Below are 116,240 nucleotides of genomic sequence, written 5' to 3'. Positions count from 1 at the left end.
AGCATGACTCCAGGGAGTCTTGCTCACCTTGGGGTCTCCGTGCCTAGTTACCCCCAAGAGGCCAGGGCCACACCTTGGATGACCCGCACACGCATGTGCACACATGTTCACACCAGCCCTCCCTCCCAGCCTCACATGCAAGCACAGCCCCTAGGCTGGTACAAATCACCTTTATTCACAATCACAGCGACCCGAGTTCACAATGGAGCAGCAGCTACCCCGGCACTAACAACGGATGAGGTCTCCCCAGTTTCCAGCACAGTGGCCCCTGTGGGGTCACTTCTGGCCCCAGCCCACTCCCAGAGGGGATCCGCCAAGGTCAGTGGCTGCACGGTGACTTCCCCAAGGACCCTGCAAGGCCTGCACAGGTCTATCCTGGGATTGTGTCTCGGAGCCCCCACCACACCACCTCTCTGCAGCACCCCACCCCAAAGAAGCCCAAGAGACAACGGCCATCTCACAGAGGGAAGTGTGGTTCAGAGGGCCACCACGCTGCCAGGGCCACATACCTGGTCAGCAGCCAGGACAAGAGCCCCACGCCCTGCTGTCAAGGGAGGGCCACCTCTGCCGGTACAGAGAAGCTGTGGGGTGGCGGGGGCTGGGAAGCCAGAGGAGCCTTCGTCAAGACTGCTGGCCAACAGGCAGGGCTGAGATGGCTAACCTAAGAGCGGGTCAGGGCGCTCCTGCTGCAGAGCCCAGGCCCTGCCTTCTCCTTCCAGGGAAGAGCTCCTCCCAAGAGCAGGCTCCTGCCCTCCGTGACAGAGTCCCCTGGCCCTTGCTGCCCCACCCCTGCTGGTGTCCTTATGGCGGGGGCCCCAGGGCCACCAATGCACCTGAGCCGGTCGCTCTTGCCAGGAAGCCCACTTTGTGGCTCTGGGTGGTCCTCCAGCACTGCTCTATGGAGGAGCAGTTGGCTTCCTGTCAAATGGATACGATCTGCCAGGAGGCCTCCCAATTTGGCCTCTTCTGATAGCATTCAAATTCAGGGCTAGGACTGGCCCCGAGCTTTGTAGCTGGGGGATGGCGGAGATCTCGAATGATGGCTGTTCCTAAGCACCCACACACAGGGCTGCATTTCCAGGGGCCAGGGGATGCGAACTCACCCACAAAGAAAACTCACAAACCAAATAAATAAATAAATAAAAATAAAGGAAAAGGGCTAGTCAAAGTCCAGGGAGCCCCTCCCCTGCCTTGGCCCCTCCCAGGCACGGGGCTGACACTGAGCACGAGCCTGGCAGGGCAGCACTGAGATGTGGAAGCAGGCCCAAAGGAGTCACTGCAGACTTGTCCTGAGACCTTCACAGCCCAGAACAAAGGGCAGCCTGGCCACGGCACCCGGTGAGGGGGGCAGAAGAGCTGTGGCCAGGAAGCGGCCTTCCCCACCTCAGCAGGGCAGGGGGCCAGGGCCCAGGACTTGCAGCCCTCTGCAGCCTGTCCCTCCACCCACCCCGGGCTGGGGAAGCAAGAAATGGCACGGAGGCTGCAGCTGCCCAGGGCGAGAGGCCATCAGCCTCCTGATCCCCAGCTGCCAGCCCGGTGGCAGGGGAGGGGAAAGAGGAGGTGGGCACAGGCTGGAGTGAGGCGCAACCCAGGCTTGCACTGCTCAAGGGCAGCTGGCTGAGGCGGCAAAGGAAGCGCAAATCCTGCCCCTACTCCACAGGCGAAGCCACGGGCCGGGCTTGGCAGCGTCTGCCCACGGGAAAAGGTGTACATTTCCTAAGTCTTACCAAGATACCACATGGGCTACAGGGACCTCCCAGAAACCTACCCCAGATGGGGAAGGATTAGTATTGGCGGAGGCCCCGATTCAGCCCCTCAGCATGTAGGGCAGAGCTGGGCCCAGAGAAGGGAAAGACAAGGAGCATGGCCTCCCATCCCTCCTCTGCCCCACTGCCTGCCTCAGAGCCCCTCTCTGCTCAGACCTTCAAGGGCCATGGCATCCTGTGTTTAATGAGCTGGAGAAAGAGTTTCCAAAGTGAGGACAAGAAGGGGCCCACTGGCTGGCCCTGGGCCGAAGCCAGGCTGGAGTCACAGGGCGGGCGTGCAGGGTGGGGCGCCGCTGCGGGCTAGGAGCTGCGGTAGGTCTTGATGATGTCCTTGATGGGTCGGCGGCAAATGGGGCAGCAGGCGTGCAGGGCCTTCTTGAGACGCAGGCCGCAGGCGTAGCAGAGGCACATGTGACCACACGTGTAGATGACCGTGTCCACCGCGTGCTCGTAGCAAATGGTGCACTCATCGCTCCACTGGCCCGGGCCCGGGGTCACTGGCGACTCAGGCAGGCTCACTGGTGAGTTGGGGGCTGTCCCTGGTGGCAAGGGGACACCAGTCAGTGAGGGACATGGCTCAGCCCAGGCTTATGGGAAGAGGGCCCACGTATGGAGCTCTGCCCGTTAACCCCAACAACTCAGCTTCTGGTGCAAGGGAGGAGAATGAGCTTGTGGCCCACTCAGCCCAGGCCAGGGCCAGGGCTGCCATTAGGCAGAGGGGAAGGAAAGAGGAAGAAGGATGGAGAAGGGACCTCTGCAGCCACCCTTTGGTGTTCCCTGTGTGCTGGGAAAAAAAATAAGAGGTCCTCTGGGAACAGCTGCCCAGCTAGGGGACATGAGGGGCACACCCCAGAAGTCACCACCCAACAGGGGTTCACTGGGTCTGGATCCTCTTCAGTTCAGCCCTGACAGACCGCACCCCCGCTGCAGCGGGAGCCTGGGGGTAGCAGTCAAACTTGTGGCTGGGGGGCCACGGGACTTACCGCCAGCAGAGCTACCCAGAGGTCCTGAGCTGCAGGTGCTGAGCAGGGGGTCGGAGAGACGGCTGCCCAGGGCGCTGGGTGAGGTTGGCGTGGAGGCGGGGGAGCAAGGGAGCGATGGGGTGCCCCGCTCGGTCAGGATGGTGGAGCCTGTGGCAGGGGAAGGAAGGAGGGAGGGCCACCCTCAGCACAAGCCTAATGGGAGAAAGCTGGGGTCCTTGTCCCCACAGTGAGCACCCAAGCCTGACCACAGCATGGCCATGGGGCTCAGGGTAGGATTCACAGGGCGTGGCGCCCAGCCCGGGCTGTCCTCAACTACAGAGTGGAAGGTGGCCTCTGTCACTCTCTGGCCTCACCAGCAAGTCTCCAAACCAGCTCTGCCTGGAATCCCATCTCTCCCCCTTCCCCAGGCATCTTCATCTGCAGGGTTTCCAGCTAGAGGATGAAGTCACCACCTCCTTGCCCTGCACCTTTGCCCAGAAATCCAGCTGTTTCTCCAGCTGAACAACCAACTTTACAAGAATAGAACCCCCTCACCACCTGTGGCTCTCCCTAGACACAACCAGAATGCTCCTCCGCACAGGAGCGGGTGCCCAAGGAGATCTTTTCATTTAATAGTGTTATTACTCCTAAGCATACTTTATTAATATTTTTAAAGTCAATCATCATCTCCTTTCAAAAATGCATTTCTCCTATTTACCTTCCTTGCCTGATTGCACTGACTGGCATGTTCACATCAATGTCTTTAAGGAAGGCCGCTTTACGTTCCTGTCTTTAGTGATATTCCTAACATTCCACCAGTAAGTATAAAATTGACTGTGGGTTTGGTGAGGCCTATGCGTGAAGGAAAACCGTTGTTGGTGTTCTTAGGCCTTCCGCAAAGCTTCCTTCTGTAAGGTCAACAGTGATCTTTCATACACAGCCACTGGTTTGGTTTCCTTTCAGGCAGGCAGGACCCCCACTCATAAGTCTGCTGGTTGAGACACCCACTTCAAGCAGCTGAGGAGCATTCCATTCTCCGATGCTGGATTCTGGATGGCTACTCTCCCGAATCCACCTTGGTCCACTTACACTGGGACAGAAAAGTCCTCATTTTTTAAAAATTCCTCTCTGCTCCAGTCTCATAAACCTCTTTGAGTGACACAAGGCTTACTGGAAAGCTACTTACCTATTATTAGATGATGCTGACGCAAGAGAGTACCTCTCCCTTATGTAATTTCCTTTCTCTGAGAAGCAGCATCTCCCAGTGAGTGTAGCCAAGTATCTTTTACCTCAGCTTGAGGCTTTGTTTGTTTATTTGGTTTTTGTTTTGTTTTTGCTTCCTACCCAGTTTTTTTTTTATTCCATCCTGAATCCTCACTCTAGTTGACCTGATTTTTCATTCTTTCCTGATTAATGTCCCTCCAGTTTTAATTCCTTTAGTGCCCCAGCCTCATTTCTCTTTGTTTATTTTTCACTCCATCTTCACTTGGCCTCTTTCTGGAGTCCTAAGTTCCTATCGATTTTATCTGATTTCAATCACCAATTGCATTACACACAAAAACACACAGCTAATTACATCACCTCTATACAGAATGCCAATCTCAAAGTCTCACATGGTTACATACATCAGCCCATCTATCAAGCCTGCTATGTGCTTCAAAGCCCAGGGGTCTCCTTGCTTTAAAAAAAAAAACACCAAGGCTGGGGGGGGGGTGTAGTTTGTCTAGCATCTGACCCTGAGCTCCATCCTCAGCACTGAAAAACAAAAAACTGTCCAGAACCTGTCGAAGGCCGGGTGTGGTGGCGCACGCTTGTAATCCCCCGTGCTTGGGAGGCAGAGACAGGAGGATCGCGCAGGTTCAAAGCCAGCTGCGCGTGCTGGCTTAGGAGACCCTGCTTCCAAATAAAAATGTAAAAATAGGTCTGGGAGTGTAGCCTGGAGGTAGAAGGGCTTCCAGGAACCCCAGTACCACCAAAAAACAAAACAAAACACAAACAAAAAAAACCCAGAACCTGTCCAAGATCTACTGGAGGTGTGATACAGGAATCTGTACCTCACTAAGTTCTCCAGGTGAGGGTAATGAAATCAGCCCAGTATCATAAAGCTGACATTCTCTCTGGGGTAAGAGGTCTCAGAAAATGCTTCATGGGGGGGGGGGTTGATCACTTTGAGAAAACTACACCATAAATATCATCAGTCTTAAAGACCGACACTGCAGTTGTACATGGTGGCACACAACTGTAATGCCAATATTTAGGAGGCTGAGAAAGGGCTGCAGGTTCGCAGCCAGCCTCAGCAGTGTAGCAAGGCCCTCAGCAAGTTCATGAGATTCTGTTTCAAAAAAAAAAAAAAAAAAAAAAAAACAGGGCTAGGGGTGTAACTCAGAGGTAGAATGGCCCTGGGTTCGCACATCAATACCAAAAACAAAAAAGAAAAATTCACACTGCTTATGAGAGGCCCCGAGGTGGTCTGCAATCATCATCCCACTTCCCTTTTTAATTCAATGCCTTTCAAACTTAGTTAGCCACAGCCTCCGTTTTCAAAGGATACGTATTAACATCTCATAGAACCACCTGAGAAACGTGGCCTACAGAAGTCCACCTCCCCTGGCCCATTTAAACTGCGTCCTCCCACCCCACCCTTAGAAAAGACAGACGGAGAACTCTGCAACCCTATTTCCCCCAGGGCACCTGCTGGGGTAGTCCCTAACCCCTCCACCCAGACACCTGACCACCCGCACCCAACCTCCTGAGGGCCAGGGGAAAGGTGGGGACAGGGAACCCGCGCCTCCAGAAGGTCACTGCTGCTGGAAGCACTTTCCCCATATTCAAGCGACCCCCCCCCCCATGTTTGCGTGTCTGGGCGGGGTGCGGCGGGTTCTGGGGGTCGAATCATCCGCGCTCCCTCGACTCGTTTCTCGGCCGGGCGGGATGAGGCCACCCGGGCCTCACCTTGCCTGGGCCGGTACTCACCGAGGATGCGGACCTGCGTGATGGCGCCGTGCAGGCCGAACAGCATCCAGAGCGGCTGCGACGCGTCCACGCACAGCTGCATGCCGGCCGGCGCGCCGTTGTGGCTGAGGTGCAGCTCGCCGTCGGCGTTGACCACCAGGCCCAGGATGTCGCCGCTGTGCAGGGGCCCGGGCACGCGGCACACGGCCCAGAACTCCTTGCGGTCCACCAGCGCCTCGGGGCTGAAGGGCAGGTCGGCCGGCCGCAGCGAGCCGGGGTCGCACGTGGTGACGCCGAAGGAGAGCGCGCCGGGCCGCGCGCCCCCGGAGCGCGTGACCTTGACGAAGATGGTCTCGGCCACGCGCACGGGCCTGCTGGTGAAGACGAGCGCGCGCTCGTCGCGCCCGTGCTCCAGGCGCGCCACCGTCTGCTCGTCCAGGACGCGCACGTGCGCGCCCGCGCGCAGCGCGTGGAAGCGCAGGTCGCCGTCCAGCTGCGCCGGCAGCGCGCGGCTGTGCTGCGAGTTGAGCGAGTTCTGCGGGATCGGGCAGCCGGCCGCGGGCGCGCCCTCGTCGCCGTCGGCGCCCGGCACGTTGAGGTCGCACAGGCTCACCGACAGGCGCGCGTCGTCGGGCTCGCGCCGCAGCGAGGGCCGCCGCAGCGCCGTGAAGGAGCGCGGCCGCAGGCAGTCGGGCAGCACCAGCTCGCTGTCTGCGGCGGGGGAGAGACAGGCCAGCGTCAGGGGTGCCCCGCGCGCCCGCGACCCTGGCGAGGGCTTCCGGGCACGGGAAATGAATGCCTGCCACCTAGATTAGCGGGCCAGGCCAGGGCGCAGCGTCGCCCAGGAATCTGTTTAACCAGAGATGGAGGCCGGAGGAGAGACCCTCGTTGTTCCTGCACGCTTAAAGGCTGACTGCTGCTTTCTTTGCAGTCTGTGTTTCCTTCTTATTGCCTGCCGTAAGCATGTAGGACCTACGTTTTGTTTTTTGGGTTTTTTTTTTTTCCTTGTGGTGCTGGGGGGTGGAACCCAGAAGCTCTGGGCTATACTCCTAGACCTATTTTCTATTTTATTTAGAAACAGGGTCTCACTAAGTTGCTGAGAGCCTCACTAGTTGAGGCTGACTTCGAACCTGTGCGATCCTCCTGTCTCAGCCTCCCAAGTACTGGGATTTCAAGCGGGCGCCACCACACCCGGCGGACCTATGTATTTTAAAAGTCCTTTTGCAAAACGTTAACCCCAGGGACCTCCCTTCTTTATCTAACCACCTGGAACAGCTGTACAGCACTTAGCAAAACACTAAATATTTGCCCAATCGAACACACCGATGACATCCTAACACCCCTCCCCAGATTCTTCTCTGCGGGAATTGTCTAACCCTAACACTTAGCCTTTGAGGTTATCATTGTCACACAAGGATGCTGAGGCTGGGAGAAGTTAGGGCCATTCAGCCAAGAGGTCCTCTGGAGAGTGATTTAACTGAAAGCTAAACCTTTTCACTTTCTTCAGACAATACCAACTTGTAGAAAACACAATTCAGCAAAAAGAAAAAAATAACCACCTGCTAGCTGTACCACCCAGAGAAAAACACTTTTAATATTTGGATTATGACTTTTCAGCCTTTAAATTTTTTTGGTTACCTTTTTAATGCAAAAATTGAGGCATGCTATATAAACACCAGTTTTCTAAACTTTTGTGGATAATAAATTACTTTGAAATGTAGTAATGACTTTCACCTATCACCCAAGAAAAATACACATTCTCACTAAATTCTGTGGATAACTTCAGGGCCTCCATGACCTTCATTAAGCATAGGTAAGAATTCTGGGTTAAGAACCTTGTATAGATCTCCTTTTTCACAACTGTTTTTTTTTTTCTTTTGCCTACTATGTTCTGAGTATCTCCTCTCCATGCCTATAGTTGATCCCAACACCACATTCTTTAATGGTTGTGTTATGTCCTACTTTATGGAGTCCTTCAACTTAAAAGTGGTCCCCACATTTCATCCCTAAAGCAACCCGCAAAGGTGGTTCTGTTCTCCAGATGACGCTGCACCAGGAGATGTGTGTGTGACGGCCACCAGGTGATAGACCCAACACGAAAGCAAGTTCTGCCCAACTCCTGCCCAATGCTACACTCTTCAGTCCCAGACCCTCCTTGGTTGAACCCCTTCTGTGGAGTCAGTGTCCCCACATTTGGCTGGCACCCCTGGAAGCTGCACCACAGACTAATGCCTTCCCAGAAACCTTCTCGCTGAACTTCTCTGTGCTTTGCCAGGAATTGGGTGCAGATGGCTCTTGCGCTCCAATTTGTCAGCAGAGCTTGGGGAACTGGGCTGAGAGGGAAGCACAGACCGGAATGCAGAATGCAGAGGTGTCGCCAAAGCCTCCCTGCTTTTTACCTCCCACCTCCCTGCTCCTTCCAGGAACTGTGTGGTCCAGCCCTGCAGAGACCTCCTGGGGCCTGGCTGGTTGGGGTTTCCCAGCATCATGCTGGTGAGGAGGAGGGAGCCAACTGGAAAACACGATTATTCCAGGGAATTGACTCTGTGACAGCCATGGTGCAGAGACTGGGGGCACAGCAGAGGCCAGGCGGGCCGTGCAGGAGGGGAGGTGCAGGAGAGACAGCCATGGTGCAGAGGCTGGGGGCACAGCAGAGGCCAGGAGGGCCATGCAGGAGGGGAGGTACAGGAGAGACAGCCATGGTGCAGAGGCTGGGGGCACAGCAGAGGCCAGGCGGGCCGTGCAGGAGGGGAGGTGCAGGAGACAGTAGGGAGTTGAGAGGGCCTGGGCTGGCCCTGGGAAACAGTCCCTGCTCCTCGCCCGCCAGGGATGGCCCTTGGGGACTCCAGAGGGCTAGAGAAGACAGAGAGGGGAGCAGCAGGGAGGAGAGGATGGAGCAAGGCTGTCACACGGCCTGCCCCAGCCCCTCAGGCATGACTGGAGCTGGGCGGCCATGGTGTGGCTTCCAGTGGCAACAGACTAATTTAAGGACCTTGACTCCAAGGGCTTCAGTCAACAAGGAGGGCCTTGTTTACTGAATGGGGCTGAGTGTGAGTTGTTCTGGTGTCTCTGCACCCCCAGGAGGCCTCTTAGCACTTGGATATGCCTAGTAGCAGGTGTTTGCTAATGCCCAGGCAGCCTGCTCCACTGTTGAGCTCACCAGTCCACTGCCTCATACTGCAGACACCCCTCCTAAGTATGTCTGCCCTACCTTCCACGTCTCAGACAAGGAACAGACTCAGTACTCCAGATGTGCCCTGGCTAGTGCAGGGCAGTGTGCCCATCAATTCCAGTGATGTATATATCACATTTCTAATAATGCAACCTAAGAATACTTCGGGGTGTTTTTGTTTTGTTTTGTTTACAGCACAGGGGATGAAACCCAGGGGCATTCTACCTCTGAGCTACACCCCCCGCCCAGCATTATTTTTTATATTTTATTTTGAAACCGGGTCTCACTGAGTTGCAAAGGACCTCACTAAGTCGCTGAGGCTGTCTGCGAACCGCGGTCCTCTGGTCTCAGCCTCCCAAATGCTGGGATTACAAGCATGCACCACCACGCCCGGCTAAGATACTTTGGGGTTATTTTAGTAACCAAAATCCATATACTGGCAGGCAGGATAAGAGCACAGTGCAATGAATTTGAAGTCATCAGCCTGGGTTCAAATCCTGACTCTGCCATTTTCTAATATGGCCTGGGACAAGTAGGTTAACCTTGTGGGACCTCTCTTCTTCAGAGATCTGCAACTATCTGTGTGTGTGTGTGTGTGTGTGTGTGTGTGTGTGTGTGTGTTACTAGGGATGGAACCCAAGGGCATTCTACGTCTAAGCTACACCCCTAACCCTCTTTTTATTCTTTATTTTTAAACAAGGTCTCACTAAGTTGCAGAGGGCCCAAGTAGCTGAAGCTCTCCTTGAACCATGATCCTGTCTCAGCCTCCCAAATGTTGGGATTACAAGTGTGCCCATCACACCCAGCCGTGCAACTATTGATTTATATAAGATCTGTATTTTCATCCTCCCCTTACAAGGGATGCTGTAACGATGAAATGGAATAAGGTTTACTGGGCACCTAGTAGAACACCTGGCACATAAGAATCATTAGGTTAATATGAGGCAGATTGTTTATGTGCCATATGGCTCAGTAGAAAAGTTCACGGGCTCCAGAATGTTCCAGACCTGGATTGAAATGCTAAGTCTAGAACTGGGTTGGGAGCTGAGGTCCAAGAGCTTCTGGGAAATAGCTAAACACAGCATGAACCCCTAGCCCAGCCCAAATGTGTCCTCTCCCCTTGCCCCTCCACCTCTTGGGCCAGGAGCAGCTGCAGGCGGCCAGAAAACTCCAAAATAACCGTCCCATCAGTGAGCCCAGCTGTGCAAGACCCCAAAATAGATGAAACTGGAGATGGAGGAGCGCGCTCCAAAAAGGGGACAGCAAAGGCTCCAGCTGAGTGGGCCAACGCCAAGACAGGCCTCGGAGAATGCCTTGGGACCAGCCCCAGCCCAAGACTGCGCCCTGGGGGGACAGCCGGGGAAACCAGGTGGGCAACCTGGAGCCAGGAGCAATAGGGTGGCCCCACATTTGTATCAACGTTACATAATTGATGCAGGGGGGCACAGCTGCCCACTTGGGAGGTGTTTGTGATGGGGCAGGGCGATACAAGGCTGTGGGAGGAGCTTCCCCCTGGCTCTGCCACAAGTGCCCTTTCAGAAAGTCACTGTCTGCCTTCAACTCCTAAGCCTGTCCTGGAACCTAGAGAAAGCTCTCAGGTACTGTGGCCAGCATGGTAGCAGCCACGTCCTGCAAGGGCAGGGAGGCCAGGCCAGGCGCTTCTTCCCCTCACTTGCTGTCCGACTGCGTGCCCTGCCCTGGACAGGGGAGATGAGAGAAGGGGAAGCCAGGACCTGAGCCCTAGAGCCAACAGCCAGTGGAGGGTCAAAGCGTAGCAGCATGGAGATAGTGAATGCAATTTAGTTACAAGAGTCTTAGGGGCTTGGATTAGACAGGATCTTTGAGGAGCTGAGGAATTCGGGGATCCGTGTATCCCTGCCAAGTTCTCAGAACTCAGAACGTCCCGACAACAGGAAGCTCACCCCTGTCAAAGCTACCTGTCCCCCATCTCTGAATAGTTATGGCTGTTAGAAAGACTCTCCTTGAGCTGGGCATGGGGCCGCATACTTGTAATCCCGGCATTCGGGAGGCTGAGACGGGAAGGACCGTGGTTTGCAGGACAGCCTCAGCTACTACTTAGGCCCTTTGCAACTCAGTGAGACCCTGTTTCAAAATAAAGACTAAAAAATAAGGCTGGGGGTGTCACGCGGAGGTAGAATGCCCCTGGGTTCCATCCCCAATACTGCAAAAAAAAAAAAAAAAAAGACTCTCCTTGTATGAATGCAAGTATCCTACACCACTCTTTGAGCCCCCCCCCCAAATCTTCTCTTCCTTGAGATAAATTCCTTTAGAATACAGATTTCCTACTGAGAGAACGAGGCCCTAGTGTCCTGTTTAAGAGTGGGTCAAGGAAAGGGCCTTGAAGTAAACAGGACAGGGAGAGGGTTTGAAATGATGAAAGTGAGACGTGGGAACCTGTTGGCAAATGCCAGAGAATAACCAGAGAGCGGCCCTGCGAGGAGGGCCCGGGCCACTCTCTCCCAGAGGGCCACCTGCCCGTCGCGCAGGACCACGTGCAGAACCACCGCAGGGCCTTGGCACTGGCGCAGGGGGCCTCTTTGAAGCCATCAGCCCAGAGTCTTGTTTGTTTAGATTCTCACATCCGGAGCACTGGATAATCTTTAACCAGGGGTCAGCCTGCAGCCGCCCGGCCGCCTGGCGGGTATCTGCCAGCCCCTGTTTGGAAGGCGCTGCCAGGCCATTTACTGTCTCCATAAACATCCTCCTGCCGGTCTGCATCTGGCACAGGCAGGGGAAGGAGTCAGGAGGGCGGGTGTGCAGCTTGGACGAACCCCTCTCGGCAGCGCCCGCCGGGAGACCCATAGTCGCCTCCACCCTCTCCCTTTAAAGTCAACCACGAGAACGCTAGGAGAAACAAACATGTGTTCTGAGGCACGGGCAGGGAAAGAGTGTTCCAGAATCATTCACAGTCACGGTCGCTTACTTAGGCTCAGAATTCTCAAGCCAGAGGATCCACAGATTCCCAGGATCATGTGGTCTTTTTGACCAATGGAACCTGGAGCGCTGGGTGAAGCCTGGGAGGCAGGCGCAGGGCCCTCGGTCTCCCCGCCCCTGCATTTCTCAGCTACCTCAGGGACATCTCTGTGGAACCCCAGTGTTCCAAGAAAACCAGCTGGAGGACCATAGATAGTGTTAAAAAAGAAAAAAAAAAACAGTTTAGATTGTATGATTTTCCTTCTGGTTGGAGGACTGGCTTGAGGTTTGTCTCCTTTTGCTGGTGGGAGTGCAGGGGTGGTTAAATGGGCATCTCTTTCTAACCTAAAGACAAGAGCGCTTCCCACTTTGTGAACAGGTCTACTCTTCTGCACGCCTCCCAGACATCCGTGAGATAAGTGCGCATGCAGGACCATGCCCAGATAATCCCGAGAGGGGAGACTGGTCATGTCAAGCCTCAGTTCTCCCTCTCTCTTGATTCTGAAGGGGGCTTTGTTCCCAGAACCGCCACGCCCAGCACGCCCAGCCCCTCCCCCTACACACTTGCCCTGCCCGGAGTCCCCAGGTCTCTCCAAGGTCCCCATAATGACCTCTTGGGCCAAGGAGATACTGGGTGGAAACAAGACATTGCCAGTACTGTAAGTGCGGAACAGGGCCACCAAGGCTGAGGTCACAAGCGGTTCCAGCCTGCGTGTTCATCAGGAGGACAACCCTGTGCCAGGAATGACAGTGCCGGATGGAACCATGGGGAGCCTTCGGGGAACACAGGACCTTCCTCGTCACTCAGCCGGGTGTCCTGGGGCCCCACTGCCCCTCCTCCTTGTACCAGCGCAGCTAGGGCCCTGGTGGTCGATTTATACCCAACGTGTGTGGCCCACCCTTCCTGCCTCAAGTCCTCATACACCCTGTTCTGGAAGACACAGGAGGCCACAGCCGCCCCATCCAGACTTAACAGGGGGTGCAGACAGACCCACACGGGAAAGCAATGCAGCCCGGACCCTTGGGTTCAGATTCTAGCTCCAGAGCTGGTAATCCCTTGGAAGACTAAGAAGGATCACAAGTTCAAGACCAGTCTCAGCAACTTACCAAGACTCTCCACACCTTAGCAAGACCCTGTTTTCAAATAAAATATAAAAATTAAGCCAGGCGTGCTTGTACACAACTATAATTCTGGTATTTGTGAGGCTGAGACAGGAGGATTGCAGGTTCACGGCCAGCCTCAGCCACATAGCGACTTTCTCAGTAACTTAGACCCTGTTTCAAAATTTAAAAAATAAAATAGGGCTGGGGGTATAGGTCAGAGGTAGAATGCCCCGGGTTCAACCCCTGGTACTACCAAAAAATAAAAAGTAAAAAAAATATATATCCAGGCCGGGCATGGTGGCACACACTTGTAATCCCCGCGCTTGGGAGGCAGAGACAGGAGGATCGCGCAGTTTTGAAGCCAGCTATGCTGGCTTAGGAGACCCTGTTTCCAAAAATAAAATAGGTCTGGGAGTGTAGCCCGGAGACAGACGGGCTTCCAGGAACCCCAGTACCACCAAAAAAAAAAAAAAAAAAAAAAAAAAAAAAAATTCCAGGTGTGGTGGTATACTCTTGTAATCCCAGTACTCAGGAGGCTGAGACAGGAGGATCGCAGATCCTTGGCCAGCCTCAGCTACTTAGTGAGGCCCTACGCAACTTAGTGGAACCCTATTTAAAAATAAAGAATGAAGAATGGGGCTGCAGGTATAGCTCAGAGGAATAATGCCCCTGGGCTCAATCCTCAGTTCTGCAAACAAAATTTTAATTAAAAAATAATAAAATCAGTCTAGGGGAATAGCTCAGAAGTAGAATGCCCCCGGATTCCATTCTCAGCACCAAACACAATAATAATAATCAAAAAGAGAAAATTCTAGCTCTGCCAACTACCAGCTGTGTGGTCCTGGGCAAGTTATCAGACCTCCTTGTCTGCAAAATGTGTACAATAATAACCTTATCTACAAAAAGGACATATGCCGTCTTCTTAAGAGCTGGACAAGACACGATGCAAAACTGCGTGGACCACTTCGGCCTCCACATCAGTAGGACGCGGGCGGCCAGGAGGACGTGGCCCTCTCTCCTGCAGGGGGGTAGGGAAGGCTTGCTGGTGTCGGGAAAGAGCGTATATGGCCTTGATAAGACTGGTGGAGTTCCTTGAAGAGTCCCTAAAGCAAAAGGAATAGCAAGGTTTTTTGTTTTTGTTTTAACAATGTTGGAGATGGAATCCAGGACTCATACATGGTAGGTTCTGAGCTATACTTCCAGCCCTATTTATTTTATTTTGAGACAGAGTATTTGCTAAGTTGCCCAGATTGGCCTCGAACTGGCCTTCCTCCTGCATCAGCCTCCCGAAAAGCTGGCACTACAGGCACACACCACCAAACCCGGCAAGATTTCTTTTCTTCTCCTATTTATTTATTTATTTATTTATTTATTTATTCTGGATGGAACCCAGGGGCATTCTACCTCCAAACAACAGCCCAGCCCTTTTTTTTTTTTAATTCTTTATTTTGAAACAGGGTCTCACTGAGTTGCAAAGGGCCTCACTAAGTAGCTAAGGCTGTCATTGAACCACAATCTTCCGGTCTCAGCCTCCCAAATGCTGGGATTACAAGCGTGGGCCACCAAGCCTGGCTTTCTTTTCCTTTTTAAAGGAAAAGAATGGGAAACTATCAGTGAAGAAGAAATCATGATAAGCATCAACTGTCTCCCGGTCCCGAAGGGCTGGGCTCTTTAAACTAATATTTGCTTCTTGGCCCCTGGCAGCCACGGCTGAGGGTAAATATTGGCTTAGCCTGGGAAACGGAAGCCCCAGATGGCAGTGTGGTCTTCAGCTGGGAATCGCTTGCTCTCAGGGCCACCAAGCTGAGGCACACCCAGGGCCTTATCTCAAGGTGGGGTGGGGCGGGGTGGGGCAGGGCTCTGGTTTCGGGGCAGCAAGGCTGGCCAGCCACTGCTACCTTGAGAACAGCACAACAGCAGCCTGGCCCTTGGACAGCCCTGAGGAAGGCTCCATGCATCAGCCTCCTAGTGGGTGGGTACAAGTCTCTGGCAGGAGTTGGGGATAAAGCATAAAGTCAGAGCCCTAGGGAGCCCCTACCTAAGGCCCTCCCCAGCTCAGACACCACCATATGGATGCATCAACAGGTTTCCTACCACAACCTAATGACCAGATCAGCGTGGGAGACCTGAATCCCAGATCGGGCCTGGCTTCTGACCAGCAGGGAGGATTGGGGCACGCTCCTCCCCAAATGTAGGCCTAAACTCCTCTATGGTTAACCCCAGTTCTCACCTCTCCACCCCCAGTCCTGGGGATTGAACTCAGGAGCATTCTGAGCTGCACCTCCAAATGGGGTCTCACTAAGTTGTTGAGGGCCCGGCTAGGCTGCTGAGGCTGGCTTCAAAGCTGCCGTCCTCCTGCCTCAGCCTCCCGAGTACTGCTATTAACAGGCATGCACCACCACGCCGGTGACCACAGTTCCTCTTACCGAACAACTTGAGGCACAGAGGCTGTGGGAACTTTTTCACGACCTGCTCCCTGGGACACCGACACACACCCACATCTGTGCACACTCTGCTACACAAAGTACCTTTCTACTCCACCCTCCCCTGGGAGATCCGCGCTGCTGACTCCCCCTCCCACCTCTGCTCCCAGGCGCACCTGCTGCCTGGCCCTCGCCAGTCCTCCCCAAGCAAGGCATCCTCCTCTCCCTTGGGTTCCTGACAGCTGAGCCTCTGCATTCTGCTCTTCAGGCCACGCTTCTGAGCAGAACTGGGCCTAGGCCACCTCCCGGCACCTGCACGTTGTGTCCCCAGCGTAGAAGCGCTTTGAGGAGGGGGCTGGCTTTTCAATTCCTGCCCCCCCAAGGGCATGGCTGTAGTGGGCACCAGGGATGCTCAAGGTGCCCTGTGAGTGGAGTCGGGACTCAGCAGCCTTTTGCCTGGACCACGGCTGCGCTTCCTGAGTTAACATTTCTAAGGGGAGCAAGGAGACTTTGAGAGACTGGGATAGGAGTTTATCTGTCCTAGTATTAATCACCTCATAAAACTTGTGTTTACTTAGTTGCTGGCGGGTCCTTCTTCCTGGAGGTAGGAAGCTGTTATTGTTGGAGATACCAGCCCGGGCTTGGGCCAGGGAGGCTGGAGGGGTGACCTGCTGAGCTCTAGATGGGGAGGAGGTGGGGAAGGCCTTGGGCTGGCCATGCCTCGGCACGGGTGTGGGCCTGGGCTGCACTCAGAGCAGGGAGAGCCAGACACCAGCTCCTGTCCACCTCCACTCTGTCGGGGACACCGCCTGTCCGTCTGCGGCCTGACCGTGCACACTGGCTACTGTGCACCCTTCATGCCAAGAACCCCGGGATGTCTCCGGTCTGAGAACACAACTCGGACCAAGGGAAGTGTGGAGGGCTTTGGCTCCAGACAGAGGCAAGAGGGGACGGGGGCAGGGCTGGCAGGCATCCAAAGCTCAGACCCTGACTGGGAGATAATCACTCCAGGAAAGAATGGCCCACCCTCAAAGCCACCAAAACAGAGACGGTTGCTGGGAAGAGAGGTGAAGAACAGCAAGAGCCCAAGGGATCAGGGTTAAGGGGGAGATGAGAGAGGGGGAGGCCCTGAAAGATACAGATGTAGTAACATGGCAGCCAGCGAGGTGGGGAGGGAGAGAGAAGGAAGGAAATGGACCTGGGGTCTGTACAGAGAGTAGGAGTATGGAAGGAAAGAAGAGGACCAGCGGCCGGTCACCTCGGAAGGGCTCTCAGGTGGATCTCAATTTCCCTCTCTCCCTACCCCTCCCCTCCTCCCTCCTCTCTCTCTCTCTCTACACACACACACACACACACACACACACACACACACACACACATCAATTTAGGAGGAACAAAATGAAGAGATATTTTAATCTGCTAATTGAATTTAGGGGCCATAATCAGCCTTTGAAAATGCCAGGGATTATGGTGATTTATGGCTGGGACGGGCCTCAGCTGGGCCTCAGCCTTATCGGGTGTGCAGAGGAGCCTGCCAGGAGGTCCAAAGGCAACTGGCATACCCCGAGCAGACCCATTTATAGTCAAAGAGGGGACGGGGCTGGGCCAGGTCAGGACTGCGGCCCCAGGGCAGGCCCTGCGGATTATTTCCCAGGGCCCTTTGGCCCCTAAGGGTCAGAGGTCCCATGTTGCCTGGCAGTTCCCCTTGGCTGCCACCTGTTCAGTGCCTCCTGGACTGTGCAGGTCCAGTTTGAGCCTCCTCTTCCCAGAAGCCTTCCTGGACTCCACCCTCCCTCCTGCACTCAGCCTCCTCTGCCTCCTGTTCTGTGGAACCTGCTGGAGGAAAATGGAGAGGGCCTTGCCTCTGTCATCCGAACACCCTGTTCCAGTCCCAGCTCGGCCATGTCCCTACATGGGCAAGCCCGGCCTTCCATGAGCCTCAGTTTTCTCCCTGCCAAATGGGGATAAAAAAAAACACTCCCTGCAGGCCTGCTGCTGAGAGGTTAAGTGAGCTAACCGGACAGAAAGCGTCGGCAGATGGAAGGGATCCTATGACCACAGCATTGAGCAATTACCACCCTCCTTGATTATGCCCTGATCGCAGCCAGCATCTGTCTCCTTGACGGCCCGGCCAGGCGGCCTTGGGTAGGGTTGCTCTTTTCCTGAGCCTGTGAGTCCTCTTCCTCCTGGCCCTCCAGCCTGCCAGTCCCCTTCCGACCCTGCAGTCATCACTCAGCCCCATCTGCAGGCCAAGCGCAAGGTCCGTCTGGAGGGGGCCAGCTGGGTAAGACTCAGGTGTCTCCCTCAAACCTCTCTGTCCTGGGGAGCGAGACACGTGCATGGACCACGGTCAGCAGAGGCCTTGGAGCTTTGAGAAGCACAGGCAAGGGGGGGGGCGCAGGATGGGAAAGATCCTTCCACCCCCAGGGAAGACTTCAGGGAGGAGGCAGCTTTTGAGTTGGGCCCTCAAGCCAGAGTGGGGACTGTGGAAAGGGCGTCCTTTGCTTAGCAAAAAGCAAGGGTGTTAGCCGGGCGTGGTGGCGCACACTTGTAATTCTAGCATTTGGGAGGCTGAAGGCGGTTCGAGGACAGCCTCAGCTACTTAGTGAGGCCCTCTGCAACTTAGTAAGACCCCATTTCAAAATAAAGACTAAAAAATAGAGCTGGGGGTGTAGCTTGGAGGTAGAATGCCCCTGGGTTCCATCTCCAGTAACGCAAAAAGAAAGGAAGGAAGGAAGGAAGGCAGGCAGGCAGGCAAGGGCGTGGCCACCACGTCTACACCCACCTACCTACTCCCAAGACCTTCTCAAGAGCAGAGACATTCTCTGTCTTCCAGCATGCAACAGAGCCCTGGGCTAAGTTAAGTCACCATATCCACAAGCATCTCATAGATGAGAGGACAGAGGCTCAGAGAGGAGTGGCCAGGCTGGAGCTCAGACTCAAGCTTGGGGACCTACTGCCTTGACGTGTGTGGCCCCGAGGAACCAGGGCAGCGGGAAGGTGCTCTCAAACCCTGTGTTAAGGGCTGGCTCCCCTGCCCCCAGCATGGTGAGCATGACTGACGGCCACTGACCTCCCCAGGCGCCAGCTCTTCCCCAAGGGCAGTTATTACCCGTTGTGCGGACGAGGAAACAGTTGCACACCTACTACGGGATGCGACCAGGATCCAACCTGGGCCTGTCAGTCTCTGGGGGTCAGGCACATGACCCCACCCTCCTGCCTCTGGCAGGCAGAGGTCTGACCGTGGGAGCGGCCAGCTTGGGCGGCTTTCCTCATCTGCTGACACCTGGAGCGGCCCGCTGCAGGCTTTCAACATGTCAGCGTGAATGCAGAGACACTTTTATTGACTTGGAAGACAGAAAGTTCCTAAACTGTTAGTTAATAAAAACAGCCTTCTGATGTTCCGGACTCAACAAACAGAAGGGCGTCTGGCCCCTACTCATGCCTTTGTTTTTACTTTCACTGTTTTTTTCTCAGTGTTTGAAAAGTTGCACTGTTTCTACTCTTCAAAGTCAGAAAGGATATACAGGAGCCACGTGTGGTGGCACACGCCTGCAATCCTAGTACTTGGGAGACTGAGACAAGGGGATCACAGGTTCAAGACCAGTCTCAGCTATTTAGTGAGGCCCTTTACAACTTAGTGAGACCCAGTTTGAAAATTAAAAATAAAATAAAATAAGGCTGGAGGTGGAGATCAGAGGTACAAAGCTACTGGGTTCAATTCCCAGAGCCACAAAGAAAAAGAAGGATTAAAAGGGTTGTTTTTTTTTTAACCACCCTCATAGCATTTAAACTATAAGGAGAAGGGGTAAGGATGGGAGATAGAAGGGACATTGGCTGAGCACACATTTGGTACCCAGGACAGTCCTGGATACTACACACAGCCTCTTTAACTTACTCTTCCCACCAACCCACTTTACAGATGAGGAAGCTGAGGCTCGGGCAGGCTCTGCCTGGAGACAAAGCCCATCTGCCAACAGACTCCTCTGAACCCACAATCTACATTCACACAGTTAAGTGCGTGTGCTCAAGCTCCAAGTCAGGAACTGGGCTGAGGTTCCACCTCAACCTCCAACTCTCTCTGTGGCCCCAGGAAGTCTACGATTCTCTGAAGTACCTCCCGGCCCTGGCAGGTGTGCCATCCAGAAGCACTTACCTTAGCATTCCAGGCACCTTCCGGTGCTCCTCCTCCCAGCCCCCAGATGCCTGCCCTCCCCTGCAGGACTCTTAGGCTCTCTAGTGCCCTCTATACACGCCCTCATCTCTTTTACTCGACATCCCAGCCACAAGCACGGCTGGAGTGGGGTGGGGCTGGAGCTGAGCCTCCTGGGAGGATACAGGCCCAGGGCTAAGAGCTCCCTTTGGAGCTAAGGAGGCTCTAAGGGCTGGCTCCACCACGTCTGGCCTCAAGACTCGACCTCCCTGAGCCTCAGGCAAGAATGAAGTGCCCAGGACCTTATAAGCACCACCATGGTGTGTGTTTGTTATGGTACTAGGGATGGAACCCAGGAGCCTTCTACCTCTGAGCTATACCCCCAGCCCAATTTTATTTTTTATTTGGAAACAGGGCCTCACTAAGTTGTGGAGGGCCTCACTAAGTTACCAAGGCTGGCTCTGAACCTGTTATCCTCCTGTCTCAGCTTCCCAAGTACTGAGATTACAAGTGTGTGCCACCACACCTGACTTAAACTATGGTTACTTTAACATTTATTAATCCTGGGGGCCAGCGGCCTAGGGGCTCCAGAGAGCAGGAATCTCACTGGGGCTCCATGTGCTGAAGCTGTGCTCATGAGGAAGGGAGCTCTGTGCAGTTTCCACAAAGGCCCCCAGAACTGCCCTGAGCCCCTTAGCTATGGGGCTGCTACCGTTGGGCAGGGAGGCCCAATTTACACCCGATGGGCTTAAACAGCATCAGACCCAGCACCTGGAGACTGAGGTGTGCCCTGCTCCTAAGGGGCCCAGCAGGGGCGCTCACTCACCCAACAGCTGGACGCCCCTCGTGAGGCCATAGACATCCACCAGGGCCCAGAGCGGATCAGCCGTGCGGACACCATTGAAGAAGAGCATGGCAGCCGAGTCGTTGATGCGGTAGAAGACGCGGCCCTTCTTGTCCACCCAGAAGGCAATGATGTTGCCCTCGTTGGCAAACTCCTCGGGCAGCGCCTTGGCCCAGAAGCCGCTCTGGGACACCAGGTCGGGGCAGGCGTACTTGGGCAGCGAGTCCGGGTGGATGCGGGATGGGTCCTTGCTTGTGAAGCCCAGCCTCAGGGCCCCACTCCAGCAGCACTGCTTCTTGGTGATCTGGTGACAGGGGTGGCCTCAGCCAGCCATCCCCCTTGGCCTAGGTGACCCAGGGGAAGGGAGGGCGCCCTTCTCTGCAGACCACCCTCAGCTAAGCCCCCAGGGGTATCCTAAGGCCAGCTCACCCACCACGCAGCTCCGTTCCCTCCCGGGGGAGCCTCATCCCAGGATGGGAGAGCCCATGGTTCCCCAGCCACTCCAGCTGTTACTTCTTTGTCCCACGGGGAGGCCAGGAAAGAAGCGAGGGATGGGGAGGGCAGTGGTGGGAAGGGGCGCGAGGGGCAGGTGCTCACGGCCGTGGGAAGGCCAGGGGCCTGGGGGGATCTGGGGCCCACCTTTAGCCTGACTTGCTCGTAGATGAGCACCGGGCGGTTGCTGAAGGTGATGGCGTTGCAGAAGCTGGCCTGCCTCTTGACGGCCTTGTGGCTGAGGTCCATGAGGATCTGGGAGCCCTTGGTGTGTGGGTGGAAGAGCAGCGGTGTGGCCGGGAGCCCGCCACCCGGCAGCACTGGCGGGCAGTGCTTCTGCTTGTGGTGGCATCGATGAGAGGTGACGGGGAAGGGGCCTCCGATGGAGTCTGCAAAGACACAGGCACAGCGTCAAGACAACCTGACGGGTCCAAGAGAAGGGCTGGGGGCTCAGGCATAAGCAGACATCACCGCTGCCCAGCATGTCCACCACGGCCGCCTTCTACCATGGTCACCTCCTGCTGCCGTCCACTGCGGTCTCCCGTGCCATAATCTTTTATTTGTTAACCATCGCCACCATCTACCCTCTCCTCCTTCTCACTCCTATCTGCCACCTCCCTGCTCTGCCTTCCCATCCACCACGCAGTGAGTCACCGCCTACTGCTGCGGCATACCACCGTCTCCATCACCGCCACTGCCTCTTATCATCCACCTCACTCAACAATTACCCGCCCCGTGGCCACTGAACAGCAAGCTCTGTCCTGGGTGCTGGAGCCTAAACATGAAACATACGCGGATCCTGTCCCCCTGATCAGGAAGGGAGACGGATGTGGACAGAAGTTATCATTCAAAATGGCGGACAGCGATCCGCACCCCAGGGACCAGCAGGAAGGTCACTGCTCAGGAAGGCCTCTAGAGGGGGAGGCTGAGGTAGTGCTGGAGCTGGACCATGGTGGGGGATACCGCAGACCAGAAGTGGGTCTGTGGCATCAACCCCAACGCCGTGCCCATCACACCCCTCCCTCCGAGCCAGGCCACCCCGCCTTCCCTGCTTCAACCCGCCTATGCCGGCCACACTCTGGGCACCAGCCAGGAGGCTTGGTGTTTCCCCCCGCAGACTGCGCTACCAAAATGAGATCGTCTGGGGCAGGGCGTGGCTGAGAGACACTTTACAAACACTGGGGCAGGGAGCAGGAAGGGCACAGGACTAGGGGCAGGTGGCTGGCACCTGCCGCTCACTGGCTTGTGACTGCTGGAAAGACACTTCGCCCTCTCCCTCTGGCTCCCAGTCAACACCAGCAGCTGGGCAGCATTCCTACCTGGGCTGGGGCTGGGGCCTCGGGAACCAGAGCCTATTCTGTCGGCTCGAGGAAAGATCCATGAAGGATGGGAAGAAGGGTGTGGAGGAGGAGAGTCTCAAAATGCAACAGGGGCCTTCTGGGACGTTTCAAATGTTAGTTTCTCTGAGATGGGAATGTAATAACGCAGAGAGCCTCTAGGTCTGGTCCATGGCAGGTCTACCCAGACCCCTGCACACCTAACGGTGGTGGAGTGGGGGTGATGGCCAGGAGGGAGGGGAAGAGAAAGAGGAACCCGGAAGCCAGCAAGGTGGGGCCTCCGTCCGGGCTGCTGGCTTTGTTTTGCATCACTTTGAATCTCTTTGCATTTTTTTTTTTTTTTTTTTTTTGGTGGTACTGGGGTTCCTGGAAGCCCTTCTACCTCCGGGCTACACTCCCAAGACCTATTTTATATTTTTGAAACAGGGTCTCTTACGCCAGCGCGGCTGGCTTCGAACCTGCGCGATCCTCCTGTCTCCGCCTCCCAAGCGCGGGGATTACAAGCGTGCGCCACCACGCCCGGCTCTCTTTGCATTTTTGCTTCTCCCTCCTCTGAAGACTCCAGATCCCAGCCTCTACAGCTGAAGCCCTGCGCACAGCCCAGGGGCCTGTCGGGAGCAGGTCTCTGCATGGCAAGCAGGGGCAGGTGGCCCTAGGAAGGCCTGCCTTGCTCTCTCCAGGGCAACAAGACATTCTGGACCTGCTCAGTGGCATAGGGCTTTGAAGGCCATCAGGCCATCGGGCTCAGAGGAGCCCCCGCCAGTCTGAGGAGGCTTCCTGGAAGAAGCTGAGTAGCCTCTGGGAAGGGGAGAGCAGGAGAGGTCATTTCACAAAGGGACAAGTGGGGTGAAGGGCGGAGCGGCACTGGCTATAGGCGCCCTGCCTAGAAAAGGTGCCCACTGGATGGACCTCAGACACAGCTTGACTCTTAGTTAAAAAAACCACCTGCTGGCGAAAGAAACTTTTGCATTGTTTAGAGGTGTGTCTATACTTAGAAATGAATGTAAAAAATACCCGCTGTGTGAGTGGATAAGGACTTGTGGAGCGTCTACACAATAGAATAGCGCTCCTCTGTACAAAGAGATGGACACTGGTATGAATGGCAACACGGGAAAATCTCAAAACAATCACGCTGCATGAGCCAGACTTAAAAACAGAGCACTCAGCGGGGCGCGGTGGCACGCGACCGTAATCCCAGTGCTTGGAAGTTGAGACAGGAGGATCACAGGTTCGAGGACTGCCTTAGCAAGTAGTAAGACTCATCAACCTGGCATGACCTGTTTCAAAATAAAAATAAAATAGGGCAGGAGTATAGTTTGGAGGTAGAATGCCCCTGGGCCCAATCCCAATACAAACAAACAAGTAAACAAACAAACAAGCAAATAGGGCTGGGGGTGTAGCTTAGAGGTAGACTGCCCCGGTTCAGTCTCTAGTAACACACACACACACACACACACACACACACACACCCCACATGATCTACGCAGCTACTGCAGGACCTCTGTTCCCTTCAGAGCCCTTCCTTTTCCTCTATCCTGTCCCATTTTTATCCAATGCCAGGAAGTGCAAACCAAGCTAGAGTGATCAAAAGCAGATATGTGGATGCTGGGCAGGGAGAGGAGAGGGGATTGCGAAGGCGCAGAAGGCAGCAGTGGAGTGATGTGTGCTTTACTCTGATTGTGGTGACGACTATGGGAGTGTACTTAGTTTAAAACTCGTCACACACATCATACACTTTAAACACGTGTAGATTAGTGGATGACAGCTATACTTCAATAAGGAAGTTTTAAAAACCACTGAAGCTGGGCACAGTGGCACATGCCTATAATCCCAGTACTTAGGAGGCTGAGACAGGAGGATCATTAAGTTTGAGGCCAGCCTCAGCAACTTAGTGAGAACCCGTTTCAAAATAATAATAAAAATAAATAAATCCAAGCACAGAGATGCACAACTTAGGAGGCTGAGACAGGAGGTTCACAGGTTTGAGGCCAGGCAGAGCAACTTAGCAAGACCCTGCTTCAAAATAAAAAATAAAAAGGGCTGGGAATGTAGCTCAGAGGTAGAATGCTCCTGCTCCTGGTTTTAATACCCAGTACCAACACACACACACACACACACTACTCACTGAGTCCAGCTGCTGACTAGAATCTCTCCTTTGGGGTTCCTCTCCCCAGACTCCACCTAGAGCTACAGGCCAACTGCAGAATCTCAGCTTCCTTCAACACATTTCCTCTCCTCCCACCCGTCCCTGTGGGGGTCCTGGGGTCCCGGGTAAAAGTCCAGAAAACACTGGCTCTGTGCAAATATGGTGGGACCAGACGCCAGGGACCAGAAGGGCATTCCGCAGGGCTTCCCTTCCGTAGGGAGGACCCAGGCTACAGATCCCTGCCGGCCCAGGCTTGGGAGGGTGCAGAGTGGGGAGGACCACACGGGGCCCACGCCCCGGCCAACAGCAGAACAGACAGAGGAGGCGGGCGTGAGGCGCCCTGGTCCTGGGGACACAACGCGCACCCAGACACGTGGCCTCCGAAAGGCCACTCCAGCACACAAGGCACACGCGTGCCTGTGAGAAGATAGACACAGGTGGGAGGGCCCATCCCCTACCCCTGAGGCCAGGAACCCCCCTTTACATAGGCACTGGGCATGTATGCACGTGGCCACGTACACATGAACTGTACAAAATTACAAACATAAAACATATGCCCATCACATGGGCCATGCATGTCTAAGATGAATGGCAGCTATTCGTCAAGTGCTTACATGTGCCAAGCTCTGAACTGGGAGTTTTACATACATACATACATACATACATACATACATATGTACTAGTTTCTATCCTTACAGTAAAATGGGAAGGGGAACTGTCAACCCATTTTACTGGTGACCAATCTGAGCCCTAGACAGGTAAAGTGACTTGCCCAAGGTCACACAAAAGGTAAGAAATAGATCTGGAAGCCAAACAAAGCAATCTGACCCCAGGACCACGCCACTAGCTAGTAAGCATTAATAGCCAGGAAATCACAGATACAGTTTTTAAATGCACATTAAAATATAGTCATAACTAGCAGGGCACAGTGAAGTATGCCTACAATCCCAGCGACTCTGGAGGCTGAGGTATGAGGATGGCAGGTTAGAGGCTAGCCTAAGCATCACTGCAAGACCCTATTTCAAAATAAAAAATAAAAAGGAATCTGAATGTGGTGCTGCGACACCTGTAACTCAGTACTTGAGAGGCTGAGACAGGAGGGTCGCAGGTTCGGAGACAGCCTCACCAACTCAGCGAGGCCCTCAGCAACTTAGTGAGACCCTGTTTCAAAATAAAAATTAGGGCTTGGGGTGTAGCTCAGGAGGAGAGCACCCCTGGGTTCAATCCCCAGTACCACACACATACACACACGCACACACACACACACACACACACACACACACACACAAACACATAAATAAATAAATAAATAAATAAATAAATAAATAAATAAATAAATAAACAACTCAGAGGTAGAGCACTCCTGGGCTCAATCCCCAGTACCACACATACAAAATAAAATTAAAATAAAAAGGTAGCTCAGAGGTAGAGCATCCCTGGGTTCAATCCCCAGTATTAAAAAAAAAAAAAGTCAGCTGGGCGTGGTAGCGCACGCTTGTAATCCCAGCATGTGGGAGTCTGAGACAGGAGGATCGTGGTTCGAGGTCAGCCTCAGCTACTTAGTGAGGTCCTTTGCAACTCAGTGAGACCCTGTTTCAAAGTAAAGAATAAAAAATAGGGCTGAGGGTGTAGCTCGAAGATAAAATGCCCCTGGGTTCCATCCCCAGTACCGAAAAAAAAGAAAAAAAGTCATAATTTGTAAAATATGAAAAAGTTCGTCCATGTACCACCTGAAATCATGCCATGGAGCACGCGGGGGGATACATGGCATTCTCTTACACTGCTTTCATGACACACATGTATGTGTCACCAAAAAGAGAAATGCCAGCAGTGCATTACACCTGTAATCCCAGTACTTGGGAGGCTGAGACAAGAGGATTGCAAGTTTGAGGCCAGCCTCAGCAACTCAGCCCTAGTACCACCTCAAAAAAACAAAAACAAAAAAAAAAAAAAAAAAACAGAGAAAGCCATGCTGCTGGCCCTCAGGCGCTGCTGGTGGACCCAGCCAGGGCAGCCGAGGTGGAAAGCAGATAGGCTCAGGACGCCCAACACCTCCCCTGCAGCAAAGTACTCACACTTCTGGGCACGTTCCCAAGAGAAATGAAAACGCGTCCACACAGTGACCCGTACGCAACGTATAGCAGCTTTATTCACAACCACCCCAGCCTGGAAACCGCTCAACTATCCTTCAGCTGGTGAACGGACGGATGAAATGTGGTCCACACCACAGCTACTGCCCCGTATGGAAAACGGATACGACCACGGGAACACGCGGTGCCGGTGCGCCCCCGAGCCGGCTCAGCGAGAGGAGCCAGGCCCCCAAGGCCCCGGCGTGTGTGGCCCGCATGGCGGCGGGCCAGGGCCACACTGGAGCAGAGAGACCGGGGTGCCAGGACTCGGGGGGTCTGAGCACATGGGCGCGGAGCACTTTTTCTCGGTGACGGAAGTGTCGTCTAGCTTGATTATGGTAACGGTTATACAACTCACACATGTGTCCAAAAAAGATACACCTCCAGAGGATGAATTGTCCTGGGGGTGCTGACCCCAGCACAGCGCTGGCACCGAGGGTCCAGAGAGGGCGGCCGGGCCAGGGCTCCTTCCCTACACCACCCGACAGGCTTCCTCCCAGAGCCTGACGCTTTGACATGACCCCCGAAGGTGTCCGTTCTGCGGATGAGTTATGATGCAGACTGGTTGAGTAACGTGCTTGAGGTCACACAGCAACCATGTGGTAGAACTGGGGCTTAAACCCTGGCCTTGCAATGTCATGTCCAGGGTCCTTTACTCTGTTCAGCACCTAATACCAGAGCTCATTTCCCCGGCAGTCCAAGAGTAGTGCAAAGGAGAGGGGACAGGCCGCTTGGGAGAGATGCCTGTCACCAGGTTGGGGGAGCCTTTTTCCCAGCAAAGGGCCTCAAGATGGTGGTATATGGGCTGCACAACTGTTCCCCCAGAGGCCAAGGGTCCAGGGTAGAGCCCCAGCGCAGTCCACTGGGGTCCCCTCAGGCCAGGCTGCAGCTGACACAATGGAAACTCACCCCCTGAGCCCCAGCCCCTCAGGCATTTATGAACTGCCAGACACGGGCCTGGCCAGCCCTGGGGTGACCCTCAGCCGGCTCCAGATCACATTCCTGCCCCTGGCGGGTCCCAGGGAAGAAGCCAGCACACACACACACACACACACACACACACACACACACTCACACACCCTCCAGAGTGACCTCCCCACAGCCCAGAACCACCGCAGAGCCCAAGCAGGCGGAGCCCAGCTGCCAAGAAGACAGGCAGAGGCTGCAGGCCCACTAGAGCAGCCGCCCTGCACTGACCACAGCGCCCAGCCCCTGCCAGCCCGTGGGCACTGCCTTCACCTGTCCCCAAGCAACCATGACACAGGTCCTCGGAAGCAAAGTAGCATGCCCAGGTCACCCGGCCAGAGCGGGCAGCCCAAGCCCACACCCCCGCCCGGCTGCCCATCCCCAGCTGGGAGCCTCGTTCTCCTCTGTAAAATGGACTCACAGCTGACCTCCTGCAAGGGATTCCTGTGACGAGTGAATGAGATGTTGTATGTAAAAGCCAGGAATCGCTTGCTGTTGCCGTTATGATTATTACTGCAAGTTGCATCCCCGGTGCTCTCCCACCTACAGGTCTACTCAAACCATCCTGCCCCACCCAGCTCTGCAAGTCCACCCATCTGCTGAGCCCAGGTGAGTCCCTGGGCTCCTGCGATGGCCAGGGTGAACTTGTGGCCAGAATCCCAGTGCAGGCCTCATCGTTTCCATTTCCTGGAAAGGAGGCTTGTCTTATTTTCTGGATAGTGAGGTACGGCAAACAGCATGAGCACTGGCATTAGAAGGCCCTGGGTTTAAATCCTGACCAGGCCATAGACTTGCTGTGTGACTCTATAGGGTGGCTCACGCTTGTAATCCCAGCATTTGGGAGGCTGAGACAGGAGAATTGTGGTTCGCGGACAGCCTCAGCTACTTAGTGAGGCCTCTGCAACTCAGTGAGACCCTGTTTCAAAATGAAGAATAAGCCGGGCATGGTGGCGCACGCTTGTAATCCCCGCGCTTGGGAGGCTGAGACAGGAGGATCGCACAGGTTCGAAGCCAGCCTCAGCTACTGAGTGAGGCTCTCAGCAACTTAGTGAGACCCTGTTTCCAAATAAAATATAAAATAGGTCTGGGAGTATAGCCCGGAGGTAGAAAGCCCTGGGTTCCACCTCCAGTACCACACACACACACACACACACACACACACACACACAAAGCTTTAGACAAGTTGCTTCACCTCTCTGGATCTTGAGTTCTTTTGCTATAAAACAAAACAAGGCTCCTCATAGCCTCCCTACCCATCTTTCCAGGTTACTGAGGAGACTCAATAAGTTCAAGGATTCAAAAGGATTCTGCAAATCTTAACATCTGGCATTAACATAAGGTCTTTTTTTTTTTTAAATAAAAGCAAGAGCCACCATAGGAGAAGTGATCAGCCACTGCAGCCCAGTGGGAGGCTAGATAGCTCCATTTTGCTTTGTTCCAGACACCTTAATCTCAGGTTGCTGAAAGGTCCTGAGATTAAATGAACATAATTATATGCATTAATCGAATACGGCCCCCTCTAGGGGAGAGAACACAGGTAAATCACTTGTAGAGTGGGGAGCCTTGACTAGCAGGAGGGCAGGTGGGGAAGAAACTTGCTGATATCAATGATTGTGAGCTTCCCTTGACCTTGACCCCTGACCTCCAGACATGGCCCTAGCCCGTTTCTCTGCTGAACCCTTCCTTCCCCTTCCCATCATCCACCCGCCTTTCTCTCGCTCATCCTGGTGACCTTGATTCCTTCTGGAAGTCTCTCTGACCCCCAGGTGAGGTTAGGGGCCCCGCTATGGGCGTGTGGGGCCCTCTGGACCTTCATGCAGGGCATCCACCCCACGCAGCCCTTCTCACCCCGGATCCTCTACAGAATGAATCCCATATGCCCGGGTACTCTGTGCACACTGCATCCCCCGGCTCTCCTGTATCCAGAAGGTTCTGAGTATCTAAGGGTTAAGGGGGATTCTTTAGATACACAAGGCTTCCCAGCACCTTTGGCCATGGCAGGACCCCAGGACAACACTCCCTGGGTGTTTGTGTCCACCATTAGGTGCACACATCCTGCCATCCTCATAAGAAGGCCCTGCCTGCTCAAGAACCTTCAATAGCTCCCCACTTGCTGTCAGGAGAAAAGGAGAAAGGAAGGCCACGCAGGTTGGCTTTTTCTTGTACATCAGACACTGAACCGGACGCCCTTTGTATCCAACGCTTTGTACCCCCACCCCTCCCCCAGGCCCTGCAGGTGGGTGTTTGCAGGAACCATCCCAGCGTGGCTCCAGTGATGTCTGTCCACTTTCTGGCCTTCATGCCCTTGTCTAAGCCCTGGACCCAACACTTTACTTCTAGAGTAGAATATAGCTGAAGCAATGGCATGTCACTCCCAACCTGGGTTATAAAAGGCCTGGCTTCCATCTTGGTTACTCTTTCTAGTCTCTCTGGATTTGCTTCCTCTGGGGAGGCCAGCTGCCATGTCACAGAGAGCTCTGTGGAGGGGCCCATGTGGTTGCGGACAAGGAATGCCCATAACTGTGAGTAAGTGTGGAGGGGAGGCCCTCAGGCCTGCCTTCAGATGAGGCTGTGGCCCCAGCCAAAAGTAGACTACAGTCTCACAAGAACACCTAGAAACCAGGCTGAGACCCCTGGCTAAAGAAACTGTAAGAACCATTAAATATCTGTTGCTGTAAGTGGCTAAGTTTTGGGGTAATTTGTTATACAGCCATAGATAATCAATACAGTATTGACAGTCCCATTTCACAGATAAGGAAACACGGGCCCTGAGAACTAATAACTTGCTAAGTCTACAGCCAAACCACCCTGAACGCGCCCGATCTCGCCTGCTCTTGGGAGCTAAGCAGGATCTGGCCTGGTTAGTACTTGGGTGGGAGACTAACAAGCTCATAGCTGGGAAGTGATGGAGCTGAGCTCAGCACTGTGTAAACCCCTCAGGAGCCCAGCTAGCTGGCCAGCGTGCACGGCCCCTCAGGAGCCCAGCTAGCTGGCCAGCGTGCACGGCCCCTCAGGAGCCCAGCTAGCTGGCCAATGTGCACGGCCCCTCAGGAGCCCAGCTAGCTGGCCAGCGTGCACAGCTCCTCTCCCCTGTGTGTGCCCACGACCCCTCAGCCCTTGTATATGCTCCTTCACTGTTCATGGTCCAGTACAGGACATCGTGTTAGCACCCTATCATCTCCCCACAGCACCCGATGATGTGCACAGCAGGTTCCACGGCTGCCTGGAAGACTGAATGGGCCCAGGAGGACAAGGTGGGGGAAGAAAGCGGCCAGGGTGGACAGAATCACCACCCCACACCAAATGCATCTCCAAGCCAAGCCTCTCTCCCTTGCTCACTCTGACATCCCATCTCTGACATTCCCAGTAGCCAGATGTGCATGCAGCTGTGCCTCCCAGTATCCTCACTGCTGGGAGGGGAGCCAGTCCTCTCCCTCTGCTGTCCTACTTCAAGATTCTAGAAGGGATTCCAGAGAGTTCAGCTTCCTATCCCTGTCTCTGTCCTCGAAGTGTGTGCTCAAAGCCCCCAGGCCAGGGCTGAGACAACGAGAGAAGGCAGGCTCACATCAACCCCTGTACCACACACACCACCACCCCAAGTTCCCCTTGCATGAATCCACACCCACTTGTGCACACATGCATGCACACGCACAGATGCCACATATGCCTAATGAACACAAGCACCCAGGGAACGCTGTCCTGGGCCGAGGGTGCTGTGCAGCCAGGTGTGCGCACATGTGCACCTAAAGGAGCCCCCGGAAGCCCTCAGGAAAGCCTGCTATGTACTAGGTGTGCCCCTGCCAGGCCCCTCATTCCACGTGTTCCTTGTACAGCTCTGCCACAGACCGCACCCCCAGTGTAGGCAAGTGGACTGAGCCTCGGGCAGGCAGGCGAGGGCACTGAGCCACAGGCACACAGCCGGCAGAGGCAGAGCGGCACTCACCCCGCCTCCCTCCTATCCACACTTGCCTGGCCTCCTCGCCCAGCAGCCCAGCTCCGGCTAACCTCCCTGACACCCCCTTCAGCTCCAGTAAGGGCTGGTACCCCACATTCCTTCCTCCTCCTCACTGACCAAGCGCCTGCCTATGCCCACTGAGTGCAGGTGCTGGCTGAGCCTGCCGCCTGGCTCCCAGAACCCTCGGGCCCCAGGGAGGGGTGAGTGTGCGTGCCTGGGGGGCTTCAGGGTGCACCCAGAGCTGCCACAGGAGGCAGGCGGCTGTCCCCATGCTAATCTCAGGGCTCATCTGGCATGGGGTGCCTCCTCCCCTGCTGCTGAGGATTAAGGAACTCAAGAAGGAGAATGCGGAGCCAGCCACGGGACAAGGTCGGCAGCCACTTCCCTTTCCAGGCCACTGGATCATCCCCCTCTGTGAAGGGAGGGAGCGGGGTCAAGGCCTTAGGTCCCTGACACCCAGGCTCATGAGGTCCAGACACCAAGTGGGGGCGACATGTCTGCCTGAGCGTGCGCTGGGTGTCCCCACGTGTCAACCCCTTAGGAGCGGCCCTGGAGGGAGTTCAAAGGGAGATGAAGGAGGAAAGGAGGGAAAGGGAAAAGAAAAGAAGGAAAGGGAGGGAAAAGGAGGCCTTCAGAGTCACTGTGGTGTCCCCCTTGACTCCGCCCTGCCCCACCTGCCTGCCCTCAGGACTGGGCGCAGCTCTGGAAACCTGCCTGATAGAGAGCTGGGGCACGGAACTGAGACCATTTCCAAACGGAAATTAGCCTCTCCCATGGGTCCCCAGCCAGGCTGGTCCCAGAGGAGCCCGGCTCCTCACCACCAGCCTCACTGTGCATGCGGGCGTGCGCGCGCGCGCGCACACACACACACACACACACACACACACACGCTCACGCACACACACACAGGCATGTCACTGACGCAGAATATGCCACAAATGTGGCTGTTTACATGGGAACGCAGACCGGACACCACAGATCCCTTCAATACACAAATAGAGACGCACCACAGAGATACACAGAGAGACCCCAAACAGGTACACTCTCTGTGAACACCAGAAACAGAGACCCGAAACATGTCCCCATGCACAGGGCTAGATACCTCCCCACTGCGGAGTCCTGGCTCGGTCTCTGCCACCTTCCCCTCACTCACTGGAACCCAGCAATCCAAAATATTTGGGCTTGAAATGACCCCAAAGCCCAAGACCACAGTGAAGGTGTAACCAAGGGCCCCTTGAGTGTGACTTCAAGAGTCCTGGCAGGCCAAAAGCCCCAGGAAGGAGCCGACACCTCTCCTTCCACTGGCCCCAGCCCACTCCCCCAGGGAGAGGACAAGCAGAGCCCCTGGAGGCCAGCGTGCGTGTACAGGTGTGGGTTTATGGACGCAAAGGGACATGCAAGCTGGGGGCTGGTGGGCGCAGGTGCACCCTCTTCCCAGGCCCTCTATTAGTGTGGATGGCAGCTGGGCGGCGCCTAGGGCCAGCTGGGGTAGCCAGGCAAATGGGCATTTGATTAGCACTCACCAATGGCCACCCAAGCTCTCCTCCTGTCCCCAGGGAATTGGGACACATGGGAGGAAGGACAGTGACCCTGGGCTCAGAAGGCCTGTCCAAGCCCTCTGGGTTTTCCCCCAAGTTCAGTTCTTTGTTCAAATGGCCCATGCAATCTTTACATAACACTACAACCCTGGCAGACCCACTGACAGAGGGGGAAACTGAGGCTCAGGAAGGCCCTGCCCTTATCACAGAGCCATCCCTCTACTCCACAGCCTGCGCTCTGTGGCCCCAGGTTCCTCGTGGCAACGAGCGCCGAGCGGCTGGAGGACCACAGGCTGCGTCCTGGGCCTGCACTGAGGCCTCTCTGTCCTCCCAGGCCACGGGACGGCCCAAGTCCGACTCCAGTGGAAAATGTCAGTCGGCTCCAGACCCTCTGCCAACGGCGAGCCCCGAGAAGAGCCCCGCCCCGCAGATGGGCAGGCCAGGTCCAGGTCAGCCCCGTGGAGGCTCAGGCCAGCGCTCTGGCCTCCGGCACTGCCCCTGGCTGACTCCGGGTTAGGTGTCTTCCAGGGCCTTACATCTGTCACTCGGCCCTCCAGGCTCAGGACGAAATTAATTTCCTTTTAAGAGAGCCAATGATTCGCTTTCCCCGTGTCTTCCCTTGCCTTTTTCTTTATAAATTAGAAATTACTCTCCCGAAGTCCAGAGCCCGGAAGGGAGACGCCACCTGGTCACCAGTCCCCGCCATGGCTTCCACGGCTCCTGCCTCCACCCTTGTTCTGCCTGGGCCTCTCCTGGGTCCCTGGGTACCCAGTGGACTCAGCAGACAGAGGCTGCTCACCTCCTAATGCCCTGACTGCAGAGGAGGGCCGCAAGGTAGGGCAGCAGGGACACCCCAGCCCACCATGCCAAGGAGCCCCAGTTCCCAGGCCTGAGGAAGTCTTCCCTTTTCTGGGTCTGGTACCACATCGGCCATGTTGCTTCCAAGCCCACAGCTCCAGAGCCAGAGGGACGAGAGGACCGAGCTGAAGCGGGCAGGAGCTCAGCAAAGGGAGCCAGCCCGCCCTCCCTGCCCTCCTTCACCTCCTGCCTGCCCCTCTGCCTGAGAATGGAGGCGAACCCGAGGTCAGTTCATTGACCTCCCCTGCAGAACTCATGCATGGAGAACCCAGGCCAGGCACTGTGAGGAGTGTCACTAACACATGTGCACAGGTACACACCCGCAGACACCTCCAATACACACTCGTGGACACAGACACGCATACACATTCGTGCACACACACATGTGCCGAACCATCTCTCCCCAGCCGGTTCCACCATGGAACACAGTGCCACCTCCATGGCTCACATCCCGAGGCCCACAGAGTCCCCCAGCTATCTAACTGTGGTTTGCCTCAGTCCCGGGAGAGGCAGGCAGGGACGCCCAGGACCTCACAGCCCACTTGGGGACTGCTTAGCACGCTGGTGAGAGGAAGGGAGCCTTTGGGGAGCCTGGCTCCTGACCTCGGCCTCCCCAGGCCTCCTTGCTTCCAGTGCCTACCACCCAAAGGCTCCCACACACAGCCCCGGAGCCCACCAAGGAGTGCGGAGGCAGGGGGATGCCCCAGCCTTCAGTCCCACCTCTTCAGTTCGCCCCAGGCTGAGGTGGGCGGGCCCCCTGGCACCAGCTGGGCCTTACCGTGGAGGGCGCTCCGGGTGATCTGTCCCCCCATCGCAGGCAGCGGGCAGCACGGCCACCTCCGTTTGGCCGGCTGGCCTCGTCACCAAGCCGGGCCAGGACGCCAGCTCCCCTCCTCCTCAACCCGGCCCTCCCCCACGGCGGGCCGGCATGGCAGGGCTGAGTGGCCCCTCCTGCGCCCCCACACGCACTCCCGCCCGCCCGCTGGCCGGCCACACACGCACGCACACCCCCTGGCCCTGCTCACAGCCGCCTCCCAGCTCCCACCCACTCGGAGCCTCCCCCACCTCCTGCGCTGGTACAGGCGATGGGATCTGTCATGTTTATTTACATAAGGAGGAGGAGACTGGAGGCTTCCTGAAATAGCCGAGCTCAGCTCAGAAAGCGCTGGAGATGCCCCAGCCCGAGCCTGTGCACACACACATACACCCCCCCACACACACACACCATCATCTTATGGATACGGCGGCACACACAGACCCCTCACCAATCCCCAGGCCTACAGCCATGCATCCTCCACGGGCCACCCTGCACTACTACAAGCAAAGGCAGGGCTGGGAGGGAGGGAGGGGAGGCGCAAGGAACAAGAAAGACACGGGTCCCTGCCTGCAAGGGGATCCATGGTCAAGCGAGGGAACTCACTAAGAGAGCTCTGCAAGACCCTTCCTGGCTCTGCTCCAGGTGTTAACTCCTGTCCTCAGACTACATGAGGTCAGCGCTCTGCTTTTATCAACAGGTCCCGTTAGAATTAGCATCTCAGAGGTGAGATCCGAGACCAAGAGAAGCTACCTACTTAGGAGGTGGCAGGGTGGGGACACAGACCTGGGTGGTCTGGCACCAGATTTCCACCCCCCCCACACACAAACCTGTCCCTTTAAACATGTCCACACAGCAGCCACACAGACCTGCCTGCACACCGACACATGGATGAGCACACACCCAGCCTCATAAGCACCTGCTGCATCCAGCACTACGCACAATTATCAACATCCTACCCACTAAGCACAAGCTCCGTGGCTGTACACACACCTTGCACACACTCTCCTACAGGCTCATCTGATTTCTGGAGACATCTTAAAGTACAGAACCTGACACCCCACACTTGGGGAAAGGGAGAAGGTGCAGGCGGGCCCTTCCAGCCCTGGGTAAGCACGTGGCCCAGATCTTTATCAAGAGATGGGCACCAGGCCTCCGGCGCTCACTACACATTAGCTGATTTTTATTCTGGGTGGTAGGAGCTGCTATTAACAGCCATTTTACAGAAAAGAAAGTGGGGGTTCTGAGAGGCTAGGGAACTTCCCAAGGCTCCCCATCAGGCCAGCACAGAGCCAGGACCCCAGCCCCAGTCTGGGGACAATCTCACTGTCCCTCCCAGGCTCTCCTCGGGGCAGGGGCCTCTCCCAGGACAGCGGGACAGCTCCCTCTTCTCAGGCCCTCGCCTAGCCCTTGGCCCCTCAGGGTCAGGGATCTGCTTCCCTGTGGAAGGATCTGGGTTCAACAACAGAAGGCTGGGGGCAGAGCCGAGGGGGAGGTGGGGTGGCCACCACATCGGGTGGCACCCACAGGCTGGGCACTGGGAGGCCCTGTGCTGGCCCTCTGCTCAGGACCCTGCTGCTGGGAGGGCCAGAGGAGGGGCAGAGGGCATGCGGAAGGACATCCGGGCTGCCGGGGGTCAGCAGCCAGAGGGCTGAGCAGGCTGGGAGGGAAGCCCATAGCCCTGCTGGCTGGTTCTCTTCCTAGCCAGAGGCGCGCAGGAGACTTCTCCCTGCCGCCCTCGATTCCCTGTGAGCAGCCCCCCTCCCACAGGCACACACTGGCTGGTGGCTGCGCCGTCACGCGTACATGCGTCAACACACTCCCTGGCACTTCCTGGGCGCGGCGGGGGAAGCTGAGGCAGTGTGACCAAGACGTGGTGACCCGGACCCTTTGTGTGGGACCCCAGCCACAGGAACAGCAGATGTGAGGCCTTGCCGTGGGCTCCGCACATTCCAGAAAGGTCACACATAGAAGCTCGTTCAACCCTCCCAACAACCCTAAGAGGTGGGGGTTTTGTTTTCTTTTCTGGGGTGATGAGGGATCAAACCCGGGGGCATTTTATCTCTGAGCTACATACCCAGCACTTATTTTTTTTATTTTTTATTTTTTATTTTTATTTTTTGGTGGTACTGGGGGTGGAACCCAGGGGCTTTCTACCTCCAGGCTATACTCCCAGACCCATTTTATATTTTATTTGGAAACAAGTCTCACTAAGTTGCTGAGAGCCTCACTAAGTAGATGAGGCTGGCTTTGAACCTGCGCGATCCTCCCGTCTCAGCCTCCCGAGCGCGGGGATGACAAGCGTGCGCCGCCACGCCCGGCTCACTTATTTTATTTTATTTTTTTCATTTGGAAACATGGCCTCACTAAGTTGCTGAGGGCCTTGCTCAGTGGCTGAGGCTGGCCTCGAACCTGGGATCTTCCTGTCTCAGACTCCCAAGTACCGGGATTACAGGCCAGGCATGCACCAACACGCCCCGCAGGTGGGCAAACCTTACGCCCATTTCACAGATGAGGAAACTGTGGCAAAGCAAAGCCTCTGTGGAGGCAGGGTCCCCGCCCATCCTACCTGCCACCTGATTCTCCTGGCTAAGCCTGTGCCCACCAAGGGCTCCCTCCCTCTCACCTTGGCTCTTGTCCTATCCCACTTGGAGTGCGCCCTTCCCAGCCACCCAGCACCAGGAATCCCTCTTCTAGGAAGAGTCCGGTTCTTGAAGCTGTCTCCCCTCTGAGCCCCTGAGCTATGCCCCCTCTTACCCTGTGCCACACAGAGACAGCCATGGCCTCACCGGAGCCCTGTGTGCTTGTCTCAGCTTCTCTGGTGTCTCTCAACAACTTAATTCAACCTGGCCCGTATTTATTAAGCACCTGGCTGTGTACTGGGGGTGCAATGGTGACCCACAATAGGCAGATCCTGGCACTCACGGGCTTACGGTCCAGAGGAAAGCAGGCATTTATCAAGTAGTCTCAGTAAGGAACATATAATCACAATCTTAGAAAAGTGTTCTGAAACAAAGCAGCAAGGTTCTGGAGGGCTCCAGACAGGTTTTCCTGAAAAGCAGTGGTGAAGGTCAGATCTTTGAGCCAATGTCTGTGTCTGTGTGTTATGGAGGTAACCTGTGCAAAGGCCCTGGGGCTAGAGGGAGCCCAGCACATACGAAAGGCAAGGATGTATGTCGGCAGGAGCAGCCTGGGGAGATCTGCTGTTGCAAAACCCAAATGGGCTAGGGATACACCAGGAGGGCCTTGGGGAGCAGGGTAAAGAATCTGGCCTTTTCCCCTAAGAGAAAGGGGAACCCCTGACAGATTTCAGTGGGGAGGAAACAAAACCAGTCTTGCATTTCAGAAAGGTCACCCTGCCCTCTGTGGGCACGTGTGGAGGAGGCAAGAGGCACGGGGCGGAAAGCAGAGGCCTCCAGCAGGGCGGCCTGCGCTTTGCCTTCCCTCGCTCCCCAGCGCTGTGCCACAGAGCAGCCCTCAGAGCAGCTCAAGAGTGGAACTAAAGTCGTGCTTTTCTCCAGAACAGGACTGTGGGGAAGTAACTGAGGAGCAGCCAGCAGGGATGGGTCGGCGGGGGCTCGGGGGGCTGGAGGCCCTCGTGGGCAGAGGCCCTCACTCTACGACCTGAGCAGGAACGCAACAGAGAACCTGGGGCAGCCCAGGCCCCCCGCGCACAGGGTGAAGGGGTTTTCCAGCCGACTTGCCTGGGTCCCGTCTCCCACAATCTGCCGCCCTGTTTTTAGCAGGAAGCGGCAGCATCCTGTGGTTGCAGCCTTCCCCCCTAGCCCTGCCCCGGGGCAGTGTCCTGGGCCTCTGCGGGCACCCAGGAGAAGCTGGGCCAGGCGGGGTGAAAGCCCTTCTCTAGGTTACTCACTGGGACATCACATAAGGTTTCATTTGGCCAAAGGAGTCTGTTACTAAAAAGGGAGAGAAAACCACGGGGCGGCATCATTCATTCACTCAGCAAGCGCTCCCAAGCACCAGTCGTGGGCCAGCTGGTGCGCCAGTCCTGGCACCACCCTTCAGGAGCCAATGGGCAGATGGCCCCGGAAACACGTGATTCATATCCCAGTGGGAGCTGTGCTCCACCAAGGAGTGCTGTTCTTTGGGCTCTGGCTGCATCAGCTCCGTGTTCCATTCTGCAGCCACACTTTGAGAAGATGACGGAAGGGGAATGGAGAGGCAACAGCAAATCCACAGAAGAGGCCATCAGTACAACCCTCGGTGGAGCACTCTGTGTGTGCCAGGCACGGGGCTCGGTATTTCGCGTATCTAATCTAGGCCAGTCCCACTACATCCCTTCGGGAGTTGTAATCACCCCCACTTTGCAGGCTGTATGAGGTTCAGAGAGGTTAGACTGAGTGGAAAATGAACTGGGGTTCAAATCTAAAATTTATGCTTTATCCAGAAAAGATCAAAGGTCCAGAGCTCCTCCTGCTTGGGGTAGAGAAGACAAGAAGACACTGGACCTTCCCAGAAGGAATCAGAGGGTTCTGTGTGGCAGCAGAGCCTGGCGGTTTTCCAATGCACAGGGTTGACATCCCCGGGATGGAGCCCAGGCAAGGGCAAAGGGGACAGGGCAGGCACAAGCGCAACTCCTCACCTGCTATGAGGTGGTCCAGACAAACACTGAGACCCCATGTTAGAGAAGCCAGACCATCCACGAGCTGGTGGGGACCTAATATCTCAAAGCCTGCAGGTGGGAAGCAGGGCTGGATATGCCCTGGGGGCTACCTGGTCTGACCTTCTCTACTGGGCTTCAGAAGGCCTTTCCAGAAGAGCTGCAGCTGCCCACTGGCCCCATCCAGGGAACCTAAGCCCCACTGGCTTTCTGAACCCAGGCAGCTCTCAAAACCCTCACTGCCAGAGCCGTCCCTCCTTTGCGTCTCCTGATGTCCTGACCCCTTTCTGCCAGATACTTCTTCCTCTTGGGCACCATCTTGGCTTCTGTGATGGGCTACCCAGCTCATTTCTTTCCTTCCCAAGTTTCTTTTCTTATCCAGGATCCCCAAAGCCCGGCACCCTCATCTCCAGCCTAAACCTGCCCTCTCAGAACTTCAAGTCAAAGACAGAGCCAGCAACTGCAACAAACAAACACGGAACAAATCCACTGGGCAACGGAAACCATCAGACTCACAGACTCTGAGATCTCTAAAAGGAAAGAGCCCTTGAGGAGCATGGGTTCAGGCAGGCATAGAAACCCTGCATTTTACAGATATAGCAAAGGAGGCCTCATAAACCAGACCTGCCCCAGGTTGCACAGAGAGCCAGGGAGAGGAGGGCTTGGACTCAGGGTGAATGTCTTCCGGTGCTCTGCTTAGCCTGACACGCAGGCCAGGGAGTTGGGAGGTATGGAAGAAAAAACAGCACAAGGGAGAGGTGACAGCTTCTCTTTCGTGAGGCAGGGGAGTGACTGGTGTCCAGAGAGGTCAGGGAGGGGAGGCGCCTGCGGGGAAGAGCTGGGAGGCAGCTCTTGGTTGCCATAGTCTTTTTCATCAAGAACGGGGATAATTGGATTGGGCTGATGAGTCACCTGGTATTTGAGGCCTAAGGCTGACCTGCCTGGAACATCCTGCCTATCCTGACCTATTAGTCTGGGGCCAGTACTGGGGAATGGAGAGCAGGGAGCCCCACCCCAAAGCCTCCTCCCTTGCTAGGACAAGAGTGCAGGCCACTGCATAGACTCTGAAAGAGAAAGTGATGGAGGCAAGGACAAAGACCCAGGGACAGAGCAGGAGCTGTGTGCTGCAGAGAAACCGGAGCCGGGAGCCCGAGGGCGTCCTCTGGGGCTGGGACAGGTGCCCCGGCAGTGACAGCTGCCAGCCGCCCACAATGACGGGAACACAACAGGTGCAGGCGCAGGGCAGAGACCGAAAAGGAATCTGAGAAACAACCTGGAGGTGGGTGCCCTCCTGGCTCCTCCCGGCCCCGGGCCCATTGCCAATCAGCCCTTTCTGGGACCCTCCAAGACTCACACACACCTGCTCACGCTCCCAAGTTCCAGGCCTCAGAGACACCCAAGCTAGCCCGGAAAAGACAGAGGGGTGGCCATCCATGCCAGGCAAAAAGGACCAAACAAGGAAGAAGCCAGGTTTCTATTCCCAGGACAGAGTGTGCCAGACAGCCCACACCCACAGAGCCCCCAGCAGAAAGCAAACATTTGCCTGTGATAAGATCTTTGGCACCAGCCAGGAAGGGTGGATGGATGTGCCCACCCCACCTGCATGGAGGCTGGAGCTCTGGCCTGGAGGTCAGACAGGCCGGCTCCACCACTGTGTCACAGGGCACAAGCCACTGGGCCTCTCTGGGCCTTGGCAATCTCTCCTCTAACGTGGACACAACATGGCCCAGGGGCTGCTGAGGACTGAATGACGACATCTGTAAGGCGCGCGGTGTGGCAACTGTCCGGAAAGCCAGAGGAGTCGGGAAGACAGGTGGAACCTGGAGGGTCCCTGCCCAGCCTCCAAGGGAAGTGCCGGGATGCAGCGTGTGATACTGGTACAGACTAAGAATACATGTCACTCCAGGCAGCAGAAACGGAGGACCCCATTAACAAGAACCGTCCCACCGTCGCCACTGTCCCTGAGTCCCACTCGCCCAGCCCCACGTGCCGCACCACGCTCCGTCCGGAGCCTCATGTGTGCCACGGTGTGCAAGCTGTGTGTGCAAACGCTGTGCCGGAGTGCGGGGCGATAGCGGGTTCTGCTAAGTCGGTAGATTAAGCGTCGTCCCTTGTCCCCTGGTTAGCGCTCTGTTTCTGATCACAGTGGAATGAATTTTCAACTTGAAGCTAGTCCTTGTCCCAGTCTCCATGATAAATTACCAGGCCCTGAGCGTATAAGATTGGCTTGCTGCGGTCTAACCTTGCTGGAGAAGGTGAGGAAGAGCAGACAGACATTTCTGGGGAGGAGACCCAGAGTGACGTGGGCGATAGGACATATGTGCTGCGACAAGGAGCCTCCCGCATCAGAGACGCGGAGACGCACTTGACTGATCCCTGGGGCCCGCTGGATTATGAGAAAAGCTGGCAGCACAGGAGGATAAAGCCCTCCTCCGCGGGAGAGAACCCCCCAGCCCCTGCCACCCACACACGCTCATGCGCACGCTGCAGCTCAGCAAGCCACCCGGCGCCCACGCTTTCTGGTGCCTGGCCTCCAGCCAGCTGAAGCCACCCCATGGCTGGGAGGCACCCCTGGGCCTCCTGCAGCCCACCCTCTTCCTGTGAGCAGTCTGTTCACAGTGGAGCCCAGGGGCTTCCTCGCCACTGAGGAGCTGCCTGAGCCCCGGACTCAGTCCCCGATGGACTCCCAATCTCACACCCACAGCCCTGCACACAGGGGGCCCTAGTCCCTAAAGACCTGGGCACCGTGGGCCTGTGGCTAGCTCAGTGCAAGTCACTCCTCCCTCTGGAGCTAAGGCTCTGGCAGAGCCCACCGAAGGCGACTGTCAGGACGGTGTCCTGCCCCAAGCACAACCTAAGAAGGGCAAATGCTCCCTGCAGCCACCTCCTGTTGCTGCCCCATCTCTCGGTGAGCACGCCATCCATCCCACCCTTCCCCATCCTTCCCCTCCTCTCAGGTAACACATCTCAGCTCTTCCCCCAAGATGCCACACCCTTTGGGAATACTTCCTCCCTCCCTCTCTTCTTTTTCTTCTTCTTCTTCTTCGTGTGTGTGTGTGTGTGTGTGTGTGTTAGGTACTAGAGACTGAACCCAGGGACATTCTACCTCCAAGTTATACATACCTTCGGCCCTATTTTTTAATTTTTATTTATTTATTTTTAGTTTTTGCAGTACTGGGGATGGAGCCCAGGGGCATTCTACCTCCAAGCTACACTCCCACCTCTATTCTTTATTCTTTATTTTTAAACAGGGTCTCACTAACTTGCAAAGGGCCTCACTAAGTAGCTGAGGCTGTCCTCGAACCGCGATCCTCCTGTCTCAGCCTCCCAAATACTGGGATTACAAGCATGCATGCCCAGCTCTTATTTTTTTTATTTTGAAACAGGACCTCAATAAGTTGCTGAGGGCCTCACTAAGTGGCCTCAAGCCTGCAATCCTCTTATTTCAGCCTCCCAAGTACTGGGATTTCAGGTGTGTGCCACTAGGCAAGGCTCCTCCCTCCAAGGCTCCTCCCTCCCTTCTTGCTTCCAGCTCTGAAACCCTGGCTCAGGCAAGGCAGCAGAGACCCCAGCACTGAGAGGATTCCTGGAGTTCCTGCAGCCAGGTGTGTCCTGGAACACTGAGGCTCCTCTGACCCTCCCTGGAAGGCAGCATCCCTAGACCCCACCACCCACCGCTGAGCTGAACGCTGAACGCAGAAAGCCTGGCACCTGGCTCCCTCCCAGCTTCTCCCAGATTAAAGCGGCAGGGGGAAGAAAGCCTCCAGCTCCTTTGCATAAACCATTTATAGCAGCGCATTCAAGCCCACGCCTTCCAAGCCCACTGCGACTGCCTGTGGCTTCCCAGTCTGTCCTTTCCCTTCTCTTTCGTATTTTGTTATAATGACAGGAAGCTGGGCTCAGGAGAAATCTCTACCCTGGCCGTGCCTGGCAGGGAAGGGGCTGCGTTTTCTCTCCACATTGAATGAGGGTGCTAAGCAGCCAGCCCTTGGGTGTCAGTGACCAACAGTGCCCGAAGCCCACCAGCATCCACAGGCTTGTTCAGTGCAGGAGGAAGCTACTGCCAGCCTCTGCTTCACAGAAGAGGAAACCGAGGCTCCTGTCCAAGCCACAAAGAACTAGTCAGCGAGACTGCTGGCCACGGCGGCTGACTCTCCAGCATCCATCCTGCTCCAAGACGACAGGCGCCCAGCGCTGGCTGCACAGTAGCATCACCTCAGTGGCCAGAAAACTACCGACGCCAACTAAAGCGGGTACTCACCGCGGGGCCCAGGCACGGGGCTTTTGATCTATGAGGTTTTGTTGTTGTTGTTTTTGCGGTACTGGGGATGGAACCCAGGGGCATCCAATCTCCAAGCCACATCCCCAGTCCTATTTTCTATTCTTTACTTTGAAACAAGGTCTCACTAAGTAGCTGAGGCTGGTGGTGAACCTGGGATCCCTCCAGTCTCGACCTCCCAAGAACTGGGATTACAAAATTGCATCCCCCAAGCTCTGGATTTTGTTTTTTTATAGTTGAGTTGGTACAATATAATTACACAGAGCAGTAAGATTCAGAATGATATACTAATCTATGCATATGTCGCTTGGCACCAGTGTTTCATTTATTTTTTTTTTTATTTTTTGCAGATCTGGGGATGGAACCCAGGAGCATTCTACCTCTGAGCTGCACCCTCAGCCCTATTTTTTATTCAATTTGAAACAGGGTCTCACTAAGTTGAGGAGGGCCTCACTAAATAGCTGAGGCTGCCCTCAAACCTGTGATCCTCCTGTCTCAGCCTCCCAAGTACTGGGATTCAAGCATGTGCCACCACGTCCGGCAGGCATGGGTGTTTTTAAAGCTTTCCAGGTGTTTCTCCTGTGCACAGTGCCGCCGTCCACAGGAACAGGCCAGCCACAATGTGCCAGCGAAGGCAGAGAACAGCAGTGAGGCCGGTTTCTGGGACCTCTCTACGGAAGGTGTCCTCACGTCTCAGAAAGAAGCACCAGACAAGTTATTCTTCCTTTGTTTCATTCATTCATTCATTCATTCATTCATTCATGTATTTTATGGCATTGGGGACTGGAATATAGGAGCAGTCTACCACTGAGCTACATCACCACCCAGGCTGGCCTTTATAATTTTTAAAATTTGAAACAAGGTCTCATTAAGTTTCTGGGGCTGGCCTCACGCCTGTGGTCCTACTGTCTCAGACTCCCAAGTACAGGGGTTACAGATGTATGCCATTACAGGCATGCGTATTCTTCTTCCTTTCGATGGTTTATGTCCGTCTGTGATTCCTGAACAGCCAAGGCCATGCCAAGGATGGCAGAGTAGAGAGGTGGAGAATTCCTCCTCTTAAAGCTCCGACTCACCAAACCCTGAAATCCACCTACTCCTGGACGTTCTTTTGTTTGTGGGAAAACAGGTCCTCACTGGTTAAACCAGGGCAGCATTGTCACCTGCAACAGATAGTCTAAGACAATAGCTGAGAATCCAAAATATATAAAAACACTTTCAAACTTCAAAACAAGAAAACAACCCAGTAGAAAAGAATGGGCAAAAACTGCCACAGACACTTCCCTGAAGCGGACAGATGAGGAGCAGAAAAGGCACATGCGGAAATGCCCAATACAATGAGTTACTCGGAAAATGCAGCCAGGCCTGGCGGTGCACGCCTGCAATCCCAGCACCTCAGAGGCTGAGGTAGGAGGATTGCGGGTTCGAGGACAGCCTCGGCAATGTAGTAAGACCCTCAGCAACTTAGCAAGACCCTGTTTCACAACAGAAAATAAAAAGGGCTAGGAATGAGCCTGGCATGGTGGCACGCACCTGTAATCCCAGTACTTGGGAAGCTAAGGTAGGAGGATCACCGTTTTGAGATCAGCCTCAGCAACTTAGGTTCTCAGCAATTTAGTGAGACCCTGTTTCAAAATAAAAAGTAAAACCGAGCTGAGGATGTAGCTCAGAGGTAGCCCCTAGTTCTATTCCCAGCACTACCCACACCAGTAGGGGAGGGGCTAGGAAGGTGGCTTAGAGGTAGGATGCCCCTGAGTTCAATCCCTATTATCACAAAAAATAAAATAAAATAAAAAGAAAGTTAAAACTATGATGAGCTATCACAACACACCTATATGGCCCAAATTATCGAGTGCTGGTGGGGCGTTGAGAAGTCAAACTCTTCATACGCTCACACACTACTGCCGAAAATAAGAAATGGTGCAACCACTTTGGAAAACATTTTGGCAGTTTATTTAAAAGTTAAACATGCACCTGTCAAATATGACCGAGCCATTCCATCTCTGGGTAATTCACCCAAGAGAAAAGGAAAAGCGTGACCTTACGCAGACCTGCGTCCCAAAGCTCCTTCAGGAACTTCGCTTGTCGTAGCCCCCAAAGGAAACAACCCAAATATCCATCCACAGTGAACAGACAGACACAGTGCGCTAAATCCGTACCTCAGGACGCCACGCAGCGGTGAAAAGCAATGGGCTGCTGGTGTGCACCGGCACCCCCGCGGTATGGGGGCGGCAGCCAGGGCTTCATGCGTGCTGGACTAACACCCTGCCACGAAGCTGCAGCCCCAGCCAGACCCCCAACAATCAGAATGAATCACAAAATAATTACACTGAGTGAGAGAAACCAGAGGGGGAAGGAGTATGTACTGTATGATATCATTTATACAGGACTCTAAACAATGCAAACACAACTGTAGTGACAGGAAGCAGAAAGCTGGTTATTTGAGCATGGGGGTGAGGAGGGGCAGCGAGAAGGAGTCGAGCATGGGACCGGGAGGGACAGGGAGGAGGAGTTGAGCATGGGGTGGAGAGGGGCAGGGAGGAGGAGAGCGCAGTCCCTAAAGGCACAGGGAAACTTCAGAGAGCGACAGAGATGTCCCCTAACTTGACAGAGCTGAAGACTTCCCAGGTGTACACACATGTCAGAACACAGCAAGCTGTGTGTTCAAACACAGTCTATATTGTAGGTGCCAGTTATCCTTTAATAAAGCTATTTAATAAAGAGTGTGAGTGTGAGAGGAGAGGGTAGGGAAAGAAATTGTTGTTTCTACAAAAATTAAATTGAGTCAGTTTCTCAAAAATTAAAAATAGAATTATCATATGATTCGACAATTCCACTTCTGAGTGCAAACCCAGGAGCTGAAAGCAGGAACTCAGATATGTGCGCACTCATGCTCATAGCAGAATTACTCATAAGAGCTGAAACACGGGGGCAATTCGCGCGTCCATTAGTGGATGAACGGGTGTATACACACACAAGAAAACAGCACTCAATCTTTTTCGAAGGAAGAGTGCTGAGCACGCCTGCAATCCCAGTACTTGACAGACTGAGACAGGAAGATCACAGGTTTGAGTGCAGCTTCAGCAAGTTAGCAAGGCCCTCCACACCCTAATGAGACCTTGCTTCAAAATAAAAAGCAAAAGAGGGCTGCAGGTGTAACTCAGAAGGAATGCCCCTGGGTTAAATCCCCAGTACCGCTGGGCATGGTGGCACATGCTTGTAATCCCAGCATTCCGGAGGCTGAGACCGTAGGATCGCGGTTCGCGGACAGCCTCAGCTACTTAGTGAGGCCCGGTTTCAAAATAAAGAATAAAAAATAGGGCAAGGGGTATAGCTTGGAGATCAAATGCCCGTGGGTTCCATCCCTAGACCTGCAATAAATAAATAAATAAATGAATAAACAAATAAATCCCCAGTACCACAAAAAAGAAAAGAAAAAGAAAATCGAGTAGTGGGGGGGCAGTGAAAATGGGGGTGTTAATTGTTTTTTGTTTGTTTGTTTATTTTGTGGTACTGGGGTTCCTGGAAACCCTTCTACCTCCGGGCTACACTCCCAGACCTACTTTTATATTTTTTTATTTGGAAACAGGGTCTCTTAAGCCAGAGAGGCTGGGGATATTCTACCTCTGATTATACACACCTCCAGCCCTACTTTATTTTGAAACAAGGTCTTGCTAACTTGCTGAGGGCCTGGCTAAGTCGCTGAGGCTGGCCTAGAACCTGCAGTCCTCCTGTATCAGCCTCCCAACTACTGGGTTTGCAGATGTGTGCCACCATGCTGGGCAAAAATTCATATTTTAAAAGTTTGAACTTTATTTTTTAAATTTATTTATTTATTTATTGGTGGTACTGGGGGTGGAACCCAGAGGCTTTCTACCTCTGGGCTATACTCCCAGACCTTTTTTATATTTTATTTGGAAACAGGGTCTCACTAAATTGCTGAAAGCCTCACTAAGTAGCTGAGGCTGGCTTCGAACCCATGCAATCCTCCTGTCTCGGCCTCCCAAGCGTGGGGATTACAAGTGTGCGCCACCACGCCCGGTGAAAAGTTTGAACTTTAAAAGCAATATGTGTTTATTATTTAAAATAAAGAAAGAGGCCGGGCATGGTGGCGCATGCTTATAATCCCCGCACTTGGGAGGCAGAGACAGGAGGATCGCGCAGGTTCGAAGCCAGCCGTGCGCTGGCTTAGAAGACCCTGTTTCCAAATAAAAATGTAAAAATAGGTCTGGGAGTGTAGCCTGGAGGTAGAAGGGCTTCCAGGAACCCCAGTACCACAAAGAAAGAAAGAAAGAAAGAAAGAAAGAAAGAAAGAAAGAAAGAAAGAAAGAAAGAAAGAAAGAAAGAAGGAAGGAAGGAAGGAAGGAAGGAAGGAAGGAAGGAAGGAAGGAAGGAAAGAAAGAGCGAGCTGAGCTGGGCGTGGTGGCGCAAGTTTGTAATCCCAGCATTCGGGAGGCTGAGACAGGAGGATCGTGGTTCGTGGACAGCCTCAGCTACTTAGTGAGCCCCTCTGCAACTCAGTGAGACCCTGGTTCAAAATAAACAATAAAAAATAGGGCAGGGGGTGTAGCTCGGAGGTAGAATGTCCCTGGATTCCACCCCCAGTACCAAAAAAAAAAAAAAAGTTAAAGCAAGAACTGGGCATGGTGATGCACACTTGTAATTCCAGTACTTGAGAGGCTGAGACAGGAGGATTACAGGTTCACAGCCAGTGTCGGTGACTTAGCCAGGACCTCCACAACTTAATGAGAGCCTGTTTCAAAATAAAAAATTAAATAGGCCTGGGGGCATAGTAGCTCAGAGGTAGAACACCCCTGGGCTCTATCCCCAGTGCCTAAATAAATAAATAAATAAGGCTGGGAGGTAGATCAGAGGTAGAAGGACTCTGGGTTCAACCTTCACTACTGAAAATAAATAAGAGAAAACAGAACCTAGAGTAGAATAAAAAAGGAAAGCATCCCATCTCCTACACCACTCCATCCTGTCTGTTCCCAGAGGGAGCCCTGGTAGCGGAGGGGTGGGTGGGTGTACAAATAGAGTGAACGTGGATGAGCAGGGTTCAGATGCACAGAGAAGTACCAGGGGATAAAAGTGCAGAGGAGAATGTCAGGTCCGGCGATCTCTGCTCCTCTCACTCCCTCACCACCTCTGAGCCATCAGGCCTCCTCTGGTCAACCAGTTTAAAAGTATAAATTCAGAGAGGGTGTGGGCAGTGGGACATGGAGGTTACTGCTTAATGGTCATGGAGTTTCAACCTGGGAAAATAAAACATTCTGGTGATGGTGGTAATGACTGCAGAACAACACATGTAATTGAATCCACTGAACTGTACACTTAATAATGGTTATGATAGTAATTTTATGGTATTTATTATTATTATTATTATTACTGTGAAGACAATACTGGGGATTGAACCCAGGATATTCTACTTCTGAGCTACATCTCCAGCCCTATTTTATTTTTTATTTTGAAACAGGGCCTAAGTTGTTAAGGCTGCCGTAAACCTTTCCTGTCTCAGCCTCCCAAGTACTGGGATAACAAGTGTATGCCACTATGGCTGGCTTCTTCAAAATTATTTTTTGAAAGTACAAAGAAAAATAATTTGAATATCTTGAAAAGATTCTGGTCCCTTAAAAAAAAAAAAATGCCATTAAGCCAGGCCTGGTAGTACATGCCTGTAATCCTAGTACATAGGAGGCTGAGAAAGATCACAACCACTTTTAAAATTTTTAATTTTAAAACAAGGTCTCACTAAGTTGCTGAAGGTCTTGCTAAGTTGCTAAAATTGGCCCAAACCTGTGATCCTCCTGTCTCTGCCTCCCTAGTACTGAGATTACAGTTGTGTGCCGCGGTGCCCAGCTGGTCATGGGTCCATTCTGAATTAATGTTTGTGTATGGTGTGAGGGTCCAACCTCATTCTTTTCATGTGTATATTCAGTTGTCCCAGCACCATTACTTGAAAAAAACTGACTTTCCAAGTGAATGGTCTTGGCATTCTTTTTTTTTTTTTCCAGGTCTGGGGATAAAACCCAAGAGGGGCATTCGACCTCCAGGCTATTCGACCTCCGAGCTACAACCCCTGCCCTATTTTTTTATTCTTTATTTTGAGACCAGTCTCACTGAGTTGCGGAGGGCCTCACTACGTCGCTGAGGCTGTCCACGAACCGCGATCCTCAGCTCTCAGCCTCCCGAGTGCTGGGATTCCAAGCGTGCGCACTGCGCCCGGCTGGCCTTGGAATTCTTGTTGGAAATCATTTGACGCTATTTTATCTCACTGGTCTATATGCCCGTCTTTACGCCAGTACCACACTGTTGTCATTACTATAGGTTTGTAGTAAATTATGAAATATAAAAAAGCACGAGTCCTCTAGCTTTGCTCTTTTTTCAGAACTGTTTTGACTCCTTTATTGTTTGGGGTCGTTTAAAGAGGAATCCACATTTTACAAGCTTCTCAAGCAATCTGTGTGCCCACTAACGTGTGAGAACCCCCACACTGCCCCTCACACCTCTGTATTCCCTAGTCCTTGGGCTCTGTGAACGCTGCCTCTTGTGGTTCTCCCTGGACCTCTCCGGTGCCTCCCTCATGGTTTAATTCCGTCCACCCGTGGTACCTGAACTATCATCATGATTGCAGCAGCACCACGGCGTAGCCACGACCTCTCCCCTGAGCTTCAAGCTCACGCATGGAGCTCCTGACCCAAATCTTCCCCTCAGGGCTCCTGTGGCAAATCCCAACCCACATCCTCCCCTTCACCCTCCTCTGCTGCTTCACTGAAAAGCCTGGCACCGGCTTGGAGTCTCCCCTCCCCCTCACTATTTATATATACCATTCATTCTTCAGGGCGACCAATCGCACCTGTGCAGACCTTGCATTCTTACCCTAGACGACGCCACTCCTCCGTCTCCCATCTTGTCCCTCTAAAATTCGCTCTCCGCGGGACAGCTACAGTGATCTTTCCAAAAAAAATCCCAAATCTTGAATCCTCCCGCTGCCCACAGACACCCAGGGCCTGTGTGGCGGCTGCTCCCTGAACTGTCCTCTTTCAGCTCCACAGAGGAGCTAAATGTCTCCCTGGGTGATGCTTTGTTCTTGGCAACAAGATGCTCTTTTTGTAAATGAATGTTTCACTGACCTTGTAGAAGTGAAAGTTTACTGTACCTTTATAAACAGCCTTGGATTGCAGCACTAGTGTTACTGGGAACGAGCAATGAATGGAATTTTCATAGTAAACAATACAATATCTCCTGTCCTAATTTCCCCACACTAGGGGCCTTCTAGGTAAGGTTTCTCAGGCCCCTACTTTGTGTGTGTGTGTGTGTGTGTGTGTGTGTGTGTGTGTGTGTGTGTGTGTTTTACTGGGGAATCAAACCCAGAGGCATTCCACCTCTGAGCTACACCCCTTACCCTTTTTATTTTGCAAGAGTCTCACTCAGTGGCTGAGGCTGGCCTTGAGACCCTCCCGTCTCAGCCTCTCAAGGACTGGGATTACAGGTATGCACCAGCATACCCTGCTCTGCGCCCCCTTTGCGACATGGCTCTTTCTTTGTCCCGTCCTACGCTGGACAGTTACAGTCCCCTGCCCCAGCTGAATGTCCTCTGAGAAAGAGTGAGTGATAAACGAGCAGCTCTTTTCAAAGGATGTAAAATGGGGAGCTTCCTCCAGAAAAAATGCCAAGCACGCACTTTATGTTTCTCAAGTTGGGGGCTGAGATGGAACAAAGAAAAGAGAGCCCCTGTTTGCCTGGGGAGCAGGAGCTGGCAGCGACCCGCCCGCAGTCAGGACGCTGGCTCGGGGTTGGGGCATCCTGCCAGCATGAGTCCTGTGCACTCCCTACCCTATTTAGGGGGCCTTTGGGGCACACATTTTGCAGGTGTGAGTTCCTGTCATCTTTGCAGCACCCACATGCACTGTGTCCTCTGTAGAGCCAAGGAAACAGAGCCCTGGGTTTTGAAGTATCTGCTCTGCGGTAGTAGCCCAGCTAATAAGCGTCAGAGTTAAGATGGAAACCCAAGCTCTGCCTCTACAGTCCACACCCTCGATATGGTGCCTGCTGCTGCTCCCACGTTTCCCACCACCCTCGACCTTCCTGAGGGTCTGGGCAGGAAGAATCCCTCCCCCGTGCTAACCTCTGGGTATAAAAGACCAGTCCCTGCAGACTCAGGATTCTGAGAACAGAGACGCACAGGGCAGATAGATGGCCCAGGCCAGGGCATGAGGGGCTAATCCTGACCAGAGGTAGTCAGAAAGAGGAGACCTCATGAAGAGCCTCTTTACATGGGAGGACAAACCTAGGCACAGAGCCAGTAAGCTGCCTAGTAAGCTGGTTCACACAGCATGTCGCAGCTGAGAAACACTCCCTGACCACAGAGCATCCAGGATCCACCCTGGAGATGCTCAGGAAAAGCCTGGGCCTCCAGGTCAGGTTCGAAGCCCAAGGGCAAAGTCACACTGACCCAGCTCTCCAGGACTCCCAGCCTTCTCCTCCTTTCCTCTCACCACCCCCTTCTCCCTCCCCTGGCTCCTGGCCCTGGCCTTCTCATGATCCTCCCCTGGCCTCCATGCTCAGCTTCCCAGAAACCTTGGAGGATTCCCAGCCTGCAGGCCACTTCTGGCCAGATTCATCAGCACCCTCAGCCCCCACCCCACCAGTACCTAGGCCAGAGGAGCCCTGGTCCATGGAGGTCCCACGAACATCCACCTGCCCTGTGAGTCTGGGAAGGCTCTTCCTCCTCTCCAAGCCTCAGTGTCTCCTAAGTGCTGGTTGGACACACAATCCCAGGCACTCGCCGCCTCTGAAGCACTGAGCATGGTTCAAGGGTGTCCCCAGCCAAACCAGGCAGGGTAGAGGTGTCCCAGGGCCAGCTTCCGTGGCACAGATACCTTGGTGACCCTTGGATGGGTCACTCAGGCTACACCCTGGGCGAGGCCCAGCCAGGCCTCCTTGAAGTTCCCAGTGCCTCCCAGTGGAAAACAATGAATTTCATTCCAAATAAGGGAACCTACAGCAAAGTTCCCCGCCACGGCCCAGTTCCGGCTGGTTTATGTTAGCTGGACAAGACTAAACAGACCTTCACGTTCCCAGTATTAAGCACTAAAAATGAAAAAGCGCCTGTTTGTCTCTGGAGCACTGGGGCTTGGGAGAGGCCGGTGCTCCCTGGAGGCCCCAAGAGCTCACCAAGAGCAGCGGGGCAGGAGGAGGACTTCAATAGGCCGAAAGGAAGGTGGACAGGGATGCGGCACAGAGGGCAGTGTGCGGAGCAGGGCAGGTGTCCCTGGTCTGCAGAGGTGGACATGGGAGGGGGTAACCCAGCAGGAGGGAGAAAGAGGGACCTGAGAGGGAGAGATGAAGAGGAGAAGGGAGGCTGCCAGCCACAGAAGACCCTACCGGACCTGCCCTGTCCAGGAGGCCAGAGGGAGGGGAGAGGGAAGAAGAGACTCAACCTCTTCCTGGACAATGGCGCCTTGTACCAGCGGCCCCACCTGCCTCCCTCAGTGTGGACACAACTAGCCTGAGTTAATCATTTAATTATTTACAAAACAAAGAAGCTGAGAGCAAGGCTGCCTGCCTGCTTTCCCAGCAGGCCACCCTCCACACAATCCCTGGCCGGCTGCACACCTCCATCACCAGGCCTTGACCTTTACCACTGCGCCCTTGACCTTTACCACCACGGAGCCCTGATGACAAACATCACAGTGTCTCAGAGGTGAGAAGCTCACACTCGGGAATGATGTGACCGGCTCGGCCCCATTCATCTTTGGACGGCAGGCTAGGACCTGAACCCCATGATTCCGGACCCACCCCCGCAGGCCACGTTGCCACTGGCCAGCCTTGCCTTATCACACACAGGGGCGGCTCTGTCTTTTCCATCCACCCTCTGCCCACCACAAGGAAAAGCTGTTCTCTGTCTACACAAACTTCTCCACCATTCTTCAGAGCAATCCGTCCTCCTGAGAACCCCACCTAACTCCTCTCAACCCCACTGACAACACTCTCCTCTGACCTCTGACCTCTGACCTCAGTCCTTAGAGCAGTACAAGTTCTATGAGGGCAGGGCCATGACTGTCCCCTCAGAGGGGACTGCCAGGCACTCAAAGAGCACCCATGGCTTCTGTCACCTTGGCCCCAGCCAGAGCCCAGTATCTGGGAAATGTCATCCTACAGGGAAAAGAAAGTAGGCTGTGGCGGCCCTGAGGGGCCCCTTGGAGGAAAGTTTGAATTCCCAACAATAAGCCAAGTTTTGCATTCATTCCAAAATACGTGTCGAGTGTCTGCTGTGTGTGCGCCAGACACCAAGGGCGGCGATTTATCAGTCAGTATGAGAGACGGTAAAAGCCGCCAGCAGGGCGACCAGTGCTCAGGGAGGACGGTGGAGGCGGTCAGGGACGGCCTCCCAGAGGAAGTGACGTCCACGCCAACAGCTGAGGCTGGAGCCCAGTGGTGACCATAGCTAAGACCTGGGCTTTGATTACTAGTCAAGCATTGGCTCAGATAAAGAACCCTGACATGGAGAAGTAAAGCCGCTTGCTCCGGGTGGCCCGGGCAGCAAGGCCCGTCTGGCTCCAGAGCCTGCGCCTTGACCACGGTGCGCTGCCTGCCCACCTCGCCCATCCCTTCTCCCACCCCGGCATGCCCAATGGGCCCGGGCCCCCGTGTCTTGGGGATCTCCAGAGGCCTGCTGGGGTGCGCCAGGGGTGGATACCTGGGTTGGGTTTCCACAGCCCTGCTGAACCCCCAAGCCTCTCAGCCTCTTGGGCTCCCTGGCCAGGCCCAGAAAGTGGGGCTTGGGGGTCACTACAGACCCAGACACTGCAAATCCTCTGTACACTCTAGACAGACATGCCGGTGGAGAGGCTGCTTCTCTTCTCAGGAGCCTGGTCTCCTAGGCCCTCAGGACGGGGACTGTGTCCTATAGAAGTCTTTCCGGAACAGGGAAGAAACTGCCCCGGAGCTAGAAACTGCATCCTTCATCCACTGCTGTCCCCCATTTGGGCAGGACAGAGGGGACTTCAGAGACAGGAAGGTTCCCCTGCAGCTGGGGTGGGTGGGAGCCAGGAGGCCGAGAGCTGCACCCTCAGCGGCAGGACCAGTACATGCGGGCACGGGAGGCGGGGAGGATGCCGGGAGACATCCAGGAAATACGGCCAGACCGCAGGCCTGAGCAACCCAAGGGGTTCTTGGGCACGACCGAGGAGGGACGAGGCCAGAGGCTTCACAAAGCTGGGAGCTCAGGACTGATGGAACAGAGTGTTTTCTTCCCAGCACTTTGGCTCTCTGGAGAGGAATCCATGTTGGAGGTAGCAGGAGAGTTAAGTGTGAGAGGGAGTGGGGCCCTCTTGTAGACACTGGTGTTTTTCATCTAAGTGCCAGCCCAGCCCAGGGCAAGAATACAGCCCCTGTGCATCCGGACCACTCAGCAGAACTCCAGGGAGACAGCCGGGCCCCTTCAAATCACGGTTTACATGTTTTGTCCACTGCCTGGGTGGAATGAGAGCTGGCCACTAGGGAGGGAGGCTGCTGGCCCCATGAAGCCCAGCTCCCACCCTCCACAGCCACATGCCAAGCCCTAGGGACCCAGACTTAACATATCCCACTCAATGAGCACTCCCTCTCCCCAGAGCCGCTCAGCACAAGTTAAGATCCGATTGGCACTAATTGGACCAAGCTGGCGGTGCCTGGGGCTGCCTGAGTGCTGTCATCGTGGATTTGGCTCATGGAGCAGTGGTCACCGGCGCCCATGGAGCCCACCATTAGTGTCATTTGGGAGGCTTCGGTCAGAGTGGGTGGTGCTTTGTGTGGCACCCAGAGACCTAACGGTTACACGCAACTGAGCCTGGAACCCAGGACGTCAGCTCAGGGTCTCTCTGGGGCTCTTCATCTGCTGATGGCCCCAGAAAGTCCAAAAAGGAAAGGTCTTCTTTCCCACCAGGACCTAAGACCTCCATCCCAATAATCAAACCCAAGCCCAAGATGATAACTTCAGCCTGATGCTAGAACACACACACACACACACACACACACACACACACACACACACACCTGTTGTAGATGTTTACCAGCAAGACTCAAAGTTTAAGCATAATCAGGAATCCTAGACCCTGAGATGGAACACTGCTCTCCAGGACAGAACTCTCACCCTAGTGTGGAATCCAGACCCCCAAGTTGGGGCCTGCAACAGCAACCCAGAATCACGCCGGCAGAAATGGCACCTTCACCCCACAATAGAACCTCAAGCCTCAGGAGCTGAGCCTTGGCATAGGCTAAGTAAGCCTCTCCCTACACAAGTAATCCTGACTCCCAACAGCCAACACATCTTGTACTTTGTTTCTTTACCACAAGCACAACTTGGGGCTCAGACAAGGAAGCCCAAACTCTCTAAAATAGCTTTCTTTCTGGTTTGCAGTGAAGGTGTTTGCAGGATGACCTTGTGCAAACAGAGCCCCGGTTTCCAAGCAGACTGCCCTCTCAGCAGAAACTTCCATGTTAGAAGCATCCTGGCCACTCACAGGTGTCTGAATGGTCTCAGCCCCAGCCCTTGCACCTCTGAGAAGAGGTTTCCTGCAAAGGACTGAGTAGATCTGGGGATATGGCCTATCACCCCTGGCAGTGATGGACACTGCATTGGAGCCAGGTCTGCTTTTGTCCCTGGACATGGGAGGAGAGTCTGGGCCACTCAGGGGAAGAAAGAGATCCTGGCTGTATTTTTTTTTTTTTTTTTTTTTTTTTTGGTGGTACTGGGGATGGAACCCAAAGGCTTTCTACCTCCAGGCTATACTCCCACACCTTTTTGTATATTTTATTTGGAAACAAGGTCTCACTAAGTTGCTGAGAGCCTCACTAAGTAGCTGAGGCTGGCTTCGAACCCATACAATCCTCCTGTCTCAGCCTCCCAAGCGCGGGGATTACAAGCGTGCGCCACCATGCCCAGCTTTTTTTTTTTTTTTTTTTTTTGTTGCAGTACAGGGGATGGAACCCAGAGGCATTCTACCTCCCAGCTACACCCCCAGCCCTACTTTTTCTTTATTTTGAAACAGGGTCTCACAGAGTTGCAAAGGGCCTCATTAAGGAGCTGAGGCTGTTTGTTAGCTGTGATCTTCCTGTCTCAGCCTCCCAAATGCTGGGATTACAAGTATGTGCCACCATGCCTAACTCTGGATGTATTTTGAGGATGAGGAAGACAAGAATAGGTATCCTCCAGCTGGGTGAGCTGGCCTACCTCTGATCCCAGCACTTGAGAGAATGAGACAGGAGTATCACAGGTTCAAGGCCAACCTCAGCAACTTAACAAGACCCTCAACAACTTAGCAAGACCTTGTTTCAAAATAAAAAGTAAAATCCAGGCGTGGTGGCGCACCCTTGTAATCCCAGCACTCGGCGCGAACAGCCTCAGCTACTTAGTGAGGCCCTCTGCAACTCAGTGAGACCCGATTTCAAAATAAAGAATAAAATATAGGGCAGGGGGTATAGCTCGGAGGTCAAATGCCCCTGGGTTCCATCCCCAGACCCTCAAAATAAATAAATAAATAAATAAATAGATAAATAAATAAATAAATAATAAAATAAAATAAAAAATAAAAAGTGTAGCTTACAGGTATAATTCCCCCAGGTTCCATCCCCAGTGAAAGAGAAGGAGGAAGAGATGAAGAGGAAGGGAAAAGAAGGAGAAGGAGGGGGAGGAGGAGAAGTAGGAGAAAAGGAGGAGGAGGAAGACGAGGAGGTAGTATCCTCTGAATGCTGATACAAATGGGCCCAGAAGGAGCCTGGAAGGAAACTTGCAAGTCCAGACTTTCACAATACTGTGACAATCGGGCTCAGCAGTGGAGTGTGACTCCTTGCCATGGAAGGAAGGAACAGAAGGAGATGGTGTAAGCACTGTCCCTCAGGACATGTGGAAGACTCCAGCCCAGAGGTGGCCAGCAACCCTTCCCTCTCCTCTCCTCCCCTCTGCCTCTGCCTCATCTCTCAGCCCCTTTTCTGCATCTGATTTACAACAGGCCAGCCAGCCAGCCCTCCACTTTGGCCTACCTTGAAGGTTTAATAATTTAATAAATACTAAGCCCCAAGCTGGGGGTCCAGGCTTTGATCTGTACTCTGGGAAAGCCAGAGAAAACCTGGCCTGGCCTGGCTGATTTATGGCCCCTTTCATGTTTGTGTGTCTATGGCTGGGAACTGGCATCCATGGTAAGGCAGGTGCTAACCGGGAAAGCCTGGCCAAGCCAGGACTGAAGGCCTCGGACTCCAGGGCCAGTGGGAGGCAGGTGCACCTCCCACCACAGGTGCCAGGGCCCTGCCTCTGCCTCCTGGGAGCCACACGTGACTGGCAAAGGGGACATTAATTATTAATGGTGTCCTGGGGGTAGGGATGAAGCTAACAACTCAGGGCCAGCCTAAACCTGCTCACCTGTCCCTCCTCCTGACTCTAAAACCTCACAGTCTTGGGAACACAGCTCTCAAGGGTGCACCTACACATCGGCAGGCACCTGACCTCCAGGTGCCTCGCTGACCACTGCCCCAGAGGTCAGAAACCTCAGACACATCTGCATGGACAGCTAGGTCCTCAGCAGCTTCTTCTCCTGGGTCTCACCTCCAAGTCTTCAGGTAAACCTTCAAAACTGTTTCCCTAAGCCCGGTGCAGTGGTCTGTGATTAAAATCCCAGCCACTCAGAGGCTGAGGCAAGGGGATAAAAAGGTTCAAGCCTCGCCTGGGCAACTTAGCAAGACCCTGTCTCAAAATAAAAAGCTGGGAGGCTGACGATCACAGGTTCAAGGCCAGTCTGAGCAGCGAAATAAGACGCTCGGTATCTTAGCAAGACCCTGTTTCAAAATGAAAAGGGCTGAGCCGGGTGTGGTGGCGCACGCTTGTAATCCCAGTACTTGGGAGGCTGGGACAGGAGGATCACAGGTTCGTGGCCAGCCTCAACAACTTAGCGAGATTCTGTCTCAAAATAAAAAATAAAAAGAGCTGGAGTATAGTTCAGAGAGTTCAACTCCCAGTGCCAAAAATACATTAAAGGGGGGGGGGGCTTAGAGTGTAACTTGGAGGTAGAATGCCCCTGAATTCAATCCCCGTTACAAAAAAAAAAAAAAGTAAAAGTATCTATGGCCATCCCTCAATTTCTACAGGATGTGGTTTCAAGACCACCAGGATACCAAAATCTGAGCCTGCTCAAGTCCCTTATATAGAAGAGCACAGTATTTACATTGAACCCACACGCACCTTGAGTCATCTCTCGGTGGTTTATGATACCTAATGTCATGTAAAGACTGTATAACTTATCATTATATTGTATAATTAGGAAACAGTGACAAGAAAAATCAGCTGTATGTGTGCGGTACCGACCCAATCTTTTCAGAATGTTTTTGGTTGGATCTGCCTGTGGATGTGGGATCTGCAGACACAAAGGAATGTCTGTCCTTGTCTCCTGTTCATTTCCTCCAACCCCTGGCTGAAGCCACACCTTTCTCCTCACCTGGAAGTCTAGTATCCTCCGGCCCGGCCCCTACCAGCCTCTCTGGCCTAAGAGCTTTCCAGCATCTAGGTGACCTTGTCACACATCTGTGTGAAGCCCTCCAGGGTCCCCTCTGACAGCACGCTCCAAGCGGCAAGCATCACACCCCAGGGCTCCACTGGAGTCGTCCTCTATCAGCTCCAAGCATCACCCTGCAACTCAGAGCTGTGAGACCGAGTCATCACCTGGCCCAACTGTATGACCTTGGAATGGTCCCTCCCCCTCTCTGGGGCTCAGAGGACCCGCGCTTGGAAAGGAGGTAGGATTGATCTTTTAGGTTCATGAGTGTGATAATTGGGTGTTCACGCCTTTGTGTGAAAAGTGCCCCCTTCCTGAACCTTGTAACGTTGTTGGCACTTTATCTGTCTGAAAGGAAGGGGAAAAAAAGAAAGAAAAAAGGGGGAAAAAAGGAGGTAGGAGAAAACAGTCCACCATGCACGTGAGTTCCGTCCGGCGTTTGAAATCATTGCTTACCAGCCCACACCTGACCCCCTGCCAGACCTTTTCCCTTTGGGAAAAAACATGTTTAATGGATCATTTGCTGGTAAGATGAGAGCAAGGGAAGAGGCATGGAGGACGAGGGCTCCAGGACCTGCCTGCCAACAGACTGATGGGCAGGGACTGAATTGGACAAGGCAGGACAAGTGCCTGGAGGGCAGAGCCCAGGCCCAGTACTCACCCTCATCCTCCATCCCCGCCCCAGGCCCAGCTCAGGAGGACACAGAATAAAGAGAACGAGCCAGGGCCTCCCTGCAGCACCACTAGTCTCCAACTGGGCAAAGCACCCCTCCCTCCCCCCTCAGGGGCACCTGGACACGTTCTAGAATGTTCATTCCCTGGAAAACACTGGCCTCTCAGCAGACGGCGCAGAAGCTGGGGCAGCCAAGCAGGGAGTATGAAGGGACAGCCAGGGTATGTGGAACTGTCTCCACCCTAATCCCAGCAATGATTCCCACCCTGGCGATGTTCTCTCTTTTCCATCCTCATCCCAATCTCTGGAACGGCAGGATGGTATTCACGGGCAACAGGGCTGAAGCAAGTCACCCGGCTAAGCCAGCAGACATCCCTCCTTTCTTCCTCTCTCCCTCCCAAGAAGGGTCCTCTCCTCCTCTTGCCCCCTCCTCCAGCAGAGAGACTTGGGGCCAACAGTTTACTCCCATGGACAGAGAGTGGGTGGGGTGTGGGACAGCTCTGAGAGGCAGAAAAGCAGCTGCTTAATGATTTTCTGCTGAAAGTTCCTTGGCCAGGAGGGCTGGATGCCTCTGGCCTGGCTCAGCCCTCCACACCAGGAGCAGCCCCGCCCCCCGCCCCCATCCTCTAGCACTGGGTGCCTGTGTTCCTCTCAGTCCCAGGAATGCCCTCGCCGCAGCCCTCCACCGGATCCAGCCAAGTGTCCTCAACTGAATGTCACAACGACATGGGCGGGGGGTGGCCAGTGCATTCAATACGCAGGGATCAAGAATGACAAACGGACAGTTCTGGCCCAATATGCCTGCTACTCTTCCTCTGGGAATAGGCAGCCAACCCCCACTTGCTTGCAGGTGGCTTCCCTAGAGAGAGCTTTCCTGACCAAGTCAAGTCCCCCCACTACAGCACCCAGTCTAAAGGCTTGAGAAAATAGCTGGGCCAGGTGTAGTAGCACACTCTTGTAATCCCAGTACTTGGGAGGCTGAGGCAGGAGGACCATGGGTTCGCAGCCAGCCTCAGCTACTTAGTGAGGCCCTCTGCAACTTAGTGAGACCCTGTTTCAAAACAAAGAAAATAAAATAGGGCTGGGGTGTAGCTCAGAGATAGAATGTCCCTAGGTTCTATCCCCAGTACCAAAAGAAAAAGAAAAAGAAATAGTTGGGCAGAACAAAGAGGAAGAGCACTGGCTGCTCCCCACCCCCCCCCTTTTTTTTAGGTACTAGGGATGGAACCCAGGGGCATTCTACCTCCGAGCTACACCCCCCAGTCCTATTTTTTAGTCTTTTTATTTTTTGAAACAGAGTCTCACTGAGTTGCTAAGGGCCTTCCGCCTCCCAAATGCTGGGATTACAAGCGTGCGCCCCCATGCCCGGCTCTCCCCACCTTTTAAGCGTAGCTGTACAAAGGTATTTTCTTCCAGCCAGGTGTGGTGGCTTACACTTGTAATCCCAGATCTTGGGAAGCTGAGACAACTTAACAAGGCCCTCCACAATTTAGTGAGAACCTGTTTCAAAATAAAAAATAGAGCTGGGGCTGTAGCTCAGAGGTAGCATACCCATAGGTTCAATCCCCAGTAGCACAAAGAAAGTAAAGTGACTTTCTCCCAAAGAGTGCAATTTGGAAAAGAGGGTGTACTTTAACTTTACAGTGAAGAAAGCTGACAATGCCGCCTGGACCAGGTGCTCAAGGTCAACCTCAGCAGGGCGAGCTGCGCAGGGAGCATGCGCCAAGGGTGTGATGTGATGGGAATGGCACTTCCCCTCCCGTGGTCCTTCTCTCCAAAACCCATACCCATGACCTAATCATGAGAGGCACATCCTCACAGAGAACAAATGTTCAGCTAGTAATCCTGAAAACTGCCAAGGTCACGAGAGCAAGGGAAGTGTGAGAAACTGTCGCAACCAAGAGAAGCTTAAGAAAATACGACAGGGAGGTATCTAAGAAGCCAGGCGAGCCGCACCTTCCTGGCGCATGCCTGTAGCCCCAGTACTTGAGAGGCCAGGGCAGGAGATCACAGGTTCAAGATCAGCTTCAGCAACCTAGCAAGACCCCGTTTCACATACTAAAGAAGGGAGCCGGGCGTGGTGGCGCACGCTTGTGATTCCAGCATTCGGGAGGCTGAGACCGGAGGATCGCGGTTCGCGGACAGCCTCAGCTACTTAGTGAGGCCTTTTGCAACTCAGTGAGACCCTGTTTCAAAACAAAGACTAAAAAATAGGGCTGGGGGTGTAGCTGGGAGGTAGAATGCCCCTGGGTTCGAGTCCCAGTAACACCAAAAACGAATTTTTAAAGAAATATAAAGGGCTGGGACATAGCATAGTGGGAAAGCACTTACCTCGCAAGTGCGCCACCCTGGGTTTGATCCCCAGTTCCACAAAGACAGAAAATAATGTATATATACGTATGTGCGTATATTATATAATATATAATATGCCAATTATATAATACCATGCAGTATACAAGACATCCTGGTGCTGACAAAGGATACTGGGGAAAACTGGGGAAATCTGAGTAATGGACACTAATCATTAGTAAGTATTATGTCAATATTGGCTTATTAATATCACAGACGTTCCATACTAATGTAAGCTGTTGATAACAGGAAACTGGGGCTGGGGCTGCAGCTCAACAGTAGAGCATCTGCCTAGCAGGCATAAGGCCCACGGTTGAGTCCATTACCACAGTAAAAAGAGTAAAATAAAATAGGGAAACTGAGTGTAGGGTATATAGAAACTCTCAGTACTATTTCTGATTTATTATAATTTTATAAATCTAAAACTGTGAGCCAGGTATGGTGGTGCATGTTTGTAATCCCAGTACTTGGGAGGCTAAGACGGAGGATTGCAGGTTTGAGGCCAGCCCCCAGCAATTTAGCAAGGCGCTCTGCAACTTAGTGAGACCCTAAGTTTCCAAATAAAAGAATGAATTAGGGCTGGAGGTATAGCTCAGAGGTAGAATCCCCCTGGGTTCCATCCCTAATAAATAAATAAATAAATAAACTGTAAAGGAAAAAGGCCACTCTATTAGAAAAGAGGTAGCCCCAAAGTCAGAGAGAACTTGGCTAGAAGCCCACCCAGCTGCATCTCACCTTAGCCGAATAACCTCGGACAAGTGCAGTAACCTCTGCAAGCCTTGGTTTGTTGCCGTGTAAGTGGGTTAATGAGCATCCCTGCTCCAGACAGCTGCTGTCGAGATGAGAGGAGGTGAAGGGTTTAAGGCAGACAGCACAGGCCCTACACACAGACTGTCGGCAGTGATCATACTCCAACTCATTTTTTGTCTGCTTGTCATTCTTGTTTGCATCCGCTTCCCGCTGGAGGGCGAGCTCCATGGTGGCCAGCAGGCTGTTCTGTGTAACGCTGCGGCCTCATGCCTCGGGGAATGCTGGGCCATTGCTAAGGCTTATGTGTGTTTGTTAAATGGCAGAGGCTCCCCACTCACCTTCTGCCCTCCCCCAAACAGAGTATCCCAGGAAACTCCTTCTCACCCTGGAAGAACGTCAGTCCTCAAGCCCAGCACCACAGCCACCTCCCCGGAACTGCAGCTAGAGCAAAGGAAACCTAGGCTGCCCACCTGCTTCCCTAGACTCACCTCTTAGCCTTTCTCTGGGCTCCGCCACCCCCCACATACGGAGGCGTCAGCACCTGCTCATTTCTGGAAGCAGCAGCATCCGGGTAATGACCCCTGATGGGCATCTTTTAATAAACCTGAGCTGGATTTGTCATCCTGAAGCTATATTTGCCCCCTGCCCACTCCCCCACCCATGCTCCCTCCCACTTCCTGGGCTGGCCCATCAGTGCCTCTGGTCTGGCCAGGCAGCCCCACAGGACCACAGGGTCTCTGGACTCTGGCTTGCTGGGGAATAGCCAACAGGAAGCACAGGCTATTTCCTTTGCCTGACCCTCATCACAGGCCTGCTCATCCCAGTGGTCTGGCCTGGCTCTGCCTGTGCCATCCGGCCTGACCACTGGCCAATTCACGTCCCTACATCCCTGAGGCAGGTTTCTAAGGCGTTACCAAGGAGACCTCTTGCATCCTGCCCAGGGTTGCCAAAGCAACCGGCCCAGTAAGAGGCAGCCCCTCAGCCTCTGGCCCCTGGGTGTGCAGGTCCAGAAATGAGGCAGTTACAGACCAATAGGAAATAAGCCCTGCCAGCTGGCACACCCGGGAGGAGGTGACCCTGGCACCACCTAGGCAGTGCCCAGCTTCTGTCCTCCGTCTTCCCCTGCTTTTCTCCTCCCTCCTGTTACTGCTTTTACTCTACCTCCATCTTGAGCTCTGTGATTTAGAGCCAATGTCTGGGCCTCAATGAGCACACCTTGGAAGTGGGCACAGGCCATCTGCTATGAACCGAATTTTATCCCCCCAAAATCCATCTGCTCAAATACCCAATGTGACTGTATTGGCGACAGGACTTTTAGGATGTAAATGAGGTCTTAAGGTTTGGTTCCAGATCAGACAAGATCAGTGGCCTTGTAAGTAGAGGACAGGACCGACCCACACACCCAGGAAAGGCCACTTGAGGACAGGGCAGACAGAAGGCCACCGCAAGCAAGGAGAGGCCCTCACCAGGGCTGACACCATGGACCCCGAGCCCGGCTCCAGTCCCCAGAGCCATGAAAAATGTGTTCCTGACGTCTAAGCTCCCCGGAGTGTGGTGTTCCATTATGGCTTCCTGAGCTCTCAGATGCCACCCCAAGACAGGGAGAAGAGACACCAGTGCAGCCAGTCTTCTCCCTCAGGAGCTTCGGCGTCCTGGGTACAAACCCCAACTCTGCCTCTGCTGGTTCAGCATCCTTAGCATCTACTAGCTTGTCACATAAAATGGGAATAATAACACCTGCCTCACATCTACTGAGAAATTAAATGAGTTAATTTATACGAAGGTACTGAGCATGGTGCCAAGCAGAAGAATGTGGGCTTCTTTAAAATCTTATCTTATTCATTCCCTCCTCTCTCCAGCTGCGCCTCTACCTTCAAAGATTGCCCTGTTAACTGACCCTAGTGCCTCTTGCATTTTTCTGCCTCCCTGGTTTTGCTGCTGGGTTATCACTGAGGAGCCTTTCCAGCCCCACCCTGACTCTCCATCCAACTCCAGGGTCTTGCCTGGATACGATGAAATTATTTACTCTGAGAGTGCTGGGGTGGGATTATTTTGAGGGTCAAGAGTTCTCAGGCCTTGGGAACAATCAAAATGACTTGCAAAAAAAGGGAGGGAGGAGGAAGGAAGGGGACCCTGTACATTAACTGAGTCAGATGTGGCAGTGCACACCTGTAATCCCATTACTCGGGAGGCTGAGACAGGAGGATCGCAGGTCTGAAGCCAGCCTCAGCAACTTGGTGAGGCCCTTAGCAACTCTGGGAGACCTGTTTCAAAATAAAAAGTAAAAAAGGCTGGGTATGTAGCTTGGAAGTAGAAAGCCCCTGGGTTCAATCCCCAATACCAAAAACATTTTTTTTTTGGTGGTACTAGGAGTGGAACCTAGGGACTTTCTACCTCCAGGCTATACTCCCAGCCCTATTTTATACTTTATTTGGAAACAGATGTTCAAAACAGGTGTTCAAACAAAAACTAAGAGCCTCACTAAGTAGCTGAGGCTGGCTTCGAACCTGTGCGATCCTCCTGTCTCAGACTCCTAAGTTCGGGGATTACAAGTGTGCGCCACCATGCTTGGCAATGCCAAAACTTTTAAAAATTAAAAATAAATTTAAAAAGGGCAGGGGTGTAGCTCAGAGATGGAATGTCCCTGAGTTCAACTTCTAGTACCAAAAGATAAAAAAAAAAAAAATACAGAGATAGTGGGAGGGCTGGGAGAAGGCTGGGAAGACTGGCTGGCCGGGTCCTCTCAGTTCTCTGGCTGCCAGGGGAGAGAGGACCAAAAGCCCCATCATGTTCCCTTCCACCCTCTGGGGCCCAGTCCAGATACCAGGAGACTACCGTCCCACATGAAAGACAAAACCCCACTAAGCCGAATTCTCCAGGGGCAGGATGGTGTAGTGGCTACAATACTGAACTCCGAAGTCAGGGGCCCTGGGTTTGAATCCCAGTTCCACTGGCTTCTAACTGTGTGGTCTGGGATAAGTTACTTAATTTATCTGAACCTCTATTTCCCCATCTATAAAATAGTGACAACATCATCTCTCTCAGTAGATTGTTGGGAGGGTATTAATGGAAAAATCTATGTCTAAGTACCTGACACACTGCAGCCACCCAATACACAGTGTTAATTATAAATATCATTAATATGATTAACAACACAGGGTTCAAAGGTAAAGCTGAAATGAAAACCCACAGGTGGCATGGGTGCCCAGGGTTGAACATGGGACTGATTCTGCCCAGCCTCTCTAAAGTCTCACCAGAGCTGAGGAAGACCGGGCACACCCCCCACCCCAGTCTGTCTGCTACATCTGGGTGCCGAGAGCTGGACGAGCTCACCTAGCCTACAAGTGTCATGACAACCGAGAAAGAAGCCCAGACACAGCTATGGAGATATCTGTGAGCTGGCCAAAGAATGGCTTGATTATCTGATCCTGGTAGTTGTGGCCACTGAGGCTAAGGGGAGGGGTGTAAGGGGAGGGAGTGGCCCTGTAGGAGGATCCCCTGATGGACCTGCAGCAGAGAGGCTCATTAAGACAGCAGCTGTTGCAGTATCTGGAATGAGGATCCAGATCCGGGAAATAGCATCAGGAAAGGGAAGGCAGAAACTCAGCGAGGACCCATTCTCCACCCCCACCCCCACCCCGGGGGCCAGCGAGGACGTGCAGGCTCTGCAGGCAAGCTCCTGCACCCTAACAATCAAGGCCCCTTTGCCAACCTCAGCAGCTCCTCCCTCAGTCACCCAGGAGCCCCAGCCACTGTGGAAAAGAGACTAAAAACACCAGGTGTCTGACTGGCGTCACACCCAGCCTGAGCTGGGGAGGGCATCTCCCTGCATCTGGCACAGCCAGTGGCTTTGGGAAGTTTCCAGTTTAAGAAGCACTACCTTAAAGATGGGCAGTCCACACCTAGGTATAGTATATACCCAAAAGAACTAAAAGCAGGTGTTCAAACAAAAACTTAAAACACAAATGATCATAGCACTATTATTCATAATATCCAAAAGGTGGAAACCTCAAGGTCCGTCAACTGATAAACGCATAAACAAAATATGGCATACTCATACAGTAGAATATAATTCATCCATTCATCCACAATATAAAAAGAACAGACGTTCTACAACCTGGATGAGCCTTGAAAATACTGTACTCAATCAAAGAAACCCAACACAAAAGGACAAATGTTATATGATTCCACTCATATGAAATGTCCAGAATAGACAAATCCATAGAGACAGGAAGTAGATTAGTGGTTGCCAGGGATTTAGGGGAGAAGGGATTGGGAGCGCATGCTTAATGAGCACAGGGTTTCCTTTTGAGGTGATGAAAATATTCTAGAATTAGAAAATATTCTGGAATTACTAGTCGTCCAACACTGCAGATGTACCAAATGCTAAATTATACACTTTTTAAAATGGTTAAAATTGTGATGTTTATGTTATGTAAATTTTACTATAATAATAAAAAAAAGATGGGAGGTAGCCTATTGAGTTCCCATTTAGGGCTGACCACCGGGGCTGAGTAACTTTCCCAGAAGGCTTTCCTACTTTTTCCTACTGACCTGTTCCTCCATACTTAGCACAGAGCAGGCAGGCGCTCGGATAGAGCTTAAGTGAGATGATGAGGAAGATCTTTATTCCCTGTGTCTTTCTCCATAAAGCAGAAACCCCAGTAACCCTGTGGGCCTCACTGAAAATATATACACACACTGAGTCCCTCCTCCCCACACACCCTGGGACTCCACCGCATCCCCTGCCATCCAGTTCCTGCGCTTCCTCCACAGCGAGCTCAAAGCCTTCCCAGAAGCTCCGTCAGCCCACGTACCTGAGGTTTGAACAGTCCAACCACACAAGCACGTGGTTCCATTCACCCCTTCAGCCTTGTTTTTCCAAGTAGATCTTTTCAGCCAATTAAATCCCAGGATGTCAAGAGTGTTCACTTCTGAGCCCAGGACACAGCAGCTCCTCAGGCTGTCTGTTGGTCCTAAGCCCAGAGCTACACCACCACGGACCTCCCCATGGTCCTCCTAGACCAACGATCCTCAGACCCCGGTGAGAACCACTACAGCATGACTCAGGAAGACCAAAGTAAAGCTCAACCCCATTTCACAAGAGCCTGGCAGGAAGACCCAGGGCGGCCCTATTATGCCAGGTGGCCTCTAGGTGTTTTAACTAAAATGGTGAAGAATTAAGAGATCACAAGAATAGAAAGAGAGGGGGGAAATAGAGTAAATTTCTGAATGGGCACTGCAAAGAATTAAAGCTGAATTCTAGGTAAGTACAAAAGCAATCTCAGCAGAACTCTAGATGTTTTGTTAAAATCAGTGTACCAGGGTCAACACCAGCACAATTAGAAATGGAATTATTTATTTATTTATTTATTTATTATTTGTGGTACTGGGGGTGGAACCCAGAGGCTTTCTACCTCCGGGCTATACTCCCAAACCTTTTTTATATTTTACTTAGAAACAGGGTCTCACTAAGTTGCTGAGAGCCTCACTAAGTAGCTGAGGCTGGCTTCAAACCTGTGCGATCCTCCTGTCTCAGCCTCCCAAGCGTGGGGATTACAAGCGTGCGCCACCATGCCCGGCTTAGAATGGAATTCTGACTGGCCAATGATCTAGCAGAGAAGATGCCTCAGTCAATGCTGATCCAGATGGGAATTCGGAGTGATCAGTAAATTACAGAATAAAGGTGATGGTTCTGTCAGGGTGGGCAGATAGGAACAGGTCCCTAGAAGTCAGGTGCAGGATGAAAATCAGTGGCCCCAAGAGGAAAGGAGAGCACCAACAGGCAGCCTGCAGGAGCACATTCTATCCTGCATTTCTAAACAGAAGGGGCAGAATCAAGACCCCCAAAGCTACCTACAGTAGGTGTGTGGATGGGGACAGGGAGGTGGGACACCCTTTCCTGCCCCACTCCCTCCTGCTTCCTGCCAAAGACCCTGGCACAGATCCCTACAATCCCAAACTTTAGGTAAAAAGTGCAATTCTTGAGGCCTCATGGAGTCAAAGAAGGAATAGGACCGAGCCAGTATTAAAGGACCAAGTCAACTCATCAGCCCCCAGCTAACCCCTGCCCCTGAGACAAGCACAGCTTTGCCATCTGACTGAACCACTAAGCAATTTGGGCAAATCACTAGCCTTTCCCCTCAGTCTTCTCACTTGTAAAGGAGGAGCTTGAACTGAATGATGTCCACAGGTTCCTCTATCATTAGAAACCTGTTTCCAGCCGGGCGTGGTGGCGCACGCTTGTAATCCCCGCGCTTGGGAGGCAGAGACAGGAGAATAGCACAGGTTCGAAGCCAGCCTCACTGGCTTAAGAGACCCTGTTTCCAAATAAAACATAAAATAGGTCTGGGAGTGTAGCCCGGAGGTAGAAGGGTTCCATCCCCAGTACCACCAAAAAAAAAAAAAAGAAAAAAAAGAAAAAAAAAAGAAAGAATTTAAAAAAAAAAACTGTTTCCAATATTCAGAAAGTTTACACATGCTAAAACAGCTTATTTCTGAGGATAAAAATAATCCTTATTTATTGCACACTTTTTTTTGGTACTGGGGATGGAAACCAGGGGCATTTACCTCTGAGCTACACCCCAGCCCAATTTCATTTCTTATTTGGAAACAGTCTCACTAAATTTCGGAGGGCCTCACTTAAGCAGGCCAGCTTAGGCTGGCAGAAAACCTGCGATCCTCCTGTCCCAGCCTCCCAAATACTGGAATTACAGGTGTGCGCCACCATGTCCAGCTTGCACACATTTTAGAAAGGAGTAAAGCATAAACTAGAAGAGAAAAGAAATCTTGTATGATCCCATTACACAAAATAAACCACTGTCAACCTCTTGGAAACTTTTCTTATGGAATTTTTTGTTTGTTTGGTTGGTTGTTTGGTTTTGCTTTTGTTTTTTCTTTTGCGGTATAGGAGATTTAACCCAAGGGCATCTATCTCAGAGCTACACCCCCAACCCTATGTTGAAACACAGTCTCACTAAGTTGCGGAGGGCCTCACAATATTGCTTGGGCTGGCTTCAAACCATCCATCCTTCTGTCTCAGCCTCCTGTCTTCAGGCATGCACCACTACTCCCAACTCCATTCATATAATTTCTTTTTAACAAAATTGGGATCATACTGTTTTTATAATTTCACATCTTGTCCTTATGCTGTGTGCATTTCCCCAAGTCACCAAATATTCTTCAAAAAAAACTATCTTAATGACTGCATAAATTACTTTAGGTTACTTTCCCGTTATAATGCTACCAAAAACATTCTTAGCCTAGTGCTATAAGTATTTGCCTGCTTCTCCATTTTCCTACAATCAATTCCTCGAGATGGAATTACAAGGTCAATGAACATGGTACTATAAAGGGATGAAGACAGCCGGGTGTGGTGGCGCACGTTTGTAATCCCAGTACTCGGGAGGCTGGGACAGGAGGATTGTGGTTCACCACCAGCCTCAGTGACTTAGTGAGGCCCTTTGAAACTTAGTGAGACCTTGTTTCAAAATAAAGAACAAAAAGTAGGAGTAATCCCAGCATTTGGGAGGCTGAGACAAGAGGATGGCAGGTTGTGGACAGCCTCAGCATCTTAGTGAAACCCTTTGCAACTCAGTGAGACCCTGTTTCAAAATAAATAATATTAAAAAAATAGGGCTGGGGATGTAGCTAGGAGATAGAATGCCCCTGGGTTCCATCCCCAGTACCGCAAAGGGTGAGGGTGGGTTGGGACATGTAATGGCCTTTCATTTTCAGAAAGACACAACAGACCCTCTGATTTTCCTGAGCCAAGCAGAAGCTAAAATTCTAAGAGTTGGAATTGGAGTTCAGGACAGTGGTTCTATCTCTCCTCTCCCTGTGTCTTGAAGGTTAACTGCCCGGCAAGAGGGCACAGAATTCCAAGTGAGAAGACGGAGGTCTGTAGCCTTAGTCTGCCTCTCGCTGGCTTCAGAGCCCCAAACAAGCTTTGACTCTCTTCACCTGCTAAATGGGCACGGTTAGCTCTGCTCTGCTGATGGCCTGGAGTGGTTTCTGTGCTCGCTGAAAAGGTGCTGTGAAAGTTCTTGGTAAACTTCCATGCTTTCTGTTGAAGGACAGTACTACTGCCTTCTTCCTAACCTGGGGATTGTTTATTGTAAAAGCCCAAGGGCTTCCTTCCCCTCCTGGCTTCGTGCCATCAGCCATGCCCAGGACAAATGCAACTGGTTCTGAGGAGGAGAGAAAAGCAGCTTCCTGACAAGACTTAGAGGGAGGAGACCTGGGAGGGCCTACAGTGTCTTCCAGAGGTCAGAGACCTTGGAAGCTGTGTGTGTGTGTGTGTGGGGGGGGCTGGGTTTAGGGTCCCTCCCAGAGGGTACTGGGTGGATTCAGAGACTTAGGGAGCAACCCCTTCCTGGTTAAATTTCTCCCTGTTTCAAATCTCCCAGCCTCTTTTCTAGGGTTCCAACTAGACATCTGCTCTTTGGGGGGTACTGAAACCAAGCTGGTTCAGTAGCTCCAGGAAGCCGGCAGCTGCAAAGGACCCCAGGCGCTAGCCATCAGCTCCTGACCCTTCAGTCCTGGATTTTTAAGACCCTCTCATTAGAAATGCAACTAGTGCTTCCAGCCTGAGCTCTCCAACCCCAGGCAGAAGAAAAGGAGCAGGGCAACTCCCTTGCGCTCAGCTGGACCACCGGGCTTCCCTCCACACTTCCCACCCACCTTGCCGATGCTATCTCCACCCCACCTCTCCTCGCTGCCCCAACGCCACCGTGGTCCTGAGGAGACTCCCAGCGACGCCCCTAAGGCTGGCGGGGAGGACTGCGCAGACCCAGCCTAACGCCATCCTCCCCACCCGAGCCCCCAGCCCACCTCCCCGGCCAGATGTGCATCCTGTCTCCAATGCACACAACAGGTGGGTGTCCGTGCCGGGTCCTCCTCGGCCAGGCACCGCTCCACCTGCGCCCCCGACCTCCAGCCGGCCCGGCGGGCGGCGACGCCTACCTTTGAGGTTCTGCGGGTGGCCCCGCGGCGCCCGGCTGGGGTTTCCTCGGGGCAGCGAGGGGATGCTGGAGAAGTTGTTACCCATGGCATCCGCTTCCAGGGGGGTCTGCTCTGGTCGGGCGCGGGCGAGGCTGGGCTGGCGCCGGGGCAAAGTGTGCAAGGGTGTGCGCGCGCGGGTGCGCGCCGCCGGGGGAGGGCCTAGCGGGGCTGCGGCCGGGGGCGGCCGGGCCGCGGGGCTCCGGGCGCGGCCGGGGCGGCGCGGGGCTCGGCAGGGCCCGCCCGCCGCGGGGGTCCAGGCCGGCTACCTGCCTGCCCTGCCCCGCGGCCATGGAGTCAGGGCCGGGCGGCGGGGCGGCGGGGCGGCGGGCTCGGTCCCCGCCCGCGGGGACGGCCGCGGCGGCGACGTGCGTGGCGCCCTCCCGCCGGCGGGGCGCATGGAGCGGCTGCGGGCGCCTCGCGGGCTGGGTCCCCGCCGCGCACTGCCCCGCCCGCCGCGCCGCCCGGGGGTCCCGCGCCCCGCCCGCGTCGCCGGGCCGCCGGTTGCTATGGCGACAGCTGCGCCGTGGAAGAGCGGCTCAGTGACGCGCGCCGCCCAGCGGTGGCCGAGCGCCCGCGTGCCCGGCGCGGGGCCGCGCCTGCGCCCCTGCCAGCCCGCGCCGCGCTCCGGGCCGGGCGGGGGCGCGGGAGGGGTCTCCTAGCACCGGGTCCAGACCTGGCCTGGCACAGCCACGCGCTCACGAGGAAATGGACGTTGGCCCAAGGGATCCAGGGGAGCGCTCCCCCTCCAGCCTCAGGCGGGGACCATTACCCAATACCCAGATCCGCAGACCGGGTCTCCCAGCGAGCTGGGGGAGGGTCTCGGGGACGGGCCGGAGCAGAAGCCACCGCTCCAAGCCGAGGGCACCGAGTGGGGGGGAGGGGTCTGCAGGTATGGCAGTCGAAGAAGGCTTCCTGGTGGAAGGGGGCCTTCTCTGCGTGTCCCGTTCACGTGACTCTGCCCTCACTGTGCTCAGCACTGCTCCCCAGAAGCCTGCAGGACAGGAACCGGAAGCCAGTCTCCTTCTACCTGAGCCTGGGGCAGCTCTTTCTCCCAATATTATCAAAGGGGAGAAGATGCTTCAAGGTTCTCCCAGAGAACCAGCCTTCCTGCCCCCTAGGTCACCCCTAGACTCCATGATCCGGCGTAAGCAACTCTGACCCAGAGTCCATGAAGAAATGGGCGGGCAGTGTGGTACCTCACTATCGCCTCCTGGAAGGTTCTACCCCCTCATCCCCCCAAGTAATGGCTTCATCATTATTCAAGTATGATTCATATCCTGACCTTCTCTGATCATTCCAACTAAAGAACGTACACCACTCTTTGTCATTTTCTATATGTTTTCTATTTTATCTTCTTTATAGCTTTTATATGAATTTGTTTAAAAGTAGTAGCCTTTCCTGGCTGGGCACAGAGGTGCAGGCCTGGAATCCTAATGCTTGGGAGGCTGAGACAGGAGGATGGCTGATTGAGGCCAGACACAGCAATTTAGTGAGGCCCTCAACAACTTAGTGAGACCCTGTTTCCATGGGGCTGGGGATATAGCTCAGCAATAGGACTGGGTTCAGTACCAAGAGAAAAGGCCCTTCCTGCTGGGGATGGTGGCTCATGCCTGTAATCTCAGTACTTGAGAGGCTGAGACAGGAGGATTACAGGTTCTAGACAAGACCCTCACGTGTGTGTGTGTGTGTGTGTGTGTGTGTGTGTGTGTGTGTGTGTTGCTGGAGATGGAACCCACAGGCATTCTACCAAGCTATACCTCCAGCCCTATTTTTATTGTTTATTTTGAAACAAGATCTTACTAAGTTGCAGAGGGCCTCACTAAGTAGCCGAGGCTGGCTAAAAACCTCGATCCTCCTGTCTCAGCCTCCCAAATGCTGGGATTACAAGCATGCACCATCACACTTCTCTGGCAAGACCCTCTTTTAAAATAAAAAAATAATAAGGGCTGGGAGTGTAGCTCAGCGGTAGGGCATCTCTGGGTTCAATCCCCAGTACCAAAGAAGGAAAGAAAGAAGGAAGGAGTTTTTCCTCTGGGTGTGATGGTATATACCTGTAATCCCAGATAACTCAGGAGGCTGAGACAGGAGGATCACAGGCTAAAATCCAGCCTCATTCAGCAAATAAAACATTAAAAAGGGCTGGGGTGTAGCTCAGAGGTAGAATGCCTCTGGATTCAATCCACAGTACTAAAAAAGGAGGAGGGCTAGAAATGAGAGAGAGGTCCTAGGTTCAATGCTCAACACTGAAGACAAAATAAAACAGTAGCCTTTCTCCCTTGTTAATATTCTGCCTTTTCCACTAGAAGATAAACTCAGTGAGGGAGGAATACGGGTGGTCACATTAGCCTTGGTGTCCTCGGCCCTTGGGAGGGGAGCCTAGCACATGGCAGATTTTCGAAATATATTTGTAGAAAGGATGAGTCCCCCTGCATGCCAGCAGCCGAATTCTGCCGAGACCCTTGGGACTAGGGCTTCTGAGTCACTCTTCCGTCCCCTCCCCTGCCCTCCACCCCCAACTCCATTCCAGACATCACACCCATAAATGTCTGGGACTCCAGGCGAGCCTGAAATATCTGTGACAGGCACTCTCTGGGGTCTGGAAGGAAAGACAGCCCCCGACCCTGGCTGCCAGTGTCTTGGATACACAGGGTCACAGGCTAGCCAGCTGCAGCATGGACACAGGCGGCCAGGGACTGCTGGCTTATTTATGGGCAGTATCTACCCAAGGCTGACTCCCCTATGATGACTCATGCATCAGAAACCCGTGGGCTCTGAACCGCAACACACACATTTGCACACACACCTCCACGCTGTACTTACTATGCGATTTGTATGCTCACTTCTCTACAGACTCACAACACACACGCACATGCACAGCCATATCCCTGAGATCTGCTGGAATGAAGTCATCATGAGCCGCTGCTAGGACCAGGTCTTTAATGAGTCAGAATAAATATGAGGACTCTGTCTAGAGAAGACTAGTTCCCCTCTAGCACGTGTCAAGTGCAAGGTCTTTGTTGGGATTTGCAGACGGTAGCTAGAGGAGTCCCAGGACCCTTCCTAGAGTTGCCCCACTTCTCCCTCCTCCAGGAAAGAGGAGCCGCTGGGGCATGCGCAGGGGGAAGGGATGGGTGTGAGGCCCCAAAGATAGAGAACAACAGGGATGGTGCAGGCCCCACATGGCCCGAACCCAGGGCTGTAGGCAAAGCACTGTAAAGAGAAAGGTAGGTCAGAGGGAAGAGAGGTCAGAGGCAGCCTCCAGCCTCTGCAGCTCAGGACAGCGGATCCCAGGAGCCACAAAGGTCGGTGAGAGGCATCGAGGACAAAGGCCAGGAACTGAGGGCAGAAAAGAAGCTTCCCCCAACCCAAGGAAGTTGAGGAGATCATGGGAGGACCCCCAAGGCTGGGACTGGGGAGCTACGAAACTGCAGGAGGCTCTATCTCAGGGCCTCACAGGTGTCACCACACATGGGTGCAGGCACTGGAGTAGGGCCCCTTACATGTCACACCTACATCCCTTCCTGGCCTCCCCCTGGGGCTTCCAGGGCTCTGGACTGAGGGAAATGATACCACTGTCCAGTGTCAACTGGGTGCAGGTCTCAGACCAGACAGATCCATGTAGCTCTATAGAACACAGGCTGACACACACACACACACACACACACACACACACGCACACACACACATACACACACACAAAGTCCTGTGCTCCAGAAACCCTTTCCTGGCAGGGATCGTGGTCAGACCCAGCTCAGAGCATCAGAGATCACCATCACCCCCTTCCCCCTGTGCCCCATGCCTTCAAGCTGTCCTCCACTCAGGCGCTGCCAGGGACAGAGAAGCAGCCCACCCCCATCCTAGAGACCTGTCAGGGAAACGGCTGGATGAAGTCACTGTTTTGGTAGCTTCAGTGGAAGCTATTAATACCCACAAGGTGGTGCTCCGGCACCTGTCGCCGTGGCAACCTGCCCCCCTTCCCAGGAGCGTGGTCCTGAGGCCTAGCGGTGGGTGTGAGTACACTAGTGTGCGCAGGTGTAGGACAGAGAGGACACAACGCTACGAGGGGAGCGAAGGAAGAACCTTTAGAGGGTTCTCGAGAGAGCCCCTCCCCTTCCCTCGCCGCACTCTGTTTTTTCTTTTTTTTGGTGGTACTGGGGGTGGAACCCAGGGGCTTTCTACTCCGGGCTATACTCCCAGACCTATTTTATATTTTATTTGGAGACAGGGTCTCACTAAGTTGCTGGGATCCTCACTAAGTAGCTGAGGCTGGCTTTGAACCTGTGCGATCCTCCCGTCTCCGCCTCCCAAGCACGGGGATTACAAGCCTGAGCCACCACGCCCGGCTCCCGCTGTGTGGTTTTATGTCTCTCTCTCCCCTTCCTTTTTGGCTTCTCCCCACCCGGCACTCTCTCCTGGCTCTCCATGCCCCATTTCCTCCTGCCTGGCTCACCTCTCTAAGCACTCCTTACTTGCCCCCCACAGCTCCCACCCAGCTAAGTTCAAGTCTTGAAACTAAAGTTGTATTTGACTGAGAGCCCCTCTTTCTTCTTTCCATGAAGCCCTACCAAGCCCAGAGTTAGCCACAGGGTTAGCTCTTACCAGAAAGGGAGAGTGGGGTTCACTGAGGCCGGGCTGGGCCCCCCCAAGCTTGAGATCACCCTAGCAAATAATGCCTCCCTCTTCACTGAGAAACTGGCCTTAAAATAAGAAATAGACAGCTAGATGTGGTGGCGTGCGCCCGTGTTCCCAGCTACTCAGGATCACAGCGTGAGGGCAGCCTGGAAAGCTTAGTGAGAACCTGCCTCTAAATAAAAAGTAATAAGGATTGGGGGTGTAGCTCAGGGGGGTAATACCCCTGGGTTCAATGCCCAGTACCACAAAAAAGAAGAAAATGGCCATAGGCATCCTCCCTGAGTGCCTGACTCAGAGAGGATAGAAAGTACATATACATATCTAGAGATGTGTAGTGTGTGTGTGTGTGTGTGTGTGTGTGTGTGTGTGTGTGTGTGTGTTAGTTACTGGGGCTGGAACCCAAGGGCCTTGTACCTCTGAACTACACCTCCAGACCTATTTTATATTTTATTTGGAAACAGGGTCTCACTATATTGCGAGAGCCTCACTAAGCTGCTGAGGCTGGCTTTGAACCTGCGCTTCTCCTGTCTCAGCCTCACAAATACTGGGATTACAAGCGTGCACCACCACACCCAGCTCATGATACGTATTATTATATATATATATATTTTTTTTGTGGGTCTGGGGATGAAACCCAGGGGCATTCTACCTCCAAGCTACACCCCCTGCCCTATTTTTGATTCTTTATTTTGAAACAGGGTTTCACTAAGTTGCAGAGGGTCTCACTAAGTAGCTGAGGCTGTCGGCAAACCGCAATCCTCCGGTCTCAGCCTCCTAAATGCTGGGATTACAAGCATGTGCCACCACACCCAGCTTATGATACATATTTTTTAAGTAACTCTATGAATAAAGAAAAAAAAATGAAGCCAGGCATGGAGGTACACACCTGTAATCCCAGTATTTTGGGAGGCTGAGAAAGGAGGATCCAAGATTTGAGGACAGATTCAGCAAGTAGTGAGACTCTCATCAACCTAGCAAGACCCTATTTTGAAATAAAAATAAAGTAGGGCTGGAGGTGTAACTTGGAGGTAGGATGCCCCTGGGCTCAATCTCCAGAAGCACACAAATTAACTTATCAATATAGCCAGTCCAGCAGCTTTGCTGGGACCAGTCCCCTTCTGAATTGTGTCTTTCCCACAAGCTGTCCTGAGCCAAGACCTTCCCTCTGAGGCATGAAACCCTGCCTGGAATGTGTACCGCTCTGCCTCCTCCATCGTACATGTTAGATTACTTGCCAAGAGGGCAAAACCTATAATCTCCTTCAAATATAATGAAATGTTTATGAGTAAAATGTTTTACTGATTAATGAAGTAAATACAATGTTAAGTTTTGTAGGCAATTAAGTAAACACTTTTTAATATTGATTTTGAAGTTAATTTGGAGTCAGTAATGTGTTATTTTCAATCTCAAGCAGATCCTTAAAAGCCTGTGGGCCTAAGCTGGGCACCTGTAAGCACACCCTTGTGGTCCCAGTACTTGGGAGGATGAGACAGGAAGATTGATCACAAGTTCGAAGCCAGCCTTGGCAATTCAAAATAACATATAAAAGCTGGGCGTGGTGGCGCACGCTTGTAATCCCAGCATCTGGGAGACTGAGACAGGAGGATCACAGTTCGTGGACAGCCTCAGCTACTTAGTGAGGCCCTCTACAATTTAGTGAGACCTTGTTTCAGAATAAAGAATAAAAAATAGGGCTGGAGATGTACCTTGGAGGTAGAATGCCCCTGGGTTCCACCCCAACCACAATAAATAAATAAATAAATAAATAAATAAATAACATATAAAAAGGGCTTGGGGTATATAGCTCGGCAGTAAAGTACCTTGGGCTCAGTCTCCAGTACCACACACATGGACACTCACAGCCTATACTCGTGTTATTTATCAACTTCAGGATCCTTTGAATGTAAAATATGATCTTCTATTTCCCCTCTATCAAGGTATTTTATAGTTCTCCTCATCTGTATTTACTGATTGCATATTCAGTTCTCTGTATCTGTTCAGACAGATGTCTGTTGAATGCCTGTCATGGGTTGAACACTGTGTTACGTCTATGTATTATCGTTTCTTTCTAATTGCATTTTGTGCATGTTTGTGCGGTACTGGGGATGGAACCCAGGGCTCCATCAGGGAACTCCGAACTATACCTCTAGACCTATTTCATATTTTATTTGGGAACAGGGTCTAAGTTGCTGAGAGCCTCACTAAGATGCTGAGGCTGGCTTCGAACCTGAGATCCTCCTGTCTCAGACAAGTACTGGGATTACAAGCATGCGCCACCACAACTCGGCTATTTGCATATTTTTATTCTCTTTCTAATGCTGCTCACAAAAAGTTAAAACTCTCTTCTTCTGATTTGAACCTTATTTCTGGCACAGTTAATTTAACTGCATGTATTTAGACCTAAGAGACATAGGATGACATGCCTGTAATCCCAGTATTTGGGAGATTTCGGCAAGAGGATCAAGTTTGAGGCTAGCCTTAGCAACTTAGTGAGGCTCTCAGCAACTTCGTGAGACCCTGTTTCAAAATAAAATAAGGCTGAAGGTGTATCTCAGAGGTAGAATGCCTCTGTGTTCAATGCCCAGTACCACAGGAGAAAGACAGACAGACAGACAGATAGACAGACAGAGGTGGATAGACATGACTACCAAATAAACATACTAGTAGTTCTGATAATTCTAAAAACTAGGGCCAAGTGGAGCCCATAGGCCTAAATACTGGGCTTATAGCAGCTATTGATAAAATCCAGGCTGAGGCCACACGTTCCCACAGTTGCATCTAAAAGGACAAGCAGAGGTCCCTGCACGAAGCGGACAGGGAAATGCCCAGTGCCTAGAGGATAGTGTGACACTATCTAAGAAACGCTATTCTTTTCCCCTTTCCACAAATGACAATCTCGAGGCCCAGGGAAGCAAAGTTGCTAGCCGAGCAGCTGAGGAGGGAAGTGCTGAGCTCACCGCTAGGGTGTGGCCACTCCCATCTGCACAGCAGGCCCTTGCCAGGCTGGGGAGCCACCTGTTACACAGGAAGCCCCTCACTGAGCTCCGAGCCACCTGCGTGAGGCACCTGTGACTCCGCCCACCCTGCGTGAGGCACCTGTGACTCCCCCCACCCTGCGGCGCTCTCCTCGGCTCTCTGGCGTGGGCCAGGGAGCACCCGGCTTTCATTCAGTGCACACGGAACAGGTGTAAGAGAACCTCATGGAGCCCAGGGAAAGAGGCCTGAACAGGCCACAGTGCCCAGCAGCCTGTCTCTCTCACAGTTGTCTTATTTATTTATTTATTTATTTATTTATTTATTTATTTATTTATTTTTGTGTGTGTGGTACTAGGGATGGAACCCAGGGGCTTTTCTACCTCTGGACTATACTCCCAGACCTATTTTTTTTATACTTTATTTGGAAACAGGGTCTCACTAAGTAGCTGAGGCTGGCTTTGAACCTGCCGTGCGCCACCACGCCTGGCAATCTCACAGCAGTTTTAAACGGCTTTTACTTGGTGGAAAAGTCTTTCCAAGAATGTTACAAAGACCTGAGAATCATAAAGGGAAAGTATGATAAATATGACTCTATAAAAAAGTAAAACTCCCTGGTGACAAATGCTGGAAGACAGATAGACAGACAGAGGTGGATAGACATGACTACCACGCCCAGCGCCCTCCGCCCCCGAGGACGGAGCAGCATTTCTCCAGTTGGTCCTCTGCATCTCATTTTGTCCATCTTGCGCACCCAAAGGCAGCGCAGGGGCTCCTCGGCTGAGAAAACCCTGGGTTTCCCCCTTTTGCCGCCCTTTTTACTTTCTATTTCTCCCATCCGCCACTAGGTGGCACTAGAGCTCCGTGGGCATCCCCTTTTGTCTCCAGCAAACCTGTAGGGGCCCTAGGCCAATCAAAATGGTGTTGGCAAAACTGGTTAACCATATGCAGAAAATTGGAAATTAATCCCACTTTCTCACCCTGCACAAGAGTCAACTCAAGATGGATCAAAGACTTGGAAATCAAACCAGAGACCTTGAAGCTCCTTGAAGAGGGCATAGGTCCAACACTGTAACACATAGACACAGATAAACACTTTCTCAACAAGACCCCAAAGGCACAACAAATTAAAAGGCGAATCAATACATGGGCTTCCATGAAACTGAAGAGCTTCTGTTCAACAAAGGAAACTGTCAAGAACCTCAATCGAGAGCCAACAGAATGGGAGAAGATTTTTGCCACCTACCCCTCCGATAGAGGACTAATATCTAGAATATACAGAGAACTCAAGAAACTCAACACTAAGAAAACAAAGCATCCAATAACAAAATGGGCAAATGAACTAAATAGACACTTCACAAAAGAGGAAATTCAAATGGCCAATAAATGCATGAAAAAATGCTCAACATCACTGGCAATCAGAGAGATGCAAATCAAAACTACCCTGAGATTTCACCTAACTCCAACTAGAATGGCAATCATTCAAAACACAAACAACAACAGATGCTGGCGAGGATGTGGAGAAGTGGGAACTCTAAGACATTGTTGGTGGGGTTGCAAATTAGTGCAACCACTTTGGAAAACAGTATGGAGAATCCTCAGAAGAATGGGAACAAATCTACCATTTGATCCAGCGATACCACTTCTGGGTATCTACCCAAAAGATAGGAAACCAAACTACCAAACTAATGCATGTGTATCTATGTTCATAGCTGCACAATTCACCATAGCCAAACTATGGAACCAGCCAAGATGTCCATCAACAGATGAATGGATTACAAAACTGTGGGATATGTACACAATGGAATTTTACTCAGCCATCAAAAAAAAAAAAACTCAATTACATAATTTTCAGGGAAATGGATGGAACTGGAGGACATTATGCTAAGTGAGATTAGTCAGTCACAAAAAATAAGAAATCTGATGCTTTCCCTAATATGTGAAAGCTAAGGAGAAATGGGTCATAGGAGGAACTCTAGATGAAAAGGAAATCCTATAGAGGAGCAAACAAGACAACCTAAAGGAGGAGAAAGGAGAGGGGATGAGGAAAATCTCTAAAACACACAATGTACTTAAACATATCGAAGTCAACCACTACGCCGAGCAAGGGAGGGAGGGACGGGGAGGGAATGGGGTGGGAATTGAGTAGGGGTTAAATCAGTGATATGTACATGTCTGTACACACAAGGTTTTTACCCCAATATGATGTATGAATATAATGCACCAATTTAAAAAAAGAATAAAAAACACTTTAGGAGATGTTTATAATATCCAGGTTAAATAAGCAGGTTAAAGGACAGCCTCAGCAAGTAGTGAGAATCTCAGCTACTTAGTGAAACCCTAAGACCCTGTTTCAAGACAAAAAAAAAAAAGTATAAAAGGGATGGAGGAATAGCTCAGAGGTAGAATGCCCCTGGGTTCAATTCCCAGTAAAACACACACACACACACACACACACACACACACACACACGCAGCTGCAGACCCCTAGGATGAGGAAGGTATTGAGAAAATCCATACTCGTGAGTAAATTAAGATCTTCTCCTAATCGTTCTGCCATTTCTTTTTGTCCCTTTATCTCTTTGAGCTTTTCCAACAAAAATATTTTATGATTTTGTTGGACATTTTAAATAAAGTCATTATAATGAAAGTAGACAATTCTGAAAACATGGATTTTTAAAAATTTACAGCCATCCCCTTGCCCTGAGAGATCATTGATTTAGGCCGTGGTGGGTGTCCTTCTTATCTTTCTCTTCTCTACAGTGTCTCCCAGTAAACACCTAGCAAGGCCAGCTGGCCACAGCCACAGCCAACACACGGCCCTGCAGGAGCCCAGAGGCCTGACCTGGAGCAGCCTCGCCTCTCAGAGATGCCCTGCCAGGGGCCTTGACCCACTTGTCTTCCAAGTGTCCTTTTCAGACTCTTTTTCTGGAGCCCAAGGTCCGAGATGACTGGGACCCTCAGGCCATCCTACCCCACAGCCTGGGATGGGAGCGAGGGCTCCTCAAGGCCCGCCAGCCCAGTTCTCTCCCTCCCTGCCCGTGCCAGCCCTGCTGGGTCAGGGTGGAGGAGCCCGGCCTTGGGCCAGGACAATCCCCATTTTCTGGTCAATAGCCCAGTGGATGACTAACGCTGAAGGAGAGAAACGTCAGATTAATTATACTTTCCCTTTTTTACAGGAGGCACCCAGCTTCCTTCCTGGCTCCGTCCCTATCAGGCTGTGTGACCTTAGACTGGACACCCAGACTTTCTGGGACTGCTCCCTGCCCAAAAATGTGTCAGGGGTTGTCCTCTGCTACCTTAGGGGGACTAAGTTTCTTCACCTCCTACTCCAGAAATCCCACCCTCTCCTTCACTAGTGACTTCATGGTCTCTGAGGATCCTCCCAGCCCTCTCACCCCTCCCATTTCCCCACACTCTCAGAGGACCAGAACTAACATGCAGATTATATGAAATCAGATTAATAAATAAGCCAGGCATGGTGGCGCACACTTGTAATCCCAGCATTCGGGAGGCTGAGACTGGAGGATCGTGGTTCGCGGACAGCCTCAGCTACTTAGTAATGCCCTCCGTAACTCTGTGAGACCCTGTTTCAAAATAAAGAATAAAAAATAGGGCAGAGGGTATAGCTTGGAGGTAGAATGCCCCTTGGTTCCATCCCCAGACCCATAATAAAAAGGGTTAAAAAATAGCCGGGTGTGGTGGCGAATGCTTGTAAACCACCCACCCCCGCCGCCGCCCCTGCTTGGGAGGCTGAGACAGGAGGATCGCGCAGGTTCAAAGCCAGCCTTGCTGGCTTAAGAGACACTGTTTCCAGATAAAATATAAAATAGGTCTGGGAGTGTAGCCCGGAGGCAGAAGGCCCCTGGGTTCCATCCCCAGGACCACCAAAAAAAAAAGGTGGGGGGTAGCTCGGAGGTAGAATGCCCTTGAGTTCCATCTCCAGTGCAGTAAAAAAATAATAAGACCTGGGTTTTGTCTCTTGCTACCTCCTCAGAAGTATGGGCCACATGAAGAGTTGGGAATCCACACCTGTGGTCTGACTTAACACGCAGGCTAAGTGACCCCCTTGGGATCCCTTCACAGGTCCCGGGGTCCCTCACACAGCAGGGCTTCCTGCCACCCTCAGAGACACTGAAATTGAGACACATCGAGAGACCTGTGTTGATGTCACAGCTGTTGGAGGAGGAGTGGTGCTTTCTGAGACTCACCTGGTAGCACGTGGTGGCTGGACAGGCAGTAGCAGCGGCACTCCACGCTTGCCAGGGAACTCCAGGCGGCCGGCCAGCTGCCCCGACCGCGGCCCTCACGCCACTGCAGACAGGCAGACTCTGCAGTGATGGGGAGATGGCGTGCTCTTTATTTTGTAATTATTTGCAGTAGTGTGCTTTATCAGAGAAAAATTGGAGCCATTCTCATTTTCTTAAAGCTGCGTGTGAATATGGAAGCAGGGCCGGTGCGGGCGCAATGGCCAGGGCGAGCTCTGTGGAGCTGGAGCATCAGAGCCGGGCCTGGGAGTGTGGGGCAGATTCGGGAGGGCTCGGCGCATGGCGGGAGAGTGGAGCTGAGAGAGCTGGGAGAGCCCTCAGAGGCCTGACAGTGAGGGAGAGGGCAGGGTTTCTGGAGGTAGGAGGGGAGGGACCTTGGCCCCCTGATGTAGCAGAGGACAACTTCTGACATTTTTGGGTGGGCAGCGATCCCAGAAAGGCTGGGTGTCCTGAGGAAGGGACAACCGCGCGGACGCAGGCATTTAACCACGGACGTTACTTGAAGTTTGAGTCCAGGCTGCCAAAGGGTGCGGGCTGGATGGAGCGGGGCCACGGCCGTCCCAGGCTTGTCTCAGCAGCAGCCCCGGGCAAGGGGTGAAGTCAGAGAGATGAAGGCTGAGGCAGAGCCTGGGTAGTGGGGGTCTAGATAGCTCACCCACACCCACCCCTCAGGCCCAGGTGACTCGGGGCCTCAGACAGGCCCCGGCTCCTGTGTCTGTAGACACTGCTCCTCAGGAGGCTGCGATGCCAGGACTGGGGCCCAGGCAGACAGGGTGCTAGGAGAGAGAGACAGAAAGACAGAGATGGTGATAACACAGAGTACTCTGTGCAGTACAGAGTTAGTGATAGACAGGGAGACAGAGACTCGGTGATGCCCACAAAGAACACAGACGCACACACGGCTAAGGAGTTAGGAAGACCGGGGATGAACGAAGCTGTAAGCGGTGGCGCACACCTGTAATCCCAGTAGTGGAGAGGCTGAGACAGGAAGGTTGCAGGTTTGAGGCCAGCCTCAGCAATTTAGCAAGATGAGATCTTGTTTCAAAATAGAACAGCTGGGAGTATAGTTCAGAGGTAGAATGCCCCTGGGTTTAATCCCCAGTACCACAGAAAAGAGGGGAGGGAAGAATCTGCATCCTGGACTCAAACTTCAAGTAATGTTCTCGAGAGGCTGAGACAGGAGGATTGCAGATTCGTGGCTAGCCCATACAACTTAGCAAGGCTCCTAGAGACTTGGAACCTGTGTCCAAACAAAAAACAAAATAGGGCTGGGAGTGTAGTTCAGAGGTAGAACACCCCTGGATTCACTCTCCAACACCACATAAAAGGGGGATAATGAGACAGACAGACAGACAAAGGGAGAGAGAGACAGAGAGATGCTGAAGGCCTGGCCTACATCCACTCATTTGCTTCTTAGGAACAGACAGGGAGGTAGGTGCAGGTCAAGAGGTGGAAAAGGAAAGAACAGGGCTAGAGAGGAAATCAAGGGGCTCTGAGCTCGACATCATGAAAACAAGTATTGGTTGTCACTTCCTGTGTGCTTAGCACTGATGCTGCCGGGAACAGGTGCAGGCCCAGGTCTCCCTCTGACCTTGCCAGATATTTCCTAGTGGGGAGACCTCCACCCTCGACACACACACACCTGGGAAAGACCAACCAGGAGCCGGGGCAGCGCTTTCCAGGGTGGACGGGAGGTAAGGCTCGGCGCAGGGACCAGCGGCCGCCTGGGCAAAGGGCTGCGTCTGCTGAGCTGCCTCCGAGCGGGTGGAGAGGAGGGGAAGAGTGTTTGGGGAGCGAGGGCAGGCGCAAGAGGTGGAGGTGGGCAGCTATGTCGGGTTCAGCTAGGAGACCTCAGATGCCCAGCCCAGGGGGCTGTAGGAGGCCTGGGCACACTTGAGCAGGGGCACAAGGGAGAGGTGTATTTAGGTCGGTTGGTAAACGGATCTGGAGGACAATGGAGTAAAGCAGACAGGAGGCTGGCAGCTCACAGCCCCTCCAGCTCCCTCCCAGCACCCCTGGCACCGAGGATGGGACCGCAGTCTCCAGCAGGCTCGGAGAGCACTCTGCGCCCAGCCACACCCCAGCCACCGGACACCCATCTCCTCACCTTTGCTTATGAAATGCGGTCACCTGGACGGCCCTCCCCTCCCACAGCCACCTTCATGGAAAACCCTGAGACATGGTTTAAGGCTTTTCCTAAGGTCGTTCTCTTGCAAAAGCCTCCAGACAGGGATAAGTGCCCCTCACAGCCCAGAAGCCCACAAGAAATTACCCCGGGCTGATTTAAGTCATGTTTTGGACCAAGACCAGAAGGTATAATTTGGCTCCATGGGTATCTTTGCCTTACCACACCCAGAATTTGCCTGCTGCGCACAGAGCAGGCCCCTCCAGCTGAGCGTCCAAACCGTGTACAGAGGAGAAATGCGTGGGGAGGGCGGGTGTGGCGGGCGGCACCCATTTGCCCAGAGGTGCTTTGGGCTGGCTGGTCACAGAGCAGAGTGAGCCCCAGAGAGGAGGCAGTGGCCCTGGGAACGTGCGCCCGGCCAGAGACCTTCGTGGAAAGGGCCTGCCTCTGCCTCGAGCCCTCGGCTCCTCCAAGGGACTTTGGTGGACGGCAGGCTCGCCCCGCACTGGCTGGGCCTCAGTGCGCCCACCAGGCAGGTGCCCCAGGCCGCCGCAGCCATGGATAGATTCCGTATGTTCTTCCAGCACTTCCAGTCCAGCTCCGAGTCGGTGATGAATGGCATCTGCCTGCTGCTGGCCGCCATCACCGTCAAGCTGTATTCCTCCTTCGATTTCAACTGCCCCTGCCTGGCGCGCTACAACACCGTCTACGGCCTGGGACTGCTGCTCACGCCCCCACTCGCCCTCTTCCTCTGTGGTCTCCTGGTCAACCGGCAGTCAGTGGTGATGGTGGAGGAGTGGCGCCGGCCCGCGGGGCGCCGGAGGAAGGACCCCGGCATCATCAGGTACAGTCCCACGGCGCTGTCGGCTCCCTCGCCTAGGAACCCGGGTCATCAGGTCTGGCCTTCCTTTCCCCAAACAGGAATCAGGGATCGTCCACTCAGAGACTCAATAGGCAGTTTCCAACTGGAAATATATATACTTTTAAGAAATATATTTAATATGGTCTCCAGGTGATGGTACACGCTTGTAATCCCAGTGCTTGGGAGGCTGAGACAGGAGGATCATAGGTTGGCAGCCAACCTCAGCTACTTAGTGAGGCTCTCAGCAACTCAGTGAGACCCTGTTCCAAAAATAAAGAATAAAGCCGGGTGTGGTGGTATGAGCCTGTAATCCCAGCATTGGGGAGGTGGAGACTGGAGGATCGCGGTTCTCGGACAGCCTCAGCTGCTTAGCAAGGCCCTTCGCAACTAAGTGAGACCCTGTTTCAAAAATAAGAAGACTAAAAAATAGGGCTGGGAGTGTAGCTTGGAGGTAGAATGCCCCTGGGTTCCATCCTCACTACTGCACAAGAAAAAAAAAAGTCTAAAAAATAGGGCTGTGGTGTGTAGCTTGGAGGTAGAAATAGAAGCCTCTGGGTTCAATTTCCAGTATTGCAAATTATATATATATATATATATATATATATATATGCACACACATATGTATAAATATATAATAGGTATATTAAATAAAAATTAAATCTATATATACATTTGCAATTCTGGGGATTGGACCTAGTATTTCACACATACTAGGCAAGTGCTCTACCACTGAGCTACCCCCCAGCCTTTTTTTAGTTTTTATTTTGAGACAGGGTCTCCCTAGTGTCCAGGCTGCCTAGAATTTGCATCCTCCTGCCTGGTGTCAGCCTGGTCATGGATTGTAACTTGCCGCATGCACAAAGGGCCAGCATCCCATGGTATCCATAGCAGTTTTCCTCATGTATTGAGAGGAGGCGGTTCATTTAAAGGCTGTATCCCCTTCTCCTCTAAGCTTCCCAAGGGTGAGGACCTCACCTGCTACACCCCTGTGTCCTTGGGGCCTGGCAGGTGGATGGTGCCCTAGATAAAATCAGGAGTTTAGCGACTTAACACTCACCGGCGGATATTGCACACCAGCTCAGTCCAGGCTCTGGGCTGCAGAGGGCTTTGCAAGAGCGGCGTCTCTGGATTCTCTCCTCCACCCTGAATCTGTTCCTTTCTTGCCCCGTCTTTAAAGATGAGTAACCTGAGGCACAGAGAAATCGAGTACTCAGCCAAGCCCTAGCAGCTAGGAGGTGGGGTGGTACCGACTCCCGTACAGGCTGACTGCACAGATCCACCTGCGCTTGGTGACCACTCCGCCCTCCGCTCTCAGGTACATGTGTTCCTCTGTGCTGCAGAGAGCCCTGGCCGCCCCCCTGGTCTGGATCCTGCTGGCCCTCCTTGATGGGAAGTGTTTCGTGTGCGCCTTCAGCAACTCCGTGGACACTGAGAAGTTTCTGGACTTTGCCAACATGACTCCCAGCCAGGTGCAGCTCTTCCTGGCCAAGGTGCCCTGCAAGGAAGACGAACTGGTCAGGGACAGCCCTGCTCGGAAGGCTGTGTCTCGCTACCTACGGTGTCTGTCACAGGTAACTGGGGTGGTCCTCTCGCAGCTCCCGCACCCAGCAGATCTCCTGCACTGGTGTGCGTGTTGGGGGGGGGGCTGGGATCTTCTTCACTGCTAAAGACAAAGCGGAGAGCAGGAGGTTCCAGGGGGGATCAGGAGCAAGATGAGGACATGTGGGTAAGCAGACATCAATATTGACTTACCCAGGACAGGTAACAGGATGCCCAGACCCTCCCTCCCGAGAGTCCAGGAGACTGGATGGCAGGAAAGCGCTGGGCATACTGCTCTGGCTCAGCCCCATCCCACACACACGCTCTTCCCCCAGGTCAGAAATAACGTGGATTACCGCTTATTGGGCACTTGCATGTCAGGTACTGCGTTAAGTTGTTGTTGTTGTTGTTGTTGTTGTTGTTTTGGGGTGTTTTGCGGGTCTGGGGATGGAACCCCGGGGCATTCGACCTCCGAGCTACACCCCCTGCCCTATTTTTTTTTTTTTTTTGTGGTACTGGAGATGGAACCCAGAGGCTTTTTACCTCCGGTATTTTATATTTTATTTTATATTTTATATTTTATATTTTATTTTTTATTTTTTATTTTTATATTTTATTTTATATTTTATTTTTTTTATATTTTATTTAGAAACAGGGTCTCACTAAGTTGCTGAGAGCCTCACTAAGTAGCTGAAGCCGGCTTCGAACCTGTGCGATCCTCCTGTCTCAGCCTCCCAAGCACGGGGATTACAAGCGTGCACCACCATGCCCAGCTTTTATTCTTTATTTTGAAACCGGGTCTCACTGAGTTGCAAAGGGCCTCACTAAGTAGCTGAGGCTGTCCGCGAACCATGATCCTCTGGTCTCACTCTCCCGAATGCTGGGATTACAAGCATGTGCCACCGTGCCTGGCTGTGTTAAACATTTTCTGTGCATTAGTTCATTTAATTCTCTAGACAACCCTAGGAGCTGGTTAAATCAACACCCATTTTCATGAGGAAACTGTGGCTCTGAGAGTGTTTAGTTCACAAGGTCAGCATTGCACAGCCGGCAAGAGGCCAGGCAGAGATCTGAATACACATGTGATTACTCCTTTTACCCAATTCTCTACAATGCACGTCCTCCCCAGTACCTGGCTCCCTACAAGGCACCCACTCCATTATGCTGGGGAAAACCCAGCTGCGCCCACACCCAGACTCCAGATTCTATCACCATCACCCGCAGACCCAGGTGCTGGACTGCATCCACCAAAGAGCATGACATGGGCCCCCTAACACAAGCCTTGCCCTTTGCAGGAGAGGGGACCGGCTCATGATACACACAGGCCTGCTGGCAGTGAGAGGGCCAGCATTCGGGTCTCACTTAATTCTGTCCAGACTGACCTTGGCCATGGCACTACACTCCTGGGCCTCGGTTTCTCCTGCAAAATAAAGGGAGGAGGATTGTGTCCTCCTCCACCTGGCTGGTCCCTGCAGGCTTCAGCACTCTGTGGCATAGGATCCCAAACTATTGGCTTACTGTCCCTTTTCAGAAAACAATGCTCAACACCCCCCCCCCCAGGCACTTCCACCTCCTCCTTATTTTGATTCAACTCCCCCAGTTGCACCTGAGACTTTGAATCCTGGCTCAGCCGTAAGTTATTAGTCTGTCAGCCTGTCAAGCTCAGGAAGTTGCTTGGTTTTCTGCCCCTTGTGCACAGAACATTCACTTTCAGTTTGAGGTGGGAAACCAAAGCAGGAAGCTTTGTGAATTGTGGGGGTCACAGCTATAAGAGACATGCATTCAGATGTCTTCATGGCTCAGAGGAGTGACATCTTGTTGCTTCCGGCTTTATGCTGGGTCTTGAAGAGAGCATTGCTTTGGAAGGTAGAGAGGAGAAGAGTCTGCCAGGTGTAGGCTCTGGTCTTAAAGGACAGCTTCCAAGTTTTTCCTCACCGTTGGCTTGGAAACGTGTTTCCATTCCTATTCCTAGCACAGTTCCTCCCACAAAACATAGCACAAAATAGATGTATGCTTAGATGGGAGGATGGATGGATACACATACATGAGGACGGACAGAGGACTTGAAAAAAAGATGAAGATAATGGATGGGTGGGTTGGTAGGTCGATAAAAAATAAACACAAGAACGAATGTGTGGGAGCATGGATGGGTGGGCTAGATGGATAGCTTGAGAGTATGGATGCCAGAGAGATGAGAAGATGGCTGATGGCCATGTAGTCAGATGACAGGATGGATGGCTGGGTGAATGGGTGGGAAGATGGATGGATGGATGGATGGATGGATGGATGGATGGATGGATGGATGGGTGGGTGGATGGATGGATGGATGGGTGGATGGGTGGATGGATGGGTAGATGGATGGATGGATGGGTGGATGGATGGGTGGATGGATGGATGGATGGATGGGTGGATGGGTGGGTGGATGGAGGGATGGATGGGTGGATGGATGGATGGATGGATGGATGGATGGGTAGGTGGATGGGTGGGTGGATGGGTAGAGGGAGGGAGGGAGGCTGGTTGGTGGGACGGAGGACTGAATGGGAAGGAGGATAGATTTGAAGGGAGATAGAGGAAGAAGTGGAGGAAGGGACTTGGAAACACCTCTGCCACACACTGTTCAGCACCCGAACCCCTCCTCACCCTCCAGGCCATGGGCTGGAGTCTCACCCTGCTGCTGATTGTGGCGGCCTTCCTGGCCCGCTGCCTAAGGCCCTGCTTCGACCAGACGGTCTTCCTGCAGCGAAGATACTGGAGTAACTACGTGGACCTGGAGCAGAAGCTCTTCGACGAGACGTGCTGTGAGCACGCACGGGACTTCGCGCACCGCTGCGTGCTGCACTTCTTCGCCAGCATGCCGGGCGAGCTGCGGGCGCGGGGGCTGCGCCGCAACCCGGAGGGCAGGAGCCCCGAGCCCCCGGACGACCTGGACGACCTGGACGGCGGAAGCAGGAAGGCCCACCTGCGCGCCGTCTGCAGCCAGGAGCAAGTGAACCTCCTCCTGAGCACCTGGTACTCTAGCAAACCTCCGCTGGAGCTCGCAGCACCCTCCGGGCTCTGGGGGGCCGGCCTCAGCCACCGGGCGGCGGGGGTGGCTCCAGGGACTAGGCTGTCCCTGCACACCGATGTGTAAGCACCCCCCCAGGCTCCAGCTGCAGCAGTGTTCCCAAGTGAGATGCCCACGCTGCTCCCGATCTTGGGGTTTTCCGAGCCCAGGAGACCCCAAGGCAGGCAGCCTACCCTCTTGGCCTCCTTCCCAAGTAGCCCGATCTCTGCCGAGTTTCTGATCGTGGCCTCCAGTGTGCTTCAGACGTTAGCGTGTGACTCTTCTAGTCAAGTGCAGGTTCTGATCAGCATGTTCAGGACGAGGCCCCCCGACTCATATCTAACAAGCTCCAGGATAGCCCATGTCTAAATGGATCTGCCACGGGTTTGGGGTCCTAGATGTTCATTGTAAATAATAAAAATAATCGTAATAGCAGAGCCTACTATATGCCACACATTGTTCTAACCTCTCTAATTATGTTCACTCATTCCATCCTCACATAACCTAATGAAGTAGGTACAATTATTAGCTCCAGTCTGCCTTTCTTTCTTTCTTTTTTCTTTTTTTCTTTCTTTTTTTTTTTTTTTTTTTTGTGGGTCTGGGGATAGGACCCAGGGACATTTGACCTCTGAGCTACTCCCCCGGCCCTATTTTTTTTTAATTCTTTATTTTGAAACAGGGTCTCACTGAGTTGCAAAGGGCTTCACTAAGTAACTGAGGCTGTCAAACCCGATCCTCCTGTCTCAGCCTCCCAAGTACTGGGATTACAAGCGTGCGCCACCACGCCCAAATGTTTGTTTGTTTTCAAGTTGTTTTTACAATGCCCTTGTTGGGTTTCCTGCAGCTTCTACCAAAGTTCTTTTTCTTTCTTTCTTTCTTTCTTTTTTTTTTGCAGGAGATGGAACTCAGGGGCATTCGACCTCCGAGATACACCCCCTGCCCTAATTTTTATTCTTTACTTTGAAACAGGGTCTCACTAAGTTGCAGATGGCCTAAGTAATAGCTGAGGCTGGCTGTGAACCGCGATCCTCCGGCCTCAGCCTCCCAAATGCTGGGATTACAAGCATGCACCACCACGCCCGGCCCAAAGTTCTTATAGTAAGTTCTCTTCACTGAGTTCCTTTGCTGGCCACTCCAGATGAACAGTTATATTTTCCTGATGAGTGTATTTTTCTGTATTTGTATATCAAGGGGCCGGCCTATGTAGCTCCCAACTTCCCAGCTCACAGCAGTTCTGTTTAGCCAGCTGTGGCTGGGCTGCTCCAGTCCCTCCATGTGCATCTCCTTTCTGGGCCCAGCCTCTGCTGTCCTCTCGCTGGTGAGGGCTGCCTCCCTGGTCTCCAGTCCCCACCCACCTGCACCTCTCAGCTCAGCAGGGTCCCTTTCTAGCCCACCCAGGCAGTGCATGGATATCTGCCTGCTGTCCTCAGTGAGAGACTGGCACCTGGTCGGCATTCTCCAGGGATCTAACTCAAGGGCAGAAACCCTGAAACACCAGTGTTAGACCTGCTGGAAAAGTTGCCATTCAGTCTCAGACAACCAGAACAGAAAGAGTTCAGGGGAAAATCTAGCCTTTGAGCAGCTGGGGCCTCTGCCCCTTCTAGATCAACACACACACACACACACACACACACAGCCTCCATCAGCACAGATGGTGGCCACACAGTGCAGACTGGATTCGCCCCAGGCATTTCTACTTCCTTGGGACTCCAGGGCGGTGCAGGGGCCCCCGTGTGCCCCCTGAGCCCAGCCCCCTCCATCGGCTCATCTCTGCTCTTCTGGGCTCTTGCCACGAGAGCTTGAGAGAATAGAAAATCCCTGCAGCCCAACTTCCCCTGCCTCCTGGCTGTGGTCAGGCTATGCAAATCTCTGAAATGGCACTGGGGTGGGGCAGGATTTAGACAAATTTGCTAGTAACGATTGAGGGAGAGGGTGGAAAGACTTAGAAGATGGCCCAGTCTGCGTGGGTGAGTCATCAGCCTGGAGAAAGGAGATTCAGGGACCCTGTTTTGGGCTCCAAAGAAGCAGACTGTGGGCTGGGAAAAAGTGAACAACGGCAATCAGTGTTCTTGCCTTCTTGTACTGAGCATTTGTGAGCATCTGCTAGCTGGGCATTGTGGTGCATGCCTATAAACCCAGTGCTTGGGAGGCCGAGGCAGGAGGAGCGCATGTTCAAAGCCAGCCTAAGCAATTTAGTGAGGCCCTCAGCAACTTAGCAAGTCCTTGATTCAAAATAAAAAATAAAATAGGGCTGAGGGTGTAGCTCAGAGGTAGAATGCTCTTGGGTTTAATCCTCAGTACCAAAATAAATAAATAAATAAAAATTTAAGAATATAGATTACCTACTACATTGAAAGTACTGTGCCAGCCAGGCATGGTGATTCACTCCTGTAATCTCAGGCTAAGACAAGAGGACCACAAGTTGAAAGACAGCATCAGCAAGTAGTGAGTCTCTCATTAACCTAGTGAGACCCTGTTTCAAAATAAAAATAAAACATAGGGCTAGGGAGGTAGCTCAGAGGTAGGATGCCCCTGGGTTCAATTCCCATTACCATGAAAAGAAAGGAAAGAGAGAGAGAGAGAGAGAGAGAGAGAGAGAGAGAGAGAAAGAAAGAACCGGCCAGGGAATAGAGAGGAGAGAATTCACAGATGACCTGTCCCTGCCCTCAAGAAGCTCACTGTGTATTAGGGGAACAGAGATGCGGACAGAAATACTGATCATCTGAAGTGAACGGTGAAACATAATAGAGGCGAGCTGTGTGCCATGGGATTCTGCAAGGAGAAATAAGGTTCCAAGCTGGAGGTCAGGGAAGGCTCCACAGTGGAGGTGCCATTTGGATGGGTCTTAAAGGATGGGGCCAGGTTGATGAGAGGAAAAAGAAATGAGGGGAGGGCCCAGAGGAGACTCAAGGGGGGAGGGAGCAAGCCAAGGCCCCGCCCACAGCGTCCTCCTGACCGCCTAGAGGGCAGGAGCAAGACACATATGGTCCCATCTTACTGGAATTTCTAGTCTGCAAAGGGAGATAGGGACCTGAGGAGTGAACACACAGCTAAATGGGGGGTGACAGCCCAGCCCAGCAAAAGTAAAGGACTTGGCCAGAGGGCTGAGGAGTCACCAAGAGGTGCTCCTTGAGCCCTGCACCCCGGAACACATTTCCTGGGTCCTCATCTCTTGACAGCCTTCAGGTGCCTCTCCTACCCACTCCATTCTCCAGACAACAGAATTTCAAATCCCAAAACCTCTTCGCCATCATCCATCTATACTACTGTTTGCTCACATCCTTGCAAGATGCCTGGAGCTGCAGACGACACTCACTGGGGAAGGGACACAAGAAGCAGGTTCCTAAAGGCCTTCTGCCCCAGGAGAGCCACTGTCTTGGGGTCCACGCTCATTCTCCAAGCCTCGGCCAATTCTGGATTCTAGTGCTCCTGACCTCTTCCTATTTGTAGAATCTCTTCCGGAAGACACTGTGTGCAACTAACTGGTCAGGACAGAAATGTGCATGGCCCTAGATAGTAACTAAACGTACTCCCAAAGTTATAGAGATTCTACTTTGTGCTTGAAGAAAAAAAATGTATGTGCAGGTTTTTTTATTTTTGTTTTTTGTTTTTTGCAGTACTGGGGATGGAACCCAGGAACATTCCACCTCCTAGAGGTGGAATTTTTTTCTTCTTTATTTTAAAACAGGGTCTCACTGGGTTGCAAAGGGCCTCACTAAGTAGCCGAGGCTGTTCACAATCCTCCTGTCTCAGCCTCTCAAGTGCTGGGATTACAAGCGTGCGCCACCACACCTGGCTCATCTGCAGGGTTATGAAAGCCTCCCCCAGCGACTGACCTGAGCTGAGGTTCAGGAGGACCTCTCTAATGGGACAGTGCCAGGTGTGGTAGGACACGTCTGTATTTCCCGTACGTGGGAGGCTGAAGCAGGAGGATCGCAGGCTGCAAGCTCAGAGCCAGCCTCAGCAACTTATCACGGCCCTGTTTCAAAATAAAAACAGGTGGGAAAGTCCTTTCTGGGAAGTGAGAAGGAGGCTGGGGAGCTGGGGTTTAGACCTCGGGAGACCGGCCCCGGCACCAGCTCTCACAGGGTCATGCAGACCCTGTGAAGGATTTTGGATTTCATGTTGAATGGCAACGAAGTAGTAATCAAATCAGATGTTAGCTTTTTTTTTTTTCTTTCCTTTCCTTTTCTTTTCTTTTTGGTATCAGGCCTTGAATACAGGGGTGTTCTACTTCTGAGCTAGACCCTCAGCCTGACATTTTATTCTTTATTTTGAAACAGAGTCTCACTAAGTTGCAGAGAGCCTCACTAAGTAGCTGAGGCTGGCCGCAAACCCGGATCCTCCTGTCTCGGCCTCCCAAGTAGTGGGATTACAAGTGTGCGCCACCACGCCTGGCTTATTTTTTTCTTGGAAACAGAATCTCACTAAATTGGGGAGAGTTTCACTAAGCTGCTGTAACTGGCTTTGAACTTGTGGTCCTCCTGTCTCAATCTCCCAAATGCTGGGATTACAAGCGTGCGCTACCACACCCAGCTGCGCTTGTGTTTAAAGTGACACTCTAGCGCGCACGCTTGTAATCCCCGCGCTTGGGAGGCGGAGATAGGAGAATCACGCAGGTTCGAAGCCAACCGCTGGCTTAAGAGACCCTGTTTCCAAAAACTAAAGTATAAAATAGGTCTGGGAATGTAGCCCAGAGGTAGAAGGGCTTCCAGGAACCCCAGTACCACCAAAATAATAAAAAATACATAAAATAAAATGCCACTCTGGCCACAGGCTGGGAATGTCTTGCTCCGGGGTCAGGATGAACTACAGAAGGTGCGTGGTGAGAGCTAATGGGCTTGCAGGAGGGTGATAGAGGGATTCAGGAGGCAGAGCAGACTCCGGTGTCCCAATTCAAATGCAATGCAAAGACGCTATCTTAGTCAGTCTAGACAAGGAATATAAAAATAAATGTCAGTAAAAATAAAGCCAGAATGTTAGTGGCCTAACATGACAAAGACATAGATATAGATACGCCTCACTGAAGCAACATCTGAGAGCGGTACAGAAGGAGGTTGGGGGAGGGGCTGTGCTGCACGAATCACTTGGGTCCAGCTGACAGATGCCTCCATCTTGTGGGGCCACCAGCAGGACACACGGTGTCCTCAGAAGCAGTGCGGGGGACAAGGAAGTGAGTGAGCTGCACATGTGGTAGTTGCTCCCAGGTGGCCCTGGAACAGAAGTTCCTGGAGAGGGAAGAAAGCCAGCCCATGACGAGGGGCCCGCAGCCATGAGAGCCGGGGTCAGCAGTACGGAAGGGGAGGAAGGCAGAGTGCTTCCTCCGGGTCTCTTGCTGTCTCCAGATGTCCTGAGTAGGCAGCCTTCAGCAGTGTTGAGGACAATGGGTAGCACCTGGCTCCCCGGCCAGCACCACTGGGGAGAAAAGGAGCCGGGAGACGAGGAGACAAGGAGATGCTGGGGTGGAGTGAAGGCAGGAGGCGGTCGCGGCCCCTGGACGCCAGGCTGGACGTGGGCTCTTTGGAGAGCGCTACCATCTGTCACCGTAGCCTACCCCAATATGGTTCGGCCTCTGCAGATGAGAGTAGTCAACGTCCTCCTAGGATGAAGATTGCACACCTCAGGGCTGGGGCGTCACTCAGTGGCAGGGCAGGTGCTCAGTACTGCGAAGGCCCCGGGCTCAATCCACGGTACCAAAAAAAGGGCCTCATATCTCTGAGAACGCAGCCTGACCACACCACAGCTGTCTAGGCTGTTGTGATTCGGCCGGGGGGGGGGGGTCGGTGCCCACCTGAGCCCCACCCGCACCCACACCAGGGACTAGCCCATACACAAATTGGGCATCTGCATAAAGGCATGACAGCCTCTTGCCTCAGGGCCCTCTTTGCATGACCTGATACAGACTTTTTAAAGTCACACTAAACAGGCAATTGAAATGCAAGGATTTTTAAATTTGTGTGTGTGTGTGTGTTGCTGGTCTTGGGATGGAACCCAGGGGCATTCGACCTGCGAGCTACACCCCCTGCCCTATTTTTTTTATTCTTTATTTTGAAACCGGGTCTCACTGAGTTGCAGAGGGCCTCACTAAGTAGCCGAGGCTGTCCGCGAACCGCGATCCTCCGGTCTCAGCCTCCCAAATGCTGGAATTACAAAAGTGCACCACCACACCCAGCTTTTAATAGACTTAAAATACATTGCTAAAGCTTAGCTATGGAGAGGATCATTATTACTACCATGGTGTGTGTGTGTGTGGTACTGGGGATGGAACCCAGGGACGTTCTACCACTGAGCTATACCCCCAGCCCTTTTTTACTTTTGATTTTGAAACAGGGTCTTGCTAAATTACGGAGGGTCTCTCAGTTGCTGAGGTTGGCCTTGAACCTGTGATCCTCCTGTCTCAGCCTCCCAAGTACTGGGATTAGAGGTGTGCCCTCCCAGGCCTGGGTCTACTGAGATGTTTTAAGGATCATCTGTGAGAGTTCACCTTGTGCCTGGCCTCATGCTGAGTTCTTGGCTCTTGGCCCCTGCATCATCTCATCCGATCCTTAGAACCACCTAAAAGGAAGGCATTATCATCCTCCCCATTTCACAGATAGGAAGGCTGAGGCACCCAGACTTAAATGACTTGCCCAAGGTCCCCGGCTAGAAAGTGGCATGGTTAAGTCAAACCCAGGTCACTGGTAAGGTTGCTCTCAGACACTCTGACACATTTCTTCTGGCTAAAAGAAAAGCTTGATTACTCAGTGAAAGAAATAACAAGCGAAAGGACAGGTCCTTAAGGCAGATTTGTGTGGGCAGCGAGGGGCTGGCGCTCCAGGAGAGGCGCAGCGCAAGCCATGGCGGGGAGGGCTGGAAGCTGAGGAGGCTCCTACTTTAGTTTGGGCTGCTGTTAAAAAAAAAAAAATACCACAGACCGGGCGGCTCAGACAGCACACAGATATTTCTCCCAGTTCTGAAGGCTGAAGTCTAAGGTACAACGACAGCAGGGTCAGCTTCTGTCCTCTTCCCAGTCATAGAAAGCCGCCTGCCTGCTTATGGCTGCAAGGAGGCAAGAGTGTTCTGTGGCCCCTTTAATTAATTAAATTTAATTTCTTTTATGTTTTAGTGTGTGTGGTACTGGGGATCAAAGATTGAACCCAGGGGCATTCTACCTCTGAGCCACATCCCAGCCCTATTTAATTTTTTATTTTGAAACAGGGCCTCACTGAGTTGTTGAGGGCCTCACTAAGTTGCTGAGGCTGGCCTCGAACCTGGGGTCTCTGTTATAAGGGCATGAATCCCCTCCATGAAGGCTGCAAAGAACCCATTTTGTAAGACCACTATTTTGAGGATTAGGGTTTCTTTTCTTTTTCTTTCTTTCTTTCTTTCTTTCTTTCTTTCTCTCTTTCTTTCTTTCTTTCTTTCTTCCTTTCTTTCTTTCTTTCTTGGTACTGGGGAATGAACCCAGGGGCATTCAACCTCCAAGCTATACCCCCAGCCCTATTTTATTTTTATTTTGAAACAGGGTCTCACTACTTGCTGAGGCTGTCCTCAAACCTGTGGTCCTCCTGTCTCAGCTTCTCAAATACTGGAATTACAAGCATGTGCCACCACACCCAGATATGATTAGAGTTTCACCATATGAATTTGGGGGGATACAAGCAGTCAGCCCACGGCTTCCCAGGTGGCTTTTTGTCCGTCTTGCTGACTGTGAGGCTCTCTGGCTTCAACTGGCACTCCAGAGGCCATGCCTCCCCACTCCCTGGGACACCTGCCCGTCCAGCTCCAGAGAAAACCCTGTTCCTAACACCTCACATTCCAGTGCCCAACAGTGATAACATTGGTTTATGACCCTGTGGCACCCTGAGGGGATTCTGAGACATTTAGATAGAAATTGGTGAAAACAAAACAAAATGATCACATTTTCCTTATCTTCTATAATTATGATAAGAAAATGATATGCCAAGTATAAGGAAATATTTTATTTATTTTTATTTAATTATTTTTATTGGTACATTGTAATCATACATCACTTTGTAATACAAGACTTGAGAGGATATACAAGCACATATCATCCAATTAGCCCTCATCCAATCCCCATCCCATTCCCTCCCCCTCCCTCAATCCTATGCTTAATATCCCACAGATAGTGAAGAAATTCAAAGGATTATCAGAAACTACTTTAAAAATTTATACTCCAATAGACAAGAAAACATGGAAGAAATCGATAGATTCCTAAACACAGTTAACCTACCTAAACTGAACCAAGAGGACATAGCAAGCCTAAACCAACCAATAGCAAACAATGAAATAGAAATGGCAATAAAAATTCTTCCATCAAAGAAAAGCCCAGGCCCAGATGGGTTCCCAGCTGAATTCTACAAAGCCTTCAGTAAAGAACTAATACCAATACTGCATAACTTATTCCAGGAAATTGAAAGAGATGGAACTCTCCCAAATTGAAAGAGATGGAACTCTCCCAAATTCCTTCTACGAGGCCAGTATCACATTAATCCCCAAACCAAATAAAGATACATCAAGAAAGGAAAACTACAGACCAATATCTTTAATGAACATAGATGCAAAAATTCTAAACAAAATACTAGCCATACGCATTCAAAACCATATCAAGAGAATAATACACCATGACCAAGTTGGTTTCATCCCAGAAAAACAAGGTTGGTTCAACATACTCAAATCAATACATGTCATCCACCACATAAATAGAATCAAGAATAAAAACCACATCATCATAGCAATAGATGCTGAAAAAGCCTTCGACAAAATCCAACACCCATTCATGTTAAAAACACTACAGAAAATTGGAATAAAAGGAACATACCTCAACATCATTAAGGAAATATACAACAAACCCAAAGCCAACATTATACTGAATGGGGGAAAACTGCAAGAATTTCCCCTAAAATCGGGAACAAGACAGGGATGTCCACTATCACCACTCCTCTTCAATATAGTCCTTGAGACTCTTGCCACAGCAATAAGACAAGAGAAGGAAATCAAAGGAATTCAAATAGGAAGAAAGGAATTAAAATTATCCTTATTTGCAGATGACATGATCCTTTGCCTAGAAGACCCTAAGAACTCAACCAAAAGACTTCTGGAGTTAATTAACAAATTCAGCAAAGTTGCAGGATACAAAATCAACCTAAAGAAATCAGAGGCTTTTCTTTATACCAACAGTGAATCCACAATGAAAGAAATAAAAAAATCAATTCCATTCACTATAACCTCAAAACCAATAAAATACCTAGGAATAAACCTAACCAAAGATGTAAAAGACCTCTAAAACAAAAACTATAAAAAAATTAAAAAAAGAAATTGAAGAAGACCTTGGAAGATGGAAAGACCTTCCGTGCTCGTGGATAGGCAGAATAAATATCATCAAAATGGCCATTCTGCCAAAAATGATTTATAGATTCAATGCAATTCCCATTAAAATACCAACTACATTCTTCACAGACCTAGAAAAAGCAATCGTGAACTTTATATGGAGAAAGAAAAGACCCAGAATAGCCAAAGCAATTCTCAGCAACAAGAATCACGCAGGAGGCATCACAATCCCAGACTTCAAACTATACTATAGATCAATAGTAGTAAAAACAGCATGGTACTGGCACAATAACAGGTACACTGACCAGTGGAACAGAATAGAAGATACAGAAACAAACCCACACACCTACAGTCAATTAATCTTTGACAAAGGGGCCAAATTCATTTGCTGGAGAAAAGACAGCCTTTTCAACAAATGGTGCTGGGAGAACTGGCTATCCATTTGTAGAAAGATGGAACTAAACCCCTATATCTCACCATGCACAGGAATCAACTCGAGATGGATCAAAGACTTACAAATCAGACCAGAGACTGTGAAGTTATTAGAGGAGAGCATAGGTTCAACACTACAACATATAGGCACAGGCAATAACTTTCTCAACAAAACCTCCAAAGCTCAGGAAATTAAAGCAAGAATCAACAAGTGGGATAGCATCAAACTAAAAAGTTTCTTCTCATCAAAGGAAACCATCAAGAACCTAAAGAGGAAGCCTACAGAATGGGAGAAGATCTTTACCAGTCACCACTCCGATAGGGGGCTAATATCCAGAATATACAACGAGCTCAAAAGACTACACTAGCAAAACAAACAACCCAATCAAGAAATGGGCAAATGAACTAAATAGACACTTTACAAAAGAAGAGATACAAAAGGCCAATAGACACATGAAAAGATGTTCTTCATCACTGGCCATCAGGGAGATGCAAATCAAAACTACACTGAGATTCCATCTAATCCCAGTCAGATTGGCAAGCATAAAGAAATCAAACAATAATAAATGCTGGCGAGGATGTGGGGAAAGAGGAACTCTTTTACATTGTTGGTGGGAGTGCAAACTAGTTCAGCCACTATGGAGATCTGTGTGGAGATTCTGTTGAGATCGGCGCCCCACGCGACAACCAAGGAGGACCCCAAGCCACTCTCTTCATGCAAAAGCAAAGGTTTTATTTTCCAGCATGCTGGGGCTCAAAGCATGATCAGCAAAGCTGAACAGAGGCTGAGAGCCCCGAGCTTTGGGCGCAGGGGTTTTTATAGGTCTTACAAACAAAGGAATAAAGGTTTGGCAAACATCAGCAACCTTGTGGTTGTTCCAAGAATACAGTGATCCTTACACCGGATCCAGCTTCAAGCACGTCTGCATCCTTAGTTTAGTCTCAAGGCTATCTCCAGGTTGTAACTATCGAGGTCAGCCGGCTATGCAGCTGGAGCACAATTCTCCCTTTGTTAACCACAAGTGTGGTGTCAGCACAAGCAGGATAAGGGGAGAGAAGTGGGGGAGAAACGGGAAAGATCCTGTCTTGCTGCCTTAGTTTGATCTCCCCTATTTCTTAGTCTGATTCCCCTTTCAATTCCTTAGAAAACTGGGAATAGATCCACCATAAGATCCAGCTTTACCACTCCTGGGTATTTTTTCAAAGGGGTTGAAAACAGAGAACTACAGCAACATATGCATACCTATGTTCATAGCAGCACAATTTGTAATAGCCAAAATTTGGAAACAACCTAGGCCCCCATCAACAGATGAATGCTTTGCAAAGTTATGGGAAATACACACAATGGAATTCTATTCAGCTATAAAGAGGAACAAAATCACGTCATTCGTAAGATGGAAAGGGCTGGAAAGCATTATGTTAAGTGAGATCAGCCAAACACAGAAAGAGAAGGGACATATGTTTCCTCTAATATGCCCAAACGAGTGAGCATTGGGGATACCAGAGGGACTCCAGATAATGGAAGGAAAATCTCAGCAAAGTTTGAATGGAAAACTAAGAGAGGAAGGGGTCTGAACTTGATTGATTAGCGGCTATTTCCAAATAGGTGTAAAAGTACGAATATAGCAAGGTTAGCCTGGGTATTAAGTATTGTGAGGGGGGAAGGGAAACAAGGGGGGGGGAGGGCACCAAATACAGATTAAATGTATAACATTTACTTTCAGTAAATAAATTTTAAAAAAATAAAATTAAATTAAAACATTTACTAGGCCAAAATAAAATAAAATAAAATAAAATTTCTATTTTCCTGTTACTTATATTATTAATATATGATTTTTATTAATTAAAAATTATTATTTTTATTGGTGCATTGTAATCATACATCACTTTGTAATACAAGACTTGAGAGGATATACAAGCACACATCATCCAATTAGCCCTCATCCAATCCTCATCCCATTCCCTCCCTCTCCCTCAATCCCATGCTTAATTGGTGATTATCTTTGATATATTTGTTTACGCACCTCATGAGTTTTAAAGATATTCCATCCTCCCCCATCCCATCCCCTCTGATTGGTCACCTTAACTGCTTCTCAATAGGGCCCTTTCTACTACTCAACCTCCTCCTATTACTCCTTTCCTCCTAGTTCTTGCTAATTAGGGGAAGCATCTGGATTTTACTTTCTGTGCTATTTCTTTGTGCATGCCGCATTGCAGGTTCCGATCCCACTCTTGACGGCCCCAGTAGTGGCCTGACCACCCAGAGGACGCTGATCCTGACCTCGCTAGCTCCAGCACCGGCCTTGCCTCATGGGAGGCCCTGATCTTGGCCTTGCTGGCCCCCGCACCGAATTAACCCCTCAGCTGGCTCTGCTCCCAGCATCGGAGGCCCCAGCACCAGCCTTGCCTCATGCCAGGCTCCAATTCTGGCCTCACTGACCCTGGCACCGGCTTAACCCCTTGGCAGGCTCCTACCCTGGTCTCACAAGTCCCAGCTCCATCCTTGCCTCACAGCAGGTTCCGATCCTGGCCTCGCTGGCCCCAGCACCAGGCTTACCCCTCGGCAGACTCCGATCCCAGCCTTGGAGGTCCCAGCACCGGCCTTGCCTCACAGCAGGCTCCAATCCTGACCTCGCTGACTCCGGCACCAGCCTAACCCCTCAGCAGGCTCCAATCCCAGCCTTGGAGGCCCCAGCACTGGCCATACCTCAAGGCAGGCTCCGATCCCAGCCTCGCTGGCCCTGGCACTGGACTAACCCTCAGCAGGTTCCTATCCAGGCCTCGGAGGCCCCAGCACCAGCCTTGCTTCATAGCAGGCTCCGATCCCAGCCTCAATGGCCCAAGCACTGGCCTAATGCATCAGCTGGCTCCAATCCCGGCCTCAGAGGCCCCAGCACCGGCCTTGCCTCATGGCTGGCTCCGATCCCAGCCTCGCTGACTCCAGCACCGGCCTAACCCCTCGGCAGGCTCCAATCCCGGCCTCAGAGGCCCCAGCACTAGCCATACCTCAAGGCAGGTTCCAATCCCGGCCTCGCTGGCCCCGGCACTGGCCTAACCCCTCGGCAGGCTCCAATCCCGGCCTCAGAGGCCCCATCACCGGCCTTGCCTCACAGCAGGCTCTGATCCCAGCCTTGCTGGCCCCGGCACCAGCCTAACCCCTCAGCAGGCTCCGATCCTGGCCTCGGAGACCTCAGGAGCGGCCTTGCCTCATGGCAGGCTCTGATCCCGGCCTCGCTGGCCCCGACACCAACCTAACTCCTTGGCAGCCTCCGATCCTGGCCTCGGAGGTCCCATCACCAGCCTTGCCTCACGGCAGGCTCCGATCCCAGCCTTGCTGACCCTGGCACCAGCCTCACCCCTTGGCAGGCTCCGATCCGAGCACCCTCTTCACCCAGCAGGTTGTCCCACGTTCCCGAGGATGCGTTGGTGGTAGTATTCTGCTTCTGGGGTAATTTCTTCAAAAGTTCCAGGTGTATTACATCAGATCTCTGCCTCCCCTGAGTACTTGCCGCTGCCATTGCCACTGCCTCCACCATTTCAAATCTTTCCTGAGCTCTTTTCCCATGCCGCATAATGTCCAGTGTTCCTAAGCATGCGCGACAGTAGCATTCAATCTTTGGGGTAATTTCTTCAGAGGATCAGGGTGGGTTGGATCAGATGTCTGCCTCTCCCAAATACAAGTCTCCACAGCCATTGTGGTTACCACTGCCAACACCGCCTTCCTCCTAGGTCTCTGCTAGACTCTCTTCTTACAGGTGATGTCCAGGATTCTTAACAATGTAGCAAAGCAGCAGTCCTCCTTCGCAGGGAATTTTTCCAAAAGTTCCAGTTCAGTTGGATATATTTTGTCTGCATCTCCAATATCCTAGCTGCTGCCGTGGCCATCTTAACCCCTCTCCAATATTTTTCTTTTTTCTTTTCCTTTTTTTTTTTTTTTTTTAATAAGAGAAGAGAGTATGTGTGGTTGGGGGAGGATGTGGGATCAGGCACTCAGTAGCAATGAAATTTTTTTTTTCCTCCCTTCCAACAGCGGAGTCCAACAGCCTCAACGCGCAGAGCAGAATCTGGTGTTCTAAGCGCACCATGGCCTGGCCCAGCACCGCAGTGCTGGGTTCCTCTATACCTTGCTGCTGGGCCTTCTGTTTGGCACTGGACCTCCCGGGACTCGGACTTGGCCTCCTGCCCGGTACCATGCCTTCTCATGGGTAGGCTGGACCACCCCCTCTGCCCAGGACCCTCTGGGGGGGGAGGGTCGCCTAAGAGTGCCCCGCATGCGCCTGCCCACCCACCCGGGGCCGGGGGGGGGTCGCCTAAGGGTGCCCCGCATGCACCCGCCCACCCGCCCGTGGCCCCGGCCTCTGGGCTAAGGAAATATTTTAAATACTGAATTTCTGTTTTTGTGGGTCTGGGGATGGAACCCAGAGGCATTCGACCTCCAAGCTACACCCCCTGCCCTATTTTTTTTATTCTTTATTTTGAAACAGGGTCTCACTAAGTTATGGAGGGCTTCACTAAGTAGCTGAGGCTGTCCGCGAACCGCAATCCTCCCGTCTCAGCCTCCCGAATGCTTAAATACTAAATTTCTATAAAACATCCAAATGAAATCTAAACTTCTCAAAATGAGAGATGTAAGGTTGTTCAATGAGCACTTTTTTTTTTAAACTGGGGATTGAACCCAGAGGCATTCTACCACCAAGCTACACCCCAGCCTTTTTTTTTTTTTTTTTTTTGAAATGGCCTCACTAGCCAGGCATAGTCATGCACACTTATAATCCCAGTACCTGGAAGGCTGAGAGAGAGGGATCGCAGGTTTGCGGCCAGCCTCAGCAACTTGTGAAGCCCTTTGCAATGTTGTGAGACCCTGTTTCAGAATAAAGAATAAGCCGGGCATGGTGGCGCACACTTTAACTCCAGCATTTGGGAGGCCGAGACAGGAAGGATCGAGGTTCACGGTTAGCCTCAGCTACCTAGTGAGGCCCTTTGCAACTCAGTGAGACCCTGTTTCAAAATAAAGAATAAAAAATAGGGCTGGGAGTGTAGCTCAGAGGTAGAATGCCCCTGAGTTCCATCCTCAGTACCCAAAAAAAACCAAACAATAAAATAAGGCTAGGGGTATAGTTCAGAGGTAGAATGCCTCTAGGTTCAATCCCCAGTACCAAAAAAGAAAAAGAAAGGAAAGGAAAGGAAAGGAAAAAGGGAAAGAAAGACAAAAGGAAAGAAAGAAGTTAAGAGAGAAAAAGGAAAAGGCCTCACTAAGTTGTTGAGGGTCTCACTAGTTTGCTGAGGCTGGTCTGTCGGCTTCTTAAGTACTAGGATTACAGGCATGGGCCACCACACCCCTCCAGTGAGCACTTTTTGATATGAGACTTTTTTGGGGGGTGGGAGGTACTTGGGATTGAACTCAGGGCCTCCCATATGCTAGGTAAGCATTCTACCTCAGAGTTACACTCCTTTCTTTCTTTCTTTCTTTCTTTCTTTCTTTCTTTCTTTCTTTCTTTCTTTCTTTCTATTGAATCCAGGAGGATTCTACCTCAAGCTCCATTCCCAGCCCTTTTTTATTTTTTAATATTGAAACAGGGTCTCCATAATTGCTGAGGCTGGTCTCGAGCCTGTAATTCTCCTGTCTCAGCCTCCCAAGTACAGAGATACAGGCATGTGCCACCATGCCAAGCTTTATCCAGCCTTATTTTTTTTTAATTGTTTTTAAATTTGAGACAGGGTCTTGCTAAGTTGCCCAAGCTAGCCTTAAACCTGAGGTCCTCCTGGGATGGCAGGCCTGTGCCACTGTACCCAGGTACTCTAAGGACAGTCTACCTCTGAGCCACAGCCCTTTTTATTGTTTTTATTTGTGTGTGTGTGTGTGTGTGTGTGTGTGTTACTAGGGATTGAACCCAGGGCAGACTACCTCTGAGCTACACTGCCAACCCTATTTTATTTTAAACAGAGTCTCACTAAGTTGCAGAGAGACTCAGTATGGCTGTCTGCGAACCTATGATCCTCCTGTCTCAGCCTCCCAGTCCTAGGATTACAAAACCAGCTATTTTTTAATTTTTGAAACAGGATCTCACTAAGTTGCTGAGGCTGGTCTCAAACCTGTGATCCTCCGGTCTCAGCCTCCCAAGTTCTGGAATTACAGAAGCATGCCACCATGCTGGATCTCCCTCACCCTACTCACACCTATGGGTGTCCTCCACGACAGCCCCTGACGAGCGTCCTCCACCAGTCGCCCAGCTGCCCCAGTGTCAGCCCAATGGCCGAGAGAAGCAGTATTCTTCCCCACCTAGGTCCTACTCGTGACTCCCTAGCACTCCCACCTGGATGAGTAGGACTGGAGTTCCTTGACTCAGCTAGAAGGAAAATGCCAAAAATCCATTTCGCTGACCTCTCTTCCACCCACACTCCCACTCCGTGAGCAAGCCAGCCTGACCCCACTCCTCCACCGCCCACAAGCTGGGTGAGCTTTAGCTAATAACCTTCCTGAGTCTCACCCCACCTCTAAAATGGGCACAATGGTACCTTTCCCTCGGGATTGTCTGAAGGTTCCATGGTGCATGTGAAGCGTCTGCCGTAGGGCTTCACACAGAGGAAGCCCAAGTTAAGGCCTCTTCTTGTCAACCATACAGAGACAAAAAAAAGACCACTAATGAGCCAGGCATGGTTTCACATGTAATCCCAGTACTTGGGAGGCTGAGACAGAAGGATTGCAGGTTTGAGGCCAGCCTCAGCAATTTAGCAAGACCCTTAGCAACCTAGTGAGACCATATTTGAAACAAGAGATTTAAAATAGGGCTGGGGTGTCGCTCAGAGCTAGAATGCCCCTGGGTTCAATCTCCAATACCCCCCATTATACACGCACACACATAAAGGAACCACTAATGAGGCTCCGTGCACACCTACACACACACACACAAGCCACAGCAGGCTCACGCATGGGCACAAACACGGGCTGCACAGATCTGTGGGCCCATGGAGACGCCCTGTCTGGGCTCAGCCTTGCTCCACCCACACTCCCTTGGAGCAGACCAGAGCCATCCAGTCAGAGCCAGATCCGACCTGCTCTGCTGGGAGGGCTGGACATCAAAGGGAGCCCTTCATATCCCTCCCCTTTGATGAGTAGATGAGGGGCCTGGCCTGGGTACTGAACACCCCCACTCCCCGCAAGCCCGCGCTCTAGGTATGAGGCCACACCACCCTACCCTTAATGTTTTGATCTGGGGAGGTAGAGATAGGAGGTGGAGGCAGGACAGGGTCACCCATCCTTAACACACACAAACGCCCCCACAGAGGCCCGGCAGGCCAGACACATAAGTACCTGCGTGATACTCACAGGCCAAAGATCCCTGCCAGCGCAACCTGGCAATTCAAGTCCCCGCACTCCCAATCCAACTCACCTACTCTGTGCCCTGCCTGTGACAACACCACCGTTGCTGCAATCCCCGCGGTGACCAGTGTCGCCTTGCCATCCCATCAGCCCTCTGCCTTCCCTGGATCATCCCACCATCATGGTCTGAACTAACGGAGCCCCTCCCTCCCCACACACTTTCTGTTCCAGTGTGGAGGAAAGACCCAGTGGAGCCGGGCGTGGCGCTGCGCTCCTGTGCAGGAGGGCCAAGCCATGAGGTGGGGCCGGTGGGCAGGGGGCTGCAGGAGCCGTCTCCGGAGCAGCAGCGGTGAGGTGGGCAGAGGCTGCGGCCCCGCAGGAGACGCGTACAACGGGAGTACTTGGGAGGCTGAGATAGGACGGTTGCACGTTCCAGGCCAGCCTCAGCAATTTAGAGAGGCCCTTAGCAGCTTAGCGAGACCCAGGCCGAGATAAAAGGATCCGGAATTCTAGGACAGCCTCAACAGGTAGTGGGACTCTCATCAACCTAGCAAGACCCTGTTTCAAAATAAAAATAAAATGAGGATGGGAGTGTAGCTCAGAGGTAGAATGTCCTTGAGTTCAATCCCCAATACCACATTTAAAAAAAATAGGGCTGGGGGTGTAGCTCAGAGGAAGAATGCCCCTGGGTTCAATCTCCAGTACTACAAAAAGAAAAAAGAAAGGGGAGAGAGAGAGAGAGAGAGAGAGAGAGAGAGAGAGAGAGAGAAATGAAAGAAAGAAAGAAAGAAAGAAAGAAAGAAAGAAGAATAAAGGAAGGAAGGAAGGAAGGAAGGAAGGAAGGAAGGAAGGAAGGAAGGACCCACTGAGAAGGGCAGGAGGGTGACCAGCTTCTCAGAGACCCATCTTCCCAGGCTCTGCTCCCCACTCTTCTGTACCCACAAAGAGCCATCCCATCAGGTGTGGCCCTGTGGCTTCCTCATGCCGGAGGTGGCTGGGGAGAGAGAGGAGCCAGGGTGGGGTGGGGGAGGAGGGGCCCAACCCTGGCTGTGCCCACAGGATTGGCCGAGCTGCGCCATCTCGGCCAGCACCTGACTGCGAGGTTCCTCCAAGCGACAATGACCTGGGTCACTGCCCTGAGCTCTGCAGGTTCCAGCCAGGAGGGCCCAGCCATGAGGTAGGTGGGTGCCCAGTGGGCAGGGGGGGCTGCAGAGCCGTCTCCGAGGCAGCGGTGAGGCGGGCAGAGGCCACGGGCCCTGCAGGAGGCGTGCGCGATGGACAAGTTCCGGATGATCTTCCAGTTCCTGCAGTCCAACCAGGAGTCCTTCATGAACGGCATCTGCGGCATCATGGCCCTGGCCAGCGCCCAGATGTACTCGGCCTTTGACTTCAACTGCCCCTGCCTGCCCGGCTACAACATGGCCTACAGTGTGGGCATCCTGCTGGCGCCGCCCCTGGTGCTCTTCCTGCTCGGCCTGGTCATGAACAACAATGTGTCCATGCTGGCCGAGGAGTGGAAGCGGCCCCCCGGCCGCCGGGCCAAGGACCCCGCGGTGCTGCGCTATATGTTCTGCTCCATGGCGCAGCGGGCCCTCATCGCGCCTGTCGTCTGGGTGGCGGTCACGCTGCTGGATGGCAAGTGCTTCCTCTGCGCCTTCTGCACCGCCGTGCCCGTGGCCGCGCTGGGCAATGGCAGCCTGGCACCTGGCCTCCCCGCCCCCGAGCTCGCCCGCCTGCTGGCCCGGGTGCCCTGTCCTGAGATCTACGACGGTGACTGGCTGCTGGCCCGCGAGGTGGCCGTGCGCTACCTGCGCTGCATCTCCCAGGTGAGGGGGCCCCTCGTGGACCAGGGTCCCTCCGGGACGCCCTATGGCCCCACCTCTGTAAGTAGGGCTCCCCTCAGATGGAGCAGAGAGGGACACGGTTTCCCAACGAGGACTGAAGGCAGAACCCTGTGCTTTCTCCCAGATCTGGGCCACCTGGGAAAGGGTCCAGGCTCCTTCAGTCCAGCAGGCTTGTCCTCCGTCCTGAGGGCCCCCGGAAAGGACTCGACAGCTCAGCTGACACCGCCTCCTCTGTCTGAGCTCTGAGCTCGGAAGCTCGGGGAATTTGCATCCTTTTACTCTTCCAGGACTAGGCAGTCGTGAGGCCCCAGGGTGGCTGGACCATTTGGGTACATTTCCCTGGCAAATGTCCTTCCCTGCTTGGGGAGTGGGAGCTGGGGGCCTGGGGGCCTTGGAAGGAGCCGTGGGTGAAGGAGATGCACTCAACAGTAGGTGACTTGAGTCCTCTTTGTAGCCAGGACTCCTCTCCTATGACCCCCCATTACCACCCAGACAACCCTCATAAATGTCCCACTGTGAGTGTCTAAACCGAGCTCTGCTTCCCCCCCGGGCCGGTGCCCGGCCTCCTGTGGGCCCTTTACTGTCACCCCAGGCTCGGGGCATGGGACAGCTGTCCCTCCTCCTGGCCTTTAAATTGCCACATCATAAGCTGAAAGGGCCCCAAGCAGCTGCAGGATGTCTGACCTAGAGATACACTTCACTTGGCCTTCAGAGATTAAACTCTGAAGGCAACTTGAAAATGAATTGGCTTCGTCCAAAAACCAGAAAACCCCACATAAAAATCAGGTTTCCAGTTTCGGTTGAAAGGTCCAAGCCGGGCGTGGTGGCGCGCGCTTGTAATCCCCGCGATTGGGAGGCTGAGACAGGAGGATCGCACAGGTTCGAAGCCAGCCTCAGCTACTTAGTGAGGCTCTCAGCAACTTAGTGAGACCCTGTTTCCACATAAAGTATAAAATAGGTCTGGGAGTATAGCCCGGAGGTAGAAAGCCCCTGGGTTCCACCCTCAGTACCACAAAAAAAAAAAAAAACCAAAAAAAAAAAAAACCAAAAAAAAGAAAGATCCAGCCCTCTGGGCCCCATTGGCCCATTGAGCAGCGTGGGGGTGCCCCCATGAGCACGTGCGCTATGCTCCCAGCCGGGCCATACCGCGGGCACTTGTGTTTGCCCGTTGTCTTCATCCTGACCTGCCAAGGCCCAGGGCAGTGAGCACTGTGGCCGGTGCTCCCCGAGTCACTGACAGAGCAGAGCGGAGGCAAGTGTCCAGTTAGCAGCAGGGCTCAAGAAGTGTCAGGTTTGTCCCTGGGCCCCCGTGGGCCCGGTGTGGAGCCCATGAGGAGGAGGTTCTCACTTAGTGCTGGTGCCAAAGGAGAGGCACAGAGCTCAGAGGAGGAAGGGCCCCCTGGCCTGGGCAGGAGGGTCAGGAAGGCTTCCTGCCAGAAGGGGCAGGTTCCTGGGGGCCTATTGGTATAATAATGGTCAACCATGAGCATTAGGCACTGTGTGAAGCTTATGATCTATTGTAGTTTTCTCGAGAGCTCTGTTAAGTCAGATACCAGCCGGGCATGGTGGTGCGCGCTTATAATCCCAGTACTTGTGAGGCCGAGACAGGAGGATTGAAGGTGCAAAGCCAGCCTCAGCTGCTTAGTGAGGCTCTTGGCAGTTTAGCGAGAACCCGTTTCCAAATACAAAACAGAATGTAGCTTGGAGTTAGAATGCCCCCAGGTTCTAACCACAGTAACGCAGTAACACACACACACAGACACGCACACGCACCAGCACTCGCCCCATTTTATAGGTGCTCCACACAGTATTCAGGCTGATTTGCTGCTGACCAACTTGTAAGCAGTGGAGACAGGATTCAAACCCGGTAGCCTCACTCCAGGGTCCTGCGTTAACTCCTGGGCACCGCATGCCCGGCCAACGTGGCAGGTGCCTCCCTCAGGCGCTCTCATTCCCACAGGGTGTGTGCCCATTTTACAGACAAGAAAACGAAGGCCAAGAGGTGAAGCCCCGTGCCCAGCCCCTGCCCTCCTCGCTAGGCCCTGGGGACAGGCTGGCGGCGGGAGGCCGGGGCCGCTGACTTGCACGCGGCTCTCCCCGCAGGCGCTGGGCTGGTCCTTTGTGCTGCTGACCACGCTGCTGGCCTTCGTGGTGCGCTCCGTGCGGCCCTGCTTCACGCAGGCTGCCTTCCTCAAGAGCAAGTACTGGTCCCACTACATTGACATCGAGCGCAAGCTCTTCGATGAGACCTGTACAGAGCACGCCAAGGCCTTTGCCAAGGTCTGCATCCAACAGTTCTTCGAGGCCATGAACCAGGACCTGGAGCTGGGTCATGCCCATGGGGCCACGGCCACGGCCGCCGCTGCCCCAGACGCCCACAGCCCGGCCGACGGTGCTGAGGAAGAGAGGGAAAAGCTGCGGGGCATCACCGACCAAGGCGCCGTCAACAGGCTGCTCACTAGCTGGCACAAGTGCAAACCGCCGCTCCGGCTGGGCCAGGAAGAGCCGCTGATGAGCAACGGTTGGGTAGGCGGCGGGCCCCGGCCTGCGCGCAAGGAGGTGGCCACCTACTTCAGCAAAGTGTGAGCTGAGGCAGAGATGGGGGCTGCATCCGTCACCCTCATCCCCTCGAGCCAGTCAGAAAAGTGAAGCTTTAGATAGCTGGACAGGAGGCCTGGGAGCAAGCACTTACCTGCTGCCACCCCCTCTTTTTATTGGGAATTGAATTCGGGAGTATTCTACCTCCGAGCTACACCCCCGGCACTTTTTAAAATTTCATTTTGAAACAGGGTCTCACTCAGTTGCTGAGTGCACCACGCTCAGCTTACCTGCCCTTTTGAGAGAGGAAATTTGGAACTGCAAAGGAAACTTGCTCCTCCAGCCATGACACTGCCCGGGTGCCCTGGGGCAGGTGCTTATGAGCAGTATTAGTGAGAAGGGGGTGTGGGGACAGATGGCTCAGCACTCCCTTATCTGAGTTTTGAGGACCTCTCCTCCCGCGTGATCAGGGCTAGGGCCATCCAGCCCACTCATGGTCTTGGCCAAAGTCTCCTGGGTGAGTGGGACGAGGCAGCCCTCAGGACATGACACGGGGCCTCGGCTGCTGGGACACAGCTGAGAGCCAGGTGAGAGCTCAGTCCAAGGGGGAGAAGCTGGGACCTGTGGTCACCATGGAGGTTGAGGTAAACCTCACGTTTCCTTAGTACCAAGCATGAAGAACCTTTGGAGACCACACGAATGTCCCCATCATGCCCAGGTCTCAGGGGAAACTGGACCATCCCTAGGCCTTGAGAAGTTAGAAACAGAAGCCATGTCTCCTCAGTTTCTCAAGTCCCCTGGGGAGGGGGCTCTGTGGTGCCAAGTTCTGCCTTGAGGACGGACGAGGGGCTAGAGCCACCTGGAAGTAGGAACAGCTCAGGCTGCGGCGGCGTGGGGCAGGCCCGGGGCAAATGCCGGCCCCTCCTGCACGCCGTGTCCCGGGCCACGTGATTCACTTCACTTAACAGATTCTCCTCATCTGCGCAGCGGGGACAAGCACGGCCGCCTGCTGAGGCTGTGCACAAAAGCACAGGGTAGTCACTCAGGACGAGGTGGCTGATGTGTTTGTTCATTTCCAACCCCAAGGGACACGGGAACAGAAAAACAGGCGACTACTGTCTTTGTCGAGAGGAAACAAAGGTTCAGTAAGGCTTCTGGCTCCAGCCCCATAGCACCGATCAGACCTAAGTTCTGCCCTTCCCAGAATTCAGTGTGTGTGTGTGTGTGGTGTGTGTGTGTGTGTGTGTGTGTGTGTGTGTGTGTGTGTGTTACTAGAAATTGAACCCAGAGGCATTCTACCTCCAAGCTATATCGCCAGATCGATTTTATTCCTTATTTGGAAACAGAGTCTCACTAGGTTGCTGAGAGCCTCACTAAATTGCTGAGGCTGGCCGCGAACCTGCACTCCTCCAGTCTCACCACCACGCCCTGCTCCGAGGATTTCACTTCAATGTCAGTCATGATTTCCATCCTCCTCGCTCCCTCCCTCGTCCTCCTCTGTGTTTACTTCTGAGACCCAATCTCTCCCCCACCCACATAACTTTTTGTTGTTGTTACAGGGGGTTGAACCCAGGGGCATTCTACCTTCAAGCTACACCCCAGTCTTTTTTATTTTCTTTTTTGAACAGGGCTTCACTAATTTGCTGAGTCTCACTATTTTGCTGAGGCTGGCCTTGAACCCGCGATCTTCCTGTATCAGTCTCCCAAGTACTGGGATTACAGGTGTGCACCACCAAGCCCAGATCCCCCTTTTATTTGGAAGGATGGTAGATGCCTGCAGGCAGAGGCGGGACTTGAGGACTTGGTGCCATCCAGATAGAAGGAGAGGATCTGAGGGGCTCACACCGGGTGTGGTGGATGAGCTTCAGTGGGAACAGGGAGGCTCAGAGGTGCTAGGAGGAAGAGACTTGAAGGAAATCATGGCTTTGGGTCAGCAGACCTGGCCTCAACCACCAGCCACCAGCCTCTGAGCCAGTGTGCGGGCTGAGGTGCTGATGAAAGGCCTGCTTTGGGGGTCTGTGGGCGATCGAGGACAGAGCTTTGCAGAAAGGATTTGGGACTGCATCTGGATCTGAAATAAATATAAGCAAAACCTCAAAGCTGGTCCTTCTCCCTTGTTTCTTATGGGGACAAACCCAGCCAAGCGGCTAGCATGCCACCTCAGGGAGCCACAGCCTTGCAGAGCTGGCAGGGAGCTGGGGCCCGATCCCAGGGACCACCTGGCCTGTCCTCGGGACTCTTCAGCCCTCCAAACCCATGCATCTTCAGACTTAAATGCCCTCACAGACCAGGAGCTCATGACCACTTCTGGGGACAGGCTGGGAGGCTTTCTTCAGAAATCTGCCTCCTGGAAATTCTCACCGGCCAGGCAGGCTCTGCCCTGGAGGCTCCAGAGGCTCCTAGACTCCAGAAATCAACTGCCGGCTGTCCAGAGCCTTGAAGTGGCTCCCCGGAGTGAACTGAAGTGTGGACAGAGAGCCACCGGGGGCTGGTTCCTTCTGTGGGTGGCAGGACACTGAGAGGGATAGGGCCAGAGTGGGGCAGGGGGTCCTGACCCTTCCTATCCTTCAAGAGATCACGTCTGTCTGATGACACCTGGCCCCTGACCCCGCCAGGGCTCCTTCCTGTAGCTTCTGCCTGGTGGGGGTTGCTCTTGAAACTAACACCAAAGGCTAGCTCAGGGCAGATCTCCCCGCAGGTCCCCCTGCCTGGCTCCCTGGGAAACACGGGGTAGCGGAGGGCTGCGGGAGCCCCGAGGCTGCAGCTACAAAACAGGCACCTCCGCTTCCTCTCTCGCGCCGCCCTCCGCCTCCGGCCGCCCGCCCCAACGCCCGCCTCTCCTGGCGCCGCAAAGCTGTTTTTCCACTGCTGGCGCTCATGCTCCATCCCAGTTCCCTTCTCTCTTTTCTGGAGTTAAATTTGTCTGTAGATGCCCAAAACTTGTCCGGAGACACCTGGAGCTAAGTTGTCTGCAGACGCCAGCCCAAGCCCTCTAGTTTCCAACATCCTGCCTCTCCAGGGCAGAAGCAAAGCAGGAGGGAGCCGGGCAGGCCGGCGCGGCTTTCGGTGCACAGTCTGTCGGTGCCGCCTGTCCCGGGGCCCTGGCCTGCTCGAGCCTCCCACACCCAAACCACCGAGCCAGAGCAAGAGCGTGGCCCCGCGGAGGCCAACGCCACAGGCGCCTGCAGCAGCTCCAGGTAAGCAGGACCCCTCTTCCCGTATGGCCCGAAGGGATTGTCCGGGGAGAGGGTTTTAGCTGAGGCCCCTCACTCGGAGCAGGACCAGGGTTGTCCCAGGGAGAGAGGCGGCTCCCACTGGGGGCAGAGCGGGCCTGCCGACCCGCCAGATGCCTGGGTCCTGTCCACCCGAATGCTGGGGAGGTCTCAGTCCCACTGGAAGCAGCCTGTCACCGCTCTCAGAAGATGGCCCATTTCATCCTCTGCTGTCACTCAGCACATCCAGACTTCTTGTAGCTCACTTTGGGTGGGTTGATGGACCCAATCAGGGAGCTAATTAGCTGTCTAGAAACCAAGAAAGGAAGGAGATGGGGCTGCCATTAACCCATTTATCTCCAGCCATAGGACCAA

General features: G+C 52.8%; 3 protein-coding genes across 4 annotated transcripts; 2 read left to right on the top strand and 1 right to left on the bottom strand.

Moving 5' to 3' along the window:
• Positions 1–2,066: 2,066 nt before the first annotated feature.
• On the bottom strand, positions 2,067–71,793 carry NEURL1 (neuralized E3 ubiquitin protein ligase 1; the record flags this gene model as incomplete). Of its 2 annotated transcripts, none has more annotated exons than XM_080694507.1 (6): positions 2,067–2,305; positions 2,750–2,896; positions 5,702–6,391; positions 20,293–20,614; positions 20,950–21,191; positions 71,709–71,793. In XM_080694507.1, the coding sequence occupies 6 exons, from the start codon at positions 71,791–71,793 to the stop codon at positions 2,067–2,069; spliced, it is 1,725 nt and encodes a 574-aa protein (XP_080550633.1). The 2 variants fall into 2 exon arrangements, with proteins under 2 accessions (XP_080550633.1, XP_080550634.1); XM_080694508.1 differs by lacking the exon at positions 71,709–71,793 and adding an exon at positions 34,510–34,543.
• A 14,508-nt stretch (positions 71,794–86,301) lies between these two features.
• On the top strand, positions 86,302–91,275 carry CALHM3 (calcium homeostasis modulator 3; the record flags this gene model as incomplete). The annotated part of the gene is made up of 3 exons (XM_080693905.1): positions 86,302–86,588; positions 87,922–88,177; positions 90,793–91,275. 3 exons carry the CDS (start codon positions 86,302–86,304, stop codon positions 91,273–91,275), a joined length of 1,026 nt encoding a protein of 341 aa, XP_080550031.1.
• Positions 91,276–109,545: 18,270 nt separating this feature from the next.
• CALHM1 (calcium homeostasis modulator 1) lies at positions 109,546–112,701 on the top strand (the record flags this gene model as incomplete). The annotated part of the gene is made up of 2 exons (XM_080694688.1): positions 109,546–110,097; positions 112,219–112,701. The coding sequence occupies 2 exons, from the start codon at positions 109,546–109,548 to the stop codon at positions 112,699–112,701; spliced, it is 1,035 nt and encodes a 344-aa protein (XP_080550814.1).
• Positions 112,702–116,240: the final 3,539 nt, after the last annotated feature.

This window comes from Muscardinus avellanarius, assembly GCF_963383645.1.
Source record: "Muscardinus avellanarius genome assembly, chromosome: 4".
NCBI classification, from domain to species: Eukaryota; Metazoa; Chordata; class Mammalia; order Rodentia; family Gliridae; genus Muscardinus; species Muscardinus avellanarius.
The sequence above is the reverse complement of the archived record's forward strand: the minus strand, read 5'-3'. Positions and strand labels throughout refer to the sequence as shown.